Source organism: Cheilinus undulatus, linkage group 4 (genome assembly GCF_018320785.1).
Source record: "Cheilinus undulatus linkage group 4, ASM1832078v1, whole genome shotgun sequence".
In the NCBI taxonomy this organism is placed as follows: Eukaryota; Metazoa; Chordata; class Actinopteri; order Labriformes; family Labridae; genus Cheilinus; species Cheilinus undulatus.
This window is the reverse complement of record NC_054868.1, coordinates 17718976-17845517: the sequence shown is the minus strand read 5'-3', so window position 1 is coordinate 17845517 and position 126542 is coordinate 17718976. Positions and strand designations below refer to the sequence as shown.

Genomic DNA, 126542 nt, shown 5'->3' with positions numbered 1-126542 from the left:
AGCTTTCCATGTACACAGACTGATTGAATGGCCCAACTCTTCTTCAAACAAACCTATCCTCTGTGCAATCACACTGCTCCACAGTCTGGGTGTGTTCATCTGTGAAGATGAGCACTAGAAAAGCTTGAAGGTGTGCTGCTGGGTATCCTAGTGCTTCTCATATCTGATCTTTCAGGCAAAGACTCCAGCTGGAATAAGAAGCTTAGTTGCTTTCACTAATTGATTGAAGTCTACCTCAGACCTGGAAGGAGTAAAAAAAACCCAAAATGAAGCAGCAAAATACCCTAAGAACTTTAAGTGGGAATCAAAATCCTTTATGATACAATTAGTTTTCACTGTTTCAAAAGTCATAGCTCAGGCAAAGAATGCTCTTTACTGGCATGAAAAACAGTTTTGTCCTGCTTGATCCAGTCAGTAGACATCTAAAAAAAAAACTGACTGGCCTGTTGGTCTTTGAGCTCTTGGAGTTGATCTCCTGTCTTACACACTTGTCTGCTGCACACGTACATCAACCTGCCAACTATCACACCCTCTCTTCAGGCATTTACTCTGCTCTGTCACCCTCTTCCTGCGGACATGGAAAGACTCAGCGAAGCTTTCAGCCTGCTGAAAAATCAGAGTCTTGTGAAGTTGTAGCAGCCTAATGAAAACTCATCTGCATGGCAGTTCGCCTTTGAATTCACTCAAGGATCAATTCATGCATGCCAATCTTTCCCTTTTTCCCTTGTTTTTCAAAATCAAGGGGAATTTCAACAGTGGGGCTGATTTTTCAAAAGTTTGGCAGAGTCTCTGTATACTAAACAATATAGATGACAACCCTTCATATGATTGATAGAAACAGATTAAGTTGCTTCTTTACCTTTTGTTGCAATTCCATGCTAATTTCTGCTTTAGATTTTACTGACTAAGCTCTCTCCGTAACCAAAAGCAACCAAAACTGTCCATTCATAAGTTTAGTAGAAGCTTTTCACTTATTTCTTTTAATCCAGGCAGGTGTGCAAATCTTAGATTACTTCGATCAGGAGTTCACTGCATTAAAAATACATTTTAGATGGGTACAACTGAGTCAACTAATGTATTGTCATGACAACTGAAATACAACGGTTTTATAATTAAACCTATGCAACAGAAACAGTCAGGCCAGAGGCACGAAGTTAAGGTGTTGTCCACCTGTCCATCCATTCAGGCCATTCTTGTGAATATCAAATATTAAGAACTCTGAGGGATTTTCTTCAAATTTTGCACACATTTCTAACCTTGTAAAGTACATGGATTTGGCAGACTCCATCTCTGGCATCAGGCAAATCCATCTTCAAAAGCTCCATTCCACATTGTTTGTCCCAAATCAAAAACTGTTTGGACCAATCAATCATATTAAGAGACGGAGGTGGGCGGAGTTTTGTTATTCTCAAAGCTGTTAGCAATGGCTTCCGTCAGTGTTGCAGTTAGCTTGGATGTAGCTATAGTACAGCAGTTTAATCAGAACTGGATTACATTTCTTTATTAGCAAACAAGTTTTTCATGACAGAAAGGATGTTTGTTCTCCTCCTGACCTGTCGAGTTTGCGATCATTACAGGTGGATTGAGTTGTACTCTACACTGGCTGCTACTGCTTAGGCATTTAGCTCTAATGTCACTATAGATAAGCGGTAGTTTTTATCAGAATTGCTCCACATTATTAAAACAAGAGCGAAGAGTCACACTGAAAGCTTCTCTTGGCAGAGAAGATGTCTTCGCTCTTCTCACGACAGGCCTCAGCACAAGTTTTATCCTCACCACTGTTCATATACTGCAGCAGTGTTCGCCTGTTGGTTTCTTGCAGAGCTGTGTATGCGTACAACTTCATTTTGCCTTGTCACTCTGATTTGCCTGTCATGAATGTGACAGACAGAATGTTTGCCCATCACCTTCAAAGAATTTTTTGGAAAAGTCCTGCCTGTCTAGACGCTCTATATGGGAGCTTTCCTAGATCAATGTGAACTATATCCATACAATGGATATATGAGACAGTCTATCTGGTGTGTCAGGTTAACAAAAGTCCACTCTGTCTCAAGAATGAATTGATTAGATATAGAAGTCAAAGGTCAAGATCATTTGGCCTCATGCTCATTCCTAGCATGTGAATGTGATATACAAAAAAACACTTTGTTGGATTTCCTTCAGACTTTGCACAAATGTCCACTTTGACTGGAAGATGAATTGATTTGATTTTGGAGGTCAAAGGTCAAAAATAAAGCAATTAGGCCTCATGTTTATCCCTTGTTTGTGAGTAAGAACGCTTTATCCTATTTTCTTCTGACTTTTCATAAACACCACTCTGACTCGGGATGAGTTGATCAGATTTAGGAGGTCAGAGGTCAGTGTAATTTGACTCGCATTCATCCCTTGCATTTGAATGTAATATCTATAGTGTATTTTGTATTGATTAGATCATCCCTTGCTTATCAACATGATATCTAAAGAATGCTATGAGAGATTTCCCTCAGACTTTCCACAAACATCCACCTTGACTTGAGGATGAATAGCTCAGAAGTTGGAAGTGAAGGTCAAAGTCATCATGTCTTATGTTTACCCTTTGTATGTGAAGGTGATATCTGAAATATGCTTTTAAATATTTTTGTCAGACTTTGCTCTAATGTCGTTCTGACCCAAAGATTAATTGATTAGATGTTGGAGGTCACAGGTCAAAGTCATTTGGCATAATGTTCATCTCTTGTTTATAAATTTACTTTGAATCACGTTGCCACAGAAACCACCCCCTTCTTTTTGACCCACTTGTATAACTTGCTTTGGCATATAACTGCCTGGCATTAGTTGCGGTTTACTTCTTGCTGTAGTAGAAGCCTGTAAAGTGCTACCTTATGATGTTATGCTATTCTACAGACAGCTGTATTGATTAGTCATCTGTTAACACTATATTGAATAATTAACAAGTGGAGTGCTCAGCTGTTCTCAGTAGTGTTACAAATGTTCCTCAATTAAAAATGTTAATGTTTTGCATCAACTTCAGGCACTGGTGACCAAAATAACAGAACTACAAAGATGATTTACAGATCACTAGAATAAACTGAGTCTAAGTGTTCAAAAAAATCACTTTAGTGAAGTTAAAAGGACCAGAAACTATTTTAGGAATAAAGCTTGGCACATTCAAGAAGGATTATGTATTGTTTGATCATGAGGAACTCATATTGATTCTCCTGCTACTTCTCACTTTGGCCACTCTGCCAAAACACACAATTCAGTCACGCATTTCAACAGGCATCTCAGACATATACTAGGTTTTAACCTTGTTTGATTAGAAAAGTGCATGCTGAGGAATGTACCATTACGTATTTGCAGTGTGTATCCAGTGCTTGTAATAAGTGAAGATTAACTTAGTACTCAAGAGATAAATCTGTTCAAAGTCCAATATGTTATAAGTCTCTGATTGAGCTACAGAAGCTACAGGCATGCTGTTTCAGGCACACAAAATGTCATTAATGCTGCCACCATAACATAATTCTCTACCTGCACTCTGTCCTTCTTGGCAGGTGAAAAAATAACATTAACTGAAAATTCAGGCTAAATATTCACCATCATGAGAACATCTCATAGCAAGAGAAAATATAAAACTATCCATATTTGTGTGTAGTATGGTGTTTATGTGTATGTGCTACTCAGCTGTGTGTCACTTAATGTTCTCTTTCTCTCCTCAGCAGCTTTTCTTGGCCACCACATCTCTCTCATCACATTCTGATTTCCTTTCCTTTCTCTTGTCTCATCTCCCTCTCTAATGACACGGTAAAAGCTCCTCTCATTTATTCCTGAAATTGAGGCACTCTGTGCAGTCTTTACTAGATAAATTGCACCCTTGATGGTAAAGTTAATTTACCAAGAAACTCGCGAGGTCACAACATGGAAGAATTAACCGTTGCTTTAAATTGAAAGCAAAATCCGTGTATAATTCCTTATCTTGGTGCAGAGTACTGGGTCTCAGAGAGAGAGACTTATTCTGAGGTTAAAAATAGATACCTAAATTACCACTAATTGAAGAATTAAAGTTAAAAGTTAATCCAAGTTTTGATATTGACTGATTGACGACCATTGATGGAAGAATGTAACCTTTGACATTGTTATCTTATACCCCCATGTGATCTAATCAGAAACAAGGGACCAAACATAACTAGTACTTTGTCAACGACTTGCACTAGTCTCTCAAGATCTGACAAACTTTTTATCCTTGAATTTTTTTTCTTTTTACTTGAAAATTAAAATTGCATGACATGTGAGGTTTGTAAATACAGGCTTCTGATTATAATCCCAGCTTTTTAAATGTGTATCTAATACATTTTAATCAAGATTTCACGCTGTTATTATTTGTAGTGAAAAACATTTAGATCCACTAAAGCACATATGTCAAACTCATTTTGTGAGGCCTTCCAAAGAACACAATTTTCTTATATGACAAATTCAAACCACTGAGGGAAGATTAACTAAATGTCCTGTAATCCATTTTGCATGCATTATGGGGCATTTGGTTTATCAGTAGTATGCACATGTTTTTCATGACATTAATATCACATTTCCTCCATAATCTCTGTGTTGTGACATAGTTCTGCCCTTCTAAACTGGAGTCAGACAGTTGTTAAAGTAATAAAGAGTGCTTGATAATATTTCTGTGCTGGTATTAAAAGAACTTTATTAATAACTTCGAAAAACAACTAGGGTGATGATGAGTTTCATAATCTGAAAAAAGCCCTTTAGGATTTATATAATTACAACAGATGAATGTGAGTGAGTATGCCCACATACAGTGCTTTTGCATTTCCATACATAAAAACAAGCACTTTTTTCATTACCAAACTAATTTTAAATAGATTGTACTGTAGTTGTGCACTTTAGTGTCTGTTTTCCATTATTTTTCCGAAACGTCTGCTTTCAGTTTTTATCATAACAATATATTACTAAAAATTATCAAACGTACAGTCAAACAGATTGGGTTTTTTTTGGGTCCTCAAGTAACAATCTTTGAGGACACATTATGCTGATGTGGCCCGGGTTGAAACAGTTTGACACCCTCCACTGAAGTAAACGGTCGGGCGCTAAGACCCAGAAGACCAGCAAGAGGCTGTTGATAGCAGCATGCTAACACAGGCTAGTGCTGTCACCAGGATTCATGAACTACATTTACGACAATAATTTTAGTATTTCAATTGAGGTAAGAAAAACATTACCCTCGCTACCCTGCAGCTACCTAGATATGATACAAAGTAGTGCTGACAATAATGCGACACTGACTTAGATACCTTACGCTAATCAGTGTTACCAATCCTTCCCTGCCAGGCATTAGCTAGCTGTGCTAGCATTAGCTTTGGCTGCTAAATCATAAGATTTGCGCTCTGTAAGCTATCTGATTGAACCCTGCGTGTTCATCAGATATAAACCACAAACACTGACGCGCTCTTTACATTGACTGAGCTCCTGTCTGTATTTAATTAATGCTATTTGAATTTGTTAACGGTGGGTTTGTTAGCCAACGTTAGCTAAAAAGCTAGCAGCCCAACCCAACTTGCACTCAGGTTAGCTAGAAGTCCCCTAACATTGCACTTCACAGCATGTGCCTTCAATTGTAGCTAGTACTTTACACTTACTTGTTAGTGTATTCAAAGAATAGCGTTATGTTTTTCATAATACAGTTTTGTGTGCTGTGTCACCTTAACGTTGACGTTTAGTAGTTATTTAACTTCATGTCACTGAACTTCAACATTGTCATCACTAGATCTGTCAGCTCAGTGGCTCTCCCTCATTTTGAATAAGTAGATAAGAGTAATTGTTATTAAAGCTGGGTAGTTACAACTTTCAACATGTGTCAGCTCTTGTTTACCTAACTTATTAATCATTCCTAATTGTACTGCACTGCTTAATTTTTTTTATGACACTTTACCAAAGACAAGGACCAGACCACAGCCTGGGCTATGGACCCAGTATTAATCCAGCATGAGAAGCACTTTGCATCATTTAGCAAAGTAACCATTACAAGGAAAACCTTTATTCCAGCAGTTAAAACCTTGAGTAGGACCACATTCATGTTGAGCAGCGGTGTGCTGCAACGTACCGTATGTGTAGTGAAGGAAGAAACTCCCTTAAGAGCTGCCATTGATGACAGAAGTGTTTCTCTGGCTGAAAACAATAGGCAACAGACAGGGTTAGAGTTTAAAAAAAGAGAATGACTTCAGTGCTCAGTGACAGAAGGATCCATAACTCAATCAGTGAGCATTATGTTTGTGTAGCAAAAGCTTGATGCAGCTTAGTTCTGTGTGATAACTTTAATGTAGTCCATAAACTATTAAAATCATATGGATGTGCCAGGCTGTTGCACAGGTGAGCTAATTTAAAAAAAATGACCATAGGTGAGTTGTAGCTTGTATCTGGTTTAAGATATCTCTTTCCAACCGGTCTGGTGTTATAAAGAAAGAACGCAGCACATCATTGACTTGAAAACTCCTTGTTAAATGCATTATTTAGTCTCTCTACTTCTGGCAAAATGCCCTACTGCTAGAGTAAATTATTTGGTGTTTGTGAAATTACATAATCATATTGATCTATTTGATATCTAAATGCCCATTAGGAATAGACAGGTGTGTGTATGAAAGATCTGAGAGACTGACTAACCAATGTGGTACCTCCATTGGATTTTTTGGGTGAAACATCATTATAGTGTCTTCCATGTTCTTTAATGAATCCAAAGATCAAAAGAAATTGTAGTGATCTTTTTCATTTATTTTGCTCGTAAGTTGCATATCTTACCCAGCCTACTGTGCCTCTTTTCTCAGACTTAGTCATGTCTCAGGTGGAGAAGAAGGCAGGGCTGCTGCGGAGGACCTCGTCCTCCAAGAAACCCTTGAAGGAGAAGGTGGTGCTCATGTATGATGAGATTTTTGCAGTGAGTATCAAAGCGTGAGTGATTGAAAGTGAGAATTCTTTGAATAAATACAAAGATTGTAAACAAAGTCCCGTCTTTTTTGTGGCTTAGAAAGAAGATCCAGCAAAAAACAACCCTCGCTTCTGGGATGAGCTGTTTCTTATGAAGGTAAAGTCAAATAGAAACTGCCTCGACAAAAAGCACCACACTGTGTTTAAATTTGTTCTTTTGCAACAAAGTAAAACCTTGTACAGTTTTGTTTTGGTATGCATAGTGTCACCTATAGAATCAGTAAAGCTAACAGAGACATATGTAACATTAGTTGAAGAAATGTAAAAATATTCTGTTAAAGTGAAGCTCTTTAAACGTTTGTGATAACCTGCAGCACAGAAAATCATGTAAGAATATTTAAAATAAATCCAATATTCTTATGTATAATGTGCAGACATTTGTTTATATATTAATAGGAGATCCTACAGATTGAGTCACCCACCTACATTGCCAAACAATGACACAGAAAACCCTACTCATTTGCTATATTTTGTAATAGCATTATATGGGTATAAAAGAGGAAATACAGAAGGGAGAATATAGACTCTGCAGCTGCTCTTCCCCTCCCTTCTATTGGTTTAAACTGAAGCTGTTTGGACATACAGTCATAGCAAAAAGGTCTTTGCATTCATTTAACTCTTCTGCAAAGTCACAATCTAACACTACCTTTTACAACTCAACACTTAATGGTACAATATATTTTCACACTGAAATGTCTATATTGATTAACAGTGCCTACTCCCATATATTGTAGTTGAGTACTTAAATTACCTCAGAGATTTTCAACAGTTTTCAAAGCCAGAGAAATTCTTATATTTTATAGTTGTAAATAGCCCAAGTGTGATGTCAAGGCTGTAGCAATAACAGAGCTGTTGTGATAGACACAAAAATGTTTATTGTCACTGTGGAAACACTTGGATGTTTTGTTGAAGATGAGTAAGCTTGAACTACTACTGGTAGCTGCTGTTCTGCTGCTGATCTCATTCATGTTTTTTGTTGCTTCATTGTGATGGACCATACCATCAGTTGTGTGCACTGATGTCAAGCTCCTTACAGCTGTAATGTTGTGGGCTGACTAGACATCTCCTAATCAAGTAGGGATGTGCTGCTTAGTTCTACTGTGGCTCACTTGTTATTTTGAATTGGAGGTGGGCTGAGCTGATTAGGTTGTCTCAACTTGACATATTTTGTTAATGTTTTGATTTAGAGACCCCAGAACCAGAATTTACATACTGTGTGTATTAAAATATTTTTCCACCATATTTCAGGTGAACCTGGAGTACTTGGAGTCCAAGTTGGAGTGTGTAGATGGAGAGGAGGTCCAGCGAATCCAGGATAACATCAACTCTCTTTTTCATCACTGTGTTCAGGCTCTCGGAGAGGAGCACCAGATCAAAGTGGTCAATGCCCTGCAGGTAGAGCTGGCTGATGAATTCTTTCTATCTATAAGTTGAAATTAATGGTTTAGCGTTGTCTTTTAATGTCAACATAGCATCATTGCTACCGTTAACAGGGTCAGGAATGTGTTCCCAAAAAGACTGCAGAGTTTAAAAGGGGTTCAGTTTTGAAGTGTCCAACCCCGAGCAATATGCTGTCAGTGTTCCAATTTGTAATTCATTTCCAGGTTTCCTTCTGTGATTATACACAGAAGAAATATTTAATAGATGGTGTAATGTGAAAAATACTTTGAGGCATAATGTCCATCCTGCCCTGCAGATAACTCAACTTTGGGAGGATCACAAGGCTTTCAAATCATCATGCTTTGTTAGAAATATGATAGAAGCATCTAGAGCACATAGATGAAATTCTGTCACTGTGCTCAGCTGTCTGATGGAGTTCATGGTTTTAATTGTGTCACGTTTTTATTGCCGAGACCATTTTAGAGTGAAATGCCTATTTTTTTTTTTTTTTTTTAAGTTTTTCACTTGTGACTTTGCCCCCCCCCCAGACTCTCTGTGCACTTTTCCGAGGGGTTCATCAGAAAAACAAGTCTGCATCTGGCTTTGACATCATCAACATGCTGATGGGGTTTGACAAGGCAGAGCAAAGGATGAAGGTTTGTGTGGATAAGATGTGGGAAAAAAGAAAAGAAAGAAATGTTTTGTTATTGTTTATACCATGTGTTTATGTCTCCTGTAGGACCTGATGGAGAGACTGGACAGTCTTCTTTGTGGAGACGGATCAGAGAGTCTGAAGAGCTTGTGTCTCAAACTGCTACTGTGTCTTGTGACGGTGAGACAGAAGATATTAAAAAAGAAAGATGATTAAAAATAGGATAGGCTTTGAGGAATTCTAATTTGAAAAATGTTTACAGGTAACTGACAATATTAGTCAGAACACCATACTGGAATATGTGATGATCAACAGCATCTTTGAAGCCATTCTGCAGGTAAGCCATGAGCAGAAAACTCTATATGTAGTGTTTCTTGGATTTTAATTTTAGTTTAAACAGTCATTAAAGTATTACCTGATGTCCTTCTCTTTTCCCCTCAGATTCTGTCAGATGTGTCCAGTAGAGGGCAGCATGGTTACGATGCTGTGGTTCTCCTGGCGCTTCTGGTTAACTACAGGAAATATGAAGTATGTGCATATACTGTACACTGTTCTGTCCCTCTGTCCTGCTTTGATTCTGAAACATATATTTGTGCTGCTATAGTCTCCACAGTAAAGGACATAAAAAGCAGGCCCTGTAGTTTCTTTGACTGCAGACAGTTCAGACAGTATGGTCACTGCCAGAACTGGTGAGGCTAAATTAACAAACAAACAAAAGAATAATGTTCAACAGCACTGGAAATCACTAAATTTACCCGTGTGGTGAATTTCTGCCTTTATGTAAGACTCTATAGTCAAACACTAGAAATTTGTAGTGTTTGACATTTAATTCCCCAATTTAATTCCACGCTGTATAAGGCTTATAAAATGAAAGTCCAATTGAAGTCTTGTTAAAATGATACTGTAATTAATACAAAATGTGCAGACTGTTGGTTAGTTGTATGTAACTGTTAGTTTGAAGTGAAAGTTAAATCATAGTTGATTTGGAGAAATGTAACCTTCCCTGTTATGTCAGAAATCAAAGACACAAACTTGCTACTGGTATACGTAATGACCATGAGAAACATCTGCTAGAACATTACTACATCTCCCACTCTGTTAATTTCTTGGAAAGATAAGATTGACAGTGTGTGGGAGGGGATGAGAGGATGAGCAGAGAGGTTTTGGGTGCACTGTCATGCATGGGCAGAGCTCAAACGACAGAAGGAACAACCTTTGGTTTAGCCCGTCAAATGTAATTCCCAAATGTTTAAAAACAGATAAACTGTCAGTGACTTTCTGCATTTTAGTTATTACGACAACATACAAAATAACACTTATACTGAAGAAGATGGTGATCTTTTGATCCAGAATCACTCGGGCTCTGCCTCTCTATTTCTTGCCCTGAAACTTTTTTTTTTTTTTTTTAATTAAAAGACCTTGGTACATCATGAGCTGTCACTGTTTGTTGCAGGAGAACATAAAAGTCCAGTATTTGTATCAGATCTTAATGAAACTGCATTTCTGTGTTTGTCAGTCTGTCAATCCATACATAGTGAAGCTCTCCATTGTGGATGATGAGCCAACACTAGATGTAAGTTATGACTGCTGACAAATGAACAACCTTTATGATGTTGGGCAGATTGTTAAAAGGTTTGACTGAGGCGCTGTATATTTTCTTTCCTAGGGAATGGGGATGGTTGTCCACCAAGCTTTGACAGAATATAACAGGTAAGATCTAAAAATTTCTATGCTAAGAAATGTTCTTAATGATGTGGTTGATGGGCTGAGGGCGCTGGCTTCATCAGTTTACTTTGATGTTTTCCCACAAATGTTCTATTTCTATTCTCCTGAATAAAACTGTCCCTTTTCTTCTTCAGGTTATTTATATCTGACAGTTTCCTTTGTCAGTCAGTAATGTTTTTTGGATGAGGCAGAGGTTTGGAAATTAAAATGCTGTTTGTGAAGTCTGTATGTGTCGACAGACGCATCAAAGTGATGGATGACTCCTCTGTACAGTTCATTGTTTTTGTGTTTAAACTGAATGCCCCTTAGATAATAAATAGCAGCAAGTAGAAGGAGATGTTAAGGAAATGTGTGTTAGGCTACATGTGCTGTGTTTGAGTGGAACCATACATCTTTGTCTGCTGCTGTATGGCTGTATCTGCCTTCAGTTTATTTCTCCACTTTTAATTATCTGCTTCTATCTGTCCTTTTCCCATCTTTACTTTTCCATTCAGGCAGTACAAAGACAAAGAAGAGGAGAACCAGGGGGGCTTTTTTTCTACCCTCACTAGTATGGTAGGATCTCATACCATCTTAAATTTTAACAATAGATATATATTTGAATACATTGCTTTAAATTGAAATTTAGGCTGGCATTTAATGACCAAAACTGGTCAAGGTTTACTGATAGCTGTTCCCTTCTGTTCACAGGTGGGCAGCATGTTTATAGCAGATGCTGATGAGAAACTCTCTGTACAGTAAGTCCTTTTACTTCCTCATCATCAGTCAAACTTAACTGTTCTCTGCAGCATCAGTGAGAAAATCCATCACTGTGGGGCAGGACTTGTCTACGATGTTGTAAACTGTTTTGACTGTAAATCATTAATATCATCAAACACATTTCCTGTAATATAATAAACAGCATTTAAACAGCATGTTTATGCAGTACTTGTATAACAGCTCTGTCGTTATCTCAGTGTTCATATCGCATCACATTTGGCATGGTTGTTTTTTTCACTGTGCTTGAGCATGATTGCTCTCCCTCTGGCCTGCTTTCACATTGGTAACATCTTTCCATGCCCAAGAACACCTGTGTATGTATACAGTCTGATACAGTATAGATGGTGGTATGCACCAGAGTTGGTTTGCAAATCTGCCAAGAAGAAGGAAAAGTAAGAAGCAGCTATGGCAACCAATCATCTCAACATTTGTTTTTAGTGTGTTTGGACAGTGGAGTCCACCAGTGAATGTTTTTTATTATTTTTAAGATGCCAACAACAACCCTCTCCCTACTTCAACATCTGCTGTTCAGCTCAGAGAATGAAACGGTTCTGAACTGCAAGACACAATGCTTACAAAGCAGCAATTAAAACTGCTCCTGTTGACCTGGGGTCCCTCATACAGGTCTACACTCTTTTTCCCCTGCTATGTTCAGCCAATGAAAGGTGCCTGGTACTACCATCACATCAGGGCCTTAAGTCTCTAGCTAGACTCTTGCGCTTTGTTGTCCCCTGATGGTGGAATGATTTACCCAACTCCATTTGATCTGAAGAGCCCCTTTCTTCTTTCAAGAGAAAACTAAAGACCCAGCTCTTTGAGGAGCTCAGCTAGATTCTTCTCTGCTGTTGTCTTCAGCGGTAGAATAAGTTTCCCAAATACAGTCGGCTCGCACGGTCCCTCTCTACTTCTGAAAGTTTTGGGCCCAGCCCTTTGTGTATGACCCAGGGCTCTGTATTTGGAGCAGTATGTGTTGGTGAAGACAATGTAATAGGGCTGCACTTTCTTGACCCGGTCTCCTAAAAGTAAATTGCCACAGGATGATGTGTTTGTGGGTTTAGAGCAAAGGCCCAACAGAAGAAGTTAGAATAAAGCCTTAATTTGATCAAATAGGATCAGGCACACTCCTGCAGTTCTGTGCAAAGGTATGCATGTGAGCAACCATGAACCAAACTGAGACACAATTCTATTTCTCTTGAAAACATCTTTGTCGTTAATGACACTTCCTTTTTTTCCCTCTCACATTCAAGTTTTGAATCTTAACTTCTCCACTTAGGTTTACTTTAGTGACTGGGAAGTTTGGGATAACAATGTGGAAACTGTTTGTAGCCCTACATTATGTATGCTGTTGGTCAGCATCTTTAATGTGGACCAATTCATAAACTTCAAGTTTGAATGTAAAATGATTTATTAGTGGTTATACACATTGTGCAGTAGTTAATGATACAGGAAATTAAAAGAATGACCTGCTGAAGTAGCATTTAATAACTTTAAACACCAGACTGCCCTTCCAAGTGTTTCTCGAGCCCGACTGCATCAAAGCATGAAGCTCCATCCTGCCTGGTCTAATTTTGTGTGAAGCTGTGGAGATTTTATTTTCTAAATGACAGTTGACTTTGACCACAAACTTTCTTTTCTTTGAAAGGACAAATGAGGCCATTCTGTTGGCGCTGTATGAGGCTGTGCACCTAAACCGCAACTTCATCACTGTACTAGCACAGGTAAGATGCTTAACTTTTTTTCCTTGTGTACATGTGGGCTATTTATCATGGAATATTATGAACATAGAAATGACAAAAGTTTTTCTCCTCTCACATCCATCCTAATCATTATTATCATCTTCCAAGAGAAGACAAGTAAATATTCCAAAGTAGAGAGATAGCAGGAGGACATCACTGATGAGAGCCGTTCAGATTTTATTAAGAGCCAGGGATATCCTTGTAATTGGTAAACCTTATTTTTAATCTTTTAGCTCATTTTTAAAGCTTTTTAATTCTTAAAAATCCTCAGACTGTATAGTTATTTTATCACCTCTGTTCTCACCCTTTATGTTTAATTAATAAACAAGTTTTTGCTAGTCTGTCACGGCCATGGCATCTTTGATAAGCATTTATCGATAACAAAATAGAAGCACAGAGGTTTTTCTCTCTCTTTAGTTGTTACTGTTTGATATATTATGATGTTTGTTAATGTAAGAGTTGAACCACTGAGATTATTACTGATGCTTTTGTACGTATTAGCGACTTCTCCAGACTTCTGCTTGAATCAAAACTTACAACCTGTCCGCTTGAGCCGATTCCACAGTCAGCCCCTGTTGTAACATGTATCATCAACTCCTCTCTGTCCACTGGTGTTTTCCCCACTGCATTCAAACAAACACGGGTCACACCACTGCTCAAAAAACCTGCTCTCAACCCAGCCCAGGTTGAAAATTACAGGCCGGTCTCACTTCTCCCATTCCTGTCAAAAATATGGAAGTGCACAGTCTTCAACCAGCTCTCGGACTACTGAACAATGATCTACTTGATCAGAATCAGTCTGGCTTTAAGTGGGGCTATTCTACTTAAACTGCACTTTTGTCGGTAACAGAATCGTTGCATTATGCTAGACCAGCTGGTCAGTCCTCAGCTCTTTTGCTGCTGGATCTGTCTGCTGCCTTTGACACAGTAAACCACCAAATCCTCCTCTCCACTCTCCTCATTTGGTATCTCAGGGTCTGCCCTCAAGTGGTTCAAGTTCTACCTCACTGGGAGATTTTTTTTAGAGTATCATGGAGGGGAGGAGTGTCTGAACCGCATGGCTTTTCAATAGGGGGTCCTCAAGAGTTGATGCTTGGTCCCCTCCTCTTCTCAATATACACCACCTCACTTGGTGCAATCATCCGCTCCCATTGCTTTCCTAATCACTGCTATGCAGATGATACACAGCTTTTCTTATCTCTTCTACCAGATAACACGAAAGTCTAAGCTCGGATCTCATCCTGCCTTGCTGATATTTCTAAATGGATGAGAGAACGTCACCTTCAGCTCAACCTGTCCAAGACTGAGCTTATTATCACTACATTCAGTCCCACCATTCAACCACAGATCAGTATCCAGCTTGGATCAAATAAACTCATGCCCACTAAGTCTACCCAAAATCTGTGTGTCATGATTGATGACCAGGTAGCTGTCAAGCTTCATGTGGCCTCGATTGCTCAGTCTTGCTAATTTACCCTCTTTAACATAAAGAGTATAAGACCCTACCTGGCAAAACAAGCAACACAGCTCCTGGTACAGGCTCTTGTAATATCATGCATTGACTACTGCAACTCATTACAGGCAGATATCCCTGCATGCACAGTTAAACCTCTGCATATGATCCGTAATGCAGCAGCAAGTCTGGTCTTCAACCAACCCAAGACAGCACATGTGACTCCACTGTTCAGCTCTCTACACAAATTCAAAACTGTAATCAGCCACACTGAGGGGGGAGCCCTGAACAATTTGAATAGGTCCACCAATTTAACAGATCATCAACTCCCGCACTCCTCTAACCTCTGCACCCCTCGTTCGTCAAATGGTCCAGCCTCACCTTGCTGCTCTCTGTCCCTTCAGGTGCACCCCCAGCTCATGCACACTGGGAGCCCAGCAAGATGCCCAACCCTAATACTAACCAAATTGTAAGTTCGCCTAGGGCACCAAAATGGCTAGAGCCGGCCCTGACTGTAATCATTGCTTACAAAGCAGTAATTAAAACTGCTCCTGTTTACCTGGAGTCCCTTATCCAGGTCTACACTTCTTCTCCCCTGCTACATTCAGGCAGCGAAAAGGGCCTTGTACTTCCAGCACGTCAGGCCCCTAAGTCACTAGCCCAACTCTTCTGCTCTATTGTCCCTTGATGGTGGAATGAGTTAGCCAACTCCATTTGATCCGCAGAGTCTCTTTCTACTTTTTTTTTTAAAGATTTGTTTTTGGCCTTTATTAGATAGGACAGTGGATAGAGTCGGAAACAGGGAAGAGAGCTGGGAGAGACGCGCAGGAAATAGTGCCACGGGCCGGATTCGAATCCGGGTCGCCTGCATACATGGTACGCGCCTTAACCACTCGACTACTGGAGCGCCATCTCTTTCTACTTTTAAGAGAAAGCCAAAGACCCAGCTCAACTCTGTGCACTTAGCTAGACTCGTCTCCGCCATTGTCCCCAGTGGTTAGATGAGTCTCCCAACTACTGTTGGCTTTTATTGATGGTGATGATGAGAGGTCTCATGTTAATTTTTGGTTGTTTCATTGCTGATATTTATTCAAAACAAAGCAAAAAACTTCTATACACCACGTGCATTGCCTCTAACACTGCATGGCAGTACCTGCATCCAAATGGGCTTGAAGCATTTTGAGGCACTTACTGATGTTGTTTCCTCTTGTCTAGATCTTTGCTTGTGCTGTACTTACTCTCAGATGTACTAGTAAGTCGGTTTGGACAAGAGCGTCTGCTAAATGACATTGTAACACTGTATATTTATGTAAAGATGTGACATTACTTCCCCAGAAACATTAAGTTATAAATCCTGTTTTGGCAACTGAAAATCAAAGTTTAAGCCATCCTAAATCACTAATTGAAAAGTGAGAATTTGTCAAAGAATAAAGTCAAATGTGCATCCATGCCAACTTTTTTATGCCACTTTGCCACTTGGCTGCTTTTCAAAATGCAGTGATATTTCATAAAATCAAGATTAATTAGCGGTGATGATGCATGTATTATTCTGTGGCTATGTGTTGCAGTACTAGTAGTAAATGCTCCTCTTCCAGCCTCAGATAAAAGCATTATTTTTTCCCTTTTCATTGTCATGCTAATCTCTGTGCATCCTGCAGTGGTACTCTGTGTCCATGTCAATGACATCACGTGTATATTTGGTCTTTGAACAGAGCCACCCTGAAATCGACATCCCAACAACTCCTGCCACCCCGACTCCAACCACACCTACAACACCACTTGGCACAACACCGCCCTCCCTAGATAGTAAGTCAAACATCTTTTCTTTTTTTTTCATTGACATAAACATAAACCACTGGTTTCTGAAAGTAAGTTATCAACTGTACTTTGATAGAATTGGATTCTTTCTCCTTGTATTTATGCAGGTTTTAGAAACAGGTTTCTTTATTGGGAAAGGTGGAAAAGGAAAAACTATTAGCCAGTCACAACATGAGACTTAGGATGGCAGCAGGCTTTTTATTACTCTGTTTTTCAGTCTAAATCGCAAAAAAGGGAAGGCCAGTTTTGGCTGCATGTTTACACATTAATGCCACAGCTTCATCCTTAAACAGAACTGAATCAAAGTGAACATGTTCACCTAAAGGGGTGGAAAATGGAGCCAAATCTTTTTTGCATCAAGGCTCTCTTCTTTCACCTTAAATTAATCCAACAGTCAATATACATTTTTTTAGAACTCTTCCTCTAAACACGATCACTTACTCCTGACTTTAGGCACACATGTATTTTCAGTAGCAGCCTTTTCATATATTCATTTTAAAAGTTTAAAGGTTATGTGTTTTAGCAGAGATGCTTAACAAGGACACTGTTAATGTGGACTATCACGTCTTCATAACCACATTAATACATTATCACGGGAACTTATTTTTACCTCTTTAAACCTTAGTACATGAATGTCGCTCTAGATATCTTTAAAAGTGTATACACTTTAAAATTAGGTCACTCTGCATGCACACACACTGTAGCTGTTAAAAGGTGCATGTTCCATCTGTGGCTTGCTCTCCTTTCTCTGCTTTATACCCAAGAGTCTTTTTCTCAATAAAATATTTACCTACAGCTTTAAATACAGATGAACATTTGACATGCAGCGTGCATTACTTCATGTCATGGGAGCTACAGCACTTAGAGAGCCTTCTACTTAGACCAGCAGCATGTGCACACAGAGTTAAATCACATGTCAGGAATACACGTTTCCTTCAGTAAAGCCCCCTGTGATGATGTTTCTTGACAGTGTGAAATCCTCCCTGTACTCATCCGAGGAAGAATCAAACAAATGAGGGTTTAGAGGACAGGGGGAGATGATGACCGCCTCATCATTTATCCATGGAACAAGCTGTATGTTTGAGGAAAAAGAGATTTTTTTGATGGATGAAACTGTCTGTCTAGACAAGGCAGCAAGCTGCAGCAGCTACAGTAATATGACAAAGAAATTAATTTTTGTGATAATGTTATGTGCTTGAATGATCTTTCTGTCTGCTCTTGAAGGGCGGCAGCTCTTTTTATTCTCTGTTTTAGATATTTAGTTCTGAGTTTATACTCAGGTATCTGGGACATCTTCATCTATCTATAAGTAACTGAACAGATTTGTCTCAAAGTTTGATTTATTTTCACTTTTTATGTTTGCTTTATATTTCAGTCACTCATAATTTTTTTTAGAATGTTTGAGAAATTAACGGATAGATTAAAAGATGACATGCTTTATTAAAGTTTTATTTGTACATCTAATCTGTAGTGATGAACAACCCAGAGCTGCCTCTGGATCCCAACCTGCAGACGAGCAACCTTCTGATCACCTTCCTCAAATATGCCTCCATTGTAATGCAAGACACTAAAGGTAACGCTTCATGTCCTCTACCTCTTTGTCTTTGTCACTCTGCCGTCTTTTAAGTATTCATTCTTTCACTTTGTCTCATCCTGAAATATTCTCACATAGTTTTTTTTCAAACAGCAGGGGCAAATAAATGCTGTCCTTTCAATCCCAGACTAATTAGCACTCTTTACAACATGCATTTGTTTCAATCAATGTCCTTCCCATCACCAGAAAGAAAAAACACCCTCTTTACATGTTTCTTTACACTGTTACGAGCCATGTATTTGTGTTTCCAGATGAGCATCGACTCAACAGTGCCAGACTGTGCCTGATCATCCTCACCTGCATAGCTGAGGTAAGAGCAGGTATGCTGCTGCAACATTTGCTCCAGCAGTCAGACAATCTTTCTTCTAACTTGACCTCTGTGTGTGTTTGATAGGACCAGTATGCTGATGCCTTTCTTCATGATGACAACATGAATTTCAGAGTCAATCTCCACAGAATGGTGAGCATTTGGTTGTGAGTGATTAAAAGTGTGCACAAAAGTGTCGCACAAGTTGTAATCATGCGCATAAGACTCACATTTAATAATTTGTTCATGCAAAATTAGGGGGTAATGAGACCAATACACCAGTATGAAAATACTGAGATATGCTGTCATGTCTGCAAAGGTAGCCACCATCGTGACCCACCGCACATACTCTAATGCAACTAAAAATTTACCTCCATTGTTTATTAATGGAGGTCGATTTGCTGTGTTCTGGGAAACATGGTAATGCAGACCAGGCTTGGGGTGCCACTTTTCAACAGCTTTCTTCCCCATAAAGTCTAGTTGTGTTTAAGAAAACAGAGGTTTACTGTTACTATAAAGTAAACCTTGCAGAGCAACATTTGACTGAAAAGACTCTTCAGTTAGGGACAACAAATAAACAGTGGAGGCAGGCACTGCAGCAAGTACAGGTTCATACTTACTAACAATGAGAGTGCAACTGCTGTACTGGTGACCAGCAGGAGTGAAAATGCCACATGGTGAAAAGAGATGGTACTTAAAGAGCTACACAGTTGCACAGAACTGCACTTTGTTTGTTTTATCGTTGGGTGACTTCGAAAACGGACTGTTTACATGTCAGTGTGACTTACCTGTAACCTGACACGCCAGATGGATGTGTGAAACAAATCCCTCTGGAAAACCTCTCATACACAGCGTTTGGGAAAGGGCAGAGGCTTTAAAAAAAACTTGGAAGGTGATTGGATGAACACTCTGTCTGTCACATCTTTACGGGCCAATCAGAGCAACAAAACGCGACGTAGCCGCAACCAAGGAGTAAACTCCAGAAAACTGCATAACACAAACCATGGCGACTGTAAACATGTCAGTGCATGACTTTTGTCATTTTTGAAAAAGAAAAGAACTCCATGCTGTTCTTTAATCTTCTTTTAATGAAGAAATGCGTATCCAGGCGTATCCATCTGCTTTAGAAGGTTAACTTACCCGTATATACAAAATGTAATTTTTTTTATGAGTAATAAAATATGTGAAGTTACCTGGTATGTTTCCATTCCTGTCTGGTATTATGGTGTTTTCTTCAAGTTTTAATACCAGAGGTGGTAGTTTCAGATTTTTTAAAAAAAGAAACTCACATTCAGTCCATTGCTATGCAGTGTTCTTAAACTTGATCTCACATTTGCTTTTAAATGAAATCTATGTTTTTCAGGAGAAGGCTAATTAAACTTATGTAAGGTGTAATGTAAATGGATGTGCACACATCTCATAATGATGACCATGACACTTCTTATGTTGAATAGAGTTGACACTGATTTAAGTAATATTTCAAACTAAAAGCTCTTTAAATTCTGTGTTTTTTTCAGCCCATGAGACACAGAAAAAAAGCAGTGGACAAGAACATCCCATCACGGCCCCTTGTGTGTGCTGTACTAGGTATGAGGGGCACTGAGTTTGTTGAGTTATCTCAAACAGGCTGTGACTTTAATTTGTGAAAGTTATTTATTTATGAAGCTGTTAGCTCAAATCTGCCTTCTGATTTAATGTTGTTTTTGATAGAAACAGCAACAAACAAAACCTTAATGAAGGTTGTCTACAATCACTGCTGCAGTTATAAATAGATGGCAAAGCCACAGTATTAATTGGAAGTACTGTTTCTGCCCTTTAGTTGTTTCTTATCTTTTATTTCTTTGTCCAGATCTGATGGTGGAGTTTATTGTCACCCATATGATGAAGGATTTCCCCATGGATTTATACTTGTAAGGACACTAACATATCACCCACTCATTTTAAGGTCCCCTACACCAACCAGCTCAATAACTACAGCTTTGTGTGTTTTTTTCCTGTAATTTCCTGTACAGGCGCTGTGTGCAGATCATCCATAAACTGCTGTGCTACCAGAAGAAGTGCAGAATCAGGTTACACTACACCTGGAGAGAGCTCTGGTCAGGTAAGGATGTATGGCTTTCCCTACATTTTCCCTGAATTTCAGGCCCTGATCTGTAGGAAAGAGTAGGCAGAAACTTTATTTGGGAGTGTGCACTATTTTAGGAACTCAAGAACGTATCCTGCATTTATGGCACCAGATTCTAAAATTTATATTTAGGTACTGATTTTCAAGCCTTGCACAGGATGACTTGTTCTCACTTTGGTTGTCTTCTGGTATTTATCCCATGAAATACAAGGATACTAGCAGTGGGAAAATGACCACTAGCTGAAGACACAGTATATCAGTGTTAGTCAGCAGTATGACACCCATCTGAGCAGAGGTTGCGCTGGACTTTTTTGTTGTCCTTCATTTTGACTTTTGCATGGACCTTTTAACAGGAACCAAAAAACGTGAACATATCACCCCAATTCATTGCTTCTTTGCACAGCCTTCCTGTTAATTTTAGAATTGATTTTAAGATTTTATTGTTTGTTTTTAAAGCTTTGAATGGACAGGCCCCACAGTACATCTTGGACCTCATCCAAATTTACACACCACCGCACGCTCTGAGGTCCGAGGGCCAGCTCCAGCTCGTGGTGCCTAGGATGAGACTTAAAACCAGGGCGGACCAGGCATTTTTTTTTTGTGGTAGTCCCTAAACTATGGAACACTCTGCCCCCCCACGTCCGAACAGCCCCCACAGTGGAGTGTTTCAAGTCTGGTCTTAAGACCCATTTTTATTCCTTGGCTTTTAACGCCGCGTGAGTTGTGTGGTCCCCTGTGTCTTTTATTATTTTATTTATTTCTATTGTTTTTATCTTTTTATTTTTTCATATTTTGTATTTATATTTATTGTTTTTAGCTATCTGTTATCTGTTGTTTTAGTCTATTCTCTTAGTTTTATCAGTTTTATCTTGAGCACTGGTATAACAGTTGTTTTGTTTTTAAATGATGTTTTGTGCAGCACTTTGGAAACGTTCAGTTTATAAAATGTGCGATATAAATGAAGTGGATTGGATTGACAGAAAGGGTCGTGAAAATTCCGTCATACCATTTTACAATCCATCATTATAATTTTCTCTTTAATATCTGTAATATAATATCATTCAATATGACTTTATTAGTAGTGTTTAATTAATGAAGCACCCTTTCCCAACTTATATTTAAAAAACAGTCTTAGAGGTTCTGCATTTTTAATGGCATTGAGAGAAAGATGAACACAGCAGCACAGCGTTTACTCCTTGTAATTTTTTACGCAGTGACGGTGGAGAACAATTGCTGTCTACAAGCAAGCAACTATGAACTGCACCATTTAAGATATCATGTACAGTTTTAAGAACATTTTTAAATTCAAGATGTAGTAGTTTGATGACCATAGCTGATAAGTTGTTAAAAGGCTGCACTGTGGAGCTGTACGTATTTTTGTCTGCTCCACAGGAGCTGTAATCCGAAAAAATGCACTCGGACCTTACACACTGAGTCAGATGCGTTTGTATTTGCCTTGACTGCGAAAATTCATAGAATGTGGCAAAATATTTCGTACTGCGAGCCTGTGTCTCTGTCTTTCCTTTAACATCCAGCTGGATACATTCTGACAGAGAGCTTCATACAGCACACGCTCATGCATCCTAGCGCTGAGCAAAGTTGGAGAGATGGAGAACAACTTTCTAATTCTGTCTCTGTTATGACCTGTGAGTAAGCTATAAATGAATGCCTTTATCTGTTATATTTCCATGGCTGATATCCACATAATACACGGGCAAACTACGGTGTTTAAAGGGAGATTTCGGTGCGAGAAGGTAGAGAGATGGGGAGGGGTGGGGCGGGGGTGAGTGAGCAAGAGAGAATAAAGCAACAGGTGCTTATCTGAATCATCATTCACCCATCTCTCTGTTATATATTTCCATGGTTAATAGCCACATAATAATTGAGCAAACTTTGTTGTTTAAAGTGAGGTTTCAGTGCGAGAGAGAGAGAGGGTCGCGTCGGGTGGTGGTGAGCAAGTGAGGTGGAAGCAGAAAGAACTGTTTTGAATCATCAATCGCCCATTTAAATGCCTGGCACTGATACGAAATTTTGCATAAAATCAAACCTGTCTTGAAAAAACGGAACAACTCATTGTGCAAAGGCCTTAACACTCTGCGTGCCGACCTGTCTCCTCTGTGACGTACTGAGACACCTGCAGGAGCCTCTCAGTGCGCTGTCAGCAAGGAGACTGATGCGCTTTCACTAATCTGTGGTGTCAAGGTCAGTGAGAGAGCCCACTGACTACAAGATTTTTTAATAGATAAAATAACCTCCTTGATAGTCCATGTGTGCAAAATGGAAAAGGTCTATGCATCTGTCTCCCCTGAAATGCAGGCTCATCCTCATCATTCCAGTCCGTCAAAATGACAGACTGCCTTCGAAATTCTCCGTTATCCTTCAAAAACATCCGTCAATGATGGAGAATAAATTTGGTTAACACGACCTCTGCCTCTGAGCCAGTCAGAGGTGTGAAACCCAGTGGTTTCAAATACAAGGAAATTAGGGATTGAACATAATAAGTCAATTTATTGCAAGCAAGTGGCTCCCAAACTTCATTTCAATTGTTGTGATGTCTGCTGTAGTTTCATTGTTAGCCCTACATTTACCAGGAAGTTGTGTTATAAAAATTTGCATGATTTTCTGACAGTGCAAAGCAGTGAACATTATTTTTATTTGGATTATGAACCCTTGCAGCAAGTCAATCCCTTCCAGTGGCCTGTTTTCAGTTTGGTCAACACACTGAAGGATACACTGTATTAGTTCATTAAAAGGCCAAAAGGCTGTCTCAACAGCATCATTCCTTAAACGACCCTTACCTTATCTTGTTGTTGATAGTTGAACACTGGAGAGAAAAATGTAATAAGCGACAAATGTGTTTATTTTTACAGGGTGTTGTTATACCATCCTGTTTTGGAGTTCGTTAAAAGCTTTTTTTTTTTTGGTAGCCATTTTGGTTCTTCTTATGGCTCCATTTCCCTCTGTTAGAACTCGATTTGGTGTTGATAGCTCACCCCCTCCTGTGTTTCCATTATCTGCCTCAATAAAAACACAGACAAAGGAAAGCAGACTACCACCACATTACGCTGCTAGTCGACTATCTGCCTTCCAGATTATTCTATTACTGTGTTCGTGTCTCCCTCTGCGCAGCACTAATCAACCTGCTGAAGTTCCTGCTGTCAAACGAGACCACACTGCTGGCAAAACACAACATCTTTCATCTGGCCTTACTGGTGAGTAACACACACAGACACAAATGCACTCCCTATGTGCACAGGGTTTTGATTGAGTACATTGTTCTGTGTAAATTGGTTTCACAGGCATGTGTGTATTTTTCTTGTGGTAAGAAGGCAGCCAGATGTAGTGTCAGGGTTGCTGCTTGTAGCACAGCTTTACCAGACTATAAAATGCTTTAAAATAAGTCTGTTAAATGAAATTAAAGAGGCTCAACAGGCTGTGTATACTGAATCTCATAGTTTGAACTATTTTTAGTTTGTTATTTCATCTTTTAGATTATGTATGAATTGCTTTGTGTTGCTCATCTAATGTGCACCTCTTCATCCAGGTAGTAAATCTGTTCAACATGTTCATCACATATGGTGACACGTTCCTGCCCACCTCCAACAGCTATGACGAGCTGTACTATGAAATCGTACGAATGCACCAGGTCTTTGACAACCTCTACTGTATGGGTATGTTATCATAAAGATTAGTGTATATTCCTATATTTAAGTCTCAAATATAAGCTGTCATGAGGAAATAGAAGCTGGTAATGAAATCACAATTTACCCCTAGCCTATCAGAAGTTGGATAATAAATTCAGCATAGCTTACATTTAAGCATAGCTATTGCTGTTGTTACCACTGTGTATATGTTCAACCCCCTACTCTGCTGCTCTGACTTAGAGATCATGATAGCCAATTATAACTGCAGTCATCAAAATATTGCTGAAATGTTCAATAACCAAAACCAGTGCTTTAGTTGCAGAAGAAAGCAGCCAAGGGATGACAGTCAGCATGTATGCAGTTAGAAAAACTCGACTTAATTTGTCTGTCCAACTAAAACTGGACTTTTAAAATGCATGTTTACATGTTAGTCCAACAGAAGTCGAAATTTGTGAAGTAAGGCACAGTGATCTACTCAAGAGCCATATTGTATAAGGTACAAGTCTAAAATAAATATCAGTAATTAAGATGTGTATTTTGAATGTAAATAAGCAGGAAAGAGTGATTAAATTGCATCAAAATAGGTTTTGATTATCCTAAAACGTCCCTGGGGACAACCTCTAGTCCAAGCAGCAGGGTCAGAGCCCTCTAAAAAGCCCCCAGAACTCTTCATATCAAGGAAGTTATTGTAACGTAGATCCCTATAAAGAAACTGGAGCAATGAATTGGTTAAAGACTATGGTAGAATTAGATACAATTCATAAAGAATGTAGAATATGTAGCAGAAAAACAAATATTGCACCAAAAGTGAACATATATTTTTATTAATTTAAGTTCCACATGACTCAGAGACATGCTTAATCATTATAATATGGTGAGTTTAATTATGACGCTCTTCTAAGAGTCGTTGAGGTACTGTTGGGTATTTCTGTATTTATATTTCATTTCTGGGTACGGTCTGAAGTAATCTGGCTTGGATGATTTGAATGTTTTTGCTTGCTGTGATTGCTTTTTGCTAAAAGGAGTGAAGCCTCATATTGGTCTTTGCTTGGTTTCCCATAACATTTCCTAACATCAGCCTTACACACCTGCAACTCTCCCACACACAGTGTCTTGTTGCACTCCAATTTGCTTGCAGCTTTTTCAGAACAGGGGATTCATGTGTGAGTGGAGAATCTTTCTATGATAATGCATATCGCAATGAACGTAGAATACGAGTGCGGTATTTATTTAATATTTTACTTATGTAAAATAGAGAATATGGGTGTTTGGTACATACTGAAAAACACAATAAAAAGTATAATCACAAAACAAGTGAATATGAGCGCAGGAAAGTATGGGATCGAGCAGATTCAGAAAATAATTTAATCCAAGGCAAATGAAGCTAATTTTTTCTATGAGACAACACACCTAAATCCGTGAACTTACTGAAGTGCACCATCAGGGGTCTTCTCCCTCTTTTTTTTTTTCTTCCACACATTCCCACACTCCCTCACACCCGCACTATTTGATTATGATATATGGATGAAATATAAAGCCTGTTGTCAAAGTTTGGGAAACAACTTGATTGATGTGACTTGGAATGGCAGTGTTTGTCTTTTTCATGTTTTTTGGAGGGATTATTTTTGACAAGTAAGATTAAATAAAAAAAGAAGAAGTGGTGGGAGAAGGACAGGAAGAAGATCCCATAGTAGGTAGCTGAAAGGAGGCAAGGCAGAGAAGACACACTTCTGCTCATGATTCAATTCCCCCCCAAAGTGCTCCTCAACTTCATGCTTTTATGAGCGTACCTTAAATATTCAGCTATTCTTTAGAATTTTCACTCTCTTTTTATACATTTTCTTCATGAAATATTTTTTGATTTTGTGCTTTTGTTTGGACAGAACAACATAATTTATCATGTCACAATTATCTCAAAGTAACTTTGATGTTTTTTGCTGTTTCTTAATCTTTTGGATCCAAAGGTTCTCAGTTCTTTGAGAATGTAATAAAATTAATGTTTTTGGATTCCTAAAGCTCACAGATGAAAAGATAGGTAAAAGTTTGGTTTGTTTAAATCTGATTCTATCTTTCTTCTGCTCTACAGTTTTACGAGTATCAACCAACACGGGCCAGTGGAAGGAGGCAGCCAGCAAAGTCACACATGCGCTCGTCAATGTTCGGTAAAAAGACACGTTTAAACACAAACTGTCACAACACACAAAGAACTGAAAATTCAAAGGTCGAAATAAAGTGAAGGAAGTCTGTGGAAGTGGAATTTAAGTTCGTCATCTACAGCCTTACTTCCTCCTTGTCTTCCCCTTGAGGCCCTTCTTTTTGATAATTTTTAATCCTTTATCTGTTTCACCCCAACACTACTGTACGCGACACACATTCTTTATGATATCCCCACTTTACTGTTTCCTCTGTAATCTCTCTTTCATCCTCCATCTTCTCTGAGGAGATGATCCTCTGAGGTCACCCTGACATGCAGGCCCCTGAGGGAGCCTGTACCCGTGCCAGCAGGATACTCCAACAGGACGCCTCTGCTCACAGAGCTACTGATCAAACACACTCTGGTGTTTAAATAAGCAGTCACAGGGGTTGAAGGGAAGGAGTGGGAGGACAAGATTGAAAGGGTAATATTTAAAATAATAGAAGACAGAGAGGTGAAAAGGAGAGATACTTTGCTGAAATGAACTCACATGAAGTGACATATTCCAATTTGTTCCCTTCACTTCTTTCCTCCACACTCTGGCCTCCTACTCTTAATTACTTTAGGATTATTGAGTTTCCTGCATTTTGTCACTTTAATATATCTGATATATGAGAAAGACTCAAACAATCTGTTTCCTTTTACAGTTTGGTGTATTAGATAAACTTATATTTGAGCTACAAGTCAGTTTATGTGTGAGAATAATATGCTAATGATGGAACAGAGTGCCTCTGGCTTTGCATATGGAAATCCTGAGCAGCATGATGGAATGAAGAAGGAACAAATGTAGATTAATTCAAATTAGGGATGTGTGCAATTAGATGGCTAAATGATTAAACACCCTCACCCTTGCTTCTAGGCACCAGAATTAATAAGTAATTGTAGTGGTTACTTTATTAATTCTGGCCTGTAATGCCAAAAATGTTGTGGGTAAGCTGTAAATCAACAAACAAAAGCAAACAAATGCGATAACTATTAAACAACAAAACATATGAAGAAAAAAGTTAGCTCTCACTGCAGGAGAAAAAGAGAAGCAGACCCGCTTGCTCCTTCTCCCTCTCCTCATCTCAGCACAGTTTTTAAAAAGCCTCCAGATGTGAAACCAGAGAGGTTGGGGGATATTAATGATGCATATACATTTCTAAGGCTGTACATGGACCTGTAGAAGAAGAGAACACTGGCTACAAGTGTGCATTTAAGAGCTCTGCTCAGACTCTGTTGCAACGTCCCATCTGGTGTTGACATCAGCTTGTCTGTGATCCTTCACTCACATACATGAGTCATGATTTTGCACAAGTAACCACTGCACTGGCTATTTACCAACAACAGTGTCACAGCACACTTTGTAAATCATAAATATGTTACATATCTCTAAAAACACGTATTTTAATTTGCACTTTAGGTTGTATTTATTTTAAATTCTTTAGCACAATTTTTGTTTGCTTCTTTTTTCCTCTTTTTTTATTTGAGCTAGTAATGATGATTATGAGAGAGGTAAATCTAGAGTTATGAATCTGGGACTTTATGTTTCTTTTTATCAATGAACTGAACCTGTACTGAACTGTGACCCCAAAACCAAGGTACCAACCTTTATCTCTGTGAACCGTTATACCTCTATTAAACCAGCATGGTGGACAGACAGCATCTTGTAATGCAGTGCAGTGTGCCTCCATTTTACAGTTTAAAACACTGCTTAAATTGTATGCTTGTAGGCTTACAAAATGGCTAGAGGGCTACATACCTAGCACCATTTAAAGGGTGCTTCCACATTAGGGATTCAGGCCAAGATCTGCTCCATAGTCTGGTTCCTCTGATCTTAGTGAACACAAGTTTTCTCTGGCCTGCTTGAAGGGATGGTCTCGCGCATGATTCCTTCACTTGAGTATGGCCCACAGGATTTGTGAACATGACTATACTTGAATAAAGGGTTACTCATCAGAGAGTCGAGTTGTGAAAGCAATTTTAAACTTGTAACTCTTCAAAAATTGTATTGGTGCAGCACAGACCCATTTCATGTTCGGAGCTGCATGGTAGACATGACATCAGGATGAGGATTGTTGTTGGCGTCTCAGAAAGAATACAAACATCTGTAGCAGTAGGATGCACTCCAATGTCCACAGGAAGCATAAACTAATGTGATCTGGTTGATAACATGAGAGATTGCCATGGTTTTTTGGTCTTTCTACTGAATGGCTGATTTGCTAACAAAACAGATGCTGCCTATTGTATCTGACTGTGTACTTTCACAGTTGTACTCAGGAAGGAACAACACTACTCGTGTAAAAAAGCTCTAGATTTGTGCTTAGTTGACTTTGAGATTTGTCACCTGGGCCATCTGTAGTACAGATGTTAGGCAGCAAATCTATGACTTGTTATGGTTCATAGTTTACATGTTGTTTTTAAATACCTTTGATAAGACTGCAGGAGTATTTTGTAGCTTAGATGGTAACAAAATACTTCTCTAGAAACAGTACAGTTTGTGGATGGGCTGGCTACAGTTGTTTTAGTCTGAGGCTGTTTTTCATGGTATGGGCCTGAACCCATTGACCCATGTTAATTAAAAACAGTAATGTCACATAAGATAATACATTAGACTACATTCTTACTAAGCCAATAGATTTGTTGTTTCTGGTGTCATACAAAGGATGAAAATGTGGCTCACAAACTCTTTTGCTAAATATTTCAACTGCTCTAACAATGTCTAGCAAAAAACACAAATATAGGACAGTGAAAACAAGTTGTGCTCTGAAAGTTACTGCAGCACACCCTCAGGCTGTGGCTAGGAAAGCTGACATCATCCCTTTGCAATAGCTCAGACTTCTCTGCAACTACTCCTCCTAGCAGCAAAATGACAAACATGCAGATGTTCAGAGACATTCAGGTCCACATGATAATGAAATTCATGGAAGTGTGGTAGGAAGGTGTATGTGTGAGATCCTTGAAAGGCAGTTTAATACTGCATGCTTTATAATTAATTCACTTCTCTGCTTCTGTTGTTATTTGTTAAATTTGTTTTTCACAGACTTTCAACAAAGAAATATTTTTATACAGTGGGAGAACCTTTTCTTGAAACATTATTGTTGTAATTGAAGATCTGAAATTATGGTTTTGAAGTGCTAACAAGATAACATATACCTGCAATTTTGTGCCCTTTTCAAAAAAACATTTATGTCTTTTTTTTATTTCCTTAAAGGGCGATCATCAACCATTTCAACCCCAAAATAGAGTCTTACGCTGCTGTGAACCATATCTCCCAGCTGTCAGAGGAGCAGGTAAAACACAACACACTGTTCGCCCTCTCACATACTGTACACTGACGAGAACTTACTCGTAAATGAATATGAACTTCAGCAACAACTTGGAGCCATTTGGGCAGAACTCCTTTGAGACATCGCTCGTGTCATTTCAAAAGTAAATCTCGATGAATTTTTCAGTGCGCAATGCAGAACACGCAGTACTTGAAAGTGTGTGAGAAGGGGTTCACTGTGTTTTATTTTGAAAGAGTCTGTTCATCTTGAAGTAGTTAGAGCTGTGTGGCAGAGATAAATGGCTCGAACCTCGCTTACTGTGATGAGACAACACAGAGAGCGCTTGTTGTCACTCACCACTAAGTACAGAATTCATAACACGCGGGTCAGAGGAACCTGCTTACAACAGTATAGGAAACTTTGAATACAGCATGAGAAAACTTCTTGGTCTTTAATGTTTGGATTTGACAGGAAAAAGATTGGAATTCTTGTGTCAAAGGGGTTTTAGGCTTCATCCTGTATGAAACAGGCAAAAACTTCCCTCATCATAAAGTGGCAGGACTAGTCTTGCAAGAATTTGATATTTAATGAAGTGAGCTTTGCAAACTCCATTTCAAATTTGATCATCAATGTTGAACTGGTGAAACTGGAAAGAAAAACAGCTTAGGGAGTCTGTTTGTTTTAACAAGTTGATAAGGGAGTGATGGATCTGGTCATTATGCTCCCCAATTACCACTTCACTTTTATCCGTTTGATTTATTCACAACAACAAAGGTAGGCAGAAGTTAACTTATGAGCTGAGGCTTTTATATGATTTTTCACTGCTGATTAAATCATCATTAGACACATTAGGTAAAGTAACTCTGTTGTTGTTAAGCAGTGGGTTTGAGCACAATTCTTTTACCTGTGTAGAAAAGAAGCATCTATATGGAGCTACTGTAGAGAGAGTGTATCCTCTGATACACTAATAAAACGTATGTTTCACTGCGCCAATGAAAAGTATGATTACAATGAATTCAACAATCACATGAGTCATTTTGACCGCCTTTTGAAGGAAGGTTGAACTAAGAATTCATCTTGGCTTTTCCCTGCTACAGGGAACTTAAGCTGTGTCATTATTTGGTGGCACCACAGAGATATAAGTTTGATCTAAACAAGTAGAGCTTTACGTCCAAACTGACCGAAATATTGTTGCAGATATGATGTTCTCACTTGACATAACCAATGAATAAAAAACATTTTAACCCAGTGTTTGTTATAGTGCTGCCTTTTGTGTCTAATTGTCTCTTAACAGGCTAACAGCTGAAAATAGCCTCTTTGAACTGCCGTTAATCCTCAAACAGTGCCATAAGTGCATGAAAAATATGACAATGCAATTGCTTAGGTGATTAGCAAAGCCTACATCCTAAACCTATAGCCAGCATAAAATAACACTGACCTCACCTGCTGTAATCATCAATAACATGAGATAATTCAACATGGACAGCAGACATTATCTGTGGTCATGTAAAACAAACAGTGTAATTGACCACAGAAAATGCACTGCTGACACCAAATTTGCCTGTAAAATCCTCAGCTCCTTTGTGTTATCCCACCTTTCAACACTGTCACTATTACAGCCATGTTTGACAGAGAACTTAACACTTAGTACTGGGTAGGTGAGATATTTAAGTTACATCTTAAGCCTATGTTGAAACTACCTCAGTTGGTGCAAAATCTTAAATGCTAGTAAAGCATAAACTCCATTGAAAGAAAAAACATGCATTCAAACTAGGCTATGTTTGAACTTGCGCACAACTGGTGCAGCCCGTAGCTTATCAGGAACTTCAGTGACCTCTGTGCCTAACCAGGGACTGTTTTACCATCTTTTCTGATTGCTCACCTGTCCTTGTCTCACTGTTCAAAATGAAAGTGTTTTAATGTTCTTTAAGGTTATATCATTCAGAAGAACATGGAACCATTGGCCTCAGAAAACATGAAATGTAGGTCATAATATACAAAAAAATCAGGAGGGAACTGAATGAAAGAGCTTTCATCTGAACAAAAGATGAGTTACATTTGAGGCTCAGACAGAACAAGACAATATATTCTGTGGAGACTAAAGTTTAAAAACTTGTGTTTTTGGTACACTGCAGATGACTCCAGCCTGTATAATGGAGCAGAACAGAGGTAGAAAGGCAGGAAGAGATATGTGTTGGTCCATTTTGGAGACTTTTTCATCATCACTTTTTCAGGCTACAGTATTTGTGTCTCCTTTCTGGCTTATACCTTCTCCTCTGGTTCTAATGGAAAATGTTCTTCCTTGAGTTTCTTTCTGTCTTTCAGTGTTACTCTGCAAGCACTCTGTAGTGTTTAGGTCACTTCAAAGGACATAACATCACGTATCTATGTAGATTTCCTCATGAGCTACCCTCACCTAAACATCCTATTAAGATATTTCATAACAAGTCCTCAAACTTGACTGTTAGCTCTGCTTTTACTTTTTGTTACCATTAAGACACATCCAAAAGTATCACGTCATACTACACTCCTTTTTACAACCCTTCACCAAAGTGTGGTAAACTTAATGAAAAACAAGCTAAACAAATCTCGGTCTTTACATTTTTATTACTATCTTATACAGATGCATCTGAAAAAGTTAGAATGTCCGGTAAAAGTTAATATTTTCCTGTGATTTACTTCAGAAAGTTAAATTTCCATTTATTCTATATTCATCTCACACAAATTTAAACATTTCAAGTCTTCTTTTGTTTTAATCTTGATGTTCACAGCAAAATCTCAAAATAGAATATTTAGAAAAGCTCTTATTTGCAAAGGTTTCCAAGCCTTTATTCTCACATTCTGGTTCAGTACACACAATTGCAATCATGGGGAAGACTGCTGACATGATTGCTGTCCAGAGGACAAACATTGACACCCTTCCCAAGACACAGAAGGTCACTGCTGAAAGGTCAGGCTGTTCTCAGAGGCTGCATCAAAGCATATTTATGGTAAGCTGACTGGATCGGAAAAGTAACAGGGATGAGGGTTGCCAGACAAAGCGGATTCAAGAACTTAGGGGAGCTTCACATGGAGTGGACTGAGGCTGGAGTCAGTGGATCAAGACTCACTACCTACAGACGTTTCCAGGAAATGGACTAAAAGTGTCGTGTTCTTAGTGTCAAGCCACTCCTGGTTGTGGTCCACGATGTTTTATGAAGTCCAGAGCCAAACCAGCCATCTACCAGGATATTTTAGAGCACTTCATGCTTCAATCTGCTTTGAAGCTTTATGGAGATACTGATTTCCTTTTCCAGCAGGATTTGGCACCTGCCAGCAGTAAAGCCAACGCTACCAGAAACTGGTATGCTGACCATTGCATTGCTGTGTTTAATTGACCGACTTGAACTCTGTAGAGAATCTTGGGCTAAATATCAAGAGGAAGATAAGAGACACTAGACTCAACAATACAGATGAGATGAAGGCTGCTATCAGAGCAACCTGGGCTTCATAACACCCCAGCAGTGCCACGGACTGACTGGCTCCATGCATTGTCGCATGGATGCAGTAATTTGTGTAGAAGGAGCTCCAACTAATATGTGAGTGCATAAATTTTAGATTTTTGTGAGTTGTACACCTTAATCATCAAGACTAATTTTAAAAAGTCTTCACTTGGTATGAGATGAATGTAGAACACATGGAAGTTACACTTTTTGAAATAAGTCATAAGAAAAAATGAACTCTAGAGCATGCACGCACACACACACACCTACACACACACACACAGATGAGCACACTCACCCACATGCAGAGGCGTGCTGCTGTACTACGTCCAAAATGTTGAATTCCTCTATTTACCTGCAAACTTCCCTGTTTCAAAGTTATTTCTGGCTCAGGCCAAAAACCTGGTAAAACACACGTTCATTCATTATGATGATCTTGTGATGTCACTAATAAGAGTTTTCCTGCACATGCTCCAAGTTATCAAAACTGATTTATAAGGAATAACAAAGGAACTTTCTTTGAGGACTCATGAAATGCCAATGTAAAGGCAGGGAGACACAAAAAGGGGTAAGGCTGGCAGAGAGCAGAGGTACAGCCACTGTGTAATGTGGATGTAGGTGTGTGAGCGTAAGGCTAAAGGGTTAATAAAAGGGTTAATTAGTGACATTATCACCTCTTGTTGTTTAAATCAGAGCTAAGATTTGATATGTTGATGAGCAGCACACCCCAGAAAACCACTGAAAGATTCCCAACCCCAGTGTAAATAAAGAAGTGCCCCTTAAAAGCAGCTCTTCACCCTCACATGTAATAATTCATATGACTAACCTTAACTTTCTTATGTAAGGCAAGGCCCTACAATGATATTTTAGTCCTCATAAATCCTGTCATAGAAGTAACTACACTCCATCTGCCTGGTGTGTCTTCATTCCCTGCAGCAACGCTGTAAGACGAATGGCCTCTAGGTACACACATCATAGAAACCTCCTGGTAGAGTCTGTCTGTCACACAGCGCTAGATCAGAGCTGAAACATTCTACAGCGCACCAGGCTGCCGTCATATCAGTGCTTTAAGATAAACATGATGAAAACCGGATGCACACAATCATGTCTGCTTAGTGATGCAGAAAGTCACCCAGATGAGCCCACTGTGTGTGGTGGAAGTTAGACAGGACAAAATGCTGATCTAAACACTTACCCTACTTTGCAAAAACAATGGCTTGTGATAAAAATTACATTGCCCATCTGTCTTCTAACCTTCTCTTTAATTTTCTGTTTACATTTTCTCCATTTTATGTCCATAATCACTTCCTCCCTCTTTTCCTTATGTCAGAAGTGATTACAAAACCTTATTGTATATGTGTTGCTGTTTTTACTCAGACCTACCTTTTCTCCTCTGCAGTGATGGAGAGCTGTGAGGGAGAGAGAAAGAAAGATGGGAATGAATTTTTCATTAGTGTACCATCAGAGGTCGAAATAAAACAACATTGCTGAACAGAGCTGTAGATTTATTAGAGGAAAAAAAGGAAGAATAATGTTTTCCCGCTCTCACCCTCTGCTCATGAATTTCAAAATGATGTTTCAGCTGTTTACTGGATTTACTGTAAGAGCTGTAAAGGAGAATATGTTGTCTTTGTGTGAGCATAAACTGTAGAAAGAGGTGTGTTTACCTGGATAAGAGCCTGAATTTTCTGTGAAGTGTTAGTTTGTAAAAGGAGCTCGTGGAGTTCAAGCTCATGCATCTCATGGTGAGTGTTTCACACTGTTTGGAGTGTTGCAGGGACATTAGTGAAATAATGGAAAGGGTCTGGTTAGGGGCTATTTCACAGATAAATGGAGGAACGTTAGGGGTGGAAGTGTGGAAAATCTCTGCATAATTAACTCTGATTTCAGCTTCACCTTATCTCAGCTGGACTTTACCTCAGGCGAATGTGTATTTCAAACCACAGCACACACACACAGTCACTATACCAAGGTTAATTTACTGTATTTATACTCCAACCTTGAAATTGACGAAGCAAATCCTTTCTTAAATGACCTTCTAATGCAAAAAGGTCCTTATTGAAAAAGTTTGTAATTTAACCAAACTGGCTCTCAAGATAGAGATACACACTGGCTCAGTTTTAGTACAAAGTTCAGGACTGGTCTCCATACCTGAAAATAAGTCAGACACACAATGTCAGGAAAGCTCAACATTATGCTAAATACTGGCAAACATTTTTGGATGAAGGAACTGGACTAAACAAGACATAGATGAATCTAATAGTAGATGACGTGTCCCTGTTCCTAAGGGGCCAGTTGACCCTGACAGGAACCAGTTTTTGACTTGTCAAGCAGGAACAAGATGGGGTGCCATAGCAGTATGACCTTGACCACGTGATCCCCTTTGAATAAAGTGTTACAATAAAGTGTTAAACACTCATTAATATTTGACTGTTCGATGAAGATTCAGCCTAAATGTTCATTGTATGGCACCCCTTTGTGTTGTACAGCTTTTTAAATGTTGTGTTTCATTCCTCTGTCTGTCTTTAGGTGCTGGAGGTGGTTCGTTCCAACTATGACACTCTGACGCTCAAACTGCAGGATGGTTTGGACCAGTTTGAGAGGTACTCAGAGCAGCCCAAAGAAGCTGCCTTCTTCAAAGAGCTGGTAAGAGATGGAGAGAAAGTGAGAAAGCAATGGGAATGGAAGGTTGACCCTTTATGATATATCATAAGAGGAAGTTTTGTTGTTGATATTAGTATGGCTGTGATTCGCTTAAGTGACCTGTTTTAATGTTCACTCAAAACAAAGACCATTTGCTGAAACATTAATTACCTGGGACTGGGTGTTTAAAAGGTCAAATTCAGAGAAAAGATAAACCAGGTTTGGTAATCCACTTTTTTGTTATCCTGCTGACTTTCATCTTCATAGTCATTGTAGTTAGTTTAAGTTAATCTATAACCATATTTTATTTTTAAGCAGAATAATAACCACTGTTAAAGTTACAGAAAACTAATTTTATTTCCTCATGCTGTGGTACAGTACAGCCTTTTTCAAATGTAAACCCCTGTTCTTAAAACAGAATTACCTTTTTATTAGTGGAAATTAGTAGAATAGTTGTAAAAAGAGACAAAAATTGGTGAGAAGTGGCACAAATGGGTTAAAAGAGGCAATAAGTGCCATTAATGAATTAAAAATGGTTAAAAAAAAAAAAAAAGAAGTGGTTTAGTAGAATAGTGGCAATACATGGCCAAAACGATATTGCAAAAGTGGGCGTAAAATGGTTTAAAAAACTGGCAAAAAAATGGCAACAATAGGCAAAATGTGGCCAAAATAGGCAAAAAATTTCAACTGATGTTGCAGAATTGGGCAAAAAATGGCCAAAAGGGGGTAAAATTGCTGATATGGGCAAAAGATGCAAAAAAGTGACAATCGGTGAAAAATGGCAAGCATGGGATATAATTGGCAAATAGTTCCAAAATAGTAGCAAAAAATGGACTTAAAGTGGCAAAATGTAGTGGCAATAATGGATGGAAAAATAATGAAACTCTTTATTAAGTAACAAATAACTGGCAACATCAACAGAACCCAACAATAGCTTTACACACTCAAAAGCTCCAAAACAAGGTAACGGCTAGCCAGGATGCTAGCACGAATGCTGCTGATCCAACACACATGCATGCTACCGTCAATAAATCACAACTGGGGAGGGCCCATTCACTGGGTTTTTCAGGGGCTCAGCCAATTCTGGGGGCATGCCTGCTTGGTTTACAACCTGATTCAGGTTGATTTAAATCCAGACTTCCATTTCTTTAAATCAACTTTATACTACGCTTTGCTCATAGGAGGTGCAGACATCCAATTAAAATGTGTACTCCATCCACTTTAGCAGCAAAGTGGGAAATGTGTTTTTAATGTCTTTTAATTCGAGATGTTTCAGTACCACTTTTTCCTTACCTGTATGGATTCTGCCTCCCCTCCAAATTACTGCCTTGTACGCTGTACATGTCCTCGTTTTACTTGTCAGACATTCTAGTGTAAGATACTGCCAAATTGCCAACATTTAGCTTGCTCCATTACACACCGCCAATGAGTTCTTCTTCGCTGCTCTAAAAACAGTAGTCCATTGTGCATTCTTTACGAGCAGCAAAGGAGAATAGATTTTGGGGTTTATTATGCTAACATAAAACATGGCTAAATAAAGTAAAATATGAAGTTAAACAAAACTGTATTGGATCAGTAAACGTGTACTCACTGATGCCAATACCCACATTTTCAGCAGTACTGCACGTATTTCAGATACTGGTATTGGAATGGGAACACTCCTACTTTTAGCCAGCTACCTTGTATGATTCTTGTTGATGTTAGACACATTTGAGCCATGGGGAAGTTATCCACTGAGTTAGAGTAATTTAAGTAAACTTTAAATTAAATATGTTTTACTTTTATTCGAGTAGGTTTTTTAGCCAGTACTTTTACTATATATACATTTTAACCAGAGTAACTGTATTTTACTTGAGTACAATAGTTGTGTACTTTGTTCAATCAGATAACCTGGCCAGAAGTAACTGTTGTTTTTCACTGGAATACATTTATGAAAAATAATGATTAAATTAAAAATAATGCTTAAAACACTTAAGTTAGCACCCAGAGCACACCTCACACCTCATTGAGCCCTCTTCTTCTGCAGTGTTTTTTCTGTTTTTATTTTTTCCCATGAGTATCGCCACCTACTGCTTGACCTGTTGAGTCCTAATAATTGTATGACAGTAGTGGAGGGAAACATGAATAAATGTGCTTGTTTTGGAGGATTTTCAAAAATGTGTCTGAATTTTGTGATACATTTGGTTGGAAACTTCACCTGTTACAAAACCAGAGGTAGAATTGATGTGGTAAAGGTGCAGTGCCTGAGACGGGACTGAGCCAGAGCCTCTCTGTGCTAATAGGTTGATATAAACACATGGTCATGTGTCTCTTTGTCTCCCTACAGGTTCGCTCCATCAGTCTGAATGTGAGGAAAAACGTCTCTCTGAACACACTGAGTCAGGACATCTTGCTCAAAGAGTTTTCCACCATCTCCTGAGTTGCACACAGATTTGCACAAAGCTTTCTCCTCTCTGCTCATGGACATGGACATGGACATGGACTTGGATACTTCTCTGTGCACGTGGACATGTTATAAAACTTTGACTCTTGGGATGCAAATACAAACCAGTACAATCCCCCGTTCTTCTTTCCATCATTACTTTCCTTCCTCTGTCTTCTGAAAACTGAACATTGAAAACTTCACACAGACGGACATGTTGACAGGCTGGATGCACCTTAAGCAATGACCTGAAAAACCTTTTTGCTTGTTCGTCTCTGTGTTTAAACTTTACAGAAGTGCCCGTGTTGCACCAGTATGTCATGTGCAATCTACAGTATTGGCTGGACTGTTAACTAAGTTTCTATTTCAAGGTGAAGAATAAAAGTATTGTGAAGGCAGACGGTCCTCTGATGTGAGCTGCTGTCACACTCAACATTTTAGGATGATTTTAGCAGCTTTAGGGTTTGAGTGAAATGTTATTTCCTCACTTATAACATCTGCCCAGGTGAACCTGAGCCTTTTGTGAGCTTGAATCTTACTGTATGTCTTTTGGGATTGTGGCATTAACTCTCAATGCTTATTGTGTGAATGTTAACTTAATTCTCTACATGTTTAAAAATGTAAGTATTTTGTATTTACATTTGCTAAGGGGTAGAGTATTTTGAAAAGTGATTGAGAATGCTCTGAAGAAATTACATTCTTTTATTGTTGTAACAAACCTTTTATTTTTAACAAAGCCATTAACATTTAAAACTGTATGGCACATTTCTTTATTGGATTAACAAATAAATCTGAATGTGTTTGGGGAAGTAGGAGGGGTAGTTCAGACATCTGTTGATAAAATGATTTAAAGTAATGATTCATGAAAATGTTCATTTCTGATGTGTCTCTTGCACAAGCTGTCTGGTTAGTGTTAAAGATTGATTTTGATCTCATTCTGGCTCTTTCTCATTCAAAACTTTTGAAGTGGTTATTTTTGATTAGAAGCAGATATGAATTCTGTAATTTTTCTCAAGTGTAGGGTCTCATTTCTGTCCTCTAACTCCTGTAGGTATATTTATGTTTCTTTTTTAAATAAAGGTTTGTTTCCTTACTCTGATACTTTCTCCAATTTAATTAAACACAAATCTACACCGCAGCATCAAAACTTACTGATTTTTGTCAAAACAATCTTCTCCAGCCTGCAAGCACACACTGTCCTCTGCTGATACTGCTGACAGAGTCTGAGTGTGATACATGGGGTGTCAGTGTGTGTGGGGGTGATTTCTTATCCCACCCTGTAGAAGTGAAATATGACTTTCCATTAGATGCATACTGTCCTTGATAACAAATGCTCTTTACTGGGATCATTTCTTTACCTCCTGTCCCCTGTTGAGCCTGTATGAACTGTTGAGTAAAATGTCAAGCAGCTTACTCCGAACTGATGGACTGTGTTTGGGTGAATCTGCAGAGAGGACGGCTGCACGCTAAGCTTCTCTGATTCTGTTATGTAATGGTTTGGCCCAGTTCCCTTTCTCGAGGAAAAATAAACTGAAATGTCCAAAATAAACTCATGCATACACATGCACTTATCATCTCTCACTGATGGTATTTTAACAATTAAATTGTTCAGTCCTATCCTAAGAGTGCTATAGTGTTCTTTTAGCCACTTAAGAGCAACAGAGTAAGTAGAACTTCAACTATAGATAGTAGTAGACAGTGTTAATGCGCTGGGACCCATGATGCAAGCGGTCCCATTGGATATGAGTCCCTCAGGCTGTGGCAGGCAGATTTTGCTACTAGAGAGCTGTTGTGCCTCCACCCAGAAGGATGGATAGCTTCTCTTCATGAGTTAATGTTGGTAAATTTGGCTTTTTACTAATTAACTCTTTTGTATGAAACTATGTAAGGAGAACTTCTCACAATTACATTTACGTATTATGTTTCACCTAAGAGGAGTGTGACTTGGTGGTTTGGTGTAAGAACAAATAACAGAAGAAAGTAAACACACTATGAGGCAAGAAAACAGCAGTACTTCTACTGACAAGGAGCTGAAGTAGGTTACTGTAAAAAAGCTTCCACAAAGTGGTCTGGTCTGGTTCAGTCCAGTTTTGTCATAGTTTAGCTCATTAAACTCTGATCATACCGTGTTTCCTCAGCTAATGTCTGTCAAGTCTCGCTCACTGTGATGGGAAATGCTTCTCTTTTTAGAGATCTAGATCATTTTACTCAGCTCTGTAGAGCTGGCTGTTTGGCTCCTAAATGGCTGTTCATTTGGTACCTGTTTGGCTTTATAAATATGGATTGAATAAAGACAAATGATGGAGAAAAGGAAACTAGCACTCCAATGGTAGCTAGCTACAGCAGCTAAGCGCCCTAAGGTATCGTAACAGAGATTTGAGCCAGAAAATGGACTTTGTCTCTTCTCTGGCAAAGAGCCGGGCAGCTGCACTCTGATTATAAGATCAACATTCAGATTGTAACATTTTTCAAATCTGAAAGGATCTTATTTCTCCTGAGTGGGCGTGGCTTCAGCTCATTCAACAGACACGTCCACACCTTCCTGGAGCAGATTTTACTGCCTCATCTTTCATGATTTTGAAGCTTAATTTTACAAACTTAGAGATGTTGTATTTGACTTAAAATTGATTTAGGGGTTCATAACACAGTGACCTGTCATACAACAAACCTAAATACAGATTTATTTTCACTTTACAGGGTCTTTAAACATTTTACTATGCTGCTTACTTGCCAGTTTTAAGAATTTAACATTGTCTTCTGAGACATTAATGCTACTAAGTAAGAGTTTGCTGGGCAACAGAGTACTTTTATAGAGATAAATATCAGAAAAGAACATCTAAGAGACTTTGCATGTGCCTGATCCAAAAAACAGAATGACCCCAAAAACACTGATATTAATATCTCTGAGGCAAAGCATTTGCATATACATTTTTGTTTTTAAAATAAAAATATGATAATAAGTATTTGAGTCTCATGTTATGGTTGTAAAAGGGTTTTGGTTGGGCCCCAGAAGATTTTCACACCTCTAATTGGGCCGCAGAAGACTAAAATTTGGCAGAGGCTGCACTACGGACTATGAACTAGAGGGAGGAAACACAAGGATTAAATACACAGACAATCAGGGGATAATGACAAACGGGGCGGACACTCCAGATCCTACCCCTCATGGGACACACAGGGGATAGACATGAGGGTAAGTATCCACAAAATAAAACAGGAAATCGTAATGAAACATGAATAACAATGAACACATGTCTGAACTGATGGGATGTGTCAGTGGCTCTAAAATCAGAGTGAGTTAGAGAAAGGAAGAGTGTTTCTGGTCCCTGTATGTCACTTTATACAAAGTATTTTTAATATTGGGGACCTTAATCTCCTGACATGACGTATTTCCAAATCCTCTAATTTTGTCAGCTTTATTGTATATTGGGCAGTTTATCAACTCTGTGATATAATCACTGCATGTGTGGGTGAGAGTGTTTGCTGGGGAAATCCAAGACCCTTATGCAGAGCCAAGCCAGTGAGCTGCACTGTGACAACCCATTACGGCTGCAGTGTATTTATAACGTTTCATTTGAGCATATCAGCCTTCTCATCAAATATTCATTTGAGGGAAAATTGCCTACTTTGTCTCGCCTGAACCTCCCTCCTTCATCCCTTTGTCATCATTTCACCCCTTAATTTCTTAATCTATGTGTTCTCACCTAAATCAACTCAAACTACCGCCATCCAGAGGTGCACGAAAGCCATGAGGATCCTCCTGAGAATGTGTGGTACTACTTTTTCATATCTTTACTGAATATTGTCTACTGTTAAGCATTGCACCAGCCTGTGCCAGCTCACCTTTCTCAGTCTGTTTCTACTGTATCTCTCTGTGCATGCGTTATTTGTCACCTGTATCATTGCTCCCCAGTGTGCATAACTTCAGGCATCAATCCTAGCTCATTATTGGTTATCTGTCGGCTCCACTTTCCAGCCTGCAGCACTGCTAAACTTTCCTGTAAACCCCTGTGGGAGATAAACACCATCAATACTGTGAGATTTAACCGTCCCGAGGTGCATAATATATTCAAATACCCCACCACTGTCTTCCTTCTGTCTTCTCTTGTTTCTCCCTTGAGTGTTTTTGCTGTCTCCCTGTATTGAGTCGCTTCTCTTTCCTTTTCAGATGCACCACTTCTCCTCACTTTGATTCTTTTTACCTCACAGGTCTCTTTTGTGTCCTCTGTCTTTTTTTGTTAATCTGTTCTCCTGCAGCTGATAGATATTTTCTCTTCCACTCATCAATCTTTGGCAGGGGGACAAAATAATCCCTCACCCTACTTCCTGTCTTTAAAGACGCTTCACTGAAGTGTTCAGCTCAAACAAGAATAACTCCTTTATTTCCTTTTAAAAAATAACTTCTCTTTAGCAATGTTGCTCCTCCATGCAGCGGTTTGGCAAACAACCAGACTGCACATAAACGTGCCGTAAATCTCAGTGACTTCACCTTCAGGTTTCTGAGGAGGTCTTGTGAAGCCCATGAGTGGCATTCACCAGACTGAAAATGCTGTTTCACACCAAATTTTGATCAGTGTAGTAATAGACATAAAGGTGGAGCTACCTACTGACAAACAGCTATGACACGCCCACCCGCCTGTCAGATAAGCCCCGCTCCTAATCATGAATAACTCTGGGCCTTCATGGAATAAAAGCGATTGAGTTTTAAATAAAATAAACCCTCATTCAATGTGCGCTGACAAAGAAATGAGCTAATAAGAACATTTTTTTAATGAATTTTTTTTAACATAAATATGTTACGAATAAATATAGCAGAAATAAACACGTTTATTTCTGCTGTAAATATGGGCTTCTTTGAATCGGTCTGTATGTGACTTTGAAACTTTTGCAGCCAGCTTCAAGTGGACACTTGAGGTACTGCAGTTTTTTCCCCTTCCCACTGGCTTCATTTTTTATAACTGGAGATTGCTGCTTGGGATTCCTTCAACTTTTTTAGACCTGCTCTGTTTCCCCTCGGCCTATCTGGACATTGCCTACAATCTCAGCACGCCTAAGAGCTACCTCTGCCTCATGCACTGCTTGTTTTGGGTTCCATTTCTTTCCTCTTGTTGGATTTATAACCACATTACTAACTACTCTAGCTCTGCTCCCTGATGACAACAATCCTGTTCTGACCTTTGTGCACAAGCTGGTTCCTGTGAGCTGGAGTATCCCTTACCATAAAGTACCACACTATTAAAGCACAGAGGAGATGTAGTGACCAGAATTTACAAGTGATTGCTTAAAAAAAAGATTTCACCAGCAAGGACCACACCAGTAACAGGATGGGAATTGACAGTTATTGATGATTTTCTTGCAGTGATTTGAGATGTTTGCTGGCGATGATTTGGGGAATCTTAGAGAATCCACCGTAGCTCCCAGGCATGATGAACCCCCTTTCAAGAGCCCCATGGATAGCCTGAAGAGAGAAATACGTGGAGGAAAGGGTTGGAAGGGAGGGTTTCAGAATACGAGAACGAGAGGGGAGGTGATGGTCAGGTTTGAATTTATAGATGCTCAGGAAGAGGTGTGGTTGAAATGTGGTCATGCTTCTGAAACTATGTAGCATCCATTTTTCCTGAGCAGTATCTTACAGTTAACTGATTTGTCTTAAATGCTACTTTGTATGGTAGTTCTTTTGTTTTTCTGACATATATTTAATCTATATTTTACATCCTAAACTGGTGCACAGACATTTCTAATTGTGATACACAGTGCAAAGCACTTTCCATACTTCTGCCAACTCACCATGAACAACTACGGCAAAGTTGTGTGACTTGGCCGCAACAGAGCAAAGACACAGATGCAGAAACAGAAAGTCTGCACTCTTTATTATAGACAATCCTCCACCTCTACCGTTTAAGGGTGTTTTACTGCCCCTCCACTTTGTGCAGATGAGAAAAAAGTTGCACAAAAAGTTTTTTTTTCTTCTATGTGCTGTGAATGGTGAAATTCATGACTTCAACAGTGAACTGATTATTAATCCTGGACGAAGCGTACGCATCAGATGTCCCCCACAGTTGCTGGAGTAGGTGCTCAGGGGAGATGAATGTCTGCTCAGGAGTTTTAAAAATGAGTATGAACATCATCTATCATAGTAAGGAAGTGACCAACTTAGTGGATATCTACTCATGGTGCAGAAGTGTAAAAACATCACAACCACAAAAAGTTCCCCCAAAACATAAGCAAAGGAATCCAAGCACTAATCACTGTGCTACAGACAGCAAAACACATCTAAATACATCTGAATACATCTAAATATATATAAAAATATCTAAAACACATCTAAATACATCCAAAAACATCTAAGCACATCTAAACACATCTAAATACTTCAAAATACTTCAAAATACTTCAAAATACTTCTGAATACATCTAAATACATCTAAATACTTCTAAATACATCTAAATACATCTAAAAATATCTAAAACACATCTAAATACATCCAAAAACATCTAAGCACATCTAAACACATCTAAATACATCTAAATATTTCAAAATACCTCTAAATACATCTAAATACATCTAAATACATCTAAATACATCTCCACCGCGTTTCAAATTATCATGCAAATGATATTTTTCTCTGATTTTCCTAAATATTTGATCCAAATGACAGTCCATATAATCTTAAAGTCATCAACTGTGAGAGTATAATTCAAAATTTATTGAACAAAACTCCCAATGATAACAATCTTTTTTTTTTTCAAAAATAAAAATCTCAAATTGCGCTGTTCCACATTATTATGCACAACAGAGTTTAAAAACATTTCGTAGGTTGAAAAGAACTGAAAATGGTCATTTGTTGATTTTACAGCATTAGGAGGTCATATTTACTGAAATCAAAAGCTATTTTAATCTTAACAGGCCAAGTTACATGTTAACATGAACATCCATTACGTCCATTGAACTTGTGAGTTTTTGGAGAGTTTCTGCTTGAATTTCTTTGCAAGATGTCAGAATATCCTCCCAGAGCTGCTGTTTTGATGTGAACTGCCTCCCACCTTCAGATCTTTAGCTTGAGGATGCTCCAAAGGTTCTCAACAGGGTTGAGGTCGGGGGAGGATGGGGGCCACACCATGAGTTTCTCTCCTTTTATGCCTATAGCAGCCAATGACACAGAGGTATTCTTTGCAGCATGAGATGGCGCATTGTCATGCATGAAGAAAATTTTGCTACGAAAGGCACTGCTCTTCTTTTTGTACCATGAATACAATACAGTACAATAACTTTATTTTTTTTAGGGAAATTCAATTGTCTGGAGTCTCTCTCATCTGTTTTTGAAAAAGGGTTTCTGAAAGTGGTCAGTCAGAAACTCTATGTACTTTGCAGAGGTCATTTTCACTCCTTCAAGGATCCCAAAGGGGCCTACCAGCTCTCTCCTCATGATTCCAGCCCAGAACGTGACTCCTCCACCTCCTTGCTGACATTGCAGCCTTGTTGGGACATGGTGGCCATCCACCAACCATCCACTCCTCCTCCATCTGGACCATCCAGTGTTGCACGGCACTCATCAGTAAATAAGACGGTTTGAAAATGAGTCTCCATTTATTTATGGGCCCACTGCAACCGTTTCTGCTTGTGAGCACTGGATAGGGGTAGCTGAATAGTAGGTTTATACACAACTGCGAGCCTCTGGAGGATCCTACACCTTGAGGTTCGTTAGACTCCAGAGGCACCAGCAGCTTCAAATACTTGTTTGCTGCTTTGTAATGGCATTTTAGCATCTGCTCTCTTAATCTGATGAATTTGTCCATCAGAAACCTTCCTCATTATGCTTTTATCAGCACAAACCCGTCTGTGCTCTGAATCACACATTTCTTCACATTACGATGATCACACTTAAGTTTTCATGAAATATCTAATGTCATACCTTGTCCAAGGCATTATAGTATTTGATGCTTTTCATCAGCAGAGAGATCCTTTTTCTTTCCCATATTGCTTGAAACCTGTGGCATGATTAATAATGTGGGACGTCCTTCGTAAGTAGTTTTCCTTTAAAACTAATTAATCACAGGTGTCTGAGATTGATTTCAGTGATCCAAAGAGCCTTGAGACACAATACCCTCCATTAGTTTAACTGAAAAACAAAAAATTGAATGTTTATGACACTGAAATTAAATTTACACAATAATTTGGAACGCAGTGTAAAACACATTGTTTGTCTGTGTGAAATTGCCGCACCTGTATTACGTCATTCATCTCAAGGCCAGAACCAGAGCCTAAAGTCAATGCAGAGCAAATGACACTCGACTTTAATAAGGTTCAGTGCTAAAGACGGCTACGACAGAGCAAACAGAGAATTTTTTTACCTGCTAATGTAACAAATACAAGGCTGATAGTTCCTTGAATCTTTCAGTATGTCCCTTTAGTTTAAAAAAAATAATGTAATGATAAAATCAATGACTACATAGTTGGACTAACACTGAATGAACACTGAAAGTCATTTCACTCAGGATGGAGTTAGAACTATTTTGGGGGTTGAAATCAACTCTCTGAAAGGTCTTACACTGAAATTTCAACACTCCATGTTTTGCTGTGTACTGTTACCTTTAATAATGGACACAGCACTGTCGTAGCAGGCTGTTCAGGCTGGTTGTGGCACTGATACTTTACTGTACATTGGAGAGTGCCATGTTGGATGATGGTTTTACAGCAGGCCTTGTAAATAATAACAAGGGGTACAGGCCTATAAAAGCTCTTCTTTAAGACATCTTAAGATGACTGGGGCTTTACAAATAAAGGTTTAGAAATTAAGAGAAAGAGAAAAATCAATGACAAGTGCCTTCAGTCCAAAAATAGCTTCATATGAACAATCTGATGCACCGGCTATGAGGTTTTACCATAACCAACCAACCAATTAGCCTTATAATAAACAGACAGAAAAAACTTTACTGATGACTTTTATTTATCTTTTTTCATTTATTTATTTTTGCTCTGGAAGCAAGAATCTAGTGCTGAAATATGAGACTCTTTCCAGCTTCTTAACCTTATTCAAAACCTCTTAACAAATTATAACTACAAAGCAAAGTTGAAAAAGGTTTTAAAAATATACTTGGGTAAAAAGATAAGATATAAATGTAATAGCCACTAAGTCACTCTTTCTGTAAATCTTGGTGATGTCCCAGAAAAGCTCAAAGTCTTACGAGCCCCAGTGTTAAAAATAGAAGCTTCTGATGTGAAACAAAGCAGTGAAAATCAAGAAGTTTATCTCATAAATCAGGCCATGGCCTCCTCTGTCTACATCAGGCTTTAAGTGTGTATTTATGGATGTATTATTCAAATGATTTTTTTTAATAATCAAGACCTTGGTGCTTGCATTTTCTGAAATATGAGTAAGTCATTTGTTAAGTCTACTCAACCAGCTCAAGGATGCAGGGCTGACAGGATATTGATCCTCTGGTATTACTTCTTTTCATCGAGCCAAAGCTGCTCAAGACCCGAGCCAAGGTGAGACCATCCATCAGAGAGGCCCAGATCAGCCGATGTGCTCTCCATCGTTCCTCTGTCTGTATGTCTGTGCTGCTCCATAAACGGTTAATGGAGTAATTCTTCTGACAAAGCATTTTACACTTCATGTCACATTCACCCATCCACAGACCCACATTCAATGATGGCAAAGGATACTAGACTACAGAGCCAGGCTATTCAATTAGAGGCCCTGGGGCCAAGTCCTTTTTTTGTGGCCCCTTAAAGATACAGTCTGTATATTTCCTGCACTGAAATATCTATATTAATTAAAAAATGGACCATTTTGAAACATGGAAACCCCCCATCACACATTCACCATTTCCAAGAAGTTAAGACCAGCACTGCCCAGTGCTGCCCACTCCCACAGCCTAGTTCTTGAGGACTCTGTAAAAAAAAAAAACTCACCTCATGAGGTGTACTTTCTAAACAAGAAAAATCAACATTCGGTTTTCACTTATAAATGTCTTATAATGAGGGAGAAATGATCTAAAAAAGGCACTTCCAGGTTTGTGTTGAAGGTAATGCTAGAGTGCACATGCACCCTGGGACCGTATCCATTTTTTTCTGTTAAGTAAATATGCCTTATGGTGGGACCAGAGAGACTAGGACCTCTTGCTGTAATTAATGGAACATGAATTATGATCTCTACCAGAAAATCTTGAAGGAGAATGTCCAGCCATCAGTTCATGACCTCAAGATCAAGCCCATTGCAGCGGGACAATGATCCCAAACACACCAGCAAGATCACCTCTGAATGCATAAACAAAAAGAAAGCTTTGGAGTAGCCTAGTCATAGTCTGGACTTATATCTGATTGAGGTGCTGTGGCGTGACCTTAAACAGGGCATTCATGCTGGAAAACCCACTGGACTTGGTGATGTGTGGCTTGCATGCAGCTGATTGGCCATGGAAACTCATTCATGAAGCTCTTGCTGCACAGTTTTTGTGCTTACATTAATGCCATTGGAAGTTCAGAACTCTTCAGCTATGGAATCAGCAGTGTGTTGGTGACTTTTACACACCATGCGCCTAAGCAGTCGTTGACCCTGCTCTGAGGTCTTCTGCTTTTTGGCTGAGTTGCTGTTGTTCCTAAATGCTTCCACTTTCTAATGATGTCACTCACCATTGACTGTGGAATATCCTGCCTGAGTGAAATGTCAGGAATTGTCTTATTGCAATGGTGGTATCCATCACAGTACCATACTTGAAGTTGCTGAGCTCTTCAGAATGATTTTGCATCACAAATGTGTGCAACTGGAGACTGCGTGGCTGGTGCTTGATTGCATACACCTGGGGTAAAAGGTCTGATTGAAACACCAGAACTTAATAATTAACAGATATAGCTAAATACTTTTGTCCATATAGTGATTTTTTCAAAATTTTGCTATTCTTTGTAACTATGTTATTTTTTACCAATTCATTCTCTGTGTAATGAGACTTTTATTTTAGACTTCATTTTTTCTTTAGCTTGTTTTTGACTGGATTTGGTGCTTGGTGTTTTCTCTGCCCCCCCTCCCACACACACACACACACACCCCCACACACGCACATACACACACACCCTCTCTCTTTCACTAATGCTCTTACGGTCAAACTACCATTTTTTGAGAGCCCAGAGAGACAGCAGAGTGAAAACATCACCAAAGCCGTGACTCTACACGTTATCAGCATTGTGTGATCCTGAAGCGTCCCAGCGTGACGCCAGAACGCACTCTGTGGATGTGAGCGCGCGCAGCTGCTGAGCGCGAGGGGGATAGAGTTCAGTTTGGATGAAGACGAACAGAAACACACAGAGCGGAGCTGAACGCGGACTTTTTTACACGTGTCGACGATCCCTCAGCCCAGGGTGACAAACCTGTGGACATGAAGAAGCAGAGGTCGTAGACGAGTTGTGGCTTCGGCGCACAAAGACGCAGATCCGGCAGGTTCGTCTTGGTGGATCCGGTGTGAAAACAGAAACATGAAGTCCAGGAGTCAGGATCAGAGTTTGTCAGACTCCAGAGAGCTTGACAGATCTTACGACCCACTAACAGGTAATACAGTTACGCTAAATTTATGAAAACACATGATGCCACAGTGCTTGGTTTTCTGCTGTTTCTGCTGACCTGGCGATCTCTGTGCGCTCATGAAACGTTTATCTGCTTCTCCGAAGATTTCAGGCTGTATCATACAGTGGACGACCTGTGACAAGTAATCTTGTTTCATAATTTGTTACAAGAAGGAACCAGATGGGTACAAACAGTGCGCGTGATTGTGGACATGCCCCCCACAGCTTCTCTGAACATCCCATAATGTTTATATCCTTCATGCAAACTTTATTTTGAGGTACCTTTTGGAGTATTTTACACACAGAAAAAAAAATCACTGCATAACTTTTTACTGTAGAAGGAGAAAAGGAAGAGCCAGTGCAGTTTTCCCCTAACAACAAACAGCCCGACTGGTCATCAGCATCCTGCAACTCAGGCCATCAGAAAAACATCTTTGGGAGGTGTGTTTCATGGATGGTGTCTTTATCATACTTTTGCATTTTTAGTGATAAAGGTGAAGCTTAAATCTCCTGACTGTAAGAAGACAAAAATATCAGAAAATACTTGTGCTTATGTTAAATTAATTTCACAACTATAATATCATTATAACGAGTGTGAAAAGTTGATTAATTTACCATTTGACCAAAGTAAATGTAAGTAGAGCCTCTTTTATCTTTTATTGTTTTATCATTTTTAAACCAAAATTAAACTTTCAAGATGTTTTGATATTGAGGTAATTGTTGAAGTTACAGCAAAAATTTCAGCAATTAGTTAAATGAATATCTGCTGTATGTCTGAATAAGTTAGTGGAGTTTTAGGCTGGACCAGCAGACCTGTGTCAGCTGTAGTCTCTGTTCATTCTCATTCCTTAAACTTTAAAGTGGGTTTTAAGGACTGAAGTTTTAGGTCTGAACTACACTGATATATCAGTATTGTCATTGCCAAAGTTAATTTGTATATATCAGCATTTATGCAGTAATAAAATATCGTGCATTCATTTTTAAAATATTACATGCTCCACAGATGTTTTGCAAAAAAACAAAACAAATGAATGGATTTAACAATGAATAGGGAATATTAAGGAATCCTTAGTTAAAGCTATAACTCAGTACAAAAAAAAAATACTTGGCAAGCCAAATAGACTGTTTCATCAGACATTGCATGGATATATTTCACATTCATCTGGGAAACCTCCCATGTGAAGTGTTTGGGAAGGGCAGGAGTTAAAAAAATTCTCATGGGGTGATTGGACGAACGTTTTGTCTGTCACATTCATGATGGGACAGTCAGAGCGACAAGACAAAATGAGGTAATTCGTTGGGCTGGATATTTTCCACAGCCTCATGATACATGTTGTGAGACATGTTGACTTGGGAAAATAAACGTGACGTAATAAACATGTGTTACACTGAATTCACCACAGCTGCTGTTCTTTACTGTAGAAGGGGGCAGAAGATGTATAGTTGTGTGATTCTTACACTTTAAAACACCTAAATTCAGATCATCTGAGACAAAGTACATTAAAATACTCTATAAACATTTAGCTGTTGATGCAATACAGTAATATGTGACTTTTTCCAACTTAAATAGCCCTCTCTGTTGTCTCTCTTCCTATTTTACATACTTTTCATATCATATTCTGGTTTCTCTTTACTATAAGCTGACATAAACAGCAGTGCTGTTTCTGTGCAGATGAGTAAGAATTAAACAGCGTTACTTACACTGAAGTAGTTGCTTTAAGCTGTCAGTATCAGCAGCTCTCTTTGTCTTTACAAATGAAGCATAAAGTGCTGCCTATGATCTCCTGATCCAGTTTAGAAGTGAGGGAAATTTTGAATGAACAGTGTCATTCACTGCTGATCAGGATGACACAGATGAGCCTAGCTGTTGTTGCTACCTGCTAATTAGCCTGGTGTGTGTCAATGAAGGTTGGTATTGTTACCTCCACCATGGAGGTTATGTGATCGGGTTGGTTTGTTGGTTTGTTAGTTAGTTAGTTTGTTTGTTTGTTTTTTAGAAACATAACTCAAAAAGTTGTGGACAGATTTTGATGAAATTTTCAGGAAATGTCAGAAATGGCATAAGGAAGCACTGATAAGATTTTGGGAGTGATCTGGATCACCATCTGGATCCAGGAATTTTTTAAAGGATTCTGTACTATTGGGAGATAGGGCTAATGGCAGAGGTCTGCGCTGTTCCCACTTTACACCAGGAGATGGCGGACATGAGTAGCTTCAATCCCAGCAGCAGTATTTGGGTGTGTTTCTATTCAAAGTTTTGGAGTTTATAGAGTTTGAAAGATGCACGCCCAGCCGAGGAGATGAGTTTGGAGCGTAACAGAAAGAAAGACAGCGAATTGTAGCGAGAATACTCACAATGCTGGGAAGAATAGAGGAATATTCACCCTCTGCCATGACTTCCAGTCATCCGGTGAGACCATGGTTGCATCTGTTGGCATCCGTAGCGAAGCCAGTGCTTTGCCTCACCATGTTTCTACCCCACCGGGGAGGGAGTAATTGGTGAATGCTGTGGTGGGGGGCACATGGGGACGGATCCAGGAAATTTTTTAAAGGATTCTTCACTATTGGGAGATAGGGCTAATGGCGGAGGTCTGCGCTCTCCGAGTGCTTTTCTAGTTGATTTTGGACAGCTTGCATGACTCATATTCAGCTCCTGACTTTGGGGTCTTAAAAGAAACCAGATATAATCCAGTATCTTTGCTCTGAGTCCTGCTGGCAGCAGATATAAACTGTAGTCCATGTTATCTGGTGTTTTACCTATAACTTGTTTTGGTTGAGTTAGGCGTGTGCTCCATCATGCAATTTTACAACTGCTGCCATTTGCTGGCTTTTCTGTTAACTGCACCCTGGGGAATGTATATGTTAAGACTGCTGTCACAGCAGTTATGGCTAGATGGATTATGTGAAACATGCATCAATACGTGTGATTACCGTATCGTATAGTGTTTGAATGGCAGAACAAATACGTGGCTAAATTCAAGCTGAAGCCTATCAGGAGATGTGCAACAACATCCTCACAGCTAAGAGAAGCTTTCAGTGTGGCTCTTTGTTTTAGTTTGAATTGTAATGATTGCAAACTCATGCCAAAGCAGGTCAGCAGAAGAGTGAAAACATTTTTTTCTGTCATGAAAAGCTTTCAGTGCTGTTCTTTGCTCTTTATTTCGTACAGAGATGTGGTCCAGTTCTGATAAAACTGCGGCTACACTTAGCTACAGTCGAGATAATTGCTGCGATGGCAGCAGCCATTGCTTTCAGCTCACAGAACAACAAAAACCCACACGAAGCTACTGCCTCGTTGTCCTCAAGCAACGCTGATCGGTAGAACTGATATCAATTTGGCATGAACGGTGTAGATTGGAGCTTTTCAAGATGGAATTGCCAACAGACATGGAGTCTGACTGGTCTATCTCCTTTTCAAGATTACATCAGTAGGATCCAAAGGTGTAAAACATCTTGCTAGTCCAGCGGCACTCAGAAAAGCTTGGAGTGGAGACGAGACAGCAGAAGATAAAGATAAGAAATGGGCAGTTTTGTTTCTGTCTTTTTCTTGTTTAATAAAATGAAACCCAGTGTGTGTTTCAGTCATAGTTTGGTGAGGTTCTTCTCTGTGTCTCACCTTTCTGGTTTAATTTATCTGATGGATGCCACAAAGACGAGAATCTTTAGAGATCTTGTGATCCCATTATTTGTCTCTCTCTTTCTACTCTCTCTCACACAATCACGCATACTGTGGCTTCATGCTCAGTGCTTCATCAAGCTGATCTGTCATTATCATGACAACTTCCCAAAATAGTCATTTCTTTTCAGCATGACTGTATAAATGTTTAAAAATAACTGTCTTAGAGCTGCTCTTATTTAGCTAGCAGGAAAAACACTGGATTAGATGAATGAGTAGATGATCGAAACATTAGGGTTCATTTAATCACTGATGTTGTTGCAGGCACAATAGGCAGTGTGATTTCCATTCAACTGTAGGTTAAGCAAACAGTGAGCAGGTGCATGAACACTGAGGCTTCAGGGGGCATTCAAGAGACACAAACAGACATTCTGATTAAAGAGTCAAGCACAGAGGCAGTGTGGTGTTCAGCAGCCTGAGGCACAAACCTGTGAAGGTGCAGCCTTCGCTGTCCAACAAACACCACACGTATAGTAAATGTATTGATGATAGAAAAAACACTGCTTATAAAAATATTGTTAAAAGTATGTTTAAAAGATTTATAAGCTGAATAAAAGCACGCTAAGACTGAGCAGAAAATGGTCTTTATGTGCAGAGACTTGGCTGTAGAGCTGCTAAAAGACCTCATGTTGTTTACCCCTAACGTGTTCATTAATAATAAATAGTGGATCTTTTTCAAGTCATCACTTTCTACTCTACACTTCACATGTTAGCGTGAGTCTGACTGACTGCTGCTGTGCTGCAGCTGAACCATGACCTCATGTAGAAACTCGGCCTTGATTTTTCCTTTCTTAGCTCTCCTGAGAGTAAATGTCATATCTCAAAGTATATAGGGCTACCGCCAGCATTACTACTGGCTTAGTATTTAGACCTGAAGCAGTTGATATTGTGTAGCATGCATATAGAAAACAGCTATCCAAATTATGTATAAACACCTGAAGCCCTTTATTTGGTGTAATAAAAGGGTCGGAAACTGTTGGCTTGACTGAGCATGAAGGCCAGAAACAGATAAGCTTAGGTTAGCATAAAGCTAGCAAAGCATAAAGACAGCAAACAGTAATCTTAGCTTAGCAAAACAACTAATAACAGTCTGTCTTATAAAAATATATACAACATTTAGCCCAGATAGCACAAAGACCTTATAAAGTAAGACTGCAGGAAAGGAGCAACAGGACTTGAACCCTGGCCTGCTTCAAGGCCAACAGCCTCTCTGAACTGGTTTCACAAATGTAACCACTAGGCCACCAGCTGCACCTCGAGACTGGAAAGACGTAGCCTAGGTGGTAAAAACACTGGAAAAAAATAGTCTAGCTTAGCATTTAGACCTGAAACCTTGAGTTTTGCTCTTTAAACAGGTAGCCTACTTTGTCTTAAAGACATGACACCAGTCATATCACTGTGCCAGTATTTAAACCAAATAGAAATCATACTAGTTAACAACGACTGCTGTATTTGATCTGTGATAAATATCAGTGGACTTCACCATTTGTTGATCTTTCCCCTATAAAACTGTGTTAAATGGACAATGCAGGACTATTTGTAAAGCTATAAAACATAATCTGTTGTCTTTAGATGCCTTGTTATCTTAAGTATTATTTAACCACATAGTTGTTGCTGAAATTTAAGGTCTAAATTTTCCTTTAAGGTAAAGGGAAAGGAGAATGAAGTGAGGTTAAGCTAATGTTCATCACTGTCTGAAAGCTTGTACTGTAATAGCCCAGCTTCATCTTGTGTCCTTATTAACGTACCGTTTTAGCTGAAAACATTTCTATAAATATATTTCATCAGCTGAGGATCTTTACTGGACATGGTGAACATCATCAAGGTGTAATTTTTAAAAAGATGGGACTTGTCAGCTGGAATAATACCTCTTACCCTTCACTACTAATTTCTGTCACGGGTTCATGCTTTCTGCCACTCATGCTTTTTTTTCTGCTAAGCTGGAAATGTCCTCAGTTTTCATTTCAGAAATCTGGTCACCTTATTTCCTTTGGAATCAGTGAAACATCTGGCTATATGCTAGCTAGCTAGCTAAAGAGTGGAAACAGCTCAGTTCAAAATCAACACTTAAAGGGATACTTCAACATTTTGGCAAATTCGCCCATTGCCATAATCCCTATAGTCTTAGTAATAGGTTCGTTACCTTCAGCTGTCGGTGAAAGCTATTTTTAGATTGGCGCTGCTGAGTTCACAGCTGCTGTGCCAACTCAATCTAAGCAGACGGTATTCCGGGTTTCCCTCATCAAACTCATCAAATACACAATCCAGCAACTCCAAAACGCTCTCATGGACATGTTGTGACCTGCACATTCACCATGCTAATACCCGAATACCGTCTGCTTACATTGAGTTGGCACAGCAGGTCAGAACTCGGTAGCGCCGATCTAAAAATAGCTTGCACCAACAACTGAAGGTAAGAACCTATTACTAAGACTATAGGAATTATGGCAGTGGGCGAATTTGCCAAAATGTTGAAGTATCCCTTTAAAGCTGTAACCTTATCTTCTCATAAAGACCTGAAACCTTTGAGGAGAGACTGACAACAGTTAGCCTAGCTTAGCACAAAGACACAAAAGCCTTCGTCTAGCTTAACATAAAAACTAGAACAGACTGGAGCCAGTCAAAGCTAAACCCACAGTGATGGTGTGCTGCACAGCTCATTTACATCAAAGCCTGCTGTTCAAAAAATAAAGTAAAATAGTAAGTTAAAAAAAGCTATTTCAAAACCTTTTTGATTATTTCACATGAATATGGTTTGGAACTTAAGTCATAAAATGACTTATAAAAGGAACAATCAATATTTATATGGAGTATTTTGCATTGTGCATGGCTGATTATCAGTGGTATTACTTTGTTTCATTAAGTTAATCTAATTTAATCTTTCTCTTAAATATCCTCATCTATCAGATCGTTGTTATAAAGTATGAAAACATGTGCTTTTTATTACATTCACACTCTCATGGGCTGCAAAATACCCCACCTTGTAGCTCCCTAAGTTTTATATTAATGTTGTTGATGAATAAAATTTAAAAATAAACAAACTTCTGCCTTAGTGATGCCTCATTTCCTTGCAGTTAAATCATCTTGCATAAAGTTGTTAGGCCTATCAAAATATATTCTCTGTGCTTGTTAAATGGTCAGCAGATCACTGCTGTGAGAATAAAGTATATTAAAAAGTCATGAATCAGGCAAGAATGTGCATTGTTATGTCACGAGAAGCATCATATTTCATCAGGAGCAGTTTTTCTGAGCCTCTAGAATGGCCAGTGTGTACATGCCTGCTGGCTCTCACACTGACTCTGAAGGTAACCTAATATATTGTGTCTGTAGGTAGGTAGGTAGATAGATAGATAGGTAGACAGACAGGCACAGACAAACGGACAGACAGACAGACAGACAGATAAGTAGATAGATAGATAGATAGATAGATAGATAGATAGATAGATAGATAGATAGATAGATAGATAGATAGATAGATAGATAGATAGTGTGTGGGTTTAAAAATGGCCTATTCTTCTCTGCTTATGCAAAACAACTTATTCTGCTATTGCTAGTGACTCTTGTTTTGAGCTTCTGGTACCCTCAGGTGCTGACCATCAGATGCCTAATTAGCACCATATTTAATACTTTTGGGATCAGCTTGGGAGTGCTGTTTGTGCAGGAGTGACCAACACAACAACAGTGTCTGACTTACAACAAATGCTGGTTGAAGAATCCCCCAGCAGTGTGTGACCAGGCTGGTGACCAGCATGAGGAGGAGCCAGGCTGTTGTGGCTGTGTATGGTTCTTCCACACACACCACCGAGGCTCCTGTTTGTTAAATGAATAATTGATAAATTGCAGATATGTCTTCTTTCTTCAGATTTTAATCAGCCAGTCCACCTGACAAGGCTTAATGGCAGGATAAGCTTTTTGGCACTGGCAGAGAAGATGTGGCACATTTCTCATGGACACAGCCAACATACTCAGCTCTGCTGTTCATCCCACAAATGCATGTTCCTTAAACCATTTAAAAGGGATATAAACAGGCTTTCAGGCTTTGATTGTTTTTGTGTTTCAAATACATGGGCCAGACATGGCCATCGAACAGACTGGGTGGATCTGGCACCAATGTAATATGAGATTTATTTCCAAGAAGCCCTGTTACAACAAAGAAATAATCTTTGAAACACAAATGTCTTAACTTTTTGTGCTAGGTTTAGATAGATTAAATAGATACTTTCATGAACCCAAGGGAAATTAAAGACAAAAAAAACAAATAAGCAGTTTATGAGGTCTCTATTAGTACAGGCTGAAGTCCAAATATCTCTTTTACTAAATGTTGTACCATTTAGATTTATTTTTTACTATTAAAAATCTATAGCATAGTTATTTATGTTCAAACTTTTTTTCTTGGTAAGTAGCAGTTGTTTGCAGCCTTACCATGTAACAATGCAATGCTTTATCACAGATGGCCTTGTGATTATGTATGGAGGCTATAGTCAGAAGTGTGCAGGGCAAATCCAACCCACAGCCTCCTCATGTTATTTCCCCCTCTCTCCCCAGTTACCCACTCTATTTATCGTCCATTCAAAATTAAAGTATAAAAGCCCAAAAAGAGGTCACTTAACAACCAGGTGCATGTTAAATAAACAGATAATACTGAACTTTAAATATGATTAATGTTGAATATTTGTTACTGTTGGGTAAAGCCATTGCAAGTGACTAAAGATGTTTTGTATGTTTGTGTGATTACACTAGTGTGTATCAGATCTTCGTAAAGTGCTTGTGGGTTTTATCCTAAAGCATGGAAACCTGTTACTGATAACATAAATATTATTTTTATGTAATTTAATTACATGCAGATTTGAAAATCACAGCCTCTCAGCAGCAAGTAGACATCATGTTGTAAGTGCCAAGTGGATTTGTAGTCTGGATTGATGTATTAAGATCAATGTTGTGTAACAAAATATCAAAGCTGATCCTTCACAGCTGATGAGGGGACGTCTGTGTGAGTTCACAGGAGGTGAAATGAATTTATGATCCAAACCTCTGTCAGCTTCACCTGGGACAATGTGATGTCAGTGGAGGAGATGACTTTGGGAATTGTAATAAGCCTCTGTGTAGTGTATGTATTTGTCCAGGGTTTGAATGAGACTGATGTCTGTAATCTGAAGCATGTCCCACTCAGGATTATGGTAAGCACAGAGGCTGTTGCCGTGGCAACATTAGCTTACAAACATTCATTTGGTGCTTCATGACCCGACTTTAGTTGCTGTGACGTTGGAGAAAACACAAAATTCTTTCAGTGAACCAACAGTGTTTGAAGATCCCAACAAAAAATCACATGTTTAGGGCTATTTGCTGTTTTTTTTTTCTTTTTTTTTTACCAGTTGTGAAGTTGACATGTTTAGATAATGTAATAAATCTAACAAGTAAATGTATGTTAATAGTGGTAACCTTTTTAATCATTCCATCATGTTATGAAGGAAAGCTAACTTTTGAGGACAATTTATGCTATTTTAGGTTTAAAGAGGTCATGTCACTATTTCCTGTCTGTTCATCCATAAGTCTTATCCAGAGATCTCTGGCTGTTAGTGTGTGTAGTTGTCCTGAATAATTTTAACGGGGATATGATACAAATTAAAACAAGCATGTATATTTGTTAGGTAATTTTCCAGGAAAATCCACCTACTTCCTGATTAAAGTTTTCTCAATGGCCAACTTTTTTTTTACCTCAGTCCCTCTCTTGATTCCAGACTCATTTTGTACCTGCTTGTCTGGAAGCTGACCGATTAGTTTGGTGGATGACTGGTGCAATCGCTCTAAAGAGCCCAAAAGATTTACATTAGGAGAGACACATCCTCCTGGTGATCTGAAGCTTCGATGTTTCTTTTAGAAGTATTCACTGATGGGCTCCACTGAGAGCCTGAAATTGGACAGAGTAAGTAAACAGCATCACTAGCTGCACGGTTTACCGAGATCTGTTCCTTATTGAATCCACACGCAGCAACTTTAGCAGAACTGTCATTTTTTTGTGAGTTTTTGGAAGATGTTATAACGTTTTGTTGACCTGCAACTGTAATATAAATAATCAGCTCATCCATGCTGTTAATTAACTGATAAGCACTAGGACAAAATGCTGCTGATCATGGGAATACACCCACTTAAGATCTGCCTCAGGTAATTTAGTGTCTGCGTTGAGTCTCAGGCCGGTGTATCTGTGATGGGAGCAGCATCCTTTGTAGCCTGTGCATTTTTCCTTGCAGGGGCACACTGGGACCCCAGGTTGGGAACCCCTGGTTTAGGCCATGGTACTGCATATTGCAGCTATCAGCTATCGTACATTAGACTAGTTTGAAGTCAGGAAAAGGTAGAAAAAACTACAATTACCCCTCAAAACAAACAGAGATAAATGAATTCGGAGGTCTGCTGAAAATTTAAGGAATGAGGACTTTTGGTGGAATTTTTGTAAAAACTAATCCCTGTTCAAAGACAAGGCTGAGCTTATAAACTTACCAGGTCCTTCATATCCCAAATAAGTGGGAGAAACTAAAAATGCATTCCAAACAAAAGCTCAAGTTTAAGGAAGATGTTTCTTAGCTTCACTGTTGGACAGTTCAATCTTAATGTATCACAATGCTGCTCTAAAACCAAGTGACCTCACAGAGCTCAGTGCTAGATGTATGTTGCATTTGTTTGTATTGCTACATGAACAATAACAATAAAACCCTCCATCTTTAATATCTTATATAACTAATATGATGAGCAAGAATGATTCTGAAGCTCAGCTGGACATGTATAAACCGTTTAGGCCTTCTAAGAACAACGTCCTGTGCTGTTTTTGTAAGATTACCCTGCAGATGCAGCTAAGCACCCAGCTGCTCTTAGAAAACACGTCTGTATCTTAAAATATATCAGTGATCAATAACCTGCACTCTGTCAGGTCTAAAAATATCTGATATGAACAAGAAAAAGAGCAAGGAGGCTGTTTTAAAGTCTGCCTCAAAAATTAGTTTTCAAACAACAGTTTTTAAAAGCTTTAAGTTACATTGCCTGTGTTTGTGTTTCTCTGAGGTGGGGCTTTTTGCTGGATTGTTTTTTTTTCAGAGCTGTGCAGCTGCTGTGTTTGATATTTTGACTGACACATTGTGAGTAAAGGATAGATCACTGGTTTTGTCACAGAAATAAAATTCTTTTATTAAATCTCATTTATAGAGTCTTTATGCTCATCAACCATTAATTCAAATGTCTTATCAGTTATTTAAAATTACAGTCCCTGTAAAGTGAAATCCAGACTTTGTGTCCGTAGATATGTTGGAATAAACATGTGAAAACACTAAGATCTATGTGTGACTGAATTTTTGAAAAAGTTGTTCACCTCTTTCCTGGATTTGTTGTATTTGGGCAGGGCAATTATAGGAGCCTATGATATCACCAGGCTTGATGACCCCACCTCCCCAACCCTACAAAGATATAAAATCATAGAGCAGTTCGTCTCAGTACAGTCTGTTGTTAGCTGATGTCACTGCCTTTAGTGAAAGTTAGCCGGCTGTGTTTTTGTTCATTGTGAGGTAAATTTCCCAAATCTATCAGCCACAGTGGCCTACGGGTCATTAAAAGCATCATAACAGAGGTATTTGTGCCAGAAAACAGTAAATTTAATCCCTAACTTCTGTGTCTCTGCTCTGGCACAGAGCCAGGCAGTTTTGCTCTGATCAGAGGCTTTGTTTTTTTTGTTTTTTTTTTTTTGAGAGGATCGTATTTCTCGTGAGTAAAGGTGGCTTCAGCTTGTTGAATCGACAGCCAACACCATCCAAGCTATGTGTTGCTGCAATTCCACTGTACACAGCAATAAAAGCAATAAAATCAAAGATGTAAATAAAAGAATAAAAGCAGTAAGAATGATGTAAGATTATAAGAAGACAACATCATATCATGGGTGGCAAAAGAAAATACAGATTTAAAAAATAGATGTATATGATATAAATTGATGGATAAATGAAAGTAATAAAGAACTGGATTTGCAGTATATATGAAGGACTGGAGAGCCATAAAGATATTTGAAGCAATTAAATAAAAAAGATACATTTTGAATCATCATTACCCGTACATTTCTGTTGGCTTAACTTGACTTTTGTGAGTTAAACTACACAATTGAAACTTTGGAAATTCTTTTTAAATCCAACTGAAAACAAGTTTAAGTACTTTACATAGAGCTGCATGTCCTCATCCACTGACATTTTTCCTTACTTTTATCAAAAACTTCAATCTTCAACATTTATGCCACTCAAGGGAATCCATTTTAAGTGACTACAGGTCATAAGGGAAAAAAATGCACACTGAACCAGGAAGCCCTTTTCCATCAACATCAGCTTAATATCCATTGTATGTTACAATTGCCCTTCACAGGTGGGACAACTCTAGCATAGCGACTTTACTCATGGTGCAAAAGTGTCAAACTCTGCAGATTAAGGGATGATTGTCAAATAATTTGAGTACAGTTACAAAAAGTATTCAGAATGACTGAGTTGTGTTTACTTAAAACTAAAAATGTGTTAAATCAACTCAAAAATAGAGCTGAATTAGCTGTTTTGGATTTTTAAGTTAACACAACTCATTTTTTATAACAACATTCAGCTGTTCAGAAGTTGCTGATGTTAACCCCTTAGAGCCTGTTGAATCATATTTGATACACACTTTTATGAGACCTTTATCCAATCAGTACAATCAATCAATTACTCAAAAACGTTATAAATACAATCTAATAAATGATAAAAATGCCCTCCAGTGGATTATCAGTTGCCAAAAATGCCTGATGTATCATATGTGATAAAAAAAAATATTTATGTGAAATTTTATGGCACCTTTTCTTTTTTGGATTTGTGTAGAATGTTAAGTAAACATGTCATTACAAAAACTAAGAATTTTCTGGCTATTATTGAATTATCAGGCTTTAAGGGGTTTTAATTCTTTATATGTCAGGGTAAACTAATTCTATTATCAGTTTTGTTTATAGCTGGTAATGCAGCTATTTGCGGTAAATGTTTAAACTCTTATTCACCCTGCACGTTACCCTTCCTGCACATCAGGCATTTAGTCCAACTTATTGTATGACTCTGCCCTCTAGTGGTAGATAGAGCATATGACATTTCACATTGAACTGGAGAAAGTACAACACTACAAACCTCAGATGTGTTTAAACCATTGTTTTTACAACACATGAGGCCGATTAATTTCTTTTTCCCCTTTCTAATAAAATCTGAGCTTGTGTTGTTTTCTTGGCATTGTGACAAACACTGCTGACCCTCTCTGACCTGTTTATTACTCTGACATATAAGGGCTTCTTCGTGGTTTATGCCCTAATCTGAAAAAGGAACTTGGGGTAGGGGTCAGAGGATTATCACATACACACCAAAATGGCCTCACTGCTCCTTTTGTGGTGTTCTTCTCTTTAAGACATTCACGAGTGTTTTAGCTGGCATTTTGGCTTAATCTTTCTGCACCATACATCATTTCCTACACATTACTTAACATTTACATTACATCCTCCCCCATCACTGATTACACACTCCAAACTCCAGTATGATTTTCTATCTTTAGATTGTTTTTCTTTTCACTTTTTGCTTAACAGTGTTTCATAAAAATCGATTGTTTCTGACCCTGAAAGATGCTATGGTGCTTTATAAGCATCTCTATGTCTACAGTCTGTGAGGATACAGTTGTGACATTGGTCAAAAGTCTGTGGCCTGTGGGCTGAATGATCACCAAATCATGAGAGTGTGCAATGACTCCTGTCCCCATTTACTCTCAGCTTCAGCTGAAAAAAAAAAACAAAAAAACATTTATATCCAGAAAAAAAACATTTATTTTTCAGAAACTGCTATGCTCCAAACCAGTGCTCAGTGGTGGGTCAGGACCAAAAAGTGGGCACACCTGCCAATCAATCACAGCCCTCTTTCACATCAGCAATTCCTACAGAATTAAAAGCAACAAATTCTGCTGAGATAAGTTTAATTTTTGGATGCCTCTGTTTGGTTTGCACAAATGTGGATTAAAAAAAAGGATAGACCCGCAAAAAAAAAAAAAAAAAAGAAAAAAAAAACAGCTTTACAGCTACAACAAGGAATGGGAAGCAATGAAGACATGGCTTAAGTTGGTCACTGTGTTGGGTGACTAAAAGCGCTATACTGTACAAGCTCAGGTCCATTTAACATGCTCTCAGTTTTCAACAGGCTAAGGAGGTGAGCATGACTGCAACAGTGATGCACAAGAAGGCCACACAAGAAAAAGGTGTTGGCAATATTGGGGCATTTTGTGGCATCGACAATACCAGACGATTAAATAAAAATACAACAGCATTCATTTAGATATTTTGGAACGTAATTAGAGATATAATGTCTAAAATCACATGTATTTCCTTACTGATCAAACTGAGTAAGAAGTGTTATCTGATCAGGTTCTTAACTGAGGAGAACAGCTTTATCTGGTCTGATTTTCTTCCATGCAGTCTGCTTTTGTTGATTTTATTAATCTAAAAAGAATCTACATTTTGGTTCAACTTAATTTATGGCTTTAAAGTATTTTTTCATAAATTTACAACTTTTAAAATGTGGACATTTTGTTTTTGCCCCCCCAAAATGAACTGATCTTCTATATATATTTTTTTTGTTTTTAGAGTAGTCCTAATACGCTGTTGTCATAATGGATAGTAAATATATAGTTATGTATGTAGGCCTATTATGTTGTGAATGAAAACATGTAAAGTTGATGTTAAATTTTTCAGGTGTGTCCTGGGGGGACTTACCTTTGTATGGATACAAGCGGGGGCCTAAGGATTGGCAACCACTGCTCTGAACAACTGTACAACTCCTGAATTCATTGAAAACAAGATACATTTTAGGCTTCTTCTTAAAACGTTTATGTGTTTGAGCGTAATATCTCATACAAGCCTGTGTGCATCAGTAGCTGGGTGGCCACATTAATGATAGAGGTTGCCCAATCAAAGTGTCTGCACATTGAAGCATTACTGTAGACTGTTTATCTCATCTTCAAACATTAAAATGTCTTTGAGAAATCAGTGAATCCATTTTCATTTATTTTAAACCTTTCAACTCTTATTTTGGCTTATTTTCTCAATTATTAGGGATCATTTATGACCTGCATTAAACATGTTTTTGAGAGAATCAAATGTACACAGCAGGGTCCCAGGGCTGACGTACAGAATCATGAGTGAAGAATTGTTATTTAGTTGTTTTTTCATACCACTGTAACAAAAGCTTTTTTAATTTTTTTATTTCAACAGGAGAATTTAATGAACTAAACATTCTTTCAAATGATAAACCATTAAAGTAAACACTAAATGACTTTGTTGTGACTTATTCTATATGGGAAAAAAATTAAGTCAACTTCTCCAGAATTTCTGTTCTAATAGAGCTTAAATTGTTTGTGACTTCACTGGGCTCTCTAACACGGTGCACCCCTTTTATAACCCTGGTAACATCTGTCTGGGATTTGGTATTTGATAGATCAGACCACATATACAGGGGTGGTCTGGGATGCTTTCATCTGAATTGGTTTGGTGGTGTAAATGCATTTGAACTTGTAAATGCATGCCAACTTATGTAACCTGTAGTAGTCACCAACAAAAAAAAGCATGACTTTATTTTTGTCCACCCAGCTTTTTTCATTGTAATTTGAATTCCAACCCTTTTAGAGATCTAGATCATTTAACTCAAACAGTCCAGTAAGAGTTGGTCTATCAGGTCTTTGTTTGGTACCATTTTGGCTTTTATTGTCAAACAGCAAAAATGTGAAAAAGGAAACTGGCTCTCACATAGGAGCCTGCTCTCATCTTTCATATGAAAGAGATGTCTCTTAGAAGCTGTTTGTTCATAAATGACACTTCACTTGGACTTGCACAAGGTTTTTTGTTATATAGAAAATCAAACTTTCTTCTAAAAGCATGTTTATCATAAAATAAGAGGGAAAAACTGTTAAAAAGCTCCTGAGCTTGTGGCTAGTCCTGCCTCATTTATTCTTAATGTCAGCAGCAAATCAACCTAGGTAAGCCTGAGAGCCATGGTAAATGTTCATGGGCTGTTTTATAAATAAGAGGCAGGTGAATTTCCATTGCTGGTCATCACTGACGATGTATTGTTAATGCCTTCTACACAGCACTCATCTGACAGTTCAACTGATCCAGAGCCAGGTCAGCTAACTAAACAGAGTGTACAATGGAAGAGTGATTTTCAGTGATATCTCCTTCAACCTGCTGCTTCTGGAGTGAATTGCTCTGTCTGACTCTGATCTCTGCTGTGATTGGTTCTTTTCAGGTAATCCGCCATCCAAACCTCACAAAAAAAGTATAAAGCAGCGCTTCCTTAAACTCATCCCGTGCTATCGCTCCAGCTCCAGCTCTTCAGTTAATCAAAGTAAGTGAAGAAAACACAATCTATCCTCACTCCTTTTCTTACTCCACATATGAATTAAATCACCTTTGACCTTTTATAAGCAAGGTTATAATAGTTTTGGATCTTTCAATAGTTTTTATTTTTGTTTTGTTTTCACTTTCTTTTTTCAATTTCAGTTTAGTTTTAATTAGTTTTTACTGCTGGTTTGATAGTTTAATTTTTATTTTGCAAAAATGCTATATTTCAATTTAGTTTTTATTAGTTTTAGTGTTAGTTTTAGTTTTTTTCTGACACATGTCGGAGCTGAGGGAACGTCATACATTTTCAAAAACATATTTAAACAGGCCACTCTTCATTTTTCATTTTATTTGTTTGAAGAGACATAAAACTACCACTGTATGAAGTCTTAACCAATCAATTCAGACAATTTTACTCTCCCCAGACTCTGGTGTAAGTGCTAGTCATTATGGTTGTGTCAAAGACTAAAACTAAGGATATTTTGTCTTTTTTAAATTCAATTTTAGTTAGTTTTGTAAGCGCACTATACAGTTTTAGTTAGTTTTCGTTTTTACAGTAAAGCTTAGTTTTGATTTCGTTTCAGTTAACTAAAATGATTTTTGAATTTTAGTTAAAGTTATTTAGTTAGTTTTAGTTAACTATAATAACCGTGCTTGTAAGAGTATACATCCTCTCTTGATCCCTTTATGTAGCAAGTTTAGGAGATGATGGAGATCAGGCCACAGTGAGTTACAGGCCAGAGGGGATCGATCGCCTCGTACAGCAGACCAGCTTCAGCAGGAAGGAGCTGCAGGTCCTCTACCGCGGATTCAAAAACGTCAGTCAGAGATTCATGTGTATTCATGCACTCCTTTTAAATTATTTTATAAACCACAATGATATATAGGTGTTGATCATTTTGATTATGTTTCTATTCATGAAAGCTCTGTGTGTTTGTGTTTCCTTGCCACAGGAGTGTCCCAGTGGTGTGGTGAATGAAGAGACTTTTAAAAACATCTACTCCCAGTTCTTCCCTCAGGGAGGTCAGTCACATTCTCTTCATTTAAGTCTTAATGTAAAGATTTACCTGAACCTGTGAGTGTTTAAAACAGACTCATTAATGTGATAAATGAGCTCTGCTGCTGGGTGGAGATTCAGGAGATCTTTTTCACTAAAACAAATTTGTGCTCTTGATTTTAATGTAATCAGTTTACTATAACATAAAAGTCCGTGCACCAGACATCCATAGATTTCCCCTTTAGCTCAACACTGACTTTTGGACAGAGGGAACTCTTCACCTCTTCAGATGTGTAGTCAAACTCTTATTCTCAGATGGCACCTTGGCAGTCAAACAGCAAATTAAAAGAACGTTTTTTCGGGTTGACAGCATATCTACAGTTGATTTAATGTTTGACGTAAATAGACTTGATACGTATTGCTTTTCTGTGCATTGCATTATTTACACTTCATGTTGCATTCATCCATTCACATCACATTCATATGCTGATGTCATAGGATGCCTTGTAAGTATTTATCAGTATATGATTCATACACATTTACATGCCACTGGCTGTGCCACGCAGTTGGAATTTGGGGTTCTGTGTCTTTCCCAAGGAAGTCTCAAACTATGAGCTAAGGATCGACCTGGCCTTTTGGTTGAGAGATGACCAAGTCCACCGACCCACAGCCTCATTAAAAAGCCTGTAATTAATACATTTTTTGAAGACAAGCTTTTTTCTCTTAGTAATTCTGTCCCACTTTTAAAGAAATTCAAGCTCAAGTTTTACTTAAGCTTTTGCAAATTCAGAGAGAGATCTCAACAAAAAAAAAAAAAAAAAACTTGGCACAAAAAGTAAAGCGATGTGTGTTTGATAGATTATTTCTCTGTTATCACAATTCTTCTTGGTAATAAATCTTTAATAGACAAAACGCCTGTTAATTGCCCTTTAAAATAGTACTACATTTGTAAGGAACATGCATTTGAGAGATGAGCAGCAGAGCTGAGCATGTGGGTTGTGTCCATGAAAAGAAGAAGACCAAATCTTCTCTGCCAATGTCAAACAGCTTATTCTGCTGTTGCTATCAACCCTTGTTTTGATCTCCTGGTACCTCCAGGTGCACGATCAACACCTGATTGTCAGCACCTATGAGAATGGGCCCTGCTACAGTGGTCAGTATCTGACTTTACTGCATGGGCCTTGTCTGACTTGGATGGGCCAACTTCAAGTTGGTGTTACACAAAACAAAGCTGTGGCTTCATTTGTAGTGGGTCCAACTCTACATGTTTATTTCCCCTCCAACTTTATCCAGACTTTGTCTTGAGGGCTTTTAGTAAATTTCTGCAAGAAGTCTGGGTGATCTGATGTTTGGACACAGCAGGAAATCTTCATTCAAAGATATAGTGAGCAATCTGTAGGGGTATATCCTTACATATAATTAAATAGCTTCAAAACATTCTCTGTTTGTAAGGGTGTTTTTTATTTTCTTTTTCTTTGATACTGAGAATATGTTCAATTGCTCCCTTTATGTACAAAAATCGATGAGTTTTAAACAGCAACTATTATTATACTGGGGTGGTCATTGAAAAATGAATCCACTAGAGGCAGCTGTCCATCAAAACTCCTTTGCTGCTGTTCCGTCCATCCTCCACTCAGCTGTTCTGTTGTTCTCAGTAGAAGATTGGACAAACGTTCTGTCTGTCAGATCTATTACATGCCAATCAGAGCGACAAGATAAAATGACAGCGTAGACATGCTCCAGTACTAGCCTCAGCTCTACAGGCTAGCACTGCATAAACTCAAAGCTTCCTATTTGAGCTCATCCATATATGAGACCCAAAGATCAACATGTTCTTTTTGTCTTCTTTCAGATTCAAGTATGTACGCACATTTCCTGTTTGAGGCTTTTGACACTCAGAATAATGGATCGGTCAGCTTTGAGGTGAATTTACTCTCCGTTCCCTCAGTTCTCTGCACAAATGTTGTCTTCCTTAACTTTTATGTTTTCCTCCTTTGTGGTTTTTAGTTTAAAGATTGCACTTTAAAGTCCCTGTAAAGTGATAAAACATCTTTATTTTAGGTTTGTTGTATGACAGGCCACAGTGCTCTGAACCACCAGGCAAAATTTCAATCATGAAAAACATCACAAAGTTTAGAAAACTAAGCTTTAAGATCATAAAAACAAGTCAGTAAAATCTGTTCTAGGATGGTGTGGGTGTGTCGGTTGAATGAGCTGAAGCTACACCCACTCACAAGAAATAAGATCCTCCTGAATGGAGCAATCACCTAGCTGCTATGCTGCTATGTTACAACTCTTTTTTTACAGCCTTTTTTTCCCCAAAATTTAACACTGCAGGTATTACTTATATCTCATTTTAGTTATGAGTCATGTGTAGTTTGGTCTCTCTCCTATTTATGGGATGTCTGTTGTTAAGTTGCTGCTGAAACCACTCCTTTTCTCATGTTGCTCTTCAAAATAAAAGTCTTCAATGATGATTAACACTGGGGGCTTTTATGGTGACTGACTTGGCTAAAATAGACTGTTATCAGATACTTGACTAAACTTTAGCATCACAGTGCTAACAGACAGGGATAAACTGTTTCTTCTTGGAGAGAGACAATGACAGTCCACTTCTTTTAATAATCCTGGACTAAAGACAAGTGAAATTTTGATTAAAACACACCTTCAGCAGGTAAGATGTTTGTTTCCTCTGCATCTGGTTCAGCAGCAATTAGCCTGCCCCTTGACCTTACCGTGGACTTTGATCAGAGTGCACCTGCCTGGATCTGTGCCAGAGCAGAGAGATAGAAACAGGGGGTTTAAATGTATTGATTTCTGGTTCAAATCTCCCTGTTATGATATTCTTATCGACCCATCATTGAACATCATGGCTGACAGATTTGGGAAATTTACCTAACGATGAAAAATAACACAGCATGCAGCTAGCTGTTAACTTTCTGTGAAGGCAGTGAAATCATCTAACAACAGACTGTACTGAGACAAACTGCTCTGTGATTTTACAGTCATGGACGAAAATATTGGCACCCCTGGATTTTTTCCAGAAAATACACCATTTCTCCCAGAAACTGTTGCAATTACAAATCTTTTTGGTATACATGTGTTTATTGCTTTATGTGCATTGGAACGACACAAAAAATCTGAAGAAAAAAGACAAAATTGACATAATTTTACACAAAACTCAAAAAAAGGGCCGGACAAAATTATTGTCACCCTTTTAAAACTGTGGCTAAATCATTTTATTTCAAGCATGTGATGTTCATTTAAACTCACCTGTGGCAGTAACAGGTGCTGGCAATCTAGACATCACAGCTGAAGCCAGTTAGAATGTATAAAAGTTGACTCAACCTTTGTGTTGTGTGCCTGTGTGTGTCACACCAAGAATGGAGAAGAGAAAGAAGAGCCGAGAATTGTCTGAGGACTTAAGAAGCAAAATTGTGGAAAAATATGAACAATCTCAAGGTTACAAGACCACCTCCAGAGATCTTGAAATTCCTCTGTCCACTGTGTGTAATTTAATCAAGAAGTTTATAACCCATGGAAATGTGGATGGAAGAGAAAAATTGACAAAAGAATGCAACGCAGGATAGTTGGAATGGTGGATAAACGTCCTCAGTCAACTTCTACACAAATTCAGGCTGTCCTGCAGACTCAGGGTGCAAAAGTGTCAACATGGACCATACGTCGTAATCTGAATGAGATGAAGCGCTATGGCAGGAGATCGAGGAGAACCCCCCCCCCCCGCTGACAAAGAGAAATAAAAAAGTCAGACTTGAGTTTGCAAAAATGTACCTGAGTAAGCCTCAATCCTTCTGGGAGAACATTTTGTGGACAGATGAGACTAAGGTAGAGCTTTTTGGAAAAGCACGTCATTCTACTGTTTACAGAAAACGGAATGAGGCCTACAAAGAAAAGAACACAGTACCTACAGTCAAACATGGTGGAGGTTCAAAGATGTTTTGGGGTTGTTTTGCTGCCTCTGGCACTGGGTGCCTTGACTGTGTGCAAGGAATCATGAAATCTGGAGACTATTAAAACATTTTGGGCTGCAATGTAGGGCCTAGTGTCAGAAAGCTGGGTCTGCGTCAGAGGTCATGGGTGTTCCAGCAGAACAATGACCCCAAATATACCTCAAAAAAACACCAAGAAATGATTGGAGACAAAGCGCTGGAGAGTTCTGAAGTGGCCAGCAATGAGTCTGAAGATAAATCCCATTGAACACCCATGGAGAGATCTCAAAACTGCTGTTGCAAGAAGCACCCTTCAAATCTGAGAGACCTGGAGCAGTTGCAAAAGAAGAGTGGTCCAATATTTCAGCTGAGAGGTGTAAGAAGCTTGTTGATGGTTATAGGAAGTGATTGGTTTCAGTTATATTTTTCCAAGGGTGTGCAACCAAATATTAAGTTGAAGGTGCCAACAATTTTGTCCAGCTCATTTTTTGAGTTTTGTGTAAAATTCCAATGCACATAAAGGCAATAAACACATGTATGCCAAAAACATTTGTAATTGCAACAATTTCTGGGAGAAATAGTGTATTTTCTGGAATAATTCCAGGGGCTGTATATTGCATCATTGGGGGGTGAGACCGTTGATGTCATGGGCTCCTATATTTGCCCTTCTCAAATTAAACATAGCCCATAAAGGTGAACAACTTTTGGTCTAAATCGAAAATCCAGTCACACATTGATCTCAGTGTTTTCATATTTACAGCAACCTTATACCAACATATCTGGTGTGTTAAAATGCATACATTTTGGATTTCACTTTACAGGGACTTTAAATGCAAACATCACTGACCACATGGATACTTTCACTCACACTATGCTGTTTAACTATTATCTGAATGAGGCTCATTATGTGGATTTTTATATGATTTTTCAGCCCATGAGCCTGAATATAAAAAGTAATTTGTCTTTAACACTTCATTTTTTAATCCTGGTTTGTATTAACTCCACGGTGTATTTAAGGTCACTTAACACAAGAAATGATTCATCCATATAAGATGTGTGTGTATATATATATATATATATATATATTTGTAACAGACATTACATACCCTATTTTGACTCATTATACCAAACAGCTCCCTCATGTTTTTATTTGTATCTCTTGACAGAAGGCAGCTCTATCATAGTGTTTTGACTGCTTTGTTTTTTCCTGCTGTAGGATTTTGTTTTAAGTCTGTCCATCATACTGAGAGGCTCCATCACTGACAAACTGAACTGGGCCTTCAATCTGTACGATCTGAACAAAGATGGCTGCATCACCAGAGAGGTATCTAAATCAGTGTCTCTTTGTTCATACATGTTGATTTTCTATATTTGCCAACTCTTTGCTACATTCATTTTTCCGCCTTTATCTTTGTTTTCTCTCTCTGACTCTGCAGGAGATGACAGATATCATGAACTCCATCTACGACATGATGGGGAAGTATACCTATCCCAACATGAAGGACAGTGCTCCAAAGGATCATGTTGACAACTTTTTCCAGGTAACACACACTAATCGGTCCAGTCTGCAAATGATGTTGTTTATATGATAAAATCATGCTTTTTAAGAAGTGATCTCAGATGTGTTTGTGCCTCTAAATATGCACAGAATCACACGTATGCATATACAGTTTGTTTGTGTTATATTTTAATAGATTTTAATCCAGGGGTTTTTGTGCCATAGCAAAGTGAAGGCAAAAGACTACAAAGAAGACTGTGAAGTAGAAAAGTAATTTCAACAACAAAGGCTAACTAAACACTTTTATCGAAGTGAAACATCTAGAAGTATCAACTGGTGGTTATATGCTTGTACCAGATATACAACTGCTGAAATAAGAGTACAGTGGTGGGTCAAGAAGTGGGGCTGGGGGCTTTATGTGGTAGTGTGATTCATAAAAATTATGCAAACATGGGATGAACATTAGGCAAAATGACCCGGAGCTTTAACTTCCAAAATCAAATCATTTCAGAGGCAACATTTGTGCAAAATTTGAGATATTGTCCTGAGATATTAAATTCACAAGTGAGGCATGAACATGTGGCCAAATGAACTTGAATATAATAATATGGTATATAATATTTATAATAATAATATAATATTTGCATGTGTTTTATTTGACAGAAAATGGACAAGAACAAGGATGGGGTGGTCACCATTGAAGAGTTCTTGGAGACATGCCAAAAGGTTTTCTACATCACAACTTTCCAAAACTTTGACTGCATATTAAAATGGACAGCGCTGCTCAGTCTCCTTCTGTTGTTCTGAATTAAAGACAGAAATCACAATTTTAAGCACAGTGTCAAACTTGCCACAAAGATAAAGATTTTTAAAATCTTAACTGATTTTTGCTATGTAAGACCACACATGGCGACAAATTATCCCTGATTTTCAAGTTTTGTTTGTATATTGTGTGGTGTAAAATGTGGATCAGCTCACTACACCACACACTTTCAGATTCTGTTCCTCCACTACCAGAGGCTCAACTTGGTCTCATCTCTCAAAATGCCAAATCTCAAATGTTCAATCGAGAACACTTCTTCTGAAGTGAAGAAGCTGCTGTGGTTAGCTGTTAGCTTCATGCTAGGTCCAGCTCCCCTTGTCAGATTGTCTGTGGTATGTTTTATAGCACATGTTGTTTAAAACTTGTTTTACTGCAACAAATCAACAAGTTTCTCTTCCATTTCTGACATCCATCTAACTTTATTTTTCCTGTCCCTCAGAGCAGTACAGTCCACAGACGAACACATTATTGTGTCATTTTGAAGATATACTATGTTGCCAAAAGTATTCCCTCACCTGCCTTGACTCGCATATGAACTTAAGTGACATCCCATTCTTAATCCATAGGGTTTGATATGACCTCGGTCCACCCTTTGCAGCTATAACAGCTTCAGCTGTTCTGGGAAGGCTTTCCACAAGGTTTAGGAAAGTGTTTATGGGAGTTTTTGACCATTCTTCCAGGAGTGCATTTGTGAGGTCTAACTCATCCCAAAGGTGTTCTATCAGATTGAGGTCAGGACTCTGTGCAGGGCAGTCAAGTTCATCCACACCAGACTCTCTCATCCATGTCTTTATGGACCTTGCTTTGTGCACTGGTGCAGTCATGTTGGAACAGGAAGGGGCCATCACCAAACTGTTCCCACAAAGTTGGGAGCATGGAATTGTCCAAAATCTCTTGGTATGCGGAAGCATTCAGAGTTCCTTTCACTGGAACTAAAGGGCCAAGCCCAGCTCCTGAAAAACAAGCCCACACCATAATCCTCCCTCCACCAAACTTTACACTTGGCACAATGCAGTCAGACAAGCACCGTTCTCCTGCCCAGCTAAACCCAGACCCATCCATCAGATTGCCAGATGGAGAAGTGCGATTGGTCACTCCAGAAAACGTGTCTCCACTGCTCTAGAGTCCAGTGGTGGCATGTTTTACACCACTGCATCCGACATGTCGCATTTCACTTGGTGATGTATGGCTTGAATGCAGCTGCTCAGCCATGGAAACCCATTCCATGACGCTCTCTCTGCACTGTTCTTGAGCTAATCTGAAGACCACATGAAGTTTGGAGGTCTGTAACAATTGACTTTGCAGAAAATTGGCAACCTCTGCACACTGCACCTCAGCATCCGCTGACCCCGCACCGTCATTCTACATGGCCTACCACTTTGTGGCTGAGTTTCTGTCGTTCCCAATCACTTCCACTTTGTTATAATACCACTGACAGTTGACTGTGGAATATTTTGGAGCGAGGAAATTTCACCACTGGACTTGTTGCACAGGTGGCATCCTATCCAGTAGTCGAGTTGTAAAAAAAAATCAGGGGGGATGGTCAGGGCTGTAGCCAGGGTTTCAAGATTAGTGAGGTCCAGAATTTAACCCCCACCCCCCCATTTATATATATATATATATATATATATATATATATGGGGGGGTGCTCTTAATCCATACTGTACATCATTTAGCTTGTTCAAAGCTTATGTATGTTGTCTGTCTTTTAATACGCTCAGTGTGTTTTATTCCTATTTACTGATGTTTGTTTTTGTTCTGTGTGTTTACACCAACCTGCTAATGGGACTGGGGATGGAAATTAGCCATCGGGCTATAATCCCATGTATTTAAATGTAAATGTCCATTAATGCATATTGCCCCGTTTACAAAAAAAAAAAAAATCTCAATCTCATAGATTTATTTATATATCTTGTCTATTTTTGCTGCTTTTTGACCATTTTTCTCACGTTTGCCCATTTTAGGCACTTTTACACTTATTTTTGCTGTTTTTGCCTGCTTGTTGACCATTTTTCTCTCATTTTGTGCCCTTTTAAGTCAAGTTTACGCTTAAATTTTTTGCCATGTTTTTGCTGCTTTTTGACAATTTTTCTCACCTTTTTGCCAATTTAAGTTACTTTTACACTCATTTTTTGCTGTTTTTCCTGCTTTTTGACCCTTGTCTCTCAGTTTTGCCCATTTTTGTCACTTTTACACTTATTTTTGCCATGTTTTTGCTGCTTTTTGACCATTTTTCTCACAGTTTTGCCCATTTTAGTCGCTTTTACACTCATTTGTTGCCATGTTTTTGCTGCCTTCTGACAATTTTTTGTCACATTTTTGCCCATTTCAGTCACTTTTACACTAATTTTTTTGCCATGTTTTTCCTTCTTTTGACCATTTTTCTCACATTTTTGTGAGCTTTCAATGATCATATCCTAAGATCCTTGTTGCAATAATAAAGATAATATTTTTAATGTCTATCTGACTTTTTCAAGAGTTATTTTCATCATAACACTAATCCCACATATTTTAGCTCTGTTTTATTGGGGTTTTTCCCTCAGAATTAAACTAGCATAAACCAGTGATTTCGCCCCCTCATCCCCCCTCAAATGCAGCCCTGCACCCTCCCTAGGCTTTATTTTATTATATCACCTTAAAATATTCCTACGTTTTCTTTATTTGTTTTCACCCGTGATCTGATTTTAAAACAGCTGATCAGCGCGAGGACGTTCTACCATGTCAATCAGAACCAGCGCGGGAGCATCACAGAGTTTTACCATAAATTCACAAACTAAAAGATCTGCTATAGCTTCTTCTATAGCAGAAGCTGACTTTTGACAAGAGAGGTTGCAGAATAACAGGTGTATATACAGGCCACACGTGATTAGAGTTTCTGCGCTGCTCAGGAGAGAGAGAGAGAGAGAGAGAGAGCGCACTCAGCCGCACCTCATTGATCACGGATGGCGCTGATTTCCAAAAACAGATATCGTGAGGGTTGATTTACTAACGTAACGACCAGGTAAAGTTGTTGTTTGGTCAACATTGTATATACATTACCTCGATTATATCTATCATACAGCTGCTACTCGCCACAGCCAAAATCCATCCGCATTTGGCTAGTTGGTGGGTGTAAATGTCAAGCCCTGTGTGCAAAGCCCCCTAAATGTTGATATGGTGGTAATATTTCCAGTGTTAAAATAGTAGTAATATTTCCACATTCATTGATAAAAATGGCTCAAGGGATGGAAAGGGGGGATGACTGTTTTAGAAGGGGGATGATTTTGACCATTTTTATTTTGGGGGGTGCCATCCCCCCTCATCCCCCCTCAACTCGAGTACTGATCCTATCACAGTACCACGATGGAGTTCACTGAGCTCATGAATGTGACCCATCTTTCACAAATGTTTGTAGAAACAGTCTGCACGCCTAGGTGCTTGATTTTATACACCTGTGGCCATGGAAGTGATTGGAACACCTGATTTCAATTATTTGGATGGGTGAGTGAATGCTTTTGGCAATATAGTGTATATAATTATAGCGAACTGAATGATTGTTTTGTTGTTTTTTTAACACCTCTTGTTTCCATCTCTGTGCTGCTAATCTGGTTGGGAGTTTTATTTTTTAGCAGAGCCTTTGATCATGATGATACTTCTGGTCCTTTATATCAACTAATGAAAATAAATGTTCAGAAAATAAAGATTGGAACAGAATCCAGGGTTGAGAAAAGTTTATCTGATCTGTATTTTATACTTTAACCCATGTTCTGTCTGTTATCATGGAGGAGGTGTGGTTTCTGAGCTGTACTGCAGTCAGTCAGCAGGGGGAGCTCTAAATATTCAGGCTTCACTTTTGGGCAGCTGCTACTCTGTCCACCATAGTATGCAGTCTTTATGTTAACACTCATTAAAGCCATGACTAAGAAAAGCTTCATTCCATCCACAGCTATTTAACTGGTTTAAAATTTCCCCCTTTTTTCTCCCTCCAGGATGAAAACATCATGCAGTCCATGCACATGTTTGACAATGTGATCTAAGGCTGTGATGGACACACCAACATGAGATTTTCCCTCCTGTCTGGAGCATATCAGCAGTTTTCAGCCCCAAAACAATGTGGACACTGTTGTTTTCAGGATGCAAAAGCTTAACAGATATCCACCCATAAACCACCCACTTCTTTGCTTTTTAATGAAGCTGTGTAGTCAGGGAGTGTGAAAGTTGAAATGATCTTTGAAGGAATGTTTGACTGTGCCATGCAGACTTGTGTAAAGAAGCATATTCAATGCTGCAGAGGGCAGCTCTTTAACTTTGTTAATAATTGAGGCTCAAAAAGAGGGATGTCATGGTGGTGCTCTTCACTCTTCTCAGTATTGACTATATTTAGATGAACACAACATAATTGTGTGCTGATGAAAGGATTAGAACTCAGTAAAGAGACCCCTAATCTTAACTATTCCCCTTAGTCCCACTGGTAACATAAGCTGCATAACCTACCACATGACCCTTTTGCCATAACATTGCTACACTCAACAAACCCAGGCTCTGTACATGCAAGCTCCAGACAGTGACAATACCAATGCACCCCCCCCCACCCCCACCCCCAAACCATATAGACCTTCAACCCAACTATGTAAACCAATGGGCAGCAGGAGTCAGGACATCACTGGGGTTATCAAACTGGATCCTCCCTGCATAGGTGTTTCATCCAACTGGTCCCACAACACCTCATGGAGGCTGGACAACTGGCCACATCTCCCCATGCTGACTCCCACTGCCCACCACACCAACACAAAGCCCTCCTTTATCTCCCCTCCCTACCACACGGACATCAGAGCTCTAACAGCATCATCACCTTCAGCAGACCCAGGCTCTGTACATACAAGCTCAAAGTAGTGACAATGCTGGTCTCCTTATAACAACCAGCAACTAAAAACAACTACTTCTGCTACCAACATTACAAATGTAAACTCACCCCTACCTGGCCGCGCTGGTGTGCAGTGCATGAGTGGATGAGCAGACACATGAAAGAAACGGTATAATACTGCTATGTCACACTTTCTGTACTCTCAGTTATTTAATGAAGGGCGACTAATGCAAGGATCGAGCAATAATTTTAAAGAAACACAATAAACTCCTCTCTGTCCTCCTACATTTATTATACCACTGTGTATGATGTGTCTGCATGATGTGTTTGTTTCAACTGACCATAAAGATGTGAAATAAAGGGGTAATATATTTTCTATATGACATGGTTACAATGAAAACCAAACTCAATAAAACTGAACAGTTCTTATGCATCATTATTTTTTCACTGAACAGCAGAGATATGACAATGTCTTATGTTTACAGCACTCTTCTTGTTCTACGTTTTCCAGGTTTAGTTTAAGATTTGCAACTTTGTTAATTAATAGATTATATTTTTGTAAAAAGTAATGACTATTAATGACAAGATTATGCTGGACATTATAGCTCCAGCAGAATTGGAAAAAAGCTTTTCTTGTTTATCCATCCATTCATCAATCCATTTTGTTGGGAGATTCAGAGGTGTTCCCAGTCCAGATGAGAGATATTATCCTTCCAGCAAGTACTGGGTATAACCTGAGGTTTTCTCTCAGTTGGATGCAACTTGAAGACCTCCACAGGGAGGTGAACAGGAGGCATCCCGATCAGATACCTGAACCACCTCAACTGGCTTGTTATGAGGTGAAGGAGCAGTGCCTCTACTTTGAGATCCCTCTGGATGTCCAAGATTCTCACCCTATCTCTTAAAGCCTTTGCACACTGAGTCCTTTATTTTTAGATGCAATTTTTTGTTCCTAATCAGAAAAAAATGTAACAAACTCAAATCTTGCACACTGAGTCTGTTTTGTTTTGTTTGTATTCCTTAGGGAAAAATTGGAGAATCTGGCAAATTGTTTTGTACTGTGGCAAAAATAAACAGTGAGGATGAGCCTGTGGCTCTGACACTCCACTCTGGATCCATACTACCTGACAGAGATGATGGTATGTTATGTTGTTAAAATGTTGCTCCTCCATGTGCTACCATTAGATCAGTCGCTGATCTAGAATGTTACATGAATAACAGATGCAAGTAACAGGCAATAACAGGCAAGTGCGTATCCAGGGGGTGATCAGGGATGACCATGGCCACCCATATAAATCTGATTAGCCATTCCAAATTTTAAACTATCCATAAAAGTTCCGCCACGCTCAGACTGGAGGAGGCAGAAGTAGAAACCTCAAAGTACTGCAGACTTTCTCAACCCGAATGATTTTTCAGAATCTGCCTAATTTATTTGCAAAATTGCATCACTCCTGATGTGAAAAGAAAGGGGCGTCAAAATTATCCTCAGAATTATTCGCATTTTCTCAATGTCTATTTGCATCATCCTTAATGTGCAAAGGCCTTTATACTTAAATTTTCAGGCTGTGTTGCATGGCTTATTATATTTTTAGGACTGGATATTGTGAGTTTTGCCATCTTCCTAATAAGTCCTTAAACATGAAGGTAAGTAAAAAAATATATACTAGAGATGCAGCAGTTGTAAAAATCAGGGCCAATGTCAGTACCATTGTTTGAAAAAATTTTGCTGAAACCAGTGATGATTGTTTTTTTCCATTTGTTCTTTTGGTGAAATCCCAGCAAAGCCAACATTTTCTCTTCTACCTATTGATGAAAATAGATGAAAGTTTGTCCAACAGGTCACATTTTCTGCCCAATAGTTCTTTTCGATCAGTCAGCCAATCAATCTTTGTTTTTTATAGTTCCAATTCATAACTGAAGCTATCTAAAAAAGCTTTACACAGAGTGCAGGTCTAGACCGACCCTCTGTTGTGGCTTCTTAAAATAGCCCAGTGTTAATCATAAATATTCAAATATAGACTACAACCTGTTATAATAAAGACCAGTGTTAATCACCATGAGCACTAGCAGTATTTAGCCATGTTACAGTGGGGACATAAACCTTCTCTAGCTAGAGAGCAGACCAGACTCGTGTTGACAGCCCTCTGCCGAAGCTGCACTGGGGTTGGAAAAGACTAAATCTCTAAATTCTTTCATCTTCATGCCCACATGCTCTGCTGATGGCTAAAGGGCTAAATAACTGCCAATACCAGTGTTAAAGCAATTCCTAATATCTTCACAGGAATAGAACAGCTACACTATATTGCCAAAAGTATTCACTCACCTGCCTTGACTCGCATATGAACTTATGTGACATCCCATTCTTAATCCATAGGGTTTAATATGACATCAGTCCACCCTTTGCAGCTATAACAGCTTCAGCTGTTCTGGGAAGGCTTTCCACAGGGTTTAGGAGTGTGTTTATGGGAATTTTTGACCATTCTTCCAGGAGCACATTTGTGAGGTCACACACTGATGTTGGACGAGAAAGCCTGGCTCTCAGTCTCCGCTCTAATTCATCCCAAAGGTGTTCTATTGGGTTGAGATAAGGACTCTGTGCAGGCCAGTCAAGTTCATCCACACAAAACTCTCTCATCCATGTCTTTCCACCATAATCCCCCCTCCATCAAACTTTACACTTGGCACAATGCAGTCAGACAAGCACTGTTTTCCTGGCAACCGCCAAACCCAGACCAGTCCATCAGATTGCCAGATGGAGAAGTGTGATTTATCACTCCAGAGACCGTGTCTCCACTTCTCTAGAGTTCTTGAGCTAATCTGAAGACCACATGAAGTTTGGAGGTCTGTAACAATTGACTTTGCAGAAAATTGGCAACCTCTGCACACTATGCACCTCAGCATCTGCTGACCCCGCTCTGTCATTTTAAGTGGCCTACCACTTCATAGATGAGTTGTTGTTGTTCCCGATTGCTTCCACTTTGTTATAATACCACTGACAGTTGACTGTGGAATATTTCAGAGAGAGGAAATTTCACCACTGGACTTGCTGCACAGGTGGCATCCTATCACAGTACCATGCTGGAATTCACTGAGCTCCTGAGAGCGACCCATTCTTTCACAAATGTTTGTAGAAACAGTTTGCATGCCTAGGTGCTTGTGGCCATGGAAGTGATTGGAACACCTGATTTCAATTATTTGGATGGGTGAGTGAATACTTTTGGCAATACAGTGTATGTAGTTATGTTCAGTAAAATAAGACAAGGTTAAAAAAACAGGTTTTCACTCTTGTATGTGCCAGCTGTGCAAATGTTTCTGACACACTTTGGTCACAGGAGAGTCTGGCTAAGCCACCGCAGTCAAGTTTCTATCATCCTATCGACTTATCACCTAAAGAGGGTGTGCAGACGCCACACTTTGTGAAACATTAGGTAACACTAAACACACCATACCAGAAATCAGTTGTAATGATAAGGAAACAAAGTAAACTAAAATGTTTCTGTATCCATCAAAGCTTTAATACTACTGCTGAAATAAGTGAAAAATGAAATATTGCTACAGTTTAAAGTACAATTTTTTCAGTGAATACAAAACTCAAAGGAAAGTGATGCAGCTGCTTTTACAGCTTTGCTGAACGTGTTAAATTCTGGTAGTGCCAGTGTGTAAACTGATACTCCATTCAAGGCTAGCGGAGCAAGTTTCTTGCTATGTTTTGTATCCTAAACATCGTGCACATAAAAGTGTCCATTTTTCATTACATAAATCACAGATTTTGTTATAACAGAATTAAAACTTGACACACTTTCCAGATATAAACTCAATAAACACAGAAATCTTAATAAGTTTAATATATCTTTTATTTTTATTAAACAAAATTTCAGTAAAAACTCTTGATAAGTAGAAAGACAAATTTCCCTGTCAGTAGTTTTCTCCAGCTGTAGGGCCGACCCCGACTACAATATTCACACATTAACCATTTTTCTATTCATTTACTTTGCATGAAAGACATCTTTCTTCATAGTCTAGTAATAATGCAAGATAGTGTGTGAACCTTTCCTAGTGTTTATTGTATGAAAGATGAGAAAACACTTTCCTAAAAACAAACGTCTACACTTTAAAAAGTAATCCACATGTCTGTTGATCTCATAAAAGTCTGGGATCGGCTCTATGCTGCTCTCTCAAAGGTCCATCAGAGACCTCCACATCTACAGACTTGTTCACTCCTACTGAAATAGTGCCGCAAGAAAGTCAGAGCCAACTTTACTGGACTGTCTCACAGTGGGAGAAAGTAGACAGTATATAATGTCAAACTGCAGCGTAGACAGCAGTGTCTGTTACAAAGGCGTTAAGAAAGAAAGGGAGCGGTGAGCGGGAGCACCGTGCACGTTCAGCCACCTCTGGCAGTGTTTCAACTATTATTCTCTTTTTTGAACTTTTCTTAGAAAAAGAAGAAGCTACATGATTATCATCACAAAATAAAATCTCTTTGGCATAGAATACCCACCCAAAAGCATAAACACACTCACACTCGCTTACACACCCGCACACACTCTAACAGAAACCTACAAGCATCGTCACTGTCAAAAATAAAATCAGCAAAATTATGCTATAAAATAAAGTAGAGCCCTGTTAAAGTTATGAGTCCCGTACTCAGTGATAACTGCATATATTACATCAGGCTGAGAGCAGTGGGGGTCTTCTCTACACATGACAAGACACTTCCTTGTCCAAAGACTTCCCATTTCTGTTCCTCAGCTTCCTCTTCCACCTCTTCTCCGGATCTACAAAAGGAGAAAAAAGAGAAACGATCAAAAAACTTTAGATCATGTTGAAGCACAGAACATTCACTTTAATTTTTGTTAGTGTTTTTCTTGCTGTTAAAGAGTCATCAGACTTTAGAAGCTCATGTATTTCTACATTTTAAGACATGACAAGAAGGTACATTTCTGAAAAACCTGAAAACATAAAAAAAAAAAAATCTTTCACAGATGAACTTGTCTGTCATAAAGTGATGTGGGAACTGAAGTCACCTATTTCACTACAACAGTCAGGATAATAATCACTCCTGTATTGGTTTTTCAGATTCAGAGGCTGTATTCTTCCTAAAACCTTACCCTTATCATGAAAAATCTGTTTAAACTTGCAAGTGGGAGCAATCAACAGAAAATGTAGTTGACTTTCTATGTAGGAAAAAACATATTTTCAATCATGCAGATGTAAACAACTGTGTTTTTTTTCTGTGCATATGCTGGTGACCCATCTCATATTCTTGTTTTATTTTAGTAGAGCATTATTGTTAAATTTGAGCTAAACAGTGATGTTTTCAAAGCACTGTTATCCACAGCATTAACTTAGAGATATATGTCTTAGAAGTAAAATACTTCTAACAGATTTTATGGGATTAACAACAGACTTGAAGGATTGTGCAAGGCCTGAGAACTGACTGGACCAATCAGAGTCTTAAGGAGAAAGAGGCAGAGGGGGGTTTAACTGTACTGAAAGACGCCAGCCCATGTTGCAAGGAGCACAGACGTAGCATTAATACAGCAGTAGTTTTATTGGAACTGGACTCTTACTAAAATAAGGGAAAAGAATGGCGCTGATAGCTTTAACAGAGAAAAGGATGTTTTTATTTTCCTATCAACCTGCTTCAGCATGAATTTTCAATATTTATGGGTGGGGTTTACGCCTCAAATTCCACATACTATGTGACTAATGTCCATATATCTTTAGATATACTGATTATGTCCAGTGTGAGGAACTGCACTATTCTACAGATGGAACTAGAAAAGCAGTTGGAGAGCACAGACCTCCGCCATTAGCCCTATCTCCCAATAGTACAGAATCCTTCAAAAAATTCCTGGATCCAGATCACTCCCAAAATCAGTTCTTCCTTATGCCATTTCTGACATTTCCTGAAAATTTCCTGAAAATCCGTCCATAACTTTTTGAGTTATTTTGCTAACAAACAAACTAACAAACTCACCCGATCACATAACCTCTGTGGCGGAGGTAATAAAAGCTGAAAAACTACCTGTAGCCATTGGGGAGAGGATAATATTGTCTGAGTTTTTCCATCAAGCAGCTTGAAATATGTGTTTACTGGAATTAAATATATAAAACAAGATTTTCTTGCAAATCAAAAAATATGTGAAGTTGGCCAACCAGGAAGTATTTCATATATGGACATATGAATGGCTGGAAGAGCTAAGCTAAGCTATCTTGTTTAGTCATTTAAATGTTAATTTTTATGTAAAATAATCTGTTTTATTTTATCTAATGATCCTTTCTAACTTTTTACTTAAATTTTTAATCATATCCGACACTACCTAAAATGATCCTGCAGCACTTAATATCCACTGATAAATCCTGATGTATTTCATATCAGCTTGGTCAACATGACTGCATATTCTATCAAGCTGAACAGCTAGCACACTGCCATACCGTCTCTCCAAAATCTACCCCAAAAGTTATATTTTTTTCAGTGTACTCAAGGTACATTCTGAATAAAACTATTACAGTGGGGAGGAGTTTTACAGGTATGTCCTACTATAAACCAGTATACAACGGCTGCTGGTGTAGCTGTAATGCAGATGATGCCTTAGTGGCAGTTTTTACCAGATCTGGACAGCATTTCTTTATTAAAAGAGGAGCAAAGAACCATACTGAAAGTGTTTGCTGGGAGGGAATGCACTTTGCACTTCTCCTGAGGCATGAGTTTTATCCACCTACTAGCCTGCCTGTCAAGCTCATGTTACTCATGGGTGTTGTGCATGCATACCACCTCATTTTGTCTTGTCCCTCAGACTGGCACGTAGTGAACTTGACAGACACATTGCCTAAGCACCTTACACAATTTTATTTTTACACCTGCCCTTTCCAAATGCTTGGTATGGAAAGGTTTTCCCAGATGAATGTGAAGATATCCCATTCATAGATATATGCAACAGTCAGCTAGCGTGTTACAATTTAACTGGCTGATGCTAAATGTCTGGAGAGACCTTGCATGTGCTTACCTTAAGGTCAGTACTCGGGGTATGCTTGTCTGTCATAGGCCATGCTGGCTGCATATTCATCGTGCAACATGCCTGCATCCATACCATCCATGGGCATGTCAGATTGATAACCAAAGCCTTGGCTATAATCAGGCTCTGCAAGAGATTAGATAGATAATTCTTTATTGATCCTAAAGATTATATTTTGTTTATAATATTAATACCCTGCAATAACAGATCATATGTAATGGTTAATTTACAGCAGCTGTCATAACAGCAGCTAAAGCAGTATGCCTGTGATAAGCATCGACCATTTTCCCCATTTTAGGTATATTTTGGAAACAGTGATCACAGAGAGGGAAGACACTGATCCTTTTCTCCCTGAGGGGCCCTAAGGAGACAGAAAATGCCATGGCCATACAAGGAGAGGGATGGAAACATGAATAAAATAGCTGATGGACAGAAAAACATAATTTCAGACTTAGCAGTAAGAGCACATCCAGAGAAAAACATGTGAGTTTAAAACAAAGAAAAAGAACACAAATTGCAGTGTTTGAGATAAAAGTTAGGTTTAGTACTCTATCACTGAAAAATATGAGTGCAGTGTTTGCTTCAAACAAGGTACACAGAATAAAGGTTTAGACATTAAAATCTAATTTAAAGAAGAAAGCATGAAGGAATGTAAAGTATCCAAAGCAGCCTGGGCTTAAACACTTTGTCTTTTCCTGTTACATGAAGGGGCTGAAATGTTAAGTGCGATCCGCAGCAGGGAGGCATCCTGTTTTCAGATTACAGCATGTTCATGCTGCAGTCGCTCTCTCTGGTGGAGTGACCCAGAGATGGGGAATGTGCTGAGTGTGCACATTTCAAACATAGTTACTCACCATCTTGATACTGCACGTCTGTTGGGATACTGTTGTGAGCCTGCAGGGAAGTCAGGAGATGGGGAAAGGTCAAACAAAGGCAGCACTTTTAAGAATAGAAAGATTATTAATAGTTTGCACAGTGATGTTTAAGAAATTCACAACAGAATAACTACTTTTACGATGTTCTTCATAACTGCTTTAAGCATCATATAAAATGTGTCTGACTTACTATGACATTGACGAGATAAAACAAACATATTAAAAAAGACATTTGAGACACAAGTTAAAACAAAGATCTATGAAGTGTAAATTTTTTTCAGTAGTCATGTCACGACAGCAGAGGGTGCCACACACTCACCATCTCCCATGCAACAGGGTCATGTTTGAAGAGGGAGTGTGTGAGCTCCACAGAGACGCGCTTCTTGAAGTCAGAGTTTTTATCCTCAGAGATGCGGAAGAGAACAGCTGCTGCATAAGTGGCTGAGGGGAAAAAACAAGGGCACGTTCAATGACTTAAAGGTTTTTCAACTTTTTAAAAATAATAGCAATGTGTTAAAATGTGTTTAAGCATGGTTTCATGATTAGGAAACAAATCAAGTCCACATTTTAGTCAGTCTTTACTAGACATTGGTGTTTTAAGGATAATGTAGCAGCACAGAAAGTTTCAGTGTCAATGACTGCAGCAATGACTCTAGTTTTAGAAGTAGTACAGTTCTCTGGGAGAAATACAGTTAAAAAAACAAATACAATGCTTCTAAAGAATAATGTATGATGAGTGAGTCTTGTTTTACAGTACTTCAGTCAAATGCAAGATCATTCAGGTCAGAATTTCGAGTGGCAGGTTACTTGTGTGATGAGGAAATGACTTAAAGTCCCTGTAAAATAAACCCAAACTTTGTGTCTGAACACACTAGATATGTTGGAATAAGTTTGCTCAATTTTGATTTAGACAGTTAGAAAGTTGTTCACCTCTTTCCTAGCTTGGTTTTATTTGAGCATGGCAAATATCTGAGCCCATAACATCACCAGTCTTGATGGGGAATTATCCCACCCCCCTAAAGCTACAGTGACATGAAACGTGGAGCAGTTCATCTCAGTACAGTCTGCTGTTAGCTCATGTCACTGCATTCAGTGAAAGTTAACAGCCGGCTACATGCTGTGTTTTTGTTCATTGTGAGGTAAATTTCCCAAATCTATCAGCCACAATGGCCCAAGGGGCATGATAAATATCATAACAGAGAGAATTGTGCCAGAAAACAGTAAATTTAACCCCAACTTCTGTCTATGCTCTGGCACAGAGCCAGGCAACTGGGCTCTGATCAGAAAATTTCTTAAAATCTGAAAGGATCTTATTTCTTGTGAGGGGGGTGACTCATTCAACCAACATGCCCATACCATCCTACAGCAGATTTTACTGCCTCATTTCTCTTTAATTTGAAACTTAATTTTCTAAAATTAGAGATGTTTTTCTTGGCTGAAACTTGGTTTGGTGTTTCATAACACAGAGGCCTATCATACAAAAAACCTAAAATAAAGATTTCTAACCCCTTTACAGGGACTTGAAATGCAAATCTACTATAAAATGATTTGATAATTCTGGGAAAAAACATTTTTGGTCTTTGCTGACAGCTAGATGGGACCAGTGATGCTACACCCAAGCTTAATATTCAACATAAAGCTCGGGCTAACAGCAATCAGCTCAGCTTAGAGTAAAGATTTAAACTGTGAGAACCCCAACTCTGGCACTGAGAAAAGGTTTAAAAATCAGCATAAAGATCTTTTACTTTGCAACTTAGTTTATGTTACTAAAACAAAGCTTGTGTGATTTGAGCTAAGCTAACTAGCTATTTGTGTAAGCTTTATATTAACATTAAAAACGGTCTGAATTATAACTCAAGCATTGACTGTCAGTGGTTATAACAAGGGATCCCACCCATTTTATAGTAATTAAAAAGCCAAAGGCTTGTACAGACAAGTGAAAAATTCCATTCATAAAAACATTTTCATATTTGTCATGTGAGCGCAGGTGTCTGCAGCTTTTGTTATATTACCTTTCAAAACAAAACATCTAACCATAGACTGAAAATCAACAAACTAGTTTCTTATGGTCATTTTAGATCTTCAGTTGTTAAATTTTTTCACCTGTTATGATTGATTTTGATGTTAGCATTACTGATTGGCTGTATGTATATTTTAAGTGATCACCTTTTCTCTTTCAAACCTTTTATATATTTATTTGTTGTATATCTTGCATTTTTCTTGTTATTGGCTCTGCATGATTGTAAAAGAGAGCTAGCCCTCAATTATTTTTAAGTCTTAATGGAGATATATACATAGACTACACTGAGACTTTAATATAAATTTACCACCTTATTCTCATAAAATGTTGACCTTATTAAGTTATACAACCTTAGATCTTTTCCATGAATGTGGCACTTTTAGTCCATCATAAAATGTACTTAAAGCTACTTATATTTAAATCATTTATGCATTAAATTTAGCATTTTTCATTTATTTTAAACAAACATACATTCACTTTGCTGCGTGAGTGTAAAGTGATATCTGCAGCATGTTTAATTATTAAGGTGAAACCTGTGCTGAGAATCTTAATATTTAATGTAGTCAATGACCTGTATATGTAGAACGAACAAACACACCCTTTTTTCTATATTTTGTATTTTTTCAAATGTAGTGTGAAATTTATGCTTCTAAAACATAATGAAGTAAATGCACAAAGTCACACAGTCCTGCAAAATGGAGACAAGCACCTGGTAACTGCACTTACAGTAAAAACCACAAGTAAATAGACTTCTTTGCTTTCCAACTCTGACTTAATGCTACATTATGGTTGGCTAATACATTATCAGAGTGTCTTACCGATGCCCTCATTGTTGGAGTGGAGCAGGTCCATCAGCGGAGATGACGCTCCCTCGGCGTCAATCATCTCAGCTGATGTTTTATCCAGGGCCAGCTCACACAGAACACCTGCTGCCACACGCTTCACGTTATCCACTGGAGAGTAGAGAAGCTGGAGAAGGAGAAGAAGAATGAGCAAAATATATACAAAAGGTATAAGGAATTTAACTTTAAAGGAGAATATATACAGAAGTTTGCATGCCCTTCGTTACCTGGACAAACAGAGGAATGGTCTGCAGGTTGGCGATCTCGGCTCTGTTGGTGGGATCTCTGGCCAGGATGTGCAGAGCTCCTGTGCAGCCCTCCACGATCTCCTCCATCCTCACTCCATCCTGAAGAGCCACATGAGAGGAACAAATGTTAGCCAAGCATACAGAAAATCTTTAATAATTCACTTTTTCCTTTTCCCTAAATCCCTAAAACACACAAGATGTTTTTGCAAAGATCACGAGCATCCTCTCAGAGTAGCTCCTCAAGTACCGTGTATGTCTGCTGGGTGGATGAACCGTGTTTCTGGGCGTCCTGGTGGGCTTTGACCAGCAGGTTGACAAGGCGGGGGATTGCTTCTCTCAGAGGGGCCTGGTTCTCAGGGCAAAGTGCCAAGTTGCGGATGAGGCCAACCGCAGCCTTCAGGCAAGAAAGAGAGGAAAAGAAACAGTAACAATATGTTCAGTCTCATTTGTTTTCCAAAAAAACCCTGCTGATGTTGAACTTCAAGCTTTTCCATTACATGAACTGATAATATTCCTCTCAATGCCAGGTCTTGTCAAACACATTGTTCCAGCTGTCATAACCCATTTATGTTCTAACAGCCTGACCCAACATCCCCTCTGTCCATCTGTCTAGGAATACCAGTTTTACCCAGAATTCCCCCTTAAGACCAGCCCATCTGATCCCAAATTTATCAATAACTTTTTCCTTAAAGCTACTTTGAGGATATTTTCTGTCATGTGGGTATGTCCTGTCTCTTTACTTATCATGTTCTATGCATGTGCAAGGAGTGTTTTTATGACAAATCTTATCCTGTTTCTTCAAGCTGTCAGACATTTTACTTATCAGAATGAAAACATGAATAAAGTCTTTTTCTCCAGTATGCTCATCTGACACTTTCCCCACAGCAACTTTTACATTACCCAAAGAAATCTTTATGCTGTCTTTTTTGTTGTTGTTTTTTTAAGGTCACATAGAGGCATCAGTATAAATTATGGTCTGTTTAATAATAATGTAGCTGTAAGATATGGTCCTCCCAATATTTGTTTTCAGTTTACCAGTTCTTCTGTCTGATCTCTTTTTTGTTTATCTTAAGAGCAAAACAATAATTCCCCATACCTAAAAAGAGACATCATGATGTTGCAAATGTATTAGAAAAGAAGTAAAAAAAAGTGGAATAGAAAACCTGCTATGAAATTACAGGGTTTCTACACACTTTTAAAAATCCTATTTAAGACTTTTAAAGACTTGAACAGAGAAAAATAAATACTGCTTTTTGCACAGCAAACGGTAAAAAATGAAAGACGTGGGATTACTTGGTACACCAAACCAGGGCTGACTCTAATTTAATGCCCTGTTTATGAAATTTACAAGTTAAAAATACATTTTTTGGTCATAAAAGCCCAAATTTGAAGATGCCCATCCCATTTTATGAATCATTTCTATCTATAAGCCAAATGCTGATACTTATCCTAACACATTCAGTAGGTGGGCTGACTTGATTCTAAATAGTTTATCTATTAAAAAGCAGAAAAACACCTTTTTTGTCAGGGAAGACCTGTTCATAGAAAGGTGTCCTGCGTGATATTTTAAGAGGGCATTTACAGTTTTACAACATTACAGAGTTTATCTAATCACACCAATCACACTCTATGAAATAAGAGCAGGGGTCTGGAGGTCTTCCTCCCAGGAAATTTTAAGCATTCAACACTGAATTCCCTGAATTCGGGAGATTAATTATGCAACTATGAGTACAAAAATTTCAGTTAGACACACAAAATTATAGATTATTAATCAAAAAGGAATAATATTTTCTTTATGAAGCTTATGTTCCACTGTTTTAGCTTACATATTTATCAGCTAAAACAGTTCAAAACGGAGTATTTTTATGTAAAACACAAATCGCATGAAAGGGGTCTGTTTACTGCTTTAACACCTGAAAAGATAACCTTAAATAGAGCAAACATGAAAGAGTAGAAATTGCAGATTCATCTAGAAAAAGGGGATAACTTGTAAATATTGCACAGGAGAACTTTAAATAGTTACATTTTCTAAAATACAAAGTCTTTAAAAGATTATAATTACATGTACGGCTGAAATGATTCCTCGAATTGTCCGAGTGATTTAATTAAAGAAATTCCTCGAGGCAAATGATCTGCCTTTGCCTAAGTCAGTCCTGTATTCATATGCGCCCATGCTGTAAGCTTGGACATCGCGCCCTGTGTTGCACGGCTCGCTTTGTTTCACACAGATAGCTAAATGTGGGGCAGAGTACACTTGTTTTCGCTGTTACAATAACATAAAATGCATGATACGAGGCATGAAAATCACGAAGGAAGAGAAGTTGATACAGTGATGTTTACAGGCATGCATCCTGTGTTTTTACGCAGCCACTGGCCGCGGCTTTATGGCAAATATGGCACTACGCCTGCACCGGTGAACCTACAAAGATCTATGAGTTGATCTCGCCTGCATGACTCACTGGTGTGAGACAGCACTTGGCTTGTGTCTGCAGACTTAAGGGATTTCATATACTTCTCTGATTGACCTGACGGTTTCACAGAAGACAGTCAGGTGTCACAATTCAAGTCCTGTTTTGGTGGTTTCTCTATCTCTCTCTTCCACGTGCACACATTATACATTCAATTATAAATTATTCAAAATTCAGCGCACTGAAATCTTGATTGCAGCATTTTTTTCAAAAAGTTTCAACATCCTGAATAATTTGATAATACTTATATTGATAATGAATTGACACCAATAAAATAGAAACACACTATTTCCACAGACAGTGACTGAGTCTAAATAGGTTAAAGTTCATCATCATACAGTCAGGATTTAACAGGTCATAGAAGTAGCTTTATCCCTTAAAATGTGTTCTCCAGGTCAGTGGATGGTCTTAAAGGTCAGATTTTTATGGTGGATGAACTCAAAAACAAAAAATGTGCAAAAATTAAAAGTGAACACGCTTTGAAAAAATAGACTATATTCCTGTAATCTAAAGGTTCACCTTTCAGACATCATCAGACCATTGTGTGAATAATGGAGCTTTATTTGTTGCTATAATGTGAAATATTAGATTTATGCATAAAGTAGAGGATGTTAAAATGATTAAGTGTCCCTTTACTTTAATGACAAATTGGAAAATAAAAACAAACTATTATTAAAGAAATAAAGTGTTGGCACCCAAAATTTTCCCTAAAACTCCAAATATGGCATAATCTAATGTCATTATCTAACTTCCTTTCCTTATAACTTTAATAAATGTAAACTGTCATCAGAGCTTAATTGCACTTTGTAAAATATATTTTCTTTGGAGAACCTGTTAATACCATTTTTAATAAAGAAGTAGTTCATTTAAGGGACCCAGCTTCTTTTCTCATTTGTCTTCTACTACTTCTCCTGAAAAAGCAAAAGTGACTGATCAAAAAAATGCAATATTTCTTATTAAGAGTACTCGATTAATCGTCAGAAGAATTGATAGAGTACTCAATTACAAAAGAATAAATCGCTGCAGCCCTAATTACATGAGGTTAGCTAGAAAACAAAGATTGGATAAAGGCATATCCTTCTAAAATTGAACTTTTTAAGATGTTTTATGGTCTTAAACTTTAAATGTCCAATCTAAGACTTTTTGAGACTTTTCAAGGATTCCCAAGAACCCTATAATTAGGGATATCAATAAATGTCACAATCTCTGCTGTAAATTGTGTTTAATCGCAGCCTTTATTATTACACTTTAAAATTCCACTCTTTTGTTTTTTTTAACTGTTTTTGTTTTTTGATGTTTACTGTTTTAAACCAAGGTACTGATGGTCCTTAACCAAAGTGTGCTAAAAGGGACAATAAAACATGTGTGTAATAGCGATTGTGGATCGTAATTAATTGTAATTGATGCATTTAATCTTGACAGCCTATTATGAAATATGAAATTCCATGATTTCCAAATGTTATTGTTGTCCATTCTCCCCACCTTGATGACAGGCCAGTAGTAGGGTTGGTTGAGCAGCTTGATGATGGCAGGGATGCCGTAGTGTTGCCTCACAGCGTTTTGTGCTAACTCAGCCTGTTGGTGGCGGGAGGTCAGGTGACGCAGGGCACAAACAGCAGGCTCAGTCACATCTTCCTTCTCCCCGGCGCGCAGAATGGCATGGATCAGAGCCTCCACACCATCGTTCATGGTGACCAGAGATTTATTGTGGGCATTGTTGCATGTGAGGTTGGATAGGATGCCTGTGGAGCAAGTGAGCATGTTGATATCATCTGAACTGAGGAGACCGACCAGCGTCTGCATCAGGTTGTCCATACCCTCCTGGAAGCAAGAGGACAATGGTTAAAGACACCATGTGTCAGAGTAAGAGGAAAATTTAGAGTGGAGGGGTAATTGTTAGTGTGGACAGACCTGCTTGGTTGCAGCATCAGACAGGTTCCTGAGTGTCCACAGACAGTTCTGCATCAGGCGCTGGCTGGACCCTGTCAGGTGTTTCCCCAGAGCCTGCATCCCACCTGCAGGGACACAGAGGTCAGATCACTCAGCTTTCATAACTTCTACTCTCATGTCACTGACAAGAGCCCAACAAAAGCTGTTCAGATATCAAAAAGCTGACACACCTGTATGACTGCCTTATAAACACACACAGGTGTGCAATCACACAAAAAACACACATTACATACCAGCCTCCACAATGGCGGGTTTGTTGCTGGGGCACACAGAAAGGACTTTGAGCACACGGCTTGTGGTCCACAGCAGTTTCTCATAGTTGTAGTTTCTCATAATGTGGACCAGACCCTCAGGACCCCTGTTAGCGAGGATGATCAACTAGGTGTGGTAACAGAGGGGGACAGAGCGAGACAGGTAGTTTGAGCATGTGTAGGTGAACAGCGCTCATTGAGGAAAGACACGTTTGTAAACTCTCCTTTGTGAAGATCTTTGTACAATCTTTGTACAAGGCATTGACCTGTCCAGGCAGGTAAACAGCAGTTAATTATTCCCAATTTCACTACTTTCTAACCACACCCAAATCCACACTGTGCAAGTTTCTGAACAATTCAGTTCACATGCCACACCCCAAACAAAACACATGCACACACAAGCTCGACAACCTGAATGATATCATATTACAACACACTGCTGGTATGAAGTGAAGCTGTCATTTTGTTACTTAGAACACCGATAAAACACACTACACACACCTTGCTCTCCTGGTTGCCATAGGACAGCAGCTGCAGACAGTCTGTGGTGATGGCCAAAAACTTGGGGTTGGTCTTGTTAAGCAAGGGAACCATCTTCTGCAGGCCATCAGCCAGACGTACGGCCATCTTGGCTCCTTCCTGGTGCAGCAGCAGGTTGTGGAGCGTGGTGATGGCGTAGAAGAGCACAGACTCCATGGGGGAGCTGAGGGATAAAACAGGTGGTTTATGCTGTGTTAATTTGATCAACTAAAACTATGACTAAAACGTTTGTTGATGACAATTTTTCATGAAGAAGATTAGACTTGGTAAAAACTGATCTTTGATGATAAAAAACTTTGATGAGGAGTAAGTTTATTTTTTTGTCAGGGAGAGTAAACTGTAAGCCCTGGGCTGTTGGATGCTCAAAATCTGTGATATATATTCTAAAGTAATTATAGTACTGTAAGTACATTAATATAAGTGTTGAACATTCATGTTAACTTTACAACATAGCTAATAAAAGTAGTTTAGAGAAAATACTTAATTCAACAGAAAGTAATGACTAAGATGTAAGGACTTTTTATTGGTTAAAACTGGACTAAAATATTTTGAGTCTTCTTTGGCTAAAACTAGAAAAACTCGCAAGAGTTAAAATAACTACAATGAGACCAAAACTAGAATGTTTCATGAATGTTTTAATCTAAAGACTAAGACCAATTTCAAAATAGCACCCAAAATGAACAGTCGTCACAAACAGGCATGTCCTGCTACTACGCATTGAGGTAAAATGTGCTCATGGTTGGATGCCATTACTCAGCACATTTCATATGAAACTTAAACAGTCCCTCTAACATCTTTAATGTCATAGTTGTGACCTCAAATCCCTGTTTTTTTGTTTATCTTGAAAGCATAACAGTAATTTCCCCTACATAACAGAGAAACATCACATTCAGTGTGAGCAACAATCCCTCCAATAAAACCCCTTGTGTTAGTGAGCTGTTTGTCTTCTGGCATAACTCACAGTCAATTTTGTGGCAAGAAGTAAAAAAATGTGTAAAAAATGAATTACAGCCAAGCAAACTGCCATGCAAAACTCATTTCAAACTGCATGCTCCCATTTAAATGCTAATAATGTCTACATGATGTACTACACATATGCAGTTCTACTACTTTTCTAGGCCTACAATATTGTAGAGATCAGAGGATTCATATTTTCATATCAAAAAAGAACTTTGATGATGTACACATTGATATCTGTGGGCAAAATATAAATCAAATTTAAAGAGCAGATGCTAGATTGCAAAAAAGGATTTAAAAAGCACTGTCAACCAACACCAGCAGATAACACTGCACCCCAAACCATCACTGACTGTGGAAACTGAAAACTCTGGACCTAAAGGACCTTGGATTCTGTGCCTCTCTGATCTGCCTTTCAGACTCTGGAACCTTGATTTCCAAATGGAATTCAAAATTTAGTTTAATCTGAAAACAGGACTTTGGACCACTCAGGAATGGTCCAGTTCTTTTTCTCCCTAGCCCAGTTAAGAAGCTGATGGCATTCTTACTACATTTATCCCTTCCAGTCACCTTTCCATGAATAAGCTTTGATACAGCCTCTGAGAACAGCCTGACCTTTCAACAATGACCTTCTGTGGTTTACCCTCCTTTTTCAGGGTGCCAATGATTGTCTCCTTATCAAGAGTCAAGTTTTCCCCTTGCTTGTGGTTGTGTGTACTGAACCAGAGTGACAGACTATAAGCTCAGGAAACCTTTGCAAATTAGACTTTTCCACGATATTCTAATAATTTGAGATTATAGATTTTTGTGAGCAGTAAGCTGTAATCATCAAGATTAAAAGAAAAAAGTTTTTTTTAAGTATTTCACTATTTGACTTTGTATATAACAAATCTAAAATATATATTGAAGTTTCACTGTTTTAATTAAATCACAGGTAAGAATAACTTTTTCATGCTATTCTGGTTTTTTTAAGCTATACTAGAAGTAAAAGTGTCAAGGGATAACATTTCATGGGATTTGGCTTTCTGAAAATTACAAAAAAAAAAAAAAAAAAAAGACTGATTGATCTCAAGGTACATTTTTAAATTTCCATACCCTAAAAAAGAGAACAAATAGAAAATTTACAAGCAATAAGATAAGGATCATTTTTGTCTCTCCATCAAGAATTACCTGAGCATGCGGACCAGAGCAGGGATGCCCCCAGATTTAAAGATGGAGAGCAGGCCCTCTCTCTGGTGGGACAGGTTGTGCAGGATGCTGGCTGTGGCCCTCACTGTCTCCATGTCACTTGTGTTTTGCATCGCTCGCACCACTGCCGACACCATCTGTGGGGACTGCATCATCACACGTCGAGACGCATCCTTGCGTGTGAGCTGGTTGACAATCTGTGCTGCCTTGCTGACCACCACCTGGTAAGAAATATGATAAGGTGTTCAGTGGCTTTAATTTGCTGTTCTTGGTTTCTATTTGTCGTCTATGGTAGAGCATTACATTAAGGTGGCTGCCTCAAATAATCCTAACAAGTTTCACTCTTGCTGCGGTAAGTGAATAACACAAGCCTCTTTCAACAAACCCAATTTAATTATCTCTTATTATGTGGATCTCCATCCAGTGACAGCTTAATTCAGAGAAAATTATGCTGGTCTCAAAGTGTGTGTATAGGTGGGATTCAGCATTCATTACCGCGTCTTCATCATTGAGCAGTTTAGTAAGCTCAGGCATGGCACGGGTGGCCAGCTCAGCATCGTCCTGGTAGTTGATCAGATGGATGATAGCGTCCTTAAGCATCTGAGAAGGCTCTGCCAGCTTCTGGACATTGGTCATCTGGGACGGGTCTATCTGAGTTGACACGATGGTGGTGCCTTTCACAATAGTCTCTGGGAACATTGCCTCGCGTATTCTCATTGCTCGGGTGAACTCCATCTCTGTTGAGAGGAGAGACGATGATATTAAAAGTTATTGTATATGGAGCTCCTGCTCTACCATCTGAGCACACAGGTCACACGTTACAAAGGCAAAGACAAGGGTATGTGTGGGCCCTTTTTGTTGTTTTACCTGGCTCTCCTTTCACGACAGTGGTTGTCACAGTGTACTGCTTGGAAGTGGTGATATCGTCATCATCTCTAATTGTGTTGGCTCCAGACTGGATGCCAGAGTCAACGGTATACCTTTTCTCCTGCCACTCTGTGACCTTTGTGTAGCCACTATCAGCCCCTTCCACTGAAGAGCAGGAATAAAGGAAATGTGGGTCACTTATGCACTTCAGTGCAAGGTCACTTATTAAAACATTTGACATATCAAGAATGGATTTTGTGGGCAATTCTTCAAAAGGTTGAGGCATGTCTTTGTTTATTACCTCCACCAAGGAGGTTATGTGATTGGCAGAGTAAGTTTGTTTGTTAGTTTGTTTGTTTGTTAGCAACATAACTCAAAAAGTCATGGACGGATTTTCATGACATTTTCAGGAAATGTCAGAAATGGCATAAGGAAGAACTGATCAGATTTTGGGAGTGATCCAGATCACCGTCTGGATCCAGGAATTTTTTGAAGGATTCTGTACTATTGGGAGATAGGGCTGATGGCAGAGGTCTGCGCTCTCCGAGTGCTTTTCTAGTTACCATATCAAAAAATATTTGATTTTTTTCTGTGTTTTATCTCTTAATGTCATGTAGCAACCTTCTACATAACACAAAAGACCAGTTTTATAGAAGTCACCTTTAGTTCTTGTTTTTATCTGGGAAGTGAATTCAATATGAAAACTTGAAAACAATAGTTGGAAGCAGGAGAGGTCAAGATCAAAACGCTCAGTACTCTCTTTTACAAGTACTATTAAAAAGTGAGTTGCAGACAAAAAAATGATCATAAAATTACACAATTGAAGATCAAAAGGAAATCTCTGTTAACCGATTATGCATTAATTATTGAAAGAATATGAAATATGCTGTGAATGCATTAAAACATTTTTTAAAGAGATATGAATAACTTACTCATTGCCATCCTTGCTTCCTGGTATCAAAAAACACTGAGGCAAACCTAAAAAAAACACACACACACAAAAAACACAATTTATGATTCAGGGAAAGACTTTTCTGACAATACAATTACAAACGGTTCTGCTTCTGCATTAATATATGATAATTCCAGTGCCGTCTCTGCTTTACAGAATGATGTCACTCAGTATTCTTTACACAGGTTGAATATGACAGGATGACCCCCCCCAGCACACAAACACATCCACAGCCTCATGCACCCTGACCTAAAAATGGCAACGCAGAGCAGCAGCAGAGGCTCATGGGGTAAAGGGGCAAATTGGGAGGTGAACCAGCTGAAGACAGGAATGCTAACCAGCCCAAGAGACCTTTCACCCAAGGCCTCCACCCATACAGTCGTTGGAGCAGCCTGCAGCCTAAGCATGGCAGGCAAGAAACCTGCTCATCAGGTTCATACTCTGCTGACTGTGTGTGTGTACAGACAGTGAGCACATGCTTTGTCAAACCCATGTCTCAAGGAAAATGCCTACATTTTACAATCCCTATGTTACAAACATTTATTAAACATTTATTACCTCCGCCAAGGAGGTTATGTGATCGGCAGGGTTTGTTAGTTTGTTAACAACATAACTCAAAAAGTTCTGGACGGATTTTCATGAAATTTTCAGGAAATGTCAGGAATGGCATAAGGAAGAACTGATTAGATTTTGGGAGTGATCTAGATCACTGTCTGGATACAGTAATTTTTTTAAGGATTCTTTACTATTGGGATATAGGGTTAATGGTGGAGGTCTGCGCTCTCTTAGTGCTTTTCTAGTTAAACATGTCTTCTGGATCTCCTCACACTGCTTTTAGCAGTCTTCCTGATCCTGTGAAATTGTACCTGGACAGTGCTCCAGATTGTGTAACTGTAGTGTTGTTTGTCAGCTTTTAAAAGATTTAGTCTTCCTGCAAATCTTTTTCTGTGGTTTGCAGTCCTTACTTACACAGTTTGCAATAATATCAGGGATCAGCAGGCCAGACTTTAGCCCTGGCTGTCTTTTTCCAAACACAAGGTGAAACCCACTAACTAGGCCATCGTTCCCCAACTGGTTTATCTTAAGAGGAAAATTATGTTAAGAATATCAAGATGAGGGCCAAAATATTCCAGTGTTCTCCCCCACTCTACAAATAAGTTATGCAAGATGTTATTTTTGCTTCAACTCCCATTATTTCATAATAAGAGTATGTAGTAGAGGTAGTTTAGCAGTTCTTCTCAAATCCTGCATTAAAATCACACAACAAAGATTTAAAGCAAACACTTAGACAGGTTCAGGTGTAGAAGGTGGTTGATTAGACTGCACGCCTGTAATCAAGCTTGGATCTGAAACATTACTGCCAGATCTGAGAATGCATAAACCAACAGCATTGTTTGTGGAGAACGAGGCAGTAGCTATGGGTGTGGTTTAGCTGTAATGCAAACCAGTAAGCAATGCCGGCTGCTGAATTGATTTCCTCGGATGTAGCCATGGCAGCAGTCTAAACAGAGTTGGACATTTCTTTATTTCAAAAAGTGTAAAAAAAAAAACAAACAAACAAACATTTGAAAGCTTTTCCAGGTGTTTTTTTTTTTGCTCTTCTCTTTAAGAAGCCGGTCAAGAGAAGAACAAATGGAACAAACTGCTAGCAAACAGCAGAGCCATTTTAGCGGTGCTCTGGAGGTGTTCAACTTAATGTAGATGAAGCAGCATTTGAAAATAAAAGTTCCAGGGTACTTTGTCAGTTTTTCTACAAGCTCTGAATAAAGCATGGGAGGCTTGATATATATATGCTCTGGCTCTAGCAGATACTAGCATAAAAAGTTTAATATCAGTATGGGAAGATGTAAAGATTTTTCCAATATTTAAAGCTGATATATTAGCCCAGTTCTATGCTATGATTTATATGTTAAAAACCGGGGTAGAAAGTAACTACTTACTCTCACTCTAACTTCTGTAACTAAGTAGTTTTTCTTGGATACTTAAACTTTTTGAGTAATTTTTGAAATCTGTTCTTTTACTTGAGTTCAATTCTCCTGTACTTCTCCATCTCTGTGGACTGCACAGTAGCACATAGTGAGAGAATGATTCCACATTACATCCTAAAACAGCTGTTGTACACCGCCTGTGTTGATAACATAGAGTTTAACATTTTTGGGTAGATTTTACCTCCATTCTGAGTTATCCAACAGTGTTGGTCCACCAGTGTTAGTTCAACTCTGTAAGCTCTGCCCACTGCAATTTCAAATCTGAAGGGATGTGTGGGGGGAGTTCCCTGCTCTTTGGAAGTGTTTAGATGTGTTCTATATGTGGTTATTTGTGTTTGGGTGTTGCCTATTGAACATTGATCCCTGCTTGGGTTCTTTTGCTCATTTTTCTGGTGAGCTGTTGTTTTCGACACATCTGCACCATTACTGAAGTTATCCATTGAGTTAGAGCTCCTGCATGTTACTTTAGGTGATCCTAAAAGATGCATTGTGTATATTCTTCCTCAGTATGCATTGCCTTGCTGAGGTTGAGTCTCTGCTTCGTTCTTACCAGAAGAGACCCACCTTTCCACAGATTTTAAGGAGTCACTGCAGCTCTATTTAACACTTCAGAAGTGTAGTTTAACTATATGTAGAGTGGACCAACACTGACACTTTTAAAATGTTAAATTTAACTCTTTATAACTTTAATTAACACTGGCAATTATGCTTTGTATTTTACAGAGAGATTTGACTTTAGCTGAAAAAACTGGAGATCTCTTCTCTTGTTGTTTTTGCCAATAAGGAAAGATGAGATTTTATTGAACAACTCCTTGGTAGCTACTCAGTACTAAAAGTAAACTTTAAATAATAAAGTTCAATTTAAAATTTCAATTTAAAATACTGCTCCTTACCTTCAAAGCCCTTAATTCTCTGGCCCCACCCTACCTCACTGACCTCCTTCACCGTCACACTCCCACCCGAAGTCTTCGATCTTCCGCCTCAAACCTTCCCCCCGTGTTTATGTCAAGCACCGAACCTGGGGGGACAGAGCTTTCTGCATAGCTGCCCCTTCCCTTTGGAACTCACTCCCAACCCATATCCAAAACTGCGCGGACCTCCCTATCTTCAAATCACTCCTCAAAACACACCTCTTCAGACTGGCTTTTAATCTGTGACTGTGTTGCTGATTTGCTTGTGTTGACTTTGTTGTTTTTATGGTTTGTTTAATGTGATTTTATCTTTCTGCTTTGTACAGTGTCTTTGAGTTTTATGAAAAGCGCTTTATAAATAAAATGTATTATTATTATTATAAATGAAATACTTTTTACTTTTACTTGGGTAGATTAATAAACCAGTACCTTTACTTCAGTAAATTTTAACCCAAGTAACTAGACTATGACTTGAGTACAACAGTTGTGTTCTTTTTCCACCTCTGGTTTAAAATGAACAGACTATTATTAAAATCTTTTTACTTATGAGGCGCAATTGACCCACAACTATTTTTTTATCTCCACATTTCTGCTGCGTGAATGTCACCCACCACAAAAATCTTCTTCACTATAACATTCTGCATGTGACATATGGCCGACACACAACAATGTCTTCACTGTGCTGCTTACAAGTGTTCTCCGATGTTTGACAGTCAGTGACAAGATTCTCCACTGAGCACATTGCAGGGGTGCATTGTGCCTGAGTACGTGTGTGCATGCTGTTAATGGATTAGAGTATGTGTCAACTTCTGAAGGCACAGCAGATGCATTTAAGACACTAGCCAGGGTCTAAATATGGGAAAGTCAGCAAGCGGAGGCCCAAATAGATAAATAAAGGAAAGTATTCCTCTCCTTGAATCTCTGTGGTAATAGAGCTGGTTATGATTTGATTCCATGCAATAAGCAGCTACACTTATCTTCCGCCTGCACAAATAATAAAACAGGTCTGGACTAAAATCCACAACGTCAAGCTGCTGTGTTGGCACAAATGGAGCCATAAAAACCCATGAATTACAACCTGAACCTCTGCTTACATTCACACAAACACATCTTAACAGTGTGTTGAGCACTGTAATCAGTGCCGATCTTCAGGTTTGGAGGAGCAGAATTTGTACAGAGACGAGCTGCTTTGTCTCATCGCTTTACACTGGAGCTGTTGAAATACCACTCCCTCATCTTTTTGCCCTTAGGCTTTCCATAAGGATGTGTTGTGTTGTACTTCAGTCCCTCAGCTGACCCCGCCCACTTTTTCTCCCCCAGGCATCATTGTTGTTCAGTGGTGCTTGTGCTGGGTTCATTAAAGTTTCTGCAGGCAGGAGGATTGGTCTTGGTCAGCTATTGTTTTTTTTAATCAATGATAGTAAAGAGTGTAAAACACAAAAAAAGTGTAAACTTCATGTTGTTCATTAGTCTTTCATCAGGCCTGTCCCAAATTTCCCTCTGTGGAATTTAGAGACGCTATGTGGAACTCTCCACAGATTTTTGCACTGCTTGTGTCATTTAATCTGCCTTCATTCAACTTAGATCTGCTGCTTTTGTAAAGAATCTGTTATTTTTCTCAGCTTCACAGGGAGAAGTAGTTCAGTGAGTTTCAGCTGTAGTAAGTCTGGCATTAGATCTTGCAGGATCAGGCCATGAAGGACTGTTTGTGCTTGCAGCTACATGCTGTATCACAGATAATGCACTGAGTCATACATGCACAGGCAGAAACTATGCTTACAACCCCGGTGTATGCCTCACTTTAAAATTAAGGTGGGGCTTCTTCTCAGGAAACAAGCATAGGGACATGACATCAAACAACTATTTGTCATCCACTGATACATGATTTGTCTAAGCTGGTTCTGCTTATTCTCAAAGCTTTTCTAGCTAATTAAATCTAAGCCTTCTAACAACTGTTTAAGATAAAACTACAGCATGCACAGCACGTCTACACAGAACTCTCCTGTTCTCTGTAAATCAGGGACAGTGTTTGTGTAGTCTTTGTTTTCCTGGGCGAGGTGGCAAGTTCAGCCAACTGTTGCAATGCTGCGACACACCCCGCATATCGCCTAGGTAACTGAAACTCTGCTCAGGCCATGCACTGTTGCACTTTTATCTGCTGACCCATCTGATGTCTGCAGCTATGCTTGCTTGATTGCTGATAAGAGTTGTTGCCTCTTGGATTTTCAGACCATTTCCTTTTTTTTTCTTTCCCACAAAGCTCACGACTTTTATTTGAGGCAGGAAAAAGTCATTCAATGTTTTAAGTAACAAACAAAAAAAACCTTTCCTGGGTGCCTTTTGACTCAGGTGCTTGTGGTATACTTTGGGTATTTTTCAGCTCTAGCTAAATGCTGTTGCCGTTATTGTACACTTTTAACTGGACTTTGAGCTTTCTGAGTTAATGATTAATGAATCCTTTCACTCTCACTGTACCTTGCTCTGTAATTGTCTTTAACACCATCGTCTAACATCCATTCATCAAACCACAAAAAACAAGCAGCAAAAAAGGGGCTGCACTTTCACAGTCTGACATCCCTCACCTCCCACCACCTTTTTTAAGTAACAGCCTCTGTTAAAGAGGCTGGAAAAAAACTGCACGGTAAAATCAGGAATGCGTATCACTGAAAGCTACCAGTGAACAAGTTGCGACAGACAAGCAGAGATGGATACTGCTCAGTCCTGATGCTGCAACTCTGGTGTGACATTCCACACTAATGTTATACTGCATATTCAATCTGTCAACTGCTCACACGGAAATCTTCTGCTGAAAAGAGCACACTTTTAATACTCTAACCCCAAACTCTTTTAAACTTATCCCACTGACTCAGCCAGATACTCCTGAAACTCCCAGAAACTAGGAAGACATATCAGCTGTGACAATAGATGAATAATATGAGAACAGGTTCTCTCGTCAGCCCCCTTTTCAACCACAGGCATGTTTCACTGGGAGTGTCTCCCCAGCAGTGACTCGCTCTCACTAAGGGTGTGGCAGAGTGTGTGAGTGAACCAGCAAACTAGGTGAGGCTGAATACACCTAAAGGCTTGAGGGGCTAAACTGTGGTGCTGAATCCTCCCATGTACTAATTAAAAGTGTGGTTACACACTCAGAGAATATATCAAAAATGTGCTAGTATCAAGACTTAACTGGACTTTGTTACTCTTTCCTAGTGGGAATAAATTAAGTCAGGGAAGAAGCCCTGAGACACACTCACACATATTCATTATTTTGCAACATGTTTTTTGGCAGGCAGAGATTTAAATAGCTTAAAACCTGTCCTTCGTTCTCTGTTCTGTGTCATGTCTGCCATAAAAGATTAAGCTTCAGTTTTAAAAACAGCAGGACTTAAAGGCAGGTACTCTTGTTTGAAATTTTTAGTTCAGGAAAAAAGGACTGATACTACTCTCTATAGAGCTCAACAGTGCTTGCCCACTGTTTTGACAGCTAACCCTAACCCTGTCCTCCATTGACATTCCTTAAAATATATTCTTACAACATTTTATAACCAGGAACCAAGCCAACAAGCTTCCTGAACACTCATGATGAAAAACATATGATTTGGTGCAAAAAGGGCAATCAAAAATGGAGAAAGGGTATATGTCTGTGTCTATCATTTCTATTTAGTTTTATGTTTTTTTTGCCAGGATGAAAGAACTTCGCATCAAAATCGATTGAAATTCCCTTTTATTCAAGTTTTTCACACTTTTAAGCCATACATATACCTTCTTTTGAAGTTATCTTTATTATAGTGTTGATATTTCAAATAATAATGTTGTAATGTAACTTAGTTTGCATGTATATTGCTTTCTAACACTACGGCACGCATGTTGCCATGAACAGCCAAGTCGTCATTTGCTGGGGTTGTAGACATTTCTACAGTTTCAGCAGGCCTGAGCGATCAAATATATTGCAGTGTAACACAAGGATTTTGGGTACTGTAGTATATTTGGCTGAGATTGCAAATAATCTATGCTTTTTAAAAGAGGCTGAGATCTTATGTCTTCTATGTTTGTGTTTGCTAGTTTGAATGTGGCTTTTTACAGCAGCTTCTTTACCGTGGGGGACTGAAAAGGAACCCTTACAGTAGTGCTGCAAGATTTATCTAATCACAATGCCAGGCTGTGCAAGAACATAATGGCATAAAAGGCTGAAATCATTTTTGTATGAAGCAGTATTTGAAAGGTTTACAAAAAATGGCTGTTGAAATGTTTAGAGGTGAGAAATACACACTCAAAATTATAATTATTCTCCTCTCCTTTCATGATAACCAAGCAGGTAGACTCATGATAACATTTATATATCAGAATCGCAATCCCCCCCTGCAATGTTGTTAAGTATAACAAGAATCACACATTATTACAAAATTGTGCAGTGTTACAATAGAGTGCACAAAATGGGGCAAAATCATAGCCTGGCTGTTTTGGAGGAATCTGTGAACTCTTTGGTAAACACCGACTCCTTTCTAGCATGACAGTTATCCTACTTGATGTTTCCCAGCAGGTTATGCATGTTTTTGTTCATTGTAAGACATTTGTATCAGAAAACAGTAAATTTAATCCCCAACTTTGGTCTCTCTGCTCTGGCTCAGGACCAGGCCGCTGCACTCTGATCAGAAGCATTTTTTTAAATCTGAGAGGATCCTGTTTCTCATAAGCAGTGTGGCTTCAGCTCATTCAATGGACACGCCCACACCATCCAAGAGCAGATTTTACTGCCCAAGTTTTCATGATTTTGAAGCTTAATTTTTAACCTACAATTAAGATTTTTTTCATCACTTTACATGGACTTTAAGTTAAAGTAGGCTGTGCTTATTTTCTTTTTGGCTAGCTGTAGCAGCCTATTTGCTTTATATACATGAAAAAGGCAACAATCTTTGCAATTGTTTCCAATCACCAACAGGAAATAAAATAATCCCCCCCCCCAAAAACTATTCCTATCACTCATTCAAACAAGAACTTCTACTTTTTCTGATAATGTTCCTTTTTATCTGAACATCCCAGCTCTGGTGAAAAATCTTGGCCTCATCTGCCTGTGATTCCTTACAGGGTTGCTGATGTCATGTTTAGGCTGACATGCAAATAAAGCAGATTATGTTACCACACATCTGTAGGGCTCACTACACCATCTGTACAGATCAACTATTTGACATGTAGACTGCCCCCCCACACTAATGTTCTCACATATATGCTCATGACATGCAACTCCACTCCTCTTCTTAACAGTTTCCTATTCCACTTTAACACAGCACCATGCACTCACACAGCTAATGGCCAGCTGAGCCTCCATAGCTGTGGTTGACATTGTGCTGTGTGTTGTGTCTCCAAAGAGTCGGGGTTCAGCTGTCCCAAAGGGATACAGCTTAACACCAACCACTAACCTTCCAGATCCCCGACCACACATCCCCAATCCTACCCTCGTCCCACAATGGCTGTCATGACACTGTAATGGAGGCAGCAGGGTCTCACTAGATAGCTGTTTGTTACAAATCAATAAGGGAGGATGTGAAGTGGTGCACAACTAATGGATTTATTGTGGTGGGTGACAGGAAGAGGTGGTCAACATCATCTGACTCACCAACATTGTTGAGCTGTCCAGTCAAAGGGGAAGTTAATTAGCAGAAGTTGGACTTTCACAACAGTTCCTACATATTGTATATGCAAAATAAATATGAAAAACTACTGTAGGCTGTGTCATGTCATGCACATAGTCCTGGAAGAACATGGCGTCTACTCTTTGAGGGAGAGGATTTGTCAATTGACTGTAACAGGCAGTTGATAAAATCCAGACCATAGCAACACTGGCATGCCAGCAGCTCACAGAGAAAGAACAGACAATGAGATACTGCTGCTGTGTGCTTCAGCAACATGCACACTGATTCAGTCTAAACGTGGCGCTCTCCACTTCCTGTCCTGATCTGGAAACTTTCCCAAAAACATCAACCACAGTCAGCATGCCGATGAATTAAATAAGCAGTGCAATGGTTAATGGTCCCCGATCTGTCAAATGATTTACTAAAGCTACTTTAATAAGTTAAATTAGGTCACTGGATTCAGTATGTTGGCTATAAAGTGTTATGCAGTTGTTTACTCCCTGTGGGACCTCGCTGTGAATCAAAGGAAATGTGAGCTGCCTCTAAGGAGGAGCTCTAGAGCCCTGAAGGATCAGATTACACAAAGCTGATAAAAGAGAAGGGAATGAGTAAAAAAAAAAAAAAAAAAGGGTGTATCTTTCCACTGTGGTGATAAACCCTTATTTGCAGAGGCATAAAATTCGTCAGTCTATTACATGTCAGATAATATGAGAGGAACAGAGAATTGACTTCCATATCAGGAAACAATGCATCATAAAGATGCAAGATAAAAATTTAGAAGTCAATCAAGAAGTCAACGGCCAGGCTAGAAAAAAAAACATTCAACATCTGATGCCCAGTAACTTGTTTTAGTGCAGGTTATTTGTCTGTGGACCTACTGTAAGTAGGATGGTCCAACTTCCATGTTGTTTGGTGGATGGTAGGAAGGAAGAGGACTGACCAAGTCTTTACTACAGCACAGAGAGGTTTCTGTGTCGCTTTGTTTGGGTCAGAGAGGAAAAGAGTAGTTGCATTGTCCCATTGGCTGCTGTCACAGTGGAAAGGAAACCGGGTCTCAAGTGTCCCCGTTGGATGGAACCAAAAAGGCTGAAGCACATCAAAATGCCTCTGTGTGGTTGGTGGCCAAGTTTAGTGGCCAGTGCTGCATCCAAAGCATCGCTTTAAGGCCTGACAGGGACTTATTTCTTAAACTGCAACTGCTACGCATCGGTGTGCGCCTGAGTACTGAGGCGATGTGACAGATGATTAATTTTTTAGGGAGATTAGAGGCACGAGGGAGCGGGAGGGGGTGCTTTAGAGAGAAGGGGTGAAGTCTGATGGGGGGCCAAAAGAATACAGCGCTCCTCTGAAACTGCTCAAGTTCATACTTTCTTTACAGTAACTAAAAACACAACAGTACCATTATATCTAGATGAGTCTTAAGAATGAAAGCTAGCATTAGCCAAAAAATGAGTGGCTTGTTCTCACAAATATAAGGCAATTTGCTTCATATGCTTCCGCAACAATCTCAAAAATGTCAACTTCTGAGGAGCAAAATAGCAAATAAAGGAGAATTACAGCCTTGACCATCTAAGAAGCCCCAGAATTTTTCAGTTTATCCAATGTTTTCTTAAGTATTCACAGCACAGAGGATTGCTCAACTTTCACAACCAGGGAGAGCATGAAACCCAAACAAAAAAACTCAACCAAAAGCCAAGTTATGACAGTGTCACTCAACACTAAGGAAATGCAAAACTCCATGAAGACGCGCACATACATAAAACAAGTTGGACTCTCTGGTGATTTGCTTTCCATTTCAACCACACCCTTGCCTTCCTCATGCTCCTCAATCTCTCACAGAAGTGTTGTAATTAAGGCACAGGGAGGAGGAGGAGAAAAACAGACACCACAGGCCTCATCAGAGTCACTACGCTGAGAAATACAACTCAGCCAAATCATCCAACTGTGAAAACCTTATCTTTTGAGTCAGAGCAGGAATCTAGTTCACTCCCTCCCCTGCTTCAATTTGCCGTCAGTAATGAAAAAATTATCATTTGTAATGTATTCTGGAGAAAACAGCAAGTTTCAGCTATTTCCAGCTTGCTTCTTGGAAGGGTGTTTTTGAACAGAGCTTTGATGGGAGCTGACATGAAGTGAACGACCTGGCAGACGTTCACACAGACTCAAAAGTGCCAGTGATGGGGAGGAACAGCCATTAGGCCTGCAGGGTTTTAAGTAAGGGACATTTTTCTTGTCCTCCTCCTTTGATAAAACCATGAGAACTGTTGGAGGTAAATAATTAATTCCAGTGGCTGTCATTGTAAGAGTTCAGCTGTCCAGAGTCAGCTCTACTTGCTCAGCATTATATGGCTGTGCTCAGCTAGAAGCTTCTGATTTTATCTTTTGTTAGTGACAGCAGAATCTTTAATACGAATGCATGTTTTTCTGACTTTCCTGCAAATTATTCATCTACCATATTCATCCTAAACAAAGAGAGCCCAAATTATTCTGCAAAAATTAACAACCCCTCTCTGTTTAGACCTAGCATTATTTTGTATCTGCCGTTTAAAAATCAAATTAAAGTTGCCCATTTTTGTGTTACCCACTGCAACTTCTGGTGGTTTTGACCTTTGCTTGGATAAAATACTGATAATAATACTAGAACACTGAGTGTCTGGGAGACTGGTTTAATAAATCTGCTTTAGTTTGATGATAGAATTGTCTGAAGATTTTCTCTAAAGCCTCTAGAAGAGGACCCCTGTGGTGATTTTGATGCTGTCCCACCAACTTGCCTCTGACTTCAAGCACAAAGACCCTGATAGAAGCTAAAGGGAAACTTTATCTCAGTGAATCCCTTTCTCCATGGGAACGGTAAAACACAGAGGAGGCCTGGTGTTATGAAAACACAGAGCAGGTCACCAGAAGTGTGCACTGAGAGGCTGAAACCGAGCCCATGGAAAGTACTCAGTCAGGGACCAACAAACCGAGACAAAAACGAGGTATGACAGTGAATCCCAACAAAGAAATCCTTAAACAAAGAGGTCAGGATATATGCCATACAGTAATCCCCTTTGCAAAGTGTAGACCTATTTATAAACTGAAGGATCTCCTGGCCTCTTGCTCTGCTAATGTAGGACAGTATCACGGAATTAAGCAGGAGGGGGGAGATAATCACTGTGCTACCACAGCTGTAGCTGCGAAATCTACAGTAAGCCCCCTCCTACTACCCACGCCTCCAGCCCACCATCCAGCCGCCCCCTTCCCTGAGGGCACATAGAAACAGTTTTTGAACCAGCGTGCTCTCTGCTGCTCCACTGCTTGATGACACAAACCCAGGATGAGCTTGGCAGAGGGCTGACTGGCAGAAAGTATTGGCACCATGTCCTATTCAACATGACACACATTGAGCAGCTTCAGCTGGACGCATTGGACTAGAAACAAGATGAACACCACAAACTTGTTCAGCACTGCTCTTAGTGTTTTGTTGTTGTTACTTAATGATAATGAGAACAAAAAAACAACATATAATGCAGGTTAGTGCTTCAATGATGTGCAAAGTCTCAGCTATGAAAAGCTACTTGACCAATAATTTAATTGTGATCGAATGCAACATTTCAGGAATTAAAGAGCAAGAGGAAATCACAAATGACTTCATCAAATTTGACAGTCATTTAAATGGATGCTGATTTTAATTATTTACTCATAAAATCAAATGATATAGAGTTGTTCACCTGACGTCACTTATCATGACTGAAAAAACGCTGTCCTATAAAATCTGATGGATCTGCAAACTGGAGTCATGACGTAATGGAAGTTTGACAACACCTGCAGACATCACGTCTGGCATGAACAGCTGTGTAGGAGTCTTTGCTGCTATAGTAACACTTACACATTTTAGGGATGCGATTAATAATTCATTGTCATACATTACACAAGGGTATGAACATGAACTCATTTCCCCCCAGCAAAATGAGCTCACACTGCTCAGCATTGTTTAAGCTTACATTTTTAAAATAAGACCTTAGGAGTGTCACAATACCAGACTTTAAAACTTTATCAGGACTGTAGAAACAAAAAAAGGTGGATACTTGTTTTAAAACCATGGCAACATAGCACAAGTAATAGGCAGCAAATATTTTTCAATTTCTTGTTTTTCATTGCCACAAAATAACTAACTCCTGCACATTTTCTCACTTGCACAGCACAGTTAGTCAAAAATACAACTTACAACCTGCAATTTGATACTCTTCTACACCATGGATCATTAAAATAATCAATCATCTTAAAAATGTGTGGTATCAAAACAGACTGAAACTTTGACAATCTAGTTAGGACTGCAGCACATGGTTGACACCATTTCTGCTAATAAACTTTCAGGTTAATAACCAGTCAAAAAATGTTTTAAAACTTCTAGGTAGGTATTTTCAAATTACGTTCTACCCAGCAAACAACACAAAAATCTAAACTAATATCATTTAGTAGAAATAGGCCAAATGAATGATTAAAAACAGACTAAATACACAGCAAATCTGATACCTTTGCATTTTCTCTCTCAGAAATCATCCGTGTGAGTCATAGATAGTTGAAATGAATGCACATTAATTATTGTCAATACATCTCTTTTATGTCCTATGAGTTAGCTGGAAACTAGGGCTGTCAAGATTGATAGAGTTAATCACAATCCACAAATAATGCACAATTTTCTTCAATCACATGATTTATTGTGTCTTTCAGCACACTTTGGTTATGCACTACAGCACCCTCCTGCATCCACAGTGATGCAAAATAAGTTCAACACAGCTCCTTAATGTCTCCTTTCACTTAAAAAACTTTCAGACAGCTCAGTGGGTATGTCAAAAGTCATCTGAAACTTGTGCTAATAAATACTTACCTTTTTACTGGCCCCTTATTGCCTTTGAAATCAATGACAAGCTCTTTTTTCTAAGGCTTAGTTCATTTTAAAATCTTCAGTCTACCTGTAAAAGTAGTCTGTGTCCAAACAGGAAGATAATCAGCCTTTGTGTAAGGCTGTAGAAAAATCCCTAGCTACACAAAAAACAATTCTGAATGCAAAATATTGGAATTTTAGGATAGATAAAAAAGATATGATATATCGCAATTAAATACACAATTTCCGGGTTTAATCGCGATTAAAAACTTATATCTTTTGATAGCTCAGGTGGAAACCTAAATAGTAAGAGTTGCCTGGCCAACAGGTGTCCAACAAAGTTCATCCGAAATATTGTCATAATCCAAAGATATCCTCTTAAACCCTGAAAAGGGAATGGTCTCTAATAGCCAGACCTAGGCTACAACTCTCTCTCTTCACCTGCCTCTCTCGCACGCGCAAACACAGGCGCGCACACACTCTGACACCGGGACTGTATTGACAAGTGACGTCAAGTTGAATGATCGATACTAGGGCAATAAACGTTGTTCAGTTTTATCAGAGAGGGTGTCATCGACACTTTTGACAATAAAAACGTTCAGTTCAATGAGAGGAAGCAAACTTTTGATGTCAGTAGAGCTCGCGCGTTGACGTTACACCGAAACAGCAGGCAGCAGTGGCCACTTTGAGGCATGCGGAAATGAATTCCAAATATGAGTCCTAATTTGCAACCATTTTGGAAAAATAGGCTTCAAAAGTGTGGCGACACATTACCTCACACAAATAAACACTTGTGTACAGAAAGCGGGACTGAAACTACAACCCGAAAAAAGGGGGAAAAAATAACACGTCGATGACAAAGACACTAAAACCAGTTTAAAAAAAAAATTCAAGCGAATAAATAATGTATGGACAAGGTTAAAATAATCTTACCTGTCGAAACACACGGAAATGTGTTAGTTTATTCCAGTTTCTGTTGTCTTTTTCGGTACGGGACACTTCTATGTTTTTCTCCCTCACTTCTCTCCACTCTCTCCGCTGCTGCTGCTGCTGGCCAACAGTCCGACAAACCTCTGAACAAAAATGAGTCAAAGAAGCGTCACCTCAGCTCAGACTCCGCCCCCTCACCCCGACCCCACCCTGCCACAGCTCCACACACACAGGGTGTTGGTTCTTGTATTATCGTCGGGAACTGTAGCGTAAAATGTAAGCGGCATGAAACTCTTTATTTCCTAATACTACCAGAGGTAATAGGCTACAGCTTGTCCAATGTCATAATAAATTTAGAAAAGAATATCAGGGACAAATCCAGGTCTACCCTATAGTAGTTATAGCCTACTATAGGGGAGACCAGGAGAGGCTGTAACGCTCTCTACTCATGATTAGTACATCTGGTAGGCTAGTAGAGGGTGTTCCATCTACCACTTTTGGAGCAGATAATCCGTTTGTGCATGAAAAATCATTAGGTCTTATGGCTATTATCTAGGAATGTAATGTTTTTTCGGGGTCACAGTTTGGTGCACACATAGATATATATAGAAGAGTAGATAGACACGCGCCTTTGAGCTGTGTGCCTATGGTGAGGCGAGGCTAAGCTAGTTGGGGCAAAAGTGTCGGGGCATTCCATGGTTGTAGATGGCACGAAAACTAAAACAACATGGATGCCTGCACATTGTGCTGCATACGGTTGCACACTACACCCTACGTTTGAAACAAGGAAACTGGAAATAACCTTTCATAGGTAAAAATAGTTTTTGGCTCTTTTTTCATTATTAAATCTTGTTGAGAGCTTCAGTAAATGGCTACATACAAAACATTAACGCGAGCTGGCAGCTTGACAGCCAAATACCAGACGATTAATAGTAGCTGTAGTATAGTTGTACATCAGCAGTAGTAGTATAAATAGACTTTAGAGTCATAGAAGTAGTATCAGCATTTGTAATCGTATTACCAGTTGTAGTAGCAGTGCCAGTATCAGCAGTAGTAGTTGGTGTACTACCACTACAACTACAAGTAGTTATATACATTATAGTTATATGTATAGTTATATATTTAAGTCCAAGGTGAAGTGAAGTGTTACTATTACCTCAGTGACATGCACAACAATTTCAATATACCTGTTTCTAACTTGTACAAATGGCAATAAACTATTCTATTCTATCTCCACAGAGTGTGTTTTTTTCTATAAACATATATAGAGAGAGCGTGAGAGAAGGATAAGGAGGGGGAGTGGGACAAATAAATGAATATAAATGATTATTTGATTACCTTTACAATTAAATCTTTCGATCTAAAAACATGATTTCCATATATGTATATCTTTATCTTTCTATTTTTATACATACAACTATATGTCTATGTATATATATTTATAAATATTTAATGGCTGAACATAAAAGATTCCCAGACCTCTGGACTTAAAGAGTAAAATAACTAAAATTGTAGGCTACACTGGTAGAAAGCCCTTTCCGTTTTTTTCTTTCAATCAAATGTTCTGTATTAATAGCACATGTTTTGATGTTGACCATAAAGCAAACTGCATGAAAATCGGTTGAGAAATGAGCAAGTTATGATTTATTTTCAATGTACATGCATTGCCTTTAATGAGAATGTCGCCCCCGCCAAGATGGCCGCCATGTAGGCACGTCACTTAGCGGGCTGCTACAGCGCGCTGCTACAGCGCGCTGGCGTATCTAGTGTTCTATAGATATCTTTGGGTGCACATACATGAGAAATACGTCTGAAACATTTAAAGGAATACGTCAACATTTTGGCAAATTCGCCCATTGCCATAATTCCTATAGTCTTAGTAATAGGTTTGTTACCTTTAGTTTTCCGTGCAAGCTATTTTTAGATCGACGTTGCTGAGATAGGAGCTGCTCTGCCAACTCTATGGAGTCTTATGGTATCCCGGCTTTCCCTCAGCAAATTAACCAAATACACAATCCAACAACTCCAAAACCCTCTTGTGGACAAGTTGTGACCTGCACATTCACCATGCTATGAAATAACCTTGGAACATTACAAGATGGAGTTGTTTTAAAGGTAAATGCAAAGCCTGAACTACCAAGTAACTACGGCATTGCCACAGGCGCGCACTGTGTCACCCCGCCCAGTGGTTTACTCGGAAAGTAGTTCTGAGTATTTGCTTCATGTGTCGTAATGTTACATAATTATACATCATTATTTCATAGCGTGATGGTGGTAGCGACACACACCTATGACATCACGTGCTTTGTTGCTCTGATTGGCCCGTTAAGCTGTGACAGAATGTTCATCCAATCACCCTCCGAGTTTTTTTTCAAAGGCTCTGCTCTTTCCCAAACACTGTCTATGGGAGGTTTTCCAAATGGATGTGTGAAACAAATCTCTCTGGCATGTCAGGTTAAATATCTTGTGCTGTGGTCGCATTTTTCAAGTCAGTAGCAGCAATCGACAGACCACCGGCGAAACCAATACTCCTTTGTAGAAAACCGCAGGGTAACAAGACCTGTACAGTGCTACTGTACTAGTACTTTTATCAATTTTATCATGTTGTGGCCTGATGCTACAGTAAAAAATATTTGTATTGTCATTAATCTACACTCAGCACCCATAATGACAAAGTGAAAACAGAATTTAATTTTTTTTTTTGCAAATGTTGGAAAAATAGAAAATTGAAACATTACACTGGCATAAGTATTTAGACCCTTTGCAAAACACTTGAAATTTAGCCCAGGTGCCTCCCATTTCTCTAGATCATTGCTGAGATGTTTGTACCCTTTGATTGGAGTACACCTGTGATAAATTAAATTGATTACACATGAATTGGAAATGCACACAATTCTCTATAAAAGGCCTCACAGCTGACAATGCATATCAGAGCAAAAACCAAACCATGAAGTCAGAGATCTGCCCGCAGAGCTCAGAGACAGGATTGTTCATGACACAGATCTGACAAAGGCTACAACAAAGTTCTGCTGCCAGATAGACTATTTCATATAAACACTGCTTGGGATATTTTCCACATTCATCTGAGAAACTTCCCATACAAATTTTTTGGGAAGGGCAGGACTTTTCAAAAAATCTTCAAATGTGGTTGGATGAACGTTCTTTCTTCACATTTATTATGGGCCAATCAGAACAACAACACAGAATGAGGTAGTAGACATGCACAGCTCTGGTTAGTTACATGAGCTGGGCAGGTAATTTACAAATGGTGAAGCTTGTTGATGTATCAAACTCATGGCGAGGTCAGTTGGGGGAAGTGCATAAACATCTTCTCTGCCAAGAAAAGCTTTCAGTGTGGTTCACTGCTCCTCTTCCAACAAATAAATGCTGTCCGGATCTGATAAAACTGCAGCTAAAGCAACACTAGTGGCAGTCTTTGGTACCAGCTTATAATACAACTAAACAACGGCTGTAACTATCACAAACTAATTTCGGAGAAAGTCAGGAAAAGCAAGAGGGTCTGGTTGCAGCCCTTGAGCAAAACTCTACGCTGGGGCGTTCGGTTGGAGATCTCTACGCTGGGGCGAAACCTCTTCGCTGGGGCGTGACGTCATTGCCCGAGCCTACGCTAAGGCGTGCACCGTGTTATCTGTTGTTAGCATGACCTAGCTGTTGTTAGCATGACTACAACGCTGTGCTTATGACACATTGGCATAGACCACCTAGAAAAGGCGCTTTCTGTATAGTTCTTTGCTCTCTTTTAAAGAACACTGTTCCAGTTCTGATTAAACTTACGCTATACAATAGCTTCATCTGAGCTAATCGCTGCACTGGAGGCAGTCATTACAACCAGCTTCCAGTTAGCTCCAACTTAACCCCATCAGTAGCCACCATCTCATTCTCTTCAAATGACACTGATTGGTCAATTCATTGTCAAACATGGCACAATTATTTCACAATAGAGCTTTGCAAAATTGATTTGTCTGATGACGGATATGGATTCTAGTCTAACCTTCTGCTTTGCAAGCAAACCTCTCATCTCCATATTTGAGTCTGCAAAATGCAAAGATAAAAGTGAACGTGGCTTTGGGCCACATAATTGATATGAACATTATCATGCAGCACCCTGTTGTTTGGCTATAATTAGCAAAAAGTCAACAGACCCTGGTCTACTCCACAACCTATAATGTACTGTATTACTCATATCAAGCTATCTGCAATGACATAAGCCTAACAATCACCATATAGCCAACCACATCAAATAAGTTTCAGACTTTCAAGTGTATTATTAAAAAAGATAGATTTAGAAAAACAGGACAGTGCAAAAATATGTTGCAGCACAAGAATAAAAACCTTCTGGCAATTAACTTTAGGGTGATTAAGAAGGCATATGTGAATGTAACTGTGACAGTTGAGTTAAAACCAACTACAGAGACGCTATGTGTTGACATTTGGTGCACCTGTATGCCTGACCACACCTTGCTTACAATACGAAACCAGACAACAACATGAGTCACAGCAGCCAGGAAGCGTTAAACTGTTATCAGAGAGAGAGAGAGACAGAAAGAGAGAGAGGCTACTATTGAGTGTGTCATACTTGACTCTTTTATTTCTTTGGAAATAGTTTAGCAGGCTGGTAATGAGTTGCCAGGAAAAACTGAGAGAGAGAGAGAGAGAGAGAGAGAGAGAGAGAGAGAGAGAGAGAGAGAGAGATTTGCCTTTGCATTCTATTGCTTTATGGGTGAGAGTTGTTTTCTTTTTTTTTCATAACCCTAATTTTATGTTTTCTGTTAAACTTTATAATTAGGTGAATTGCATAAAAACTATGAAACCATGCTGCCACACATTTAAAGATAAGTTGACCTTAGAATTCAGCTCTTTTCCAAACTAAGTTGGCTGATCTCTCAGAAATCATTTTTCAATTCAGTCTGATTTGATTTGATTCAACAAGCTTTATGGGCATGGAAAACATCATCAGTTTGCATTGTCAAAGCAGCACAAAAAAGAAGCTTATTCTGCCATTGACTCTTGTTTGGTGTTTTTTAGTGGATTAAATGATTAAAGTCTGAATAAACAAGACATATTGGCAATTTATTCATTTAACAAACAGGAGCCTCAATAGTGTGTGGAAGAACCATACACAGTCACAACAGCCTGGCTCTTCCTCCCTGGCCACCAGCCTGGTCACACACTGCTGTGGGATGGCATCCCATTCTTCAACCAGCATTTGTCGCAAGTCAGCCAACATGGTCGTGTTGGTCACTCTGGCACAAACAGCACACCCAAGCTGATCCCACAAGTGTACAATGGGGTTGAGGTCAGGACTGCTAGCAGGCCATTCCTTCTTCTCCCAAATTCTGGAAGTAGTCTCTGATAAACCCCACTTTGTGGGGGTGAGTGTTGTCATGTTTGAGGATGGGTTCAGCCCAAGACTGTGGAGATATGGGATTACCACTGGTTGCAGAGTCTCATCTCGATATCTCTCTGCATTGAGATTGCAGTGAGGGAGATGCTGCCCCTCACCATCCCGCTATTGCTGCTCTATCGGTGCAGCAATCAACATAGCGATCTCCACACTTTGAGCCTATGATCCAACTGCAGAATCTGGACTTATCACTGAAAAAAAACTGTCAGCACCTGGGAGTAGCTCAAAACAGCTCAAAACAAGAGTCAATAGCGACAGTAGAATAAGCTGTTCGGCACTGACAAAGAAGATTTGGCACATTTGTTGTGGGGACAACCCACATACTCAGCTCTGCTGCTCATCCCACAAATCATGTTCCTTTCAAATGTGGCACCATTTGAAAGGGTAATAAACAGGCTTTCCAACAGTATAAGATTTATTGCCAAGAAGCATAGTTACAAAAAGAAATGATCTACCAAACACAAATTTACTTACTTTTTGTGCTAATTGTACTATAATTGGAATCAAAAATCTGGGCTGAACTTTAAAATTATGGTTAAAGAATGAAGAAATGTCATTACTCACTCTTTTATTTGCTTAAAAATTTCGGGAAAATGCAGGAAAAAAGTTTTAGTTTATTTCCACCCCAGTAGGCACTGATGACTTGATTAAATGTAAAACAAAACAAACATGTCTAAGGGTCTTCACTGTGCCATAAAATCATCCCTGATTGCAGACTTCGATAGGTAAGGCGATATTATATGTCCCACCCTGGGCAAAATGTCATGGCCCTTCCTATGCGGCCATTGTGACAGGCATCATCTGTGCTTCATAGAGTGAAAGAGACAGGGTCGGAGGGGGACAAGGCCACTGCTGGTTTTATGGGCCATTATATTTGTCAGAGTGAATGTGTTGACTGACAGACCCTTCTTTGACAACAGCTTCAGGCCAAATCGACATTCTTGGCTATTTATGTGCTCAAGACATTTTGAGACATTTCATTGAATGGGACAGTGCCTTCATAGCTTTTTACTTGTTAAACTGTCTCCCTGCTTGTCCTGTCTTGTTTTGGCTTTCTCAGATGTCTTTTGACAGTGGACAGAGAGCCAGAAGTGACATGAATGGAGCCATTGTTTTGAGCACAGCAGCGTCTTTATCTTGAAAAATAGCCAGGAATTAAAAGAGTGGGATTCGGGAGACTTCAGCTCATTCTGACTCTGTCAAGACACCTGCACCACTGATTCAATATTTTTGGTGCCTTTCTTAGGAAACAGTCCTTTTTATGTAGAAGGCTCTATCTCACAGAGAAAAACTCTCAAATTTTCTGGTTACATACGATGACTTCTGCCTAGATTCTCCGTCTCTGTAATGCACAAGCCATAGATACACTCACAGCTGAACAAACTACTGAACTGCTTCTGTTTCCTCTATAAAATCAAGCAGGGGTGAATAAGATGCCAGCACCAGTGTCTGTCAGTGTCATCAGTAAACACACCATTAATCTCACTGTAAACGCAATTCTGTCTCTGGCTCCAAGGACAGGACGCACTGATATGATGTCCCCGCTTCACAATACTGGCCTGTTTGGCTCTTGCTGGTCCTCTGCCTCCTTCCCCACAGGAAACGGCTGCATTGTCCTTGGGAGGAAGTGGCCTGCAGTAGACCACTGGCTCACTGGACTGATTGAGACTGGGGTAAATTATTAATTGTTACTCACAAATGGAAGACACACAGTCACGCTGTACGGTGTCCACTGAAGAAAGTTTGAAACAATGGACAGTAGAGCTGCAGTCACCTGTACCAAGAGAGAAGCACTCTTTTGTTTTTGTTGCTTCAGCATTTTCTACAGATGGAAGAACTGTGTTATGTAGATTAAATAGGTCCAGAATTTAGGTCATCTTTTAAGCATAAAGAGCTGTGCTTGCTCTTACTTTGACCAAGTTAACAGTGAGAGCTGAAAGTAAGCCTGACAAAGTGTCAGTACATCCCCAGATCACTTTTTCCAGCTGAAAACTGATGTATATTAGGATTTAATAATGCTGCTCAATAATTCAAGCCTGTCTCTTAACATTTGACCGCAAGGTATTGAAATTCCTGTAAGAAATATGCAGTGACTGCCCTCTAGAGGTTGAAACCAGGCCACTGCAACTTAGTATTTGTAGGCTAAGCTTGAACCAAGTGACATCATATTTCGCTATAGAATCAAGCCACTGAGTTGATGTTTATATTTAACATAGTTCTTTAGTTCTTTTTTTTTTTTTTTTTTAAATTTAAATGCTTTCTTAAGGCATAACATATTCTAAAGGTGTTCGAAAGGCATTTTTGAAATTCCAGGTTAGATGCACTTCTTCCAAACTCCTTTAAATTTTCACATTTAATTTTACATTTTAACACCACTGACCAAAGACCAAACCATTACAGCAAAAGTACAGCTGTCCATTGGTCCATGGTTCATTTTAAATTGGAAAATTCTAAAAATAAAATGAAATATGGCCCACATAAGAACATGTGCTTGACTTTATTGTACTTTCTGTCTTCACTGGATCTGTTTAACAAACCTTAATACACTAAAGGTGAGGTTGCCTATATCAAAGTGTCATTTGTACAATTTTTTTGGTATCTGGCCCTTAGTGATAAAAGTTTGGACATGCCAGAAAGATCCCAGATATCCACTTTAGTCATTTCTTTTTAAAAGAGTTACCTCATTCTTCATGTAAAATGCATAAAAGTGGAATTTTTAAACATTGAACCCACTTACTTAGCCTTTACTCACCAGTTCAAGAGATCTGACCTAAACTTACTAAACTATTTAAATATTCAGATGTTTAACTTAGCCTTAAAACATGTTAAAGTGTAATTACACCCGCAGACCACTTTTTCAGCTGAAAAGTGATTTCTTTTGTCATTTACTGTTGTTCAATAGTCAATGCCCAACTCTCAACATTTGAGCACAAAGCACACATGTAAGAGATGTGTTCACTGACTGCCCCCTACAGGTTGAAACCAAGCTACTGCAGCTGAATTTTTCTTTTGGCTTAGCTGGTACCATCTGACATCATCATCCACATTAAAACCAAGCCACCTTTTAAATGTTTATCACAGTGCTTTCGGTTGGCTGTGCCATTTAAATGCATTCTAAAGGTATTCCAAAGGCATTTTTCCAGGCTTCACGCACTGCAGCCAAAACTCGAAGCATTTCTTAAAAACTTTGGTTTTTCAAGATTTTTTTAACTTTAAAAAAATTAAGTGTGACATTGTGGTCTGCAAAGAAGTGACAGTACAGAAGAATAAAGCTTCAGTATTATTTTAGACTTTTCTATGTATTGACATTAAATTCAAAATTAACTTTTTTCAAACAGACAAGAAATAATTTATTTTCCTACATTGGTTGTGAATAAATATTTATATATGTAAGCACTTGTTATCAATAAAATACTTCAAAAAGGTTAACATATTGCCAAGCAAAAATAAAACGACAAATGTCTGTTCTTTATTTTACCACTAGAGGTAGACAGACACAGTCAAGACTCAACATGTAACACTATGCATTTGTTTTGAGAGCTAATGCCTGTGAGAGAGTTTGTATGAGAGTGTGCGTGGTTTTCTTTCTTTGTACGTTCTCCCACCATCTACGATGTTGGCTCTCAGGCTTGAAATAGCTCAGCATTTGGTCTTGTCACGTGAGGGTGTATCCAGTTTGAAAGATAAAGATTAAAGGAGAGAAAGAGATAAAGATGACCTATGGTGTTCCTTTAATAGCTCACATATCACACAGATATAACATTGCATCTCACTAAAAGCAGCTCCGATTGTTAAATATAAATGCAACCTTTCTTGTGTAGGCCACATATACTTAGCACAGTGTTTCTTGTATTATAGATAGGCCTGTATATCCAGTAGTTACTGCTGAAATTGTGTCATTGGTTGGCCATGGACTGACTGTGCAGGCTTATGCTGTATCTGATAGGACAAACAAAAATACCACCAAGGCCTAAGGTGATTTCTCTTGCTTAAAAATACGTTACATGTGACCAGTTGCTACCATAGAGCTTTCCCTCATGGGTTAAGCACCTTCATTTTTTTTTTTTTACATTTGCATTTTTTTTGCTATATTTTTATTGCTGAGTGACAGGTCAGGTTACATCCTGGTTGACAACGGGATTTGTTCATGTAAGAAACTCTTTTTTTAATGATAGAAAAAGAAACAAAGTTGAAAAACAAATTTATTTGAAATACTACATATCCCATGATGCCTCGCTTTCTAAATGACCAAATGGAACACGGAGCAGACCAGCCGTTGTGACAGCTGAGGACCAAGTTTGCTGAGAGGAACTTCAGCACCGACAACGACCTTTAACAGACACGAGTGAATCAAGCATGTAAGTGTTACCTGTTCAACTTTATTTAATAAACACTGCCATTACTTAAAAGTTGTGTTTTCACCTCTCGCTTCGGCGTTGGTTTCTCAAACTGCCCAAACTTGGTGAGGGGAAATTTCCATAGCGCTGCAGGGTGTGGGATTCCTCCTTAGTAGAAGTGTTGATGTTTCGATTCGGATCGACCTGTTTTTAACTGTAATACTTGCGTCTTTTACCATCATACTCAATAATACTTATATATTTAGCCATTGGTTTCCTGACTTTTGCTGCAGCTCGAGTTAAACCGTTTCGTACGATACAATTTGTTCTAAGTTTTTAAGCTAAATAAGCTAACATCCCTTTTTAATCCTTGATAGTTTTGCTAATTGTGTGTCGTCATAAGAACAGTAATTGTTGACGAGAATAAAACCTAAACCCGAGTAACATCTCTCAGCCCTAAACTGAAAGAGATTTCATTTGTAGCATTTACTAGTCAGTCACAAAAGAAAAAAATAATTCTCAGGTGATTTCTCATTAAGAGAAACTGATAGGAATAGGTCACTTTAAGTTAAAGAAGTCATCCTGTACATGTTGATGCTGCAGGTGCAGAACTTAAAGTAAAAACAGCTTCTCTACTTAAGCTTTACTGTTTTGTCAGACAGCAGAGTCCCAGAAAAGGTGCACCCTTTGTGCACACATAAACTGGTTGGAGATGAATGGAAGTATTGTGTGCAAACCTAATTTCTCACTGTGCATAGTCTGTAGAGATTAAGTGAACTGGCATCACTCAGTGGAAAATGCTGCTAACCTCTGTATTTGTACTCTGCATGCCAGCTTTAAGGGACTCTGTGACCTTTCATATAATACAATGACAAAGAGAAAGAGTCATCACTTTTTCTCTTTTGTTTTTATTTTTTATGGAGGCATAATTCAGTTCCCATGCCCCCCACCATCACCACACAGAGACACACACACACACAAACACATCACATGTGTGGCTGTGTATCAGTGGAAGACACTTTCATCTCTCAACTTGAAAATTGGAGGTTCCATCCCCAGCCCTTGCAGGTACATGTCAGTGTGTCCTTGAGCAAGAAACTGAACCCTAAACCCTTCCTACTGCCACATCAGTAACGTATGAGTGTGTATAAATGTAAATGAATGGGATTAGCTAATACTGATGGACACTTAACAAAGCTTTCTTTGCCATCAGTGTGTAAACAAGTTATGAATGGGTAAGTGTGACCTGCAGTGTAAGAGGCACTTTGAGTATTCGGAAAAGGACCACAAATTCAAGTCCATTTACCATTTTTTACTTTCTCTGAAGAAATGATGTACTGTTAAAAAGACAAAGTGTTTGTGCACACACAAAGGTGTTTCTAAAATTAAGCTAAAAGAGTTCTGCACAGTTGAGAAATTAAAGCTCTTTACTTTCTGGACAACGTCTGCTGTGATGTAATTGAATATTTCAGCTACTTCCTGTGATACGTTGACTGTATCAGATTACATGTTGAATAACAGAAGAGCTGGCAGTCTTACTGCTATTTAAGAACACAAAGGATAAACCAGAAACTACAATGCCCTTTTTTGGTGAACATGAGAGCCTTGAATAAGACGAAGTAAAATTGTAATAAAAACATGCTAACTTGAATGAATCACAGCCACATTAACCATTTATTATGAGAGATAAATGGAGTAGGTTGCTTTAGAGAGCACTGATAGCATAAGTCAGTGTTGCCTGTGCTTTTTTTGATGTATTAAATTTTGATTTTTATCATTCGAATAAAGGGATACTTTGAAAAATAATGATCAAATTATCAAAGCAGATGATATTTTTAAGATCAAATACTGGAAAAGAAGAATACACAAATGCATAATAAGGTAAAACATTCAGATGATTGATCAGTCTTTATTAGAAAATAGTACAGGTTCAGTGTTATTTAGCTTGTAATTAATCACTGATTGCTGTCTGTAAATCAGTAACCAGCAGTGCTGGGAAACAGACTTGTTGTTGCTTACTGTGATAAACACCAAGTACAGGCACAAATCTCATTTGGTTACTACAGTAGAGACCAGAGTGTGATGCAAATGACTGAGTCCATAAGGAAGAGAGACATCCATCCATCCATCCTGAGAAGAAGAGCTGCCTCACAGACCTGTGCCAGGCTCCTCATTTAACTTCAGTCTCTCTGTTGTGTCTCACACTTACACCATAATAAACCAGCACGCCTTTCTTATACACCCTACTTCCTCCTCCTCCACCCCTTTTATTTCTCCCCTAGCCCCGCCTCATTGTTGCTCTCTGTGTCTCCCTCACTCTCTAACAGGACACCCTCTGGACAGGACAGAAGCCGGTCTGTAAAGCAGCACTAGGAGCAGAGAGGATTTCATTTGAAGCAACAGAAACCTACATACACCGAGCATCACATGCTGAGATAACAACTGCAGCAGCACAGTAAGTCTTTTCTAGTTTTAAAGTGACTAATCTGGCTTTTTGGTTCTCTCAGTGTTGTTAGCATGTAGCATGTTGGCTCTGTGTCTGTTGCTGTTCTCATTCTGTTGATCAGTATTGATCTGGCACAGAAGCCTTTACTGTTTGTTTTCCCCTCTACTGGTACTTGCCTGTCAGTGTGATTAAACTTGATAAAGATATGGTTTTGGTTGCCTAAATTCATAGAAATTCATTAATTAGATTAGATTTTAAAGATTTTTTTTAACATCATCTGAACAACAGATTTTTGTGTGAAATATTTTCAGTGGTTGATAGCTCTATAAGTCACAAACTCATGCTAAAGATGTTAAAATCAGCCATAAATTTCAATTACTGTGGGAAATTTTGTTTTTGAAAAAAGGATATTTATTAGTCTGAACTGTTAAAGATACTGTCAAATTAAATCAAAACTATTTAAGGCTGGTTAAGTGATGACAGGCTGTAGACAAATTCTAGTGAATTTTGGAGCCAATTTAGCTAAAAAAGTGAGAGGAGATAAATTTAGATATATAGTTCCCTCTAGCTTGAGGTGTCAAGATATTTCTTATAAATTAGGCCATATTTTAAGATGTATAGTAGCAAGAAGGGCTAATTTGTTAGGAATTCTCGTAGTTTTTAAAATATGACAGCTGCTTTAGCACACGGACAGGGCATTTAAGCCACAATCCCAGTTAAGAAAGTTTTGAGACTTGAGATTTGTAGAAAAATTTTGGTTTATGATCCTTTATGGGAAGGCAAAACTTCCTGACAGCGGAAATAAGAAAAAAGCAAAACTGAAAGGATCAACTAACCACAAAACAAAAAGACTCAGTAGGTCTTAGATCCTTAAGGCTTGTCTCTTTTTACCTTTGAATTAACAAATGCTTATTTTCTGCCCTGAGGGGATTTTAACATCTCATATGGATGCTTGCATTGGTTGTCTGTGATCTGTACAGTGTGTCAAGATGAAGTAGACTTACCCGTTTCCTTTCAGCTGTTTTATTTTTATGTCCAATTGTTCATGTTCAGAACATGTGTGTAATATTGGTGCTCATTGAATGAGGCACTCATGGTTTAACTCGCTGACTTCCTGCAACATTAGTGCTGCTGTAAAAGTTTATACCTCAAAACAGTTTGTCACCATGTATTCTTTCTTTATTAGATTAATCACCAGATAAATTTCCTATTTTAAGAATAGGATCTCATTGGAATAATGCTTATTTTTACCAATTTGTTTTCATGAGTGAGTAGTGTAATGCTGAAATGTTAGACACTGTGCTTCAAAGAGGCTCCTAGCTGTGCTCAGTAAGTTGCTTCACAAGTACTGCATGACGTTATGTCCGAGTTGGTTTCAGTTATTTTTTACAACTTGAGTTACATATTTAACTCCTTGCAGCCTCTGTTAAGACGTGTGAAAACTCAGGGGACTTTGATCATTAGTTTGGACTGAAAGTTTTTCTTTCAAAATCCAAATGGAGTGTTAATTCTACAATATATATCTTATGCCCATGAAGCCTGTCACACTTTACCCAAAATAAGCTTTACATTTCTCTGAGCCTGCCGCCCTTGTCTGCTAATATCTGTTGTTTTAGCTACACTGCAGACTTCATAAGATCTGCTCGCCATCTGACTGATTTCTGGTGGGCCTCTTTTTTATATGGGCTCTTTCAGTGTACAGTGATTGTTTCAGCCTTGTATCCTCTTGATCAGACTGCCACATACTCTTTTTTTTTTAACATAACATGGCTGTGGGCTGAATCTCAGGTAAAGCTCGGCCTTTATCCTAGAGTCAAACAAGAAAACTGTTTCTAAATGTCAAAGATCTACAGCAGGGTGTTAAAGGTGGAATACAGGTCTGATGCTTTGAACCATAGTTGTGTACCCTTCAGCTCCTGGA

At 38.8% G+C, this 126542-nt stretch overlaps 3 protein-coding genes across 3 annotated transcripts; 2 read left to right on the top strand and 1 right to left on the bottom strand.

Annotated features, from left to right (window-relative positions):
• The first annotated feature begins 5061 nt into the window (after positions 1-5061).
• armh3 (armadillo like helical domain containing 3) lies at positions 5062-39247 on the top strand. Its single transcript, XM_041784868.1, has 26 exons — positions 5062-5197; positions 6813-6922; positions 7013-7069; positions 8221-8367; positions 8901-9008; positions 9092-9184; positions 9267-9341; positions 9446-9532; positions 10521-10577; positions 10671-10714; positions 11224-11284; positions 11420-11466; positions 13131-13206; positions 16390-16483; positions 17967-18068; positions 18341-18399; positions 18484-18549; positions 19914-19983; positions 20246-20306; positions 20409-20497; positions 23651-23733; positions 24066-24192; positions 26252-26327; positions 29553-29631; positions 35619-35735; positions 38059-39247. Exons 2-26 carry the CDS (start codon positions 6821-6823, stop codon positions 38149-38151), a joined length of 2070 nt encoding a protein of 689 aa, XP_041640802.1. The 5' UTR covers positions 5062-5197; positions 6813-6820; the 3' UTR covers positions 38152-39247.
• A 10197-nt stretch (positions 39248-49444) lies between these two features.
• Positions 49445-78265, top strand: LOC121508610 (Kv channel-interacting protein 2-like). The gene is made up of 9 exons (XM_041785567.1): positions 49445-49697; positions 65702-65800; positions 66490-66614; positions 66750-66819; positions 68646-68716; positions 71960-72067; positions 72180-72284; positions 72905-72967; positions 77033-78265. Exons 1-9 carry the CDS (start codon positions 49625-49627, stop codon positions 77078-77080), a joined length of 762 nt encoding a protein of 253 aa, XP_041641501.1. The 5' UTR covers positions 49445-49624; the 3' UTR covers positions 77081-78265.
• A 3478-nt stretch (positions 78266-81743) lies between these two features.
• Positions 81744-112549, bottom strand: jupa (junction plakoglobin a). Its single transcript, XM_041785408.1, has 16 exons — positions 112417-112549; positions 98068-98113; positions 97136-97300; positions 96764-97005; positions 96251-96489; positions 94085-94286; positions 93566-93710; positions 93294-93397; positions 92865-93203; positions 89162-89308; positions 88894-89013; positions 88643-88793; positions 86124-86245; positions 85784-85823; positions 84921-85055; positions 81744-82685 (listed from the first exon to the last, which is right to left on the bottom strand). Exons 2-15 carry the CDS (start codon positions 98075-98077, stop codon positions 84928-84930), a joined length of 2154 nt encoding a protein of 717 aa, XP_041641342.1. The 5' UTR covers positions 98078-98113; positions 112417-112549; the 3' UTR covers positions 81744-82685; positions 84921-84927.
• Positions 112550-126542: the final 13993 nt, after the last annotated feature.

Excerpts from the sequence above, each read along its gene's own strand:
- armh3 (XM_041784868.1), top strand. The coding sequence starts at position 6,821 with ATGTCTCAGGTGGAGAAGAAGGCAGGGCTGCTGCGGAGGACCTCGTCC. Across the intron at positions 9,009-9,091 it reads AGGCAGAGCAAAGGATGAAG|GACCTGATGGAGAGACTGGA; the intron begins GTTTGTGTGGAT and ends TGTCTCCTGTAG. Across the intron at positions 18,069-18,340 it reads TGTAATGCAAGACACTAAAG|ATGAGCATCGACTCAACAGT; the intron begins GTAACGCTTCAT and ends TTGTGTTTCCAG.
- LOC121508610 (XM_041785567.1), top strand. The coding sequence starts at position 49,625 with ATGAAGTCCAGGAGTCAGGATCAGAGTTTGTCAGACTCCAGAGAGCTT. Across the intron at positions 68,717-71,959 it reads ATGGATCGGTCAGCTTTGAG|GATTTTGTTTTAAGTCTGTC; the intron begins GTGAATTTACTC and ends TTCCTGCTGTAG. Across the intron at positions 72,285-72,904 it reads ATGTTGACAACTTTTTCCAG|AAAATGGACAAGAACAAGGA; the intron begins GTAACACACACT and ends TTTATTTGACAG.
- jupa (XM_041785408.1), bottom strand. Across the intron at positions 97,006-97,135 it reads TGTCGTGAAAGGAGAGCCAG|AGATGGAGTTCACCCGAGCA; the intron begins GTAAAACAACAA and ends TCCTCTCAACAG. Across the intron at positions 96,490-96,763 it reads TGCTCAATGATGAAGACGCG|GTGGTGGTCAGCAAGGCAGC; the intron begins GTAATGAATGCT and ends ATTTCTTACCAG.